The following is a 129170-nucleotide window of genomic DNA, read 5'->3' on the forward strand; positions in this document are numbered from 1 at the left end:
TGGGTGCAACCCTTTCAAGTGTAATTACCAGTAACGCGTTTCTCGGGTTTTTAGAATATAATATCTTTGTTATCAGATATGTTTCCAGTAATTAATATCAGAAATGAAGTAATCTACTGTAAATCCTTTAATTCAAATGCATGGATTAAAATTAAAATGTATTAGTATATAAAGACCTCAAAATATTACAAAGTGCTTGTCTCAGTACCATGTACTAGATGCATATAGAGGCCTATATCTATATCACAAGAGCATCGGACAGATCCTTTGGCCGTTTTCCCAACTTTGCCTTCACAATACATGTATCTGAAAGCTAAGCTGGCAAGAATAAAAACAAAATCTCACATCTATAGATTGCAGCATTTCTATGTATAGGCCGGTAACTGGTAGAACGTTCTTGTGTGTGAGCATATGACTTGTATTACGGCCGACTTTATGCACTTATACTTGGAGGATTCCACGCGTGGATTATTTGCTGCGATCTACTGCTTAATGGCATTGTGATGACCTAAGTATACGCCATTATATCGTATGGATTCGGATTATGTCTAATATCAACGACACAATCGATACTTATATATGCCACGATAAACAGACGCGGGATTTAATATGAAATCCCTGAAATCAAAGACCCTATAGAGGAGAACTTCAGAATAGAATTTTATAGTTTACTGAGTTCCTGCAGATCAAAAGAAAAATGTTTTGAAATCCGCGGGAGTCTACTCACTCAAGTTTGTGCATCAGCCTCTATTACACCTAAAATGATGACTTATGGGGGCCTAATACGGTCACTTTATGAATGTTTTTGCATATGTATGAATGTTGTATAGCCACTGTTCTTTCTTCCAGTTCAAAAGGGTGAAAAATATATTCTTACCTTTGCGTCGAACGTTTTAACACTACCCAGGCATTTTGTCATACACTTATGGCTATTAGTTGTGACGACTTTGTGCTTCAAGTATGCCCGGGTATAACTCTTTTCAAATGCAATTTTCAATCTTGCCCTCTGGCCTTTTCCTCTGATAATCTTGTATTATATTGCTACGGCTTGGTGTTTAGCGTAAGGGAGTATATAAAAGACCACGTTCTCATCTGTTCAGAGCCTCGAGTCGGCATGGCTTTCTATTGATGCAGCACTACTTGTGGATTCAAAGTAGTGGAAACTTGAGACATCGTCAAAAAGAAAACAGACTGCTGTTGGCTATTTCAGCAATTACAGTTCATCTACAAATTAGCCTAATGTGTCAATCTCACGTATGTTTTTGTGGTGCTTTAATGAGAAAATAGTTCCTGTGCAGATTACATGAACTATACTGGATGAGTAAACGATTTATCTCTACATGATCTTGGAATATTTTAATTTCTTTGTACGTTTTTAATTAGTGACGGCTAAAGATAACTTCATTGTCGTTTACTCAATAACTCAGTGAAGACCTATGAAAAGTGATTCACCCAATATTAACAATGTTGCAAAACACACCAGTCAAATAGAGAAAATAAGTGGGTTTACTCGGATCATAAGAATACTGTACGCATACTTATTTACTTTTTGAGTTGATTGTTTTTTTTTAAACCGTACTCAAGAATATTTCACTTTTCACTATGGACGGCGGTGTCAGTGCAAGTATACGACAGAGGTCATTTTTAAGAGCGTAAGAACCAGAAAAGCCCTGGTGGAATCAATGTTCTTCACCAAGTACCTAATGAATTAGAGATAAAGAAACTTGAAAAGAATTTACGTTTTCATTGGTCAATGAAGAGTCTGTGATTGATTGATTGATTCTCCGTGTTCAGTAATTTTTAATTTATGCGATGGTAGTTTGGCATACACTTTATAGAACAGCATTCTGTCATATTCAACATGATATTCTGTTAGTCTACTAGAGACTTTATGTTGAATTAATACCATGTGTGAGTTATATTCAAAATATAACATTCTAGCATCACCCAGACAACAGACTTTCTGTTTAAATTAATAGATTAAATATTTGTGTGCAGGTTTATGGGGATAAACCACCGGTCTTCATCAATCACAAGGCAAACCTGACATAGAGACACGGCGGAAGCAGCCTGGCTAAGGCCTACCAACCGTAGAGAAACAGCGTGTCATGTCCGGCTCATTTAGACCGGCTTAATTTGGATATACTTAATGTGAATTAACTGCACCTTTTATTGGTTTAATCCTCACAAAAATACTTAGTCCCGTCCCAGAAAAAGGTTCGTCAGGGAGTCGTCGAGTCAGTGAAGCACGCATTTCACATACCATTCTGTCAAACCCGAGTTCGACACGAGCAGATCTACCTCGTCAGTTTCTATCTATATTCATCCGCGGATATTACTTTCAGCACCAAAGAATGTTCCCCTTTTGGCAACGAAAAGGGTTTTCCAATGCTTGCATTGGACACCATCGATTCTCAATCGTCCCGAAAGTGTGACAGGATACTTGCCGGAGAAACTTCGGCCTGTATGGTCAAGCAGTGTTACAAGGCAACTTGTCGGACGGTCCTTCGTTAAAATTCCAACATCTGTATGATCAAGCCGAATTGTAGGATTAGCATCGAAATCGCAATTTTTAATCAGTGGGGAGCATGTGCCTTATATAGTAACTAAGCTTCGAAATTTTGATGTGACTATTGCCATATTCAACGCATATTTATTTTTAAAGAATGATCTATGCTGGTCTGCAGCGTACAAATTTATATAGGTTATAAATGGATGAAGGCCAATCGATTACTTTTCATATCTGAACCTAAAGGTTTAGAAAAAGTTGCACGTGACGTCAATGAGCCCGATACAAACGAATGGCGACATACTTTATGGGTGAGTGAGTGCTTGGGGTTTAACGTCGAACTCACTATCCCCTTCACGCTGAACACCAAGCGAGGAAGTTATAACTTCCTCTTTTAAGGTCTTAGGTGTGACTCGACACAGGATTGACCCTGGATCTACCGCCTCCCGAGGCGAACATACTTTATGGATATGGTGCATACAAAGCCCACATTGTTCACAATATATTTGGTTGCATATTATGTAATTATGACTTCTAAGAAAATAAATAAAGCCATTTTCAGCTACAGTTTTGATTTGTCTGTACTTCATTTACTTCATTTTTATGTTTGTCTTTAATAATACAAATTATCCTTTACTAAGTTTATTCCTTGCAAAAAGTATGGAAATTCCACTTATAAAGGCTATATGACTTCATATCACATATCCGACCTTAAAATGCCATCGACTCGAAGTTTTTCCTGTTTTTTAAATTGCGGTATATTTTAATGCCCAAAATAATTCATAAAACAATTTTAAATACTCTTTGTGCGATAGTTGCTGTCGAGTATCATTTCGCGTGATTGGATTTTCTATGCTCTTTTTTTAAACCTAAACCGATCTTCTTGTAGAATGTGTTTTATTTCACAGTAACTGTGGAAAGTTATGAAAGTAATTCAAGTTCGTTTGAATAAATGACATTTTCCCCAAAACTTTCTTGGTGCCTGTAGCCTTTGTGAACTGATATCATGTCAACAGTTTCCCTCATTTTATTGCAATGTTTGCGATAGTTGTATATATATAGCTAAGTAACACATATAAGTTGAGACATTCATGCATATTCGATGGCTCATTATTTAATTCCCATATGCATTAACACATTCACACGAGACATATAGATACGTAATTACATCAAGAATTTCCAAATATATGTATTTCATATTACCTGTACTTCAATTCTTCAATTTTCGCAAATCTTAATAATAACTGTGTACTTCTTGCGTTAAACTCTTACTACAATTTCGCCATTTATTAACGCTAAAATTCCTCTGCTTGCATACATTGCGATTAGTCTTAAACATTAAAAGTTTCCTTGCAGGCTTAAATTGTTAAGGCGCTGGAATGCTGCGACCAATGAGGTCATTTGTCTATATCCCAGTTGGGTTTTACCTGTCTGTGGTTTACTCCGGGACTCTGGTTTCTTCCACCCATAAACCTGAAGGCCCTAATAAATATTAAGTAGAGATTTTTTTAAATATAAAATGTTAAACATCAATCAAATCAAATAAATATTTAAAATCTCCAGAAGTGAGCCGCGATGTTTTACAGGCAATGCTCTGGGCCCGGTTTCACTAAGCACTCTTTAACTTTACGTTCACTGAATTACCACGGCAACCGGTACTGTAGGCATAAGGTCGTCATGATAGTTACGAGCTTGTAGTCAAAAGCCACTTTAACTATATTTTTGCAGCTTACTACATTGGTGATACAGTGCCAGTGGCCTTAATTTCGTATAGAAAAAAGCATCCGCCTTAAAGAAAAAAACATTGCAATATACAAGAACTAAAAAGTGGCAAATGATTCAAATTCATCCTGGAATAAACACCAATCAATATAATTGCGCTGCATACGCTGTCAACTCTTGACAATAATTCACTGCACACTTTTGACGGAGTCTTAAACATTAAACTAAATGCATGTTGTATATTGCCTACTTTTCAAGCTCTCAGGGGAGCATATCCAACCGTATGTCTGGGCTGAGGGTGTTATGGCGCGAAACACACTTCCGGTGAAACAAAACTGATGGCGAGAAGAAAGGCTTCCAGTTGCCCAAAATATGGCGCGTCACTGAGGCGCTTCCTGCTGAGCTAACTTTCTCCACATCGTTGTTGGTATCGTCAACCCACATGGACCGCAGCATCATGAACGGATATGCATTTGTGTCTCGAGCGTACGTAGCTTCTTCTATTTGCAAAATTGTTTTGGAAATCTTGTTAATTAATTTAAGCCTGACGTTGCCGCCATCCTTGTACGTCAACGTCATCTGTAATTTCTGTGGATTTAGATCAACGTGTTGAATAGCCGCGTATGGTCTAAAACTAGATGCATCCGTCTGACCAACAATTACGGAAGAACCGAAAGGAATCCAGTCCAAGTGGTTCGGAGGTAACGGAAGTAGTCGCACATTTCCATCCTGATACATGACAAATATCTGTTCAAATGACGCAGAATACGGAATACGAACGTATACACGAAAGAAGTCCACCCTGGACCACGTTTCTTCTGTGTCAGTCCGCCGGAGTTTCATCGTATTGGGAGACAGCCACCAAAAGTCTACCTCCAAACCTTCAACGATCACATCCTTGCTGGAATATATTGTGAATACCTTCTCTCCACGTTCACGCCTCATGTTTAGTCGGATAAAGTCAAATTTAATCGCACCTTCTTTGCCATTTGGGAATTGTTTGTAATGTGGATTCTTCAAAACCAAGCGGATGGAGTTTTCGGACGACTCCAACCATGTAAAATCTGGAATATCCCAAGTGTGGAGAGTGTTTTCAGAGGAAAAACTCTTGTAATCAGTGGTAGAGTATTCAGCTGTTCTTCCTCGAAACCTAAGCCCTACCTGAAAATCCTCTCCTGGCAAAATGTCGGTAAGGTTTATCGTGAGAACAGAGCCGACTTCTGATCCCTGGGAGCCCCGGGAGGGGCCATCCACTCGAAAAGTTAAGTCCAGAGTGATTTTCTCAACTGAACCAAAGTTTATCACTCCCGGGAAATCTCCACTGGCGCCAGATACCTCGAAGGTACGACTCCCATCCGGGGAGCTGTAGTTTCGAAACTCATCCGAGAGGCCGTCGTCATTTCCTATTTGCCAGAGTTCTGAAGAAAAAATGTCACAACTGCTAAAATCGGCTTCACGTTTGTTCAGATTGGTCAAGGGCTGGTATGTGGGCAGTGAAGCAGTCAGTCGGTATCGCCTGGCAGTGTCATGGTAAACTGGGATCTTAACATTGTCCTCTTCAGCGCACGACGTCGAACGACTTCTCTGTTCAACCTTAGCAGGAAGAACGTCATCCCGTCCCGGAGAAAGGTTCGTCTGCGAGTCGTCGAGACAGGGAAGCAGGCATTTCACATCCCATTCTGTCAAACCCGAGTCCGACACGAATAGATCTACTTTGTCAATTTCTATTCCATACTCATCCGCGGATTCTACTTTCAGCACCAGAGAATGTTCCCCGCTTGGCACCGAAAAGGGCTTTCCAATGCTTCCGCTGGACACCATCACTCCCCAGTAGTCCCCAAAGTGCGAATGTTGTTTGCTGGAGAAACTTCCAACATCTGTATGGTCAAGCCGTATTACCACCTTGTCGGACCGTCCGTCGTTGGAATACACCCCATTTGAAATGGACACATAACTTGTACGACGTAAACAAAACGTCAGCGTGACTTCCTCCCCTGGGGTCAAGTGAACAGTTTGCCCTCCTGATGCATCAGCCCTGTTGCGTAAAAAGGTGGAGTTGGGCATGAACCTTTCAGCTTCTAGAGGAAAGACAACTGCCGAAGCGACATGTGGTCCAATGGCAAAGACAAGGAAAAACACTGAACTGAAGCTTTGTCTCAGAGTTGCCATGACAACTTATATATATGGGCTATGTGTATAGTAAAACTGTAACTCAACTCAGATTTGAAAGGCCTTTTTTCTCCCTCTTCCTGTAAGTTTGTCAGAATCGTGGCAACACTTTTGTCATATGACAGTCCCGTGGAAGTAGTCTCAAGAGAGGACATGAGCGAGCGTTGTGAGCAGAGAGGAGCTTAACTCCAGCCGCGCGCTGTCCTTATAGTGTGAACAGGACTTAAATAGATTATGCCATTGGGTAGATATACGCTAGAGAATGCCATGAGTCACAACATTCCTTTTGCTGCAAGGAGACTCACCATGGAAATAAAAAAAAAACACGTTCTTTGAAGGCTTCGTCAAAGTCGGCCAAGGTTTATTTCTTGTACATGCCTATTATATGAGCCTGTAAGTCTATACGGTATATCTAGCTTGTAGGTAAAAATCAGTACCCAAATGCGGCGTATATATATGATACTCTGTTTTTGTTTTCATTTATTACAGTTATCAATTTACGTGAAATGCCCGGTAACTCTATAGCTGCTTTGTTTTAGGTTATAGTTAATCGCCTACATTTCCGGAAGCTATATAGTATAGAGTTTGATGAATATGGGCCAACTCCCAAGAGAAATAATTTGTTAGTTCTTCACGGTTGTCGGTTAAGATATAAAACATAGACAAGTATATGTTGTACACATGCAAAGGGTCAACTTGCCCCACGGTTAGGTGTTTTTGGTATCTATGGTTTGAATCCCATGCATAACCAAGTAATAATAACGGGCTCGTTAATAAGGAGAGTTTTACACTTAAGCAGACTGGGGTTGTCAAGTTTGACTGAAGTCAAAATGTAAAATGCTATTCTAATGCATAATCGTCACAATATTCTTTTTTTTTTTGTTCGTGGGTTTCCCGCTGGCTCTGCTCGGCCGCCGTCGTATGTTGAGCTAAATATTCTTCAGTATGGCGTATAACACCAGTCATTAAAGAACTACTACAGTGTGAAGACCTGAATGTCTTACAAGGAGGGTTAAACGATAATGATTGAGATAGTCTGAATTGCTTGCCCAATTTGTTAAAAAAATAGGAATGAATTCAAACCTCCGTCACCAGTTTCGAAGCATAGTACGGAATAAAAGTTTTCTGTTGTTTCCAATTTGCCTGGTCTGATGTCATGCAAGAACACCTGGCGTCACTCATCCCTGACGTATAGCAACAAATGACGACGCCTTTCAAACGCGCACGGCGTCATTCCACCATAACTGCCTTACTGGACGTCACATCTAGTTGACTCCTTGTCACATAAGGAACATTATCACGTCACATCAGGAAAGTTTTACCCAAACTGCGGAAGATATTGTTCTTGAGGACTCTTCACTTATACGAGTAAAATAGTGTTATCCTTCGTAAATCTTTTTGAATCCTGGTGTTAGGTCTGTTCCCTAGAGCATCCTTTATATCATTTTAATATTTCCGCGTAGCTTCTCCTAGACTACAGTAGCACTTTAACTTCCCACAAACAACCAATACATTTTTTATGCTGTAGGAGTTTGAGTACGGGTGACTGATGTGGTGTTCCGGTTGTTCTAACATTTCGCATCCCATTGCCTCCGTGTGGCCATTTGCCATCACACTAGCTGTCGTCGCTGATCTGGGTTTTCTCTCTGCTGTACGTCCTGATTATATCACAGAACTGCAGAACACAGGTTAATCTAATGAGTAATCAAGCACATCAGAAACACTGGCCGTGGGCGGCTTTTCAACTGTTTTCGATCCTCTTCCGAAATCACTACCCTATTTTGTTGTCCACCTTGCCACCTTTTCAAAACTTATCATATCAAAGATCTAACTATGAAAGTAAATGTGAAGGCCTTAAATGAAAACTTGTTTTTTGACCCTTCGACTAACATTATTAGTTCAGCTTCATGAACATTTCCGATAAATGTGTTATATTCTCAAAGTTTAGAGAAAGTGCTTGCATAGTTAAAAGGCACTTTAACTATATTTTTGCCGCTTACTACATAGGTCATGCAGTATTGTTTTTTTTTTTAAAGACCAGTGACCTTAATTTCGTATAGAAAAAAGCATCCGCCTTAAAGAAAAAAACATAGCAATATACAAGAACTAAAAAGTGGCAAATGATTTAAATTCATCCTGGAATAAACACCATTCAATATAATTGCGCTGCATACGCTGTCAACTCTTGACAATAATTTACTGCACACTTTTGACGGAGTCTTAAACATTAAACTAAATGCATGTTGTATATTGCCTACTTTTCAAGCTCTCAGGGCAGCATATCCAACCGTATGTCTGGGCTGAGGGTGTTATGGCGCGAAACACACTTCCGGTGAAACAAAACTGATGGCGAGAAGAAAGGCTTCCAGTTGCCCAAAATATGGCGCGTCACTGAGGCGCTTCCTGCTGAGCTAACTTTCTCCACATCGTTGTTGGTATCGTCAACCCACATGGACCGCAGCATCATGAACGGATATGCATTTGTGTCTCGAGCGTACGTAGCTTCTTCTATTTGCAAAATTGTTTTGGAAATCTTGTTAATTAATTTAAGCCTGACGTTGCCGCCATCCTTGTACGTCAACGTCATCTGTAATTTCTGTGGATTTAGATCAACGTGTTGAATAGCCGCGTATGGTCTAAAACTAGAGGCATCCGTCTGACCAACAATTACGGAAGAACCGAAAGGAATCCAGTCCAAGTGGTTCGGAGGTAACGGAAGTAGTCGCACATTTCCGTCCTGATACATGACAAATATCTGTGCCATTGACGCAGAATACGGAATACGAACATATACACGAAAGAAGTCCACCCTGGACCACGTTTCTCCTGTGTCAGTCCGCCGGAGTTTCATCGTATTGGGAGACAGCCACCAAAAGTCTACCTCCAAACCTTCAACGATCACATCCTTGCTGGAATATATCGTGAATACCTTCTCTCCACGTTCACGCCTCATGTTTAGTCGGATAAAGTCAAATTTAATCGCACCTTCTTTGCCATTTGGGAATTGTTTGTAATGTGGATTCTTCAAAACCAAGCGGATGGAGTTTTCGGACGACTCCAACCATGTAAAATCTGGAATATCCCAAGTGTGGAGAGTGTTTTCAGAGGAAAAACTCTTGTAATCAGTGGTAGAGTATTCAACTGTTCTTCCTCGAAACCTAAGCCCTACCTGAAAATCCTCTCCTGGCAAAATGTCGGTAAGGTTTATCGTGAGAACAGAGCCGACTTCTGATCCCTGGGAGCCCCGGGAGGGGCCATCCACCCGGAAAGTTAAGTCCAGAGTGATTTTCTCAACTGAACCAAAGTTTATCACTCCCGGGAAATCTCCACTGGCGCCAGATACTTCGAATGTACGGCGCCCATCCGGGGAGCTGTAGTTTCGAAACTCATCCGATAGACCGTCGTCATTTCCTATTTGCCAGAGTTCTGAAGAAAAAATGTCGCAGCCGCTAAAATCGGCTTGACGTCTGTTCAGATTGGTCAAGGGCTGGTATGTGGGCAGTGAAGCAGTCAGTCGGTATCGCCTGGCAGTGTCATGGTAAACTGGGATCTTAACATTGTCCTCTTCAGCGCACGACGTCGAACGACTTCTCTGTTCAACCTTAGCAGGAAGAACGTCGTCCCGTCCCGGAGAAAGGCTCGTCAGTGAGTCGTCGAGACAGGGAAGCAGGCATTTCACATCCCATTCTGTCAAATCCGAGTCCGACACGAATAGATCTACTTTGTCAATTTCTATTCCATACTCATCCGCGGATTCTACTTTCAGCACCAGAGAATGTTCCCCGCTTGGCACCGAAAAGGGCTTTCCAATGCTTCCGCTGGACACCATCAATTCCCAGTAGTCCCCAAAGTGCGAATGTTGTTTGCTGGAGAAACTTCCAACATCTGTATGGTCAAGCCGTATTACCACCTTGTCGGACCGTCCGTCGTTGGAATACACCCCATTTGAAATGGACACATAACTTGTACGACGTAAACAAAACGTCAGCGTGACTTCCTCCCCTGAGGTCAAGTGAACAGTTTGCCCTCCTGATGCATCAGCCCTGTTGCGTAAAAAGGTGGAGTTGGACATGAACCTTTCAGCTTCTAGAGGAAAGACAACTGCCGAAGCGACATGTGGTCCAATGGCAAAGACAAGGAAAAACACTGAACTGAAGCTTTGTCTCAGAGTTGCCATGACAACTTATATATATGGGCTATATGTATGGTAAAACTGTAACTCCACTCAGATGAGAAAGGCCTTTTTTTTCTCCCTCTTCCTGTAAGCTTGTCAAAAACGTTGATGCTGTGGTTTGTACACTTTTGTCATACGACAGTCCCGTGGATGTAGTCTCAGGCAAGGACATGAGCGAGCGTTGTGAGCAGAGAGGAGCTTAACTCCAGCCGCGTGCTGTCTTTATAGTGTGAACAGGACTTAAATGGATTACGTGATTGGGTAGATATTTGGAACAGAATGTCATGAGTCACATTCCTGTTCCCGTCAGATGTGGTTCCCTGGGCAAACAATTAAGTAGCTATACACCTCATACAGGCATTTTCATCGTCAGTATCGAAGACAATGGTTTTACGTGTACTGTGAAACGTTTTACCCAGACGACTGCGCCAAATTCTGACACGTACGTGTTAGGCTAGTAGATTGTTGTTGGATGAAGTACAAAAAAAATTGTCCATTTCACCGTTATTCATTAACCGGTGTTAATGAGGATGTCCCACAATTGCCTTGTTGGACTTCACACTAAAGGTTTTGTTGTGTACTCTCGGATGATTGTCTCAGCTATACTTAGACTCGAGATCAAATGAACTGTTCCACTGTGTAAACTAAGATGACACAATGCTAACGTAGCATTTGTTTTAGTTGTGTAATTTCTGGATTTAATTGGATAGTCACGTAATGAGATAGGGTGTATTTAGGCTTGTTAGAACATTTTTTCGTCTTGTTTCGCTTGAAATAAAATACTGGAGGTAATAGGTATATATGTAACGTGAGATTTACAAAACGTTACCCGATTGTACAAATGAAGTGTCACTTGGCGTGTTCTGAGTATTTGTAAATGACATGGTGTAAACTTTTTATCTCAGATGACACCAGCGGGCTTGTGCGCTGGTCTTGTTGGTATTATGGCGCCAATCGAGAACGGGTTGCAACATCTACAGAACCAAAGTACAGATCGCTTGAATAATTTACACACATAGCGAGCGTCATGTACCGATCGTTTATTTATTTGATTTGGTGTTTTACGCCGTACTCAAGAATATTTCACTTATACGACGGCGGCCAGCATTATGGTGGGTGGAAACCGGCCAGATTCCGGGGGAAACCCACGACCATCCGCAGGTTGCTGGCAGACCTTCCCGCGTACGGCCGCAGAGGAAGCCAGCATGAGATGGACTTGAACTCACAGCGACCGCATTGTTGAGAGACTCCTGGGTCATTACGCTGCGCTACACCGATCGTCGTGCAGCTGTAACAATCACAATACCTTTACAGATAGAACATACAAGATTGAAGTGACACGTAATCCATATATTTTACATATCCCCCAACTTTAGAAGAGTCTCTCTGATCTTATAACTCAATAAAAAAAAAATAAAAAAGAAAAGAATTTAGCGGGGCCGTGAACGATTTGCCTGGAATGCGAAGGTAGCCTGGCGACCCAGACATAAGCAACGCAGACACAACCCTAGAGGTGGGCGTGCACCAGCCGACAATCCACTGTCCAAAAGAAACATACATTGCCAAGCATTACGCTAGTTTCACTGTCTCTGTCTGTGAAGGCGGGCGTGTATTTATTTAATTCGGAGAATTGTACGTTCTCTTGGGAGATTCCGATAGCCCTCGCTTTTGCTCATCAGTATAGTTTCAGCTCGGCCAGACTTGGGATACCCCTGTTGGTGATTCCCCGGCTGTTAAATGAGAGTAAAATAGTCCAGCGGTTACAGCAGGTTTCATGGTATGCCCTGGCCAACGTGACTTAAGTCCCCCTTCAGCCGATCACAGACGGGCCAGAGGGCTTTGCTACACAGCCGGCCAATGATATATTGGACTGCGTGTCTCTTGCCACGTCATGGTCGTCGTAGTTGTTGTTCTGGCATATTGTTTTTATACTTATTGCTATGCCCGTTGTAGGCCGTGTTGTACTACCTATGTGTGCTCCAACGGCTCTGTTATTGATGACACTGTTGTTGGGTATACGCCAGTGTCCGCAGATTCCCCTACACCTGCTAATATTTTTTTTTTTTGCAGCGCGTGACCCGCGTTTCATGCGTAACCCTTTTCCCAAAAGCGAGGGCTATCGGAATCTCCCAAGAGAACGTACAATTCTCCGAATTAAATAAATACACGCCCGCCTTCACAGACAGAGAGACGGTGAAACTAGCGTAATGCTTGGCAATAACTTCCCCAGAAGTCTGCAAGATGAATTCCCCAGTCATGAGTTCCGCGAGCTGTGAGGGCGTATCGTTAGTCTGAGACAATTTAACCATACATGCCGGACTGGACGAGTTACGTAGAACATTTGTGACACACGGGATATGATCGGGACTAACGTGACATTCCCGTAGCACACCCGTGAAGAATATCCAGAGCAGCGGCTGGGGACGACATACCATCCAGATCGAGTAACCAACCCTATGGATTGCACCGCGAATGCAACAGTTACAAAATGGCCAGGGAATGGTATGGGTGTAGGCCACAACCACAACTCATAGTCCACATAGGCGTCATTGTCAACCAGCGGCAGGGTGGCCACGTACGTTAGCAGCTGCGCGAGGGCTTGCAAATCGCGAACCTTGACCGCATCTGCCATAGCCTCCTAAATAACGTCTGATTTCACTGACAAGCTCGCTACTTTAATGGGGCTTAAAAATGGGCTGAGCTTGGTGGTGTTAAATTATATGTGTACATGTACAGACAACCAGCCATCGTCTGAATACAGCGCTATCACGTATTCGAATCCATCTCTCTCTGCACGAAGTCAGGAAGCTTTCCAGGTACATGCATTATATGCGTCAACCAGCAACCTTTGGTTACCTACTGACAAATTTTCCCAAGTGTGATGTACAGATCGGGCGGAAAAATTCGTCAGTACTTGGCAAAGGTAGCTTGTTTACGCGTATATACGTGAACTGGATAGTTCAACCTTAGATAGCAGTTTAAACAATTCAAAGCACGATTTTGTCCAACATGTCTCGTGAAAAACGCACACCTTGTGAACCGGCTGAAGACAAATGTTTCTGCTATAACTCATGTGTATAAGATCACCATGCAACCCAATTACACAGTCATGTCATTATAAGATAATGTGACCGCTTTGGTGGCCTAGAGGTTTGAGTGTCCGTCTCGACGTCGGGAGACCTGGGCCGGTTAACTAGCTTAGCTGGTTAGCAAATTTTGTCTAAGCTGCTTCACAAAGAAAAACGCAGTTTTGTCTCCGGTTTTCGGGCGTAGTCCAAAACGCTTAGCCCTCTATAGGCTACGGACGATTATTAACATGGCCGGTGGGTTGATGAACGCTCAGTTCAGGCGAATTATGAGACGCGAAGGGGCGTTTGTCGACCGGCAAAACCCCTTCGAGTCATGGAACGACGATGGTTTCGATTTCACTGTACCTAATTCTTAATATGATCAGAGAAGAAACTGAGCAGCCAACGGGAAAGAGCCACGTCCTGCCTACTTTACTGCACCTTTGCCTGGCTCTGGGTTTTATAGTCACTGGATCATGCCTGATAGTAATTGGCGGTACCCTCCCAAGGGTCAGCAGAGCAACGGTGTATGGATGTATCTGGCGGGTTTGCTGTGCCTTAATGAAATTCCTACTCGGATTTGTTCATATGCCGCAGCATGCTCGCCTGGAAAAGGTCAAAAAAGGCTTCTTCAATCTTACTTGTTCGTTCGCATGCTGTTATCTTTGTTGTTAACTGTACAACGAGACATTTAGAGCTGGTAGTTAAGAAGAAGCCAACACTGTTACCGCTGTACTAATCTCCCTTTTGGAAGTAGTCTCCCTTTTTGTAATTTTAGGAAATACTTCGTCTTGAGCAGTGGTGCGTCAACTGACAGATACCTTCACCGATAATAAACTGGTAACTAAAGGCACAAAGGAGGTCTGATTCTCCTGCTTGTCATTTTACCACTACATCAATGCAAAATTAAGTAAGAAATATTTGCATTAATTAAAACAATTGTTTATCACAGGTTAGAGACTAGTTATGATCACCGGTGATTGATTTATACAATTATAGACTTATTATTTTCGATATGCAAATAATTTGTCCACTGAAGGGTTTTCCCCGTTAATATTTTCTTGCTCGGTCAATTTCTCCTTGGGCTACCATATGGATCGTATTAGTAGTTCATTTACAAGGAAACTTTTTCCGCAATGGCCCAGGAGCTTTTCACCAATGCGGGCTCTGTGAGTTCAAGTTCAGCCCATGCTGGCTTCCTCTCCGGCCGTACGTGGGAATGTCAGCAGCAACCTGCGGATGATCGTGAGTATCCTCCCACCATAATGCTTGCCACCGTCATATAAGTGAAATATTCTTGAGTGCGGCGTAAAACGTCAATCAACTAAATAAATAAATAACAAGGAAAATATTTCAGTAAGGCATTATAGACCAAAGGGATTTGGAACCTCATCAAGCAGATGAAATGGGCTGTAATATGGGCCATACCTGCACACCAAAAAAGTTGAAAATATTAAACGCATTGGTTTAGAATGCGACTCTGGATAGTCTTTTTTCAATTTTAACAGTATGCAGAAAAGTAGTATCATAATAAAAAAAAAGTTAATGAATAAAAATGTTATTGAGTATTTTCAATCTTGATTAAAAATAATTTTCATTTCAGAAATATTTATAGTCTGGTTGCCACATCGATCCTAGGCATTGGGAAGTGGTTCTCAAGACGATTACTAAAGGAATACAAAATACAGTAATATACATTACTGGTTTTAAAATTGTTACCATGAGTCCAATTTTTCATTTCATTTAGAACTCTGACCAGTTGAGTATGGTTCATTTCAATGGCTGACAACCATGGAAAACAACTTTTGGCTTGAATGGAAAATTGTTCTGGAAATGAAATAAAACTGACCAAGCCATAGGCATGCACTTTAACTATCCTGTACGAGAGATTCAAGCTGAATATCTCAGCCATGAAGGCCTGGACGTTGACAATGAATTTCAGGACTGCCTTCCTTGCTATTTATGAAGTACTCCTCTACATCCGTGATTTTCACCAATGGCCCACCCTTTGTTCATTCTGGTTATTACTATATATTAAGTCAGCTTTTTTAAAACTTGAATCAACACAACCATGCATTAAAAAAATGTCTCATTTATATTTTGATATTTGGATCATGATTTTATGTATTTGAGTGTTTTTATTTTGAATGTTTTAGTTGCAGGTTATCAGAGACATGTACAAATACCTTCTGTGACACTGTACATGCCGTTTTGTACGTTGTAGGGTCTTGATGCCTGAAATACATGTATAAATGTTAAAGTTAACTAAATTTGTATTAAAATCTTATCCTACTGAGCTCAGATTGGAGCTTCATAAAACAAATGTTTGATTTTTTGACATCTTAATTAGCATCTAGGTGTTAACTATCAAAATGCAACAACAAAAGTGATATCTAACTTAATTAAACATACCTTTTATAAGTGATGGAAATCTTGACATTTCACCTTTATATAAATAATACATAATTAATATTAGAACTTAAAAGCTAATGTATATATAAAAAAAAACACGTATCAAGAAAATCTGTTTTATTGTTATCATTCACTGACATTTAACATGACAAACTGTGTTTCATTTAAGCTAAAACAAAAGATTTTTTCTTCAATCTCACCTTTTTGGTTCACGTTCTTCTATTTCTTCTTCACGTCTTCCACTTTCGAATGACATCTGTGTTGTGACTGAAAAGAAAAGCACTGACAAAAGGTGAAGTTATAGATATAAGATGACACAGTTAAAAAATGTAATAACTCTTAAAAGAAAAGTTTTTGGGAACAAAGTTTAGATCCTCTGAAAAGTGAATCTGCACCACTTGAATAATGAACAATGAGACACACATTGTATATACTACAAAGAAAATTATTTGAACGATTCCAAAGATTACTATTTTGTAGCATGCTGATCTACCTATTCAATGCATCAGTAATGTTTTGCCAAGCGTTTCCATTTGTTGGTGACACCAGGCCCGAAGTTTGCCTCCAAATTCTGGGAAACTTTTGAATATTCTACAAACAAAAGTAGCTCCTCTGATTTGGTGATGTTGGGCTTCGTTTTTCTGTCCATCACTGGTAGTGCAGGTAGGGGAATTTCACACATGGACCTGAAACACAAATTCCTTATCATTTAAAGTAACTACTTGAGTAATTCCTAAACAATTAATTTCCTTATAAATTCAAAATCAGCTGCCTTTTTTTTCTCTAGTCATTTTGACATTATAATATATAATACGGCTTTGAATTTCTAAGGTAACAAACCAAACTGTAACGTTATCTTGTTCCACAGAAGCAGTTCAAAATTCTGATTTCTATTTTTTTCTGTTTGTTTATGTTGCATTTTTAAATTGTAACACAAACTAATCGTAAGGAGGTAATACTTTACCTGAAAAAAGCAGTTATCTCAAAAAATTCCCACAAAAAAAAAAAAAAAATCTAGCGAAACCAAATTTCCAAGCTAAAAATTAATTCAACAATGCTGAATTAAGCTAAAAATTGGATTTATATACTATTCTGTAACATTACATGCTGTCTAACTGTAATAAATATTGTATAAAAAATGTTAGTAAAAATTATCATAAAATTTATAGCATTTAGCAAAACCAAATTTCCAAATTTGTGATTTCAAAAATCTAAAATTTTTGATTTCTATTCTATAACAGTTGATTCCATCTAAGTACAATAAAATTATTATAAAAACTGATAGTAATTAAAAAATGAGCAGACGATACCTTTCTTCAGTAACGTCATGGAAATTTACGTCACCGGGCATGAATTCCCAGTACATGTGCACTGACTCGACAATGCATGGCTGTGCCTGTCACTTCTACTGTTCTAGTTCTGGTAATGCATTTGATGTGCGTTCGAAGTGATGACAGGAAGGTTAGACATAATCAACGATTTCAAAGCACATAATGAGTTTAACCGACACAATAATGCATAAAAGATCAAAGATCACAAATCCTTCCGCCTCGACAATCTTTAGTAAATCCTTAAGTCTGAAAATTAAAACACGATTCATAAAGTGGAAGGCGCATAAATAGGTCAACTGCTTGTCAGATACAACAACACAAATAACTTCATAGTACGTGCAAACGACATAAAATACAATTCGTTCAAGGCCTAATAAATTCACAAAAATAAACGTTTCTGACATAATCTCAAAACATAAACTCTGCTGTGTCACCGCGTAACTTTTCAACACTGTTCTTTAACTCAGTACACTAAAGATTTCCATTTCCGGTTTGAGCGTAACCGCTACACTAAGCCGGCTATGGGTTTTTGTGAAATGGCTTAGTCACTTTTTCAGTTGGCCGCCTTAAGATAGCCGATGACCACAAAGTTACTCGGCTATGGGAAGTCTGTAGACGTTTTGTGAAACCAGTCCTCAGCACGAATCCCTCTTAAAGTTAAAGAGCACGTAACTACCATGGCGACGCGACGTAATGCCTACAGTGCTGGCCATGGTAGTTACGTGCTCGTAACGTTAAGAGGGCGTCTTGCGAGTGGACCCTGGTCATGGCAAAGAATTTAACAAAGTACTTGTTCCTGCCTCGCTTGGTGATCAATGCAGAGAGGTCACAGAAATTGAACAGGACTGGTTGATCGCAACGTGGGATACCATGTTTGGTGTCTTTGGCATGAACTTTTGAACACATGTTCGCAAGCACATCATTATACATCACCATAACACCCCGAGATGTTTTAGAATACTCCAATGAAAACTGTAAGAAGACGTTGTGTTGATGTTGTGCGGACAGACGGGTCGTGATACAGACAGATAAGCGCAAAATAGGTTTCAGATTTGACACTAAAGAGGTGGTTAGTGTGCCAGCGCAGCACAATGACCCAGGAGCCTTTCACCAATGCAATCGCTGGGAGTTCAAGTCCAGCTCATGCTGGAATCTTCTGCTGTACGTGGGAAGTTCTTCCAGCAACCTGTGGATGGTGGTGGGTTTCCTCTGCGTTAAGCCTGGTTTCCTCCCACCATAATGCTGGCCACCGTCGTATACATGAAATATTTTTGAGTAGGCCACGAGACACCAGTCAAGTAAAAAAATAAATATTCGAACACATACATGGGAGGCATGCAAAATACACCTTTGTTCCTTTTGAGACCGTAGGATATTAATATTGATATAAAAAAGGTTTATTTTGCAATCAGTCACTATTACATTTCCATATATATATATATATGCATGGTAGGCATGTAAAACACACCTTTGTTCCTTTTGAGACTGTAAGAGATTAATATTGATATAAAAAAAGGTTTTAAAAAGGTATATATATATACACATACATACAGAACACAGCATATCCTTCACATTAAAATGACAAAAAACAGCAAGAAATATTTCACCTATATCAATGAAAGTGGCTCTTTCTGAGTGAAATAATAATGAGAATACATGTATGTATGAATATGGAGGGTTGAAAAGTTTACAAGTGAACCGATCTGTGACCACTACTGGTATTAATGTGTCAAAATATATGAAAATCAAAAACCATTCAAAGAAAATGAATTTCAATTTAAGAAAAATTCTGAGCATGATATATTATTATACCGGTATAAGAATTATCCAGACTTATAAAGGACTACTTATATACACACACATCATTCCAATCTCTTTCACTTGCCTATAAAAGCAACAAGAACCAATGAAAAAATACTATATTCTACATTCTTCCATATTCTCCACACTTCTAAATTCTCTTTCACATTTTGCATTAATAAGAATGACAAGAAAATAAGAAACTTCAAAGAATGAGCACTTACCGGAAAGATGGCATATTATAAGATCCTAACATGTCTCATAAGAGTATAAATTTTGGGTAGATCTATACATAATTCGACCATTTCTATGTGTCCGCCCCAAACTGTACAAAGTTTGCTCAGTGCCTGTATCTAAAGCTGTGTTTGTTTACAACTTGTCAATATCCTTATGGATTGTTTTTTTCTTTCTTTCTTTGAAAGTCTGAAATTAGTATCTCCGGCATCATAAAACTGAGTGTGCATTAAGAGTTACACTACTTAGGTACCATGTGAAAAACATACAATACTTTACCCTTGAATTCTTCAACTGATTGAATCTTATCTCAATAAACAACAAATTTCACAATAAACTAAGAGCTGTAGTGTTATGGACCAACTGATAAGAATGACCATCACACATTAGAATAAATGTTCATAAAGATTTTAACAAAATATCTGTAAATACATTAAAAAGAAAAATCAAATAATGTTAACCACAATTGTAACGTATCATATCCACTGTGCACAAATAAGCTCTCTCCATATGCAACGTGTCTGAAAACATGTCGGGTTTGGTAACAGAAAACTGATCATATAAGGTATCTCAAAACCAGTAAATGTCAACTTCACGTACGCATTCACTGTCAAACTCAGTTCAAATAAAAAAAAAACATAACACTTTATTATCACAATGTGGAGTTAAAACGAATTACAAACCTGTTTAATATAGGGAAATATACAACATATTCATATAAAACTGATTACACAGGTCAAGTCAATGTGAACATTTGACAAGGGAGGCAGCTTAACCTGTAACCGACTAAATGTCATCTATTCTGCTTATACAAACATGTATAACAATTTACATCAATACAAACTGTAAATCTGATAAATATAACTTTACCCTATTTCACATGGAGATGAAATAGTCATTTCACTGTAACCACACACAAACTTCAAAACTATTTGTACATGCATACTGTAATTCTTTAACTATTTTGCATGTTTCCAAGCTGTTTATTCAAGTAGTATCTCTGAGCATTACTGTGTGTAGTCTGATAAAATTATACTTTTTGTAAAGCCCTGAAACTGGCCAACCCAAGCAAAGTAGTTTTGTTTCCAAATTCAAATTAAAAATTTACATAAACTGAACTTAGGTTGAAAAGGTTGAGGAATTAGGGTATATATACATAATTGACAAACTTTTACATACTGCATGTATTTAACTACAGTGAAGAACATAATTCAGCACGAAATAAGTAAAATTTTCTTTCAAAAAAACAAAATAAACAAAACTGATGAAAAATATTACACAAAAACTTCCATTTTGAAGTTAATTAAAAGATGACCTTGTCAACAATTTACATTTACTTACATATGTATTAAATCTTCTATGGTTTGTAAGTACTTAACTTGGATTTCTCGTGAACATGTGCATCGAACAGGTCTCCTGCATATGTTTGTTTAAATAAACTGCAAATGACACAATGCATGTATCTAATCGACACTTTTATTGAGTTTATTTTAATATTGTTTTGAAACTTACATTGAACCTATCAGGATAGTGTCTTTCTGGAGCTAGCCAGTCTCATTGCCCACTATGACCAAGATACCAAGCATGATGCCCCACCAAGCACTCTAGACATATCTTCTCTTGCTAAGAAGTCACCACAGAAGTATACAAATGTCTTGCTTGGAAGTGTTACATAAACTCTAGACTCCCATTTGTAGGGCAGATGCTTCAATTTATCAGCCAACATACCGCAGTAATACCTTTAGAAGAGTAAATATTAAAATAGAACATGTATATATCCATAGCAAATCAGCCAGATATATACATATATATATACATACCCACATACACATATATAGGTAATAACACAGCAAGGATAAATGTCATAAAAACAGAGGCATCTATGCAGATCTTAGATACAGTTAATCCCCAAATCTATGGGATGCATTAATATATAACCTTCCATTTTTTTTTTTACTGGGATCATTTGCTCAGTTGTTCCAAAAATCTATGAATGACCCAACAGCAGAATACATATATCTGTCTTCTGACAGTAGGAGGCACACGCTGTTATAAATCCACTTTGCTAGAACAATTAATTACTGTAACTTAAAAACTTTTTGCATACAGAAGAATATACCTAATAAAACTTACGAAAATAAATCTGATTTTACTGGAAAATTTATCATTTACATGTCACAGCCTAACTTTTGAAAAGGTTGAGAAATTTAGGATTGTTTGCTCGACAAACAAAAAAAGGCGTTACTTACTACAAAGTAAGAAAAGTAATAAGACTGCCGGCTGAGGACAGTAGGACGGTGAGTAGGGAGGTTAGGTACAGCAGTACCATGGATGGAACACCAATGGAGCTGGCTTTTCCCAAAGAACTCCCGACTATTGCACTTATAGCCATATCCCGACTTAATTCATTCTCTACACTTCTAGATGATTGAGTGATCACCATACTGGTCACCGGAGTGACAAAATTATAACGCAGCGATAAGGCAATAGCTTCCTGTTCCAAAGCAGCTTCAACGGTTTTGTTGGGTGCAATGGACATTTCGCGAATCAGGTCTTTAATTTTCAGGTAAGCCCGAAGCTTTTCAGCAAAACCAGCACTCCAAGGTGCGACATTGGTGTCGTATGTATTTTGGCCAGTTACAGGAATGTTATAATTTACAACATCAGTCTTTCCACTGGCGCTCACTTGGGCTGACCAGGACTGTGGTGCAGATGGAGTTATCTCTCCAGCCACAATAATTTCTGAACCCTTAAAATACTGAGGGAAAGTGGTGCTGGTCAGTGTGGCAACTTCCACTGCATCTGTGTCATAAGTCACATGAATGTCCAACAAAATTACAGATTCAATTTCAGTGAAGAAGTTTGACAGTTGGCTGACACCATCAGTGTCCTCATAGATCTGTCGAGCAAATCCCAAATTCTCCCAGGATAACTGCTGTAGGAAGTCAATGGAGACACCCATTCCAAAACCAAGTGAGAAAATGGGAAGTTTGCTTTCTATATTCCAAGTCCGCACATTTTTACGAATCTTTACTGTGTTAGTTTCCCCTACAGATGGCATCCCATCTGTCAAAAATACAATCATCCTGCCTCTACGCTCACTTAAACCGGTCATCAACTGAGACAAAGAGTTACCCGCCTCTCTTAAGGCAGCATCAATGTTTGTACCACCGTCGGCTTTGACATGGTCATCCACGAACCTCTTAGCTCGAGCGATGTTTTCAGCAGATCCTCGTATCGGGCGGGGCTCCCATGATCTCACGTTGCTTGAAAATAAAAGAATATTGAAGTAATCATCAGGTCTCAGTTGAGACAGAATTGTCTTCATGGCCTGACGAGTTTGGATGATCTTTTCCCCTGACATTGACCCACTGACATCAATAACAAATGCCACATTTTTATTCAGGGTGACCAGGTTTGGGTCAGATGGGGCGATGTAGTGAACAAAGTAACCACTGTCAACCAGCAACACTCCTCCCCTTGACTCTTCATTTTCTCGCCTCACGTCATACTCAATTATGAATTCACCATCCGATCCCTTCTCTGCATCTAATTTTCTCTGTGCAGCGATAGACATGGTGTAGGCTACAGACTTGAATGTATCAGAGGCTGTCAGTTGAACATCAGGAGTGCGTGAGCTTTCTAACAGTGTGCTTTCCCCTGGGGGTGAAAACTTGAATGAAGCGAATCCCTGGGGCTCATACAGCTGAGCACTTAAAGTGAGGTTCTCCACCGTTTGTCCAGGCCTTATGCTTATCCTTTGCCTGTACACCCCAAGCCTTCTTTCCAACAGCTCAGAATACAGCAGTTTGAATTCCACTTCACTCTCGGCAGCTACGTTGATCGAGATTTTGAAATTTTCCATCCCTCTTGGGCTCGGCGTGTAAGTGTCAGTGCCGACGTGGCCTGCAGATTCCCCCTTGGACTGAGCATCCTTGTACACCTGTTCGGCCGCACTTTTATTCATCACGTCCGCAATAAACCAGGTGTCATTTATCAACATGGAGAAGTTGGAAATGAAGGCCGTCTCTGGGATCTGCACAATGAATTTTGCTTCTCTAGACTCCATTTGATCATTCATCACCACACTTTCCACCAAAACTTGCGTGTACCTTGAGCTGGTTCTAGAGTCGATGTTCATTTTCACGATATTCGCGGGTGGAGCGATAACGTCGTTGTTGACAAATCTGCGATGTCGCATAGGCACAACAACAACATCATTCTTGAACGTGAACTCGGACTCGCGCCTTGCTACCAAATTGTAACCGCGGACTTTCATCGTTGTGAACAAAATCAGTACGACGGCAAGGTTTGTTAACCCGCACCTTAGTGCCTGACCCGCCATGTTTCCGATTTTAAAAATGGCCGCTTCTCACTTGAAATGCTCCTGGATCAGGGACTGGAAGAATATTTACGTACAAACAGGGCAGGATGTAACGGGTAAAGGGGCGTGGCGGCTATTTATAGCATTCATTACCGTGTGGGTAGCGATGTCTCTGGGCTGTAAAAAAGTGTGGTGCAATCTGACCTATTTTGTTTTCAGATGTAGAACAGATCGTTCACAGTACGGAACCGCGGAAGAGACATATTTTTCTCTTTGGTCATTTAAAAAAAGGGGAATAACACAATTATTCTGCTATCGCTGGAGGGGTGGTAGGGAGGAGGGCATCTCTTCCCCCCCCCCCACAATCAACCAATCAAATACTCATTTTTTACATTGGAAACTGAATCGGGGAAAATTTATTCCCCCCGTTTTATCGCGGATTTAGTTTCTTTGTTCTTTTTGAAAATAAAAAAAATGAACAGAATCATTTTACTTGCTTTATGTTTTTGAGTTTTATGTCGTGCTTAACAATTTTTTCATTCATATGATGATGAAATTTATTTACTGAAAAAGAAACTGTTTGTGCGTAAAGAGCTTCCATAATTAACAGTTTATCTTTTCAATATATATTGTAATAAGTTTTAATATTAATCTCCCCATAATATGCTTTAGCTTACTGACCAATGAAAAGTTCATTCACATAAATTTAATAATCAAATTAATAAACGCAAACTTGTGGCAATTCCAGACAATTAAGGTGAATTAATAGTTACCATTTTAGCCAGGGTATGTACTGCTAAAAGTAAATACACGCCACAGACCAAAAATGTAACCATATTTCCCTATATATGGGTTTATATGTAGTTATATCCTAATAGCCATGTAGGCTTTAAAAATAAACACCGAGCTCCAATATGCCATGCGCCTTTACAATGTAGGCCTACATACGGGCTATTTAGCTATACAGGACAACGTGTATAACTTTGTATGCTGGTGAAACTTGGACAATGATGAACAACATTTTATTTACTAACTTTGCTTTATCCCTTAAATACTCTTAATCTAAGCAGCTTGTATACATACTCTCTACAAAGTACTGTGTATACTATAGCGATACACAGTGTTGTGGCAAAATGCACATCCACAAAACTGTGTACCAGCAATACACAAATTGTGTATAATTCATGCAATACATCCACATAGTTCATGGGCCAAGGCCCAAAATTTCACATATTGGTACCACCCAAGGTAGCTAAATCTCCTTGCTGTTTTTAAGTTGGTATATGCCTTTAGTTCATGTTTTGATATGATAGCCCGCGCAAATGGGTAGCTTTGAATGGGTTATACCCCCTTTAATAAACATACGTTTTGTTCAATGTGCTAACTCGTGTATTGCTAACAGTCAATCAATAACGGCGCTATTTGAGCCCCCGTTCAACTCAGAAACAGAGTGTTTACCTTAAGGGATATTTCCTTAACTAATCCAAGCTAATCTTTTCCAGCATAATGGCAGATTTGTTGACGAAAGATGACATTTTAGCCAACTAAAGGAGGTGAACTACAGGGGCGAGAAGGACAGCATCAGCAGCTTTGTTTGCAGCAAGAAAACGACAGAAGGCATAAGTTTATGTTTGTAACATGTTAGGGCACTCTGTTGTGGTTGTGGTAACAATTAACTGTTGACTTCAGGTCCAAATATCCAAATGGTAAATTCCAAATGACACACAGTAGGGGTCTTTCCATAACCTCGAACACCAAAGGAAACTGCAAGACCTTTGATTCTTTCAGAGAGACATTCACACTGTCACTTATCTGTCAGCGGGTATCATGGATGTTTAATCAACATCTTGCTCCTTAATTTGATGTGTTAATTGCATGGTGGCTTTAATTACAGAACCCTGGGTGTTAGCAGTCAATGGTTCGTTAACACCGCTGGAAGAGACTACTGTTCATGTAAAATCTGGAGCATCTTATGCACGACTGCAGGATCGAGGTCCGTCTTGTGTAGGGCAAAGATTCTTTGGTCAAGTTTTTGCTGTTCAAAGTATGCTACCATCTGCTCCAAGCTAAGCAAACTGGCCAGGAGGCTCGTCTGTTTTCGTCCATTAGAGAACAACTGCATCTCTATGACAATCCTTGAAACACCTTTGTCTGCTTTATTGGTAGGAGAGAGTACACTCACAGTTTCATCTCTAATGAGCAAATATCTTAAGTCTATCAAAAAACGTTTTGAGTGGAACGCTCTGTAAGTAGTTGGTCTATCCCTAGAAAGTCTACAAGTGATAAGTACAGGTTAATAACAAGGACTTTTGGATAGTACATTCAAGTCCTTGTCATGGTGAAAATACTACTGAACTAGCAGTCATGTTACATTTTTGAAATTTGTCTGTATTCGAGTCTTCTTGTTGGTTGTCCACCGCTCGTTGTAGAATGTTCCATCACTGACGTGAAAGATAATAATGTATGTATACATCGAGTTAGAAAGGAGTAATTGTATTTTTTTAAAATATACACATATATACTGTATCAAGCATGAATTTTATTATTACTTTTTTTTTATTTGATTGGTGCTTTACGCCGCACCCAAGAATATTTCACTCGTACGACGGCGACCAGCATTATGGCGGTAGGAATTCCGACAGAGCCTGCGTGCATGTGGAAATCAGGCATGAATTATTGTTAACAATGGTTTCATTTATTTCTAAATCAAATTAAATATATTCGGTGCTTGCACATATGTTTAGTTCTGCAATTGCTTAATTTGCTCTGTTATATAACATCATCCAGAAGCAATGGAAATTACGAAAAACTGATTGACGAAGTTTCGTGAATGTGGCCAATTAGCAGCTTACATTAATCTGAATGCTGGTCGGTTTGGTTACACCAAGTAGTTATTGATTCCAGCTAGCCCATAACTACATAGATTTACAGTCATATGCAATATTACGGAGATCTTTGTAGCCTGAATATTCAAGCTGGTGGCCTTTATTTACTCCAAGTTACTTTTTTCACACTTTTGTCCCTTGGACTAGTCAGATCACGTGTTCGAATCAGCACCCGCTTCTTTCTGCTGCGGCTTTTCGTGAAGATGTTTGTCAGGTACTTCACAAATGTCGGTGGTAAACTAGGGGTTTCCTCTGTTCTTAAACCTGACCTTAAATCTTGAGCACGGCGGGCATTAAACACCATGAATCAATCAATCATTTTGTTGGGGTAGGGGAGGTAACAAGAGTAAGTTGCTCTCATGTTCCCCACACAGTTGACTGGCCACTTAAGATGTCACTGCGTGGAGATTTCGCGTGAAAAAGCAAAGATGGCGGCCACGGGCGACAGCATGGCGAGTACATCAACAAATGTCGATGGTACAGACAACAAAATAGAAAAGATTACATTTAGCCAATTGGTATGATGCTTATCTTAACTTGAACTACCTTTCCCTGTGTTGAAATGTTTGGGTCTCTGTCCAGAATTTGAATGAACTAGCCTCATGCACCTTTTGATGCGAAACCACGACAACTGCACCTCGTTCAATCCCATTGTAATCATGAATAAGACTGCGAATCCTTCATTGGGCTAGTTGAATCCGAGCAAGGTTGACTGGTCAGACCTGAATAAATCATTATTTTGTGAAGATGTTTGTCAGGTACTTCACAAATGTCGGTGGTAAACTCGTGTTTCCTCTGCTCTTAAACCTGACCTTAAATCTTGAGCACGGCGGGCATTAAACACCATGAATCAATCAATCAATCATTTTGTTGGGGTAACAAGAGTAAGTTGCTCTCATGTTCCCCACACAGTTGACTGGCCACTTACGATGTCACTGCGTGGAGATTTCGCGTGAAAAAGCATTATTCGACCTGAATAAATCATTATTTTGTTCTTTACTTATTTAATTAGAATTCAATTAATTAACAAAATGAACGCCAAAACTTGTCCATGGACATCCATACTCTTGAGTCTTTACGTTTTTTTCAGAATCTGAGGTGCAGAATCGAAAAATAAGTGAAGACATATAACTTCCAGCTAGCTCTAAATGATAGACTCGGTGATAATTACATAGGCCTACAGTGAGCTAATGTTTATTTGCTTTGAAAATTTGCTACAAATAGAGTTCTTATTTAAATGAAAGTAAATATTTTTTTGATTGATGTTATGAAGTAGACCTATTCAAGAATTACATTTTATAACTCAGGATGACTATGCTACTCTCTTTCATATTTGTACTGACACTTGCCTACTCATGGATCAGTCCCCTTCAGCCTGGTAGGATGAATTGTAAAATTTGGCAAAACAGTAGATTACTAACCTTCCTCACACATCCAGCCACTCATTTACAATGCACAGGGTCCTTGGGAGTCTGATTGTTAAAGTCCCAAGATGTCAATCATCTCAAAGGTAAATGCCCATTCTTGTTTATTAAAGTTCCCATCTCTGTTGACTTCTCATTTAGGAAATGGCCGTCATCTACATGGTGCGCATGCACGGCTGGATACAAAACTATCGTATTATGTCCTTTTATTTTTATACAACCACATGCTGGCTAGTTTTAGTCCCGTTGACTTTAGATGATACAAATAGTGCGTCAGAGAACCAGACTAGAGCATGTGCCGTGGTTTTGACATGTGACCTCCACAAATGAGTCGGCCATTTTGTATCCAGCTGCCTGGCCGTGCAGATGGCAGCCATTTCATAAATGAGAATTCAGTGGAGAGGGTGACTTTAATAAATATGGATGGATATTTACCTCTGGGATGATCAGCGTCTTGGGACTTTAACAGTCAGGTGCCCTAGGACCCTAAGCATTGCAAAGGGGTAGCTAGATGGGCATTGTAGCTTAGTAATCGTCTGTTTTCCGAAATTATACAATTCATCCTACTAGGCTGAAGGGCAGCAATCCATGACTATGCTAGTCCCTGCAAGTGTAGTCATCCAGGGCTAACATTTCACAACAGCCAGGTTAAAGAGTTGAGGATTGCAAGAAGAACCTTGGGGGGAAACCTGTGCACCTCATTATATATGTATATATACATAGTTTTAAAATCATGTCACAGCTGCTCTGATCCAATCATCAGCACACTCTTTAGTCACATATCTAAGAGTACTGGGGTGAAAACAAACCAAATTTAACCCGGGTGAGATAGGTCTTGAATAAGATTTTAGCATGACTAATGAAAAATATAGTTTTAGGTAAGAATTTTTTCTGGAAAATTAATCAGAATGTGCCTAACCTTCAAATGTAAAGCTGAGATTCCATATACGCGGTATGCGGTTTGCGGTATACGGCACGCGGTACGCGGATACGGCATGCGGTATGCGCTTTCTCTGATTCCATTTATGTGGTAACCTATGCGTTTTCTTTCATTCATGGTGCATTTTTATCAGAGCAAACATGTCGCATTCCTCCATTTCACGACGTGTGGCTTTAGAGCAAGATTCAGACCTTGCCATAATAGCAATGTCATATAAGTTGTTGCAACTAAAGAAGCGTAAAAAGAGAAAACACCGATGGTGGGTCCACAGTATTTTGCGGCAAAGAGCTCAGCAGGGAGCTTTACATAACTTGGTCTCGGAATTGCAGCTGGATGGAGAAAAATTCCAACAGTACTTTCGTCTAACCAGAGAACAATTTAAACAAGTTCCGACCACGTGTCGGGGAAACACCCCACCAGTGACGTCATTTCTTGGGATACCCTGTCCGGTTTTGAAAACGCATACCGCACCGATCGCTACATGGTGCGATTGATTTTGTCGTATACGTTTCCGCATGAAAAAACGGATCTGCGACCGTACCTATGGAATCATTGCAACTTATTATCCGCATACCGCGTACTGTATACCGCTACCTCATGTAAGGAATCTCAGCTTAATAGTTTCATTGTTGTGTAGTACTTTAAACTTCAGAAATCTGCAGAAATCAGCATTTCACCCCTTTATCTCAAGGTTCTCCAGCTTCCATTGCTGTGGGGCCTTGGTTGCACTGAGTTGTTCTTCAGCAATATGATTGATTCATGTCACGTGGCAATGTTTGTCGGTTTCTCGCTGATGGTTACTCTTGGCAGTCCGGTCTGCGTATGCCAATGGTGTTCAACAGCAGTGAACCATCACTGCATTTAAACAGGTATGTTTGAGATTGCATGTACTAGTACACTGACTTAGTGATGTTTTCAAGCTTAGTGATGTCTTCATGTGTTATTTTTATCTTCAGGGTGTCATAGATGTTTTGTGTGAGGCATGTCAGCAGCTGAAATGGAAGACACCATCAAAGATACAACAGGAAGCTATTCCAGTGGCTTTGGCAGGTACATAATGGGTTTGTGGTACATGTAGCTACAGTACCCTATTTCGTCTAATTTTTGGAACATCTGGCCGGCTCATTTTTGTAATTGTAAGAGGAATATTGAGTTTTTTTTCTCACGTGGTTAGACCATCAAATGATGAGCATCCTCATATCTTTAGTTTTTCTATGCTTTTCCAGTGTTATATTCTTTCTACTTTCAACACTGTTGTCTATCACAAAAATAAGCAGAAGTAGGGCATATGCATGTTACCCAAACTACATGTAAACAGCATATATATACATGTTACAAAACCAAAGAAATAAAGAAGGGTGACCATTATTATGTTTTTCACATTTGGTTTTGCTGCTAGTATATCGTGTATATACTTTGCATATAATACACAACATTTTAAAATAAAATACAAGTATCCTGCATGGCATAATTTCTGTGAGTGGTGAAAGATTTAATAGTTCATGTAACAAATGGCAGGTTATTTATCAAAGAACTGTTTGACATAAAATTTTGTTCATGCTTAAGTTACTCATTTTGCCTGATTCTGAAAGTTCTGTTTATCATAGGAATGTGTTTTTTTTTTAAGGTAAGGTGATCTACAAAAACTGATATTTCATTTTGCTTATCTTTATTTGCCAGTAAAAAGCACTTTTGGGGGCTAAATTTTAGGTCATTTAAATTACTGTATTTGCAAGGTAATTTCTTAAAGCTTCAAAACTTCATTTATATAGGGAATGATGTGATAGGTCTTGCCGAGACGGGCTCTGGGAAGACGGGAGCGTTTGCCCTGCCCATTCTGCAAGCTCTGTTAGCCAGCCCTCAGCGACTATTTGCCCTAATACTCACACCCACAAGGGAGCTGGCCTTCCAGATATCAGAACAGTTTGAGGCCTTGGGCACAACGATTGGTGTAAAATGTGGTAAGGAAGCTACATTAGGGTGTAACTCATTATAGTGTAATGAATGAAGCATTAGTCAAGACTAAATACAAAGCTCTAACAAAACCCTTGTCAGCTATATTCCAAGTTTAAAATTATCCTTTATATGTTGCAGACTTTTGACTCATAATTCAGTGAGTCACACGCCATCAAAGCATAAGTGAGCTAGACTAACTTTGGGTACAGCTATATGTTGCTTCTGGTCAATAGGATTGAATACTATAATTAGAGCATACTGGCTAACAATATTTACAAGGCCGCACAGTCTCGTTGTTTGAAATGTTCATAACCTCTGAACTTGTTTTTCAAACAGCATAAAGTTTCGAAACTAATGCTTTTGAAATGAGCATACTGTGGCCTTCTTTGGGGTTTATTATTGGCTCTTTATATTTTTTCATTTAAAAAAATTGTCATCAAATATTTCAACTGGCAACATGATTTATGCTGTTTCAACAGCTTAAAGTGCAGAGATAGTTATTAGATAAGGCTTGCAATATGAAATATGACTAAATTGTGCACCAGTTAGCATACCTAATTTGTTAGCGGTAATCCAGTGGAAATTTGGACATTCAATTATGAAGAGCCTTGGGCTCTGCCTGGTTTCCTACCATCTCATAATGCCGGCCCCCATTGTATAAGTGAAATATTCTTGAGTATGTCATAAACCACCAAGTAAATAAATAAATTGTGAAGCAACATTCCATGTTTAATTACAGATAAATGGTAATATCTAAATTATAGATAAAAGGTAAATAAATACTGTTAACTGAACTGCCATATGGTGTTATCTGCAGGCTTTCAGTATTTTCATGTTTTTCAGCTGTAGTTGTGGGTGGAATAGACATGATGACACAGTCATTGATGCTGGCAAAGAAACCTCATGTTATAATTGGTAAGATGGATATTTGTCAACTTTCCCCATTTGGGGAAAAGATTCTGTCTCTTGCTTCTCAGCTTGTTTCTCGCCATCTTCATCATTCACATGGTACATTGCTTGTCTCCCTTGATTACTGAAATGTTATGTAATTTTCTGACAAAAGCCTGTGTCAGTGTAAGTGCAGTTTCAGAATTTTGCCATAAGCTCTAGAAAATGTTAACTTACGGGAGGTTTTACAATGTCTTTGATGTAGCCAGTTCATTTTATAGCAGATTTACTTGTCTCCTTTCACTAGCCACACCAGGAAGACTAGTCGACCATTTGGAGAACACAAAAGGTTTTAGTCTGAGATCTCTGAAATACTTGGTAAGTGGACAAGCTATGACATTTGAGGGAATTCAGGTTATTTATTTGATTTTTTCAGTTAGATTGTGTTGAATGTTATGCATATTGTGGAGATATTTACATCTATTTATGAAAAGTTAAATTTAGCCTTTTCACATCAGTTAACTTTCATGTGCAGTTTTTTCAGTTTTAAACAGAAGGTAATTATCAGTTACCCCATCACATTTTTGGTACTTGTTTTCAGTATCTTTTGATACTTTGGGCTTATGATGCAGTAAGCCTTTACTGATAATGATATAGTCAAAAGAATGGTGGAGAGTCAGAGTTGTTCTGGTTGCTGTGGTGATGTTTTACTTCATCTTACATTTTAATGATTAAAAGAGGCCTCTGACCTGCAGCCTGTGGATGGTTGTAGGTTGAAAAAGTAAAAATTCAGGCCATTGGGGAAGAAAATTATTCCAAGTGTCTTTCTAGATCAGCTCCAACATGGAATTTTTCGTTACCATCTATGACGTATAACTGTTCAGCATGGTTTTTTTTTTTCAGGTTATGGATGAGGCAGACAGAATATTGAACATGGACTTTGAACAAGAGGTATGGATAGCCATTAATAGTACACAGATTTTGTATGAAGACTTATCGACAACAGTGAGCAGACAATATTTCTGATATAAACAACGCTGATGTTTATGGCAGATTATGGAAGCGCTTCTGTTATTAAATAATACAAAATGTGTGATCGGGATAAGTTGACAGGAATCCATGTTATTGGAAAGTTCACAGGAAGTTTCTATTTTTGAGACAGTTCAATATCCAGCCCAGGATTCTAACCATTATATTTTATCATTTATAAATGTATATATTTCTTTGTTTCTTGAGTCTATGATTGTATATTATGATGATGTGTTGTACCATGTGTTTACACTTTCAGGTGGATAAAATTTTAAAAGTTATACCAAGGGAGAGGAAGACTTATCTGTATTCTGCAACAATGACCAAAAAAGTAAGATCTTTGGTTCAGTCCAAGGATATATTCATGACTGATTTTGGCATTCACAGTATGTTAGTGAAATAATTTTTATATGGAAAGAATAGTTTATTTTTCAAGTGTTCAACTTTTGTAAATTACAGAAAAGATAACAAATACTGAATATTATACACCGTTAGTATGCCATAAAGGATACCATGACAAGATTTGTTTTTATTATAGGGAAAATGTACAAGCTGAGGTTATCGCTGAAATTGGACATGATACTTTAACAAACCCAGTTTAGATTTTATGTCTCACAATATCTGATACACATAGTTTATGTATCGCATAGGTTATAATCTGATTTACTATATTTCACCTAACATTTCATTAATGAATCTTTTAATTGTAAGTTGAGCACCAAGTAGTGTTTTATGATGTTTAAGTAAGTCTAAAAATTGTTAGGCGAAATTGCCGTATCTATATGTATCATCTTATGTTATTTACTGCTTTATCTTTATATCTGTCATCTTCTCTTATTTATTGCTTTGTCTTTATATGTGTCGGGGGAGTGGGGGGGGGGGCTCCGTGGCTCTGTTGGTTAGAGCGCTAGCGCAGTATAATGACCCAAAGGCCTGTCACCAATGTGGTCTCTGTGAGTTCAAGTCCAGTTCATGCTGACTTCCTCTGCGGTCATAAGTGGGCAGGTCGGCCAGCAACCTGTGGAAAGCCATGGGTTTCCCCTGGGATCTGCCTGGTTTCCTTCCACCATAATGCTGGCCGCCGTTGTATAAGTGAAATATTCTTGAGTACGGCGTAAAACACAAATAAAATAAATAAATAAATTATATGTGTCATCTTCTGTTATTTACTACCTAAATTTTATATGTGTCATCTTCTGTTATTTACTGCCTTATCTTTGTATGTGTCATCTTTTGTTATTTACTGCCTTATATTTCTATGTGTCGTCTTTCAGTTATTTACTACCTTTTCTTTTATGTGACATCTTGTTATTTACTACCTTATCTTGTGACATCTTCTGTTATTTGCTACCTTATCTTTATAAGTGTCATCTGTCGTTATTTCATGCCTTATCTGTATATGTGTCATCCTCTGTTGTTTGATGCTTAATTTTAATATATGTCATCTTCTGTTACCTACTGTCTTTATTAACATGATTCACGGAAATTGTTTTGTGATTTTATAGGTTGCAAAATTACAAAGGGCCTCTTTGCAAAATCCTGTCAAAGTTGAAGTTTCAACAAAATACCAAACGGTAGAAAAACTCCAGCAGCATTATATCTTTATCCCCGTTAAATTTAAGGTAAGAATGATTGTGTGATTGTGTGGAGAAGTAACTGTTGCACAGTGTAAGTAAGAAATCAGTGATTAAGTAGATAAATGTTGCCAGTATGAAGAGAAAATGAGTTCAGCATTTTGATAATTCATCTGTTCGTCCTTTTGAAGAGATCTGCTACTGGTTGGTTTGAGAATTCACATTCTAATACATTTTGCTAAGAGATAAGTCTTTTTGCAAGTCTTTTAACTTTGTAATTTCATACCACTGTCAAATTAAAGTAGACAGGAAGGCATAGCAAACATCCACAGAATAAAGCTGTAATTCATTAAGTTCATTCTAGGCTGTGAATTTAGAGTTTAAATTCTTTTTTGATTCTGAAAGACTTTTTTTTTTGTTGCTCTATTTATGTAGCAGTGTCATAGTTTTTCAAAATTCTGTAGTGTAGGGTTATTTATGGGGTTTTTTTTTATTGTTTTTCAAGATATATACCTGATGTATATGTTGAATTGTTTGGCTGCCGTAGTTTGGGATTATTTATTTTCTCATTTTATTTTTTTTACCCCTCAGCCAATTTTGGTCATGGGGTATTGTCGTAGTGGACGGTGTGTGTGTCTGTCCATTTGTCAGTATCTTTCTAAATGCTCTTAAACGGTTTAGCCCAAATTTGCCAAAATTACACCACAATTACACCTTGGTACAAGGTAGAACCCTATTGATTTTCACTGACCTTGACCTTTGTCTTCAAGGTCATTGGGGTCATTTAAGTGAAAGTTTACAAAAGGCTTGTAAACATGATACCTCTAGAACGGTTTAGCCCAAGTTCACCAAACTTACACCACGGCAGTCTGAAATAAACCAAAAAGTTGTTATCCTAAAAAGGTATTCTCCTTCTTCATGTTTCACGACTTCCTAAATGCCACTCCAAGAAAATCTACACATTATGACATACCACCGTTAAGTTGGATCTATTCATCACATTGTACATGTGCTCAAGGCTGAGGTGTTATAAGTGCATTGCATGGCATATTGCACGGTCAGGATATGTAGGCCTACCTGGCATATATATTGAATGGTTTGGTTCATGTAGTTTTGGGTTATTTATTTGCGTGTTTCATTGTTCTGCAGGATGTGTACCTGGTGTACATATTGAATGGTTTGGTTCATGTGGTTTGGGGTTATTTATTGGCGTGTTTTATTGCTCTGCAGGATGTGTACCTGGTGTACATATTGAATGGTTTGGTTCATGTGGTTTGGGGTTATTTATTTGCGTGTTTTATTGCTCTGCAGGATGTGTACCTGGTGTACATATTGAATGGTTTGGTTCATGTAGTTTTGGGTTATTTATTTGCATGTTTTATTGTTCTGCAGGATGTGTACCTGGTGTACATATTGAATGGTTTGGTTCATGTGGTTTGGGGATTATTTATTTGGGTGTTTCGTTGCTCTGCAGGATGTGTACCTGGTTTACATATTGAATGAACTGGCTGGAAACTCATTCATGATCTTCTGTAGCACATGTGTGAACACCATGAGGGTAGCACTTATGCTTCGTAACCTTGGCCTGACTGCAGTTCCCCTCCATGGCCAAATGAGTCAGGTAATGTGGGTTTGAATATAGCTGAAGACAAAACCTAATCGAATTACTTCAACATGACTTTCTCGCTATTGTATGTGTGAAATATTGCCGTTAAGTCGTAATCATTCATTCATTCATTCATTCAGCATGACTTCATGATAAAATTTACCGGCTTGTTTGAGTATACATAATGGTTTGCACACGTAAAGTCTATTTTATTTTTTTCAGCTGTTGAATTTAGATCCTTGGACTGAAAATGGTAGTCAGATTTTTAGTATGTGTTTTTCCATTTCCAGGCCAAAAGACTGGGTGCCTTGAACAAGTTTAAGAGTAAGAATCGTTCTATCCTTATCGCAACAGATGTTGCCAGCAGGTTAGTTCATTCTGCATATTAATTTTAATCGTTTAAAATTACTGAATTTGTAAGTGGTTTATGCGTAATTTGCATACATTGGTTTTGATTATGTGGAATGTGGTGTACCTTATCCCACACAGAACGATCTTCATAGTTAATATAGAGAGAATGAAGACAGACAAACATGTTCCCCTATAAGTGACAGTGTTTAGAAGTCCCAAAATGTTAACAAATTGAAACTGTGTGAAGATAATAAATTTACAGTAATAATATGTATGTGCTGATACCTCTGATTATAACCAGAAAAAATTGCGTATGGTTCTTTAAAGAGTGGCTGTGGTTTTCTTTTATATCTAAACAAATTGTTCCTTGAATATTTTATTCCATCACTTTCAGAGGCCTTGATATTCCTCATGTTGATGTGGTTATAAATTTTGACATCCCAAGCCACTCCAAAGACTACATTCATCGTGTGGGGAGAACTGCCAGAGCAGGCCGAGCAGGGAAAGCCATAACTTTTGTTACACAGTTAGTACAATCTGTTTTTTTAGTAACACAATTGTGACAGTTCAGAAGTTCAGTTATTTAAATTGTGGGTACGTGTTACTTTCTTAAGATCTATGCTAGGTGCTGATCTTTGTAGTCCTGCTCCAGATGCATGTATGTGCCTTGTGTAATGGTGAAAAACCTTACCAAACTGCAAGTCACATGAGCATTACCATGTTAATGCTATACAGCTTTTTGGGCATCGTGTCTTGTGCATGGCTTTTTAGTGAAGCATCACTGTACATGTAAATGTGCAGGAATTAAAACTGTCCCACTACAAGGAGACTACTAGAGTTTTCATGAAATGATCTGTAGAATGAAGAAAGCAGTTATAAAACCAAATGCACGTGAAGTACCAAGAACCACCTTCAAAAAACAGCAGTATTTTTTAGAGTGCACCTAACCATTAAGTGGCACAGTAATCTTATTCTCACTATCTCTAATCTGTGGAGATCACTCTGGTGATTATACACTGTCCGCTTTGCACTGTCATGGCTTCCCTTTATGATTGACACATATCCCAGGTCTCAAACTATCTCACTGTTCATAGGGCCCTTGGTGACAGTAAGCAATTGACGACATTTGTGGATCGGTTTACAGTGTCTTATTTTCTTTGGAGACCAATTGTCTTGCAACAGTATGGCATTCAAGTCTGTTCATCAGTTGTGGGGAAGTTTGCAAGTTACTTGCCAAAGATTACGCTCACTGAGTGCCAAATTGGGTTGCTAACAGCAGTGATGATTCTGAACATTTCACAGCTCACTGATTCTCTTGAGGAAATTTGACAAAGGTGGACAGTTCTGTGTGGCAACTATTTAGTGACAGGCAGTGCCTGCGAATGGTTGTGGGTTTCCCTGGTGCTCTGCCTGGTTTCCTCCTCCCGTACTGCTGGCGGTTGTCATATATGTGAAATATTCTTGAGTACAGAGTAAAACACCAATCCTGTAAATGTTTCTTTGGTGTAACAACTGAGGTGAGTGTACCACTGTTTCTAGGTATGATGTGGAACTTTACCAGAGGATAGAGCACCTAATAGGTAAGCAGTTGCCCCTGTACAACACTGAGGAACAGGAGGTTATGCTGCTCATGGAAAGGGTGACGGAGGCTCAGAGATACGCTAAAATGGTGAGTTAATAACAAGGAGGTTTCCTTAAGTGAGGAGACCAAAGATAGAGTGTAAAACCAAGAGGCCAGTTTGGTATTTGGTATTTTGTTTCAGATGATATGAGCTATTAAATCATAGGCTAGGGATATGCATGGGCAATGTCTTGATGATCAGTAGCTCAGAATATTCTTTTTTGTAGTCAGCTTTTTTAGATGATACAGAGGCATCAGAAAGTAGAATATTACATTTATTTAACAACCTTTTGGAAAAGTAAAGATATGAGTATGTTCTTCTTTAGATGGTCTAACGATGTTAGAGAAAAAAAAAGCTCAGTATTCCTGCTACAATTATATATATATTGGCTAAAATGAGCAGCCCAGTGTCCCAGGAAGATATAGGGTACATATAATTAAGAAAACAGTTTAAATGTAAATGACATCTGGTGACATTTTCTTGATGAGACTGGTATACTTTATTTCAGGAAATGTCAGAACTGAGCAACAGGAAAAAGAGACAAAAAGATGAAGATGAAGACACGGAAGAATCATCAGGTGTGCGGAAAAAATTTAAGAAGAAAAGAAAATATTGATCATGTATAAAAAAAAGCTTAAATATTATTTATATCTGTTTTGTTTTCTTTCTCTGTTGAAAGCTGTTAGTGAATCACATGCATATGTGTTAATAAGATATAATAAGCAAATAAGTTGCCATTGAGTTTGAAGCCAGTCCTGAACCATACATGTTTGGATTACCATGTTCTTTAAATGACCATGAGTGAATGAGCGACCAAGGCAGAATTGTGTTAAGGCCAATTTCCACTGCACGCCGAGCTGTAAAATCCAGCACATTGCAAGTCACGTTGCATAGTAATTTCCACTGCACATTGGAAATTGTTATACATAACAAGTAGAGATCTATTTTATGACGTTGCATTGCGCAGCGTGCAGTGGAAATTGGCCTTTACAGTTCTGATCTTTACATGTTTGAATGAAAAATTATAAAGTAACTGAGAAAAAAACTGTCATTGGCTTTGAAAGTGTATGCTTGCTAATCCTGCTGATATCACACACTGTGTAGTATGACATTGTGCCTAACAATAAAGCTAAATTGCAACATAAACATGTTCCCGTTTTTCGTGTTCCCGTTTTTCCTCTCAAATATCAGTGCACAGGACACATTGGGTAAGCTTCCTCGAGTTTCGTATACTACATACATTAAAACCTCAGGGCATTTTCACAAAACCTTGTTAATCAAGTATCTCCTGACTGACTGTTCTTTGTAAGATTTATGAGGAAAGTTTTGTGAGTGTGTCACAGGACCCATGAAGCAGGGAATTGCAGAGAAGGTTTACGGCATAAAATGCCAATCTTTGAATTGGGGCTAGCCCCAATAGGCCTTATACAAATGATATACCAACTACATGTAACCATTCTGTTAATATCTCTTGTTGGCTGTTACCAGATGGATTAATAAATGAAAATCAGATTGCATCCATTTTCGAATTTAGGCAGCGGTAGAGAATGTATGTATGTTTGGGGTTTACGTTGTACTTTACGATTTTTCTGTCATGATGAAGAGCAGTCCAAAGGTGTGTGTACATATACTGTGTCTTCTTATGGTAGGGAGAGTCCATGCACCAAACTGCTGCCACAACAAAAGGCACCAGACATGACACCAAACCCAGTCACATACTGACACTGGGCCAACCAGTCTTAACTGGAAATGCAGGGTGCCTAGCAAGGCAGCATCAAATACTACTTTTAGTCCTCGGTGGATGAGAGAGACGATTTTAACCTTCTGGATTCTGTGTAGGGTGTACATGGACATGTTGCTGCAAAATTCAGGCTTAAGTGTTAGGGTTCCAATACTTCCATCTTTCAAGATGCTAGATCATCCAGTGAAGTTGTGTCTCACACGCTGTGAAAAGATTTCCCCGAAAACTTGTGAAAAAGATGAAATTATTATATTTTTTCTCATATTTCATCCATAACTTACACATCTTCCCCTCTTGCGAAAATTTTATTGATCGTTGGACGGTTTTTCCAGGGTTTTAAGTTTAACGCCAAATGATTCAGCTACTCATAGTGTGTTGGTTTACCGATACATCCAGCAGCAGTTGTGCATTTGGGAATTGGGTTATATGTAGAGCTAAGTTTTATGGAAGCTGCAGCTGGAAACTGCCATTCTGATTAGGAGGTATAAACAAATACACTTATGAAAACAAATCTATACATATACCGTTATTGCTCTGGCAAAGGGGTGTAACTGATGGGTGAAACTGTATCGGCATGTCGAGTAAGCTCATGGCAGTTACGTCCCCTGTTCGCTAGGGCACCAGAATCCGTCCTATAGATCATATCCGCACGAAACGTGCAGTGTTGATGTCTCAAAACATTTACTTGAAAGATCCAATAAGTAATAAACATTCCTTAAAATATGTGCAACAATCTTCTTTGGATATAGCACCGTGTAGCTGTGGGTACTATTTGTGGATGTTGGGTCACTACTTCCGGTTGAATGTACTATGCTCCAGATACGTTATGGCCGCTGACTTTGATGTTTGTGGTTGATGGATGAAAAAATGTTTATGGATATGGGGTGGTTCGATAGCGACTCTTGACGATCTACTGTTTTAAGGAAGACAAAAATTGAAAATGGTACAAAAGTATCAATCCCCCGTGCGGGTTTACAAATACCCGTTCGAGTTAGTGATGGCCGTAAGTATTTTATCAATGACAGTTTCATTCCAGGAGTGGAGGTCCTTTTATTCTTCCCACGAGCCATGAAAAGGAAATAGCAACTACTCTGACGCATATTCACTGTATACTACATAACGAATACCTTCTCGCCTGGCAGATTTTCATCAAGATAACATAAAGTTAACGAGTTCTTACATAGTTGTATTAGAAACTGGCTACAGATTTTCTGAAAGTACTGTCTTGACGATCTACTGCTTTAAGGAAGAATGGTACAAAAGTATCAATCCCCCGTGCGGGTTTACAAATACCCGTTCGAGTTAGTGATGGCCGTAAGTATTTTATCGATGACAGTTTCATTCGGGAGTAGAGATATGGCTGAAAGATTGCTGATGTGGCGTTAAACCATAATCATTCATTCATTCATTCATTCATTCGGGAGTAAGGATGGTTTTATTCATTCCATGAGGCATGATAAGGAAATGGCAACTACTCTGACGCATATAGACAAACACTTTACTACATAACGAATACCTTGTTGCTAGGCGGATTTTCATTAAGGTTACATAAAGTTACATGGTTGTATCAAACACTCACTGTACTGATTTTCTGACTGTACTGTCAGTGTTATTTGACAAATGACAAACAGTGTGCTAGTGATCAAGACCTGTGATAAAGTGCCAAGGCAGTAGCTTTGATGTTAGGTTGGGTGAAAATCTAGTTTGACCTTAAAAACCTGATGCATGCAGCTTGTCAGGGTGTCTCAGACCAAAAAATTATGTCTCAAATACATCTCCTCGTTGTTTTGTTTTGTTTCAGACTCTTATGTTCTTAACCTTGTCATTTGTGGATATATCACAAGCGTTTGGGCAATTTTTGGATGAACAAAACTTTTGCGAAACCTAACATCAGCACAGTCTGGAACTACCAAGATAACTGAGTTAGATTTTTTAAATGGAGCACGCTCTAATATTTTGGGTTCGTCCTTTACCCAACAAAATTTTACCTATGAGCAATCTCGCTCTATGTGTCCTAAAGACAGGGGTAAGAAAAGGTACACAGTTATTGGCAACATTGGTAGAAAACCTCCACTCAAAGGACAGGTTCTTGCCCTGCTATCTAGAGATTATTTTCCTTTATGTGAAAAACAGTGTCAACACAGTAGCTCTCTGGGACTGTGCTTATGTATTTCTGAACATAGCCCTGTTTTCAAACACTAACTTATGCAACATTCCTGGGTTCTCCATGTGTTGTCCTCAACATACTGATGTAGCCGGCTCTATGACATGGTTACTCATTGACAGAAATAAAATAGCGACCAGTGAATTATTTATACCTGGCTTGTTGTCTTAAGTCAGACCTATTTGTAGCTGGCGTCACTTTAGAAATACCCAAGTACTGACAATAAATACACACATATTAACATATACACAAAATTTAACTCTTGTATTAGTTTCTTGCATTGATGTACATGGGAAGGTCTGGCAGCAACCTGCCGATGTTCATGGGTTTCCCCTGACTAATGCCCGGTTTTCTCCCACCATAATGCTGGCTGTTGTCTTCTAATTGTAATATTCTTAAGTACGGCGTAAAATACCAATCAAATAAATAAAATAAATTCTGTCAATATGTGTGGGAGTCGAGAGAAATACTGGCTTGAGTAGTTGTTTAAAAACTTTTATAAGGCATTGCTAACGATTGTGTGTTAAGTTATGTTTAAGAGATACAGAGTGAAAGCTAGCAAAGATTGGTGGAACAGATGCTTGACTAATATTGACAGAGAAAAAGTACTGGCCTACTGTTTGATAAAAATGCCTGTTTTCAGTAAAGCCATGTCTTGCTTCCTCTTTCAAGGTATAGGTTTCCACCACTACTTTCAGACATGTCTGCTGCACAGATTTATGTACTACACAAAGTTACATGTTCAATGTACATGTTGCATGAGCCAGTCAGAGGTCATCTGCCTCATTTGGTTAGTGCACTTGCGCAGTGTAATGACCCAGGAGCCTCTCACCAATATGGTCGCTGTGAGTTCAAGTGCAGCTCATGCTGGCTTCCTCTCCGGCCATGTGTGGGAAGGTCTGGCAACAACCTGTGGATGGTCGTGGGTTTCCCCTGGGCTGGACCGGTTTCCTCCCACCATAATGCTGGAAAGTGAAATATTCTTGAATACGGCGTAAAAAACCAATCAAATAAGTATATTGAGTCAGTCAGTCCTTTACTGCCAGACAGGAACACAGTGATATGAAGGTGATGGTCTCACTGTGGATTCCCCAATTTTCAATGGAAATTCAGGTCAAAGAATTGCATTGATTGCTTGGTGGTGATGTAACGATGGCTTGGGCGCCATCGTATATGTCAAATATTTTTGAGTACAGCGTAAAACACTAACCAAATAAATAAATCGAATATATATGGAAATGGGTCATGGCCTAGTGGTCAAGACGCTTGTCTTTTCAGTTGCTAGGACATACAAGGTGCAGATTTGTATGTCACATGAGCAAATTTCATCTATTAGCTTGACAAAGAATTACCCAGGGCACTGGTTTCCTCTGCCAACATGGATTTCACCCGGGCTCTGTCCGGTTTCCTCCCACCATAATACTGGCTGCCATCATATAAGTGAAATATTCTTGAGTATGGTGTTAAACACCAATCAAATAAATAAAATAAATCCGCTGCCTGCAAAACTGACTCCCATTGTATAAATGTTGGAGTGTGGCTTTTTGATATTGTAATTAATAGAGTAACCAGAAGTTTTCATTAACAGTTAGTGGGAGTGAGTTGTGAGTCACTGGTAAGGTGTGTGACTTGCTGGCACACATAGTACTCATTCAATGACAGCTTTGGGCATTTCTAGACACCAAGCACTTCATAGTGCCTCATAGGGCTGTTTGTGCTGTCTTATAAAGACAGCTTGTCTTCTGTCAAAGTCTGTATTTTATGCGTGGGGAAATTCATCAGTAAAATGCTATGGTCAGTCAGTATTTACTCCATCATGCTTAAAACTGAATGGCATCATACAAGTAAAAAATCCTTGAAAACATGGCATTAAACAACAATCAAAAATCGAATGTTGCGTTCTCTTAATCATTGCAGGCATATGAGAAGCGGTTTCCCACCTGTAAGATGATCCCTGTGTTCCTGGGCAGTGATATAGTCAGTGAATACAAGAGTGAGGATGCAGCTGTACATGTGGTTGAGAGGAAGTGTCGACTTAATGTGGATGCCCCTTATCTTCTAAAAAAGGTGAGATCATTATTAGGTCATTATGAAGGAGAGCATAATCCTTTTCAGGCTTCGGTTAGCACACATTACATTAACCATGTTTCAGATAAACAAATATCATTTTACCCGTGCCTGGATGTTACAGCTAAAGCTTACAGTTGTGTATAGCTCATTTTGGGCAATCACTAAACCCCTAGGTATGCTTTTTTAGAAGGGTCCAGCACCTTGCGCTTCCCCTAAAATGTGCACCTTACCCCTCTTTTTTTTTGTCCAACACAATATTAATTGTTAGGCCTTGGAAACTTCCCCACCCGCACCCCCACCCCCTTTCCCTTTTTTTTTTAAAGAAATGTACCTTTGCATCGTCCCTCTTTTGATTTCTAGCTAGTGTTGGGAATCTTGGTATCTTGGTGGAACAACAGCGCAAAAAAAAAAGTACTCATTTTCAACAACATTTTGATATGCACAGCTTCAGATGAACACTAATTATTTTTGCATTATCTTTCCTCTTCTCATTTTCTAAGTAGTTGTTAATTTCTAAAGGTGCCTGAATATGTGCAGAATGAGTAAGTGCACATTTGTTTCTCTTTTCCAAATTTTGTGTTGCTTATATTTCCAGTATCCTTCAGTATTAGATACTTCAATCAAATTTCACAAATTTATTTAACATAGGGAAATTATTGTCCTATGTTAGCTGGTCTGCTGAAAAGTATGAAGTTTGAATTTGGGTAGGAAGTAACGTGTAATAGTTCTGCTATTTTCCAACTCATGGTATGCATGTATGCAGAACAATATGTAGGCAGAACTATGTATCCATCTCAATCATAAGGATCATGTTCTGTGTTCTGTAGGACTATATTTCCCAGATATATAGATATGTACTCCTTTGAGGTATATGTATGCCATGCACATGTAAAATACATTTAACATTAACAGATAATTGTACATTTTTTAGACTAATAAGTAATTAACAGTATAAAATCTGAATTAATAAAGGTACCCTAATTCCTCAACCTTTTCAGATATGAAAAGGCAGCTTTCAGTGGGATTTGTGCACATTTTAAGTTGATTTTGGAGACAACTTGTCATTGGTTGGATCATCCATTTTCAGGGCTTCACAAAAAGTGTAATTTTATCATCCTACTCAGAGTAATGCTTGAGTAAACAACTTGCAAAGATACAAAAAAATTGAAAAATTACAGTAATTCAATCTTTAGGTTTGTAATCCAGAATAATTATGTTCACATATGAATAGTGACTTTAATCAGTGTGACAGGTCTCTTTGTTTCTGTCTTACTGCAGGGTTCCACTGGTCCCTACAGTGGAACTTTTAGAACTTTGAAAGTTTGGGGGGTGAGGGGGGTGGGGGGGTGGAGAAGATGCCTGAAAATGTTTGATTTTATAATGTTAATTATGTTGGATTTGGGATGAGTGGCTCTGAAAAATCCTTGAAAGCATATGATAATAGGTCCTTGAAAGTCCTTGAAACAGTGTTATCGTTCTTAGGTGGGAACCATGTATTGTATATTATTAATTTACTTGTACATCTTGCATGATGCTTTTCATTATTTATATAAAGGTGAAATGTTAGGATTTTCTTTGATAAAAATGATATAAGGTGGAAATGATAACCAACGTTCTTCTCGTCTCGTTGGTTATCATTTCCAGCTCTCCCTTTTATTTTTGACCACTGTGCAATATAATATCCTCTACACAATACTTGGATTAACTTAATTATTTGTGGCTGGCCCCAATAGCACAGTTGCTAGAACGTCTGCTTCAGGAGCAGTAGATCCAGGGTCAATACTGGCTCGAGTCACACCCAAGACCTTAAAAGAGGAAGTTGTAACTTCCTCGCTCAGCATGAAGGGGATAGTGCGACTGGTTGAAGCGTATCAGTATAATGGCTGAGGCGGGGCAGCTTACTTGCCATCGGTAAAACGTCTCAGTGAAGCAGTACTAGATAAATGAGCGGTGGAAATCCGTCCTGCAACAAGGAGGCACATTACAAGCACTCTAAGGATTCCTTCGTCATCATATGACTGAAAAATTGTTAAGTATGACGTTGAACCCCAAGCACTCACTCACACACTATTTATTTGCGAAACACATTTTGCAATCTGAGCAAGTCGTGGTCTGAAGCTGTGTACTGAATTGATAACAATCTTTTTTGTGAAAGATGCATTTTTCTTTTTGTATCATGAAGGAAATTAGTAACATTCATTGAAGTAATTGTAAATTGAAGGCACATTGATTGACCCTTGAACAACGAGCACATCGTAGTGCTGTCATCTTTTGTTGACATGTTCGAGCAGCTGCCCTTAACACTGGCTGTATCAGCAAAATGCTACTCATTTCTCATTTGGTTAGCTTAAAACTATCACTCAGCAGAGCTATTCAGGATTCTTTTTTGTTAGACACATTAAGTTTTAAAGGTATTCACCTGTTGCCATAATTCAAACTGTATTATTTATGTAAATTTATAACAGTAAACCTAGTCCATTGAGATGGTCTCCATGTGTGCCATCTTTTTTGGGAGGCAGGGATAGACTATAGTATAGTAAACACAGACATTAACTCAAAAACTTTCGAGTATGATTGAGGTGTTGTATGTGTGGTAGCTTTGAATTTTTTTTTTCTTTGTCTTTGAGTGCTTGTATTATTTTTTTGTTTTCAGATTGCTGGAGTTGAATATGTGACATTTTACCAGAAAAACAGTTTGGACAGACGGAAACGGACATTACACATTGATGCTCGAAATGAGAGTTTTTCATCTCGTGTGTCAGTCCATGAACATTGCTTCTATTCTGTAAGTTTGTTTTTGCTTTCATTTGTCAGTGGTGGGTTCATATTACTGGTATTTAATGTACCTATATGAACCATAAAACTGCTTGTATAAAAATCACATAAACAGCATATGTTGTACTGAGCATATAAAACATCCTGTATGTACTAGCTTTATATGTAATGGAAATTGTATGTATAGTGATAGATGCAAATGTCTTTCCTGTTTACTAAGTAATGTGGTAGACTCTGTTATTATTGATTATTGAATGTGTAATTGGTTTGGTGACTGCTACTCCACCCTACCAGTCAGCTGGGGAACAATGGCTGTACAGTTCTACTTTTGTGCTCCTCTGTCACAGGTGGCTTTGGACTAGTCACTGGCTACTTGTACCATCAGCCTTTCCACCCATGAAACTACATTCAGCATAACACGCACACTTGGTGTTAAAGACTAGGACAACTTTGTTTCTTGGTGGTGTCAAGGTTGAATATTTAGCCCCATTTTGGACCACTACCGTAAATCACCAATAAATTCTATCACTAAAGTGTACCTGTACATGTAGCTTTAGATGCATGTTAAAAATAGAGTTCATGGGATTGTGAGTTGTCATTTGAACTTTTCAGAAGTTATGGAATAACCTTTGCAGATCATATACCATCCCTCTAATCTGCCAAAACATGCACTATGTCTGTGGTTCAATTTGTTGAGGATTTAGGGTAGTTTTAATTGCATGTACAGGGATGTATAAATGTACATCGTATGTGTGACAAGAGGTGTGCACTCTAATAGTGGTTCATAGACAATTGTTGAAGTAATTATGCAACACATAGCAAGTTGAATCAGGTCGTTTGAGTATGGAATACGTGTACTGCTTAGCATTGGCCAAATTCATGGTTGAAAAATGTTGCTGTGTATTAGGTAACCTTATCCCAAAGGGAAGGTATAAAAAAGTAAAATTCTTGAATGATATTCAGCATGGCCAACCTCAGTAATGTGAGCATCACACGGAGAAGATTGATGCTGCCCATGGCATTTTTTGCTTATTTGATAAAGTTGATAAAATATTCATCTGATGTGGGAAGTGAGTGTGGTAGTGGTAAGGTTAAGGCTTTAACTCAACGTCTCTGCACCTCACTGTTGATGAGTATGTGGTTATATCATCTTAGAAACAGATTTTTTCATACTTTTCAATTATCTGGTACATATATTATCAGACCTGGTGATGCAAGTGATCACTCACTCACTCAGTGTATACTGATTTTCAGGAGAGTAAATTAAATTCTTACCCACCCTAAAATCTGTCAGTTATATTTTAGTAGGTTAGCAAATGTTTATTTGCTTACCTATACTGCTCCCTATATTTTATTGAGGCAAGTAAACAACAGCATATTGTCAATATTTTCTTGTATACAGCCCAAGTATTAAAACATGTGTACATGTTTGTTTTCAGAATGGTGTAGGTAGTGCTGTGCAGCAAAACATTGTCTGACAATGGAAAAGGCAACGTTATAGTCAAAACTACATTGTACTACCTACCAATATGCCTGTGTGATGTTTTGGTGATTTTTACAGTTTATCATTGCTGTAAACAAATTATGATTAGCTGACTTCGTAATTTTTCACAAGAACATCATCAATTATGTATGCAGTGAGCATTAAGGGAGTTGATGTCACGGTGATGGACTACAGACCCTCAGACCCCTATTAATTTTTTGTAACGACAATGTTAACTTTCAGTGTAGTGATTCAGTCCCAAACATTTCGTGGCCAATAACCATTGGTGACTACAATGCCTAGTCTAAGAGAAAGCTGCCATAAAAGGGGATTTTACTTACAGCCTCATTACCACCTGTCTCCTTGTGCCCTCATACCTAAACTTTCATCGTTAAAACTCATACCTGCCCAAAGTTTAGACAGTGTCATGCACCTGTACAACATAAAGGGCAGGCTGGTAGCGAAAAAAGACTTTACACCCTAAAATACACAAATTCACATTTGTACCTCTTAAAAACCAAAAGTGCTCGTAGGGTAAGTACTGATTCCAGTTACAAGTGCGGTTATGAAGATGCCATCATGCCATTGTTATCACACCACTTTTCCTGAAAATTCAAAGAAATAAACTCCTGCTCTGACAGCTTTTACCCATTCATGTCTTAATGAGAATATCATAAAGTTAGTTTGTGTGTCACTTTTCTGAAAAGCTAATTAAATCCATTAGTGAAATGTGCATATTGTATCATTGGCCTCTGTGAATGATATTCTCTCATCTCAGCACTAAAACATATACCAGCATTACACAGTCCAGTTCACTTCCCATAGTTTTTAGCTTGTATGCACAAAGTATAAGAATAGCTTATGTCATACCCTGTTTGAGTGTCGATGTTAAAGAACAATTTGTGGTAAAGTAAAGGTGAAGGGTGGTATCTTTAAAAAAGTGCTGCATTTGTTAGAATTTGTGTTATGATAAATGTTTAGGTACTGCATGTACGTGTATATTGAGCTGAAGGGTGGAGGGTGGTATCTTTAAAAAATGCTGCATTTATTAGAATTTGTGTTATGATAACTGTTTAGGTACTGCATGTACGTCTATGTTGAGCTGAAGATTGAAGGGTGGTATCTTTAAAAAGTGCCGCATTTATTAGAATTTGTGTTCTGATAAATGTTTTGATACTGCATTTACGTGTATATTATGCTGAAGGGTGAAGGGTGGTATCTTTAAAAAATGCTGCATTTATTAGAATTTGTGTTATGATAAATGTTTAGGTACTGCATGTACGTGTATGTTGAGCTGAAGGGTGGAGGTTGGTATCTTTAAAAAGTGCCGCATTTATTAGAATTTGTGTTCTGATAAATGTTTAGGTACTGCATGTACGTGTATATTGAGCTGAAGGGTGGAGGTTGGTATCTTTAAAAAGTGCCGCATTTATTAGAATTTGTGTTATGATAAATGTTGAGGTACTGCATGTACGTGTATATTGAGCTGAAGATTGAAGGGTGGTATCTTTAAAAAGTGCCGCATTTATTGGAATTTGTGTTTTGATAAATGTTTAGGTACTGCATGTACGTGTATATTGAGCTGAAGATTGAAGGGTGGTATCTTAAAAAGTGCCGCATTTATTAGAATTTGTGTTCTGATAAATGTTGGGGTACTGCATGTACGTGTATATTGAGCTGAAGGGTGGAGGGTGGTATCTTAAAAAGTGCCGCATTTATTAGAATTTGTGTTATGATAAATGTTGAGGTACTGCATGTACGTGTATATTGAGCTGAAGGGTGAAGGGTGGTATCTTAAAAAGTGCCGCATTTATTAGAATTTGTGTTTTGATAAATGTTTAGGTACTGCATGTACGTGTATATTGAGCTGAAGATTTGCAGTTTTTCGTACTCTTTCGTAGCCTTGCTACCAATTCTTTGTTCAATGCAGCAGTTCTAAAATGTATAAAATTCCTTTTGAATATTGGGAGACTGGTGAAACTTACTGTACTTATTTTTATGTTTATTTTGTATTTATGTGGGGGTGATGATTATGGGGCAGGACCGTGAAAGGTTTGGTCTGTATACATACTTGTCAGAAAAACTCTTGACTCTTTAGAGTTAATAGTTTGAATCAGAAACATGTTCAACTTTTTTTTTTATCTCGATCTATTTCATGTAGTCATGGACTTGAAAGTTCAGCTGGTATCCGTCATTCATTTCTCTACCAGTCAATGACCTTTTCTGTAGGAAGAGGTAACGATAGTTATGGTTCTGAGAGATATATAATATGTCACTGGCCTGATGTTTCCTAGTCTATAGGATACATTATTCAGTAGACCAGGTCTCACCAAGCTATATATAACATCTGGTTAGCTGAAATGCATGCTGTAAACCTGTATCAAATATACTCTCATAAGCTGGACACCTTAAAAGGTTCCAACACTGAAAATGCATGGTTTTATGTGTGTCTCCATGGCTTTGCTTCATTTGAAAACTTTTAGACTTCAATAAACTCCTTAGATCACATCATATATTGTGGGCATCAGTGCTTTATGTGCTGGGATGTCGTATTGCACTTAATACATTACTCATTTATTACATACAGGATACTTTAAACTGAGTCCCGTTTTAGTGAGAGCTGGTCATGGCCCAGTGAATGAGATGCTTGTCTTTCAGTTGCTAGGATACATGAGGTGTTGGCTACTTCCTAGCCACAGACAGAGAATGATCGATATTTCCTCACTTCTCCAGTTTTCAAGCCCTCCATGTCAATAAGTAGTCGACATCGCTCGTTTTGGTGTTTTTTTTTCACAAGATTTTACATGTATGTCATGAAATCTTTTACCAATGTGTGTGACATAGATAGACATACCATAATTCCTCGAGCTGTCTACATATGAAAGAGCAATTTTCAGTGCAGTTTCTGAATATTTTTTATTTGATTATGGATTTTCAAATATCTTACAACTTATCAGATATATATCTCATTTGTATTGTTTGATTGTATACTACTATAGGTTCACCCCGAGAACAGTCAATGGACGTGCTTTGAACAAGATGCCAGCCTTGATATCAAGTCATTCTTTGGTTTTGAAAGTACTGTGGAAAAAATAGCCATGAAACAATACACCCAAAATATAAAAAAGGTAGGAGCTTTATTTTGTAGTCTCAGTGGAAACACTTGTGATTTGAAGGTTTAATCCCTAGAAATGGCATGTAAATATAAATAAAATACATGTGTCCCCAATAATATATCATGTGAAATTTGACAGAATTCAATTCCATAGAATAAATAGAGGTGGTGTTTTCACAGATCATGGTCTCCACCCGTTAAAAATAAATTGACATGATTTCTTAGATCAGCACAATGTACCATTAAAACCAATATGTTCTTGTCATTTGGTACCTACATTGGCATTTGGCATACATACTGTAATCCTACAAAGATTGCGTACATATTTACTTCATACACATTTTGTGCCATTTGAATGGACTATTGTATGTAGACATGTTTGTGAAGTTGATCACCTTTCAGCCTGGTGGTATATTATAAGCTTTCAGGCTAAGAAGGGTATATGGGAAGTGAAACCCTGGGTGTTAAATCCAGATATACCCTTCTCAACACATGGATAACAATTTTGTCCATACAGTATTTATCAAACTGAAATCCAGTCATGGGTATATGTACTGCTGAGCTGAGAAAAATCATTTTAAACTATGCCGACTGCAGACAGTGCTAGTGTGGAGATATGATGTCACAATGAGGTAACATGGCTTGCAGCGTCATAAAGAAAAATGATGTCAGCCTAGACAGTAATTTATCTGCACATTGTGTAAATGTAACATCACATGTTGAAAGTGAATTTGTTTAAAATAAATTTCATTAAAGTGCTGTCTTTTTAATCTGATGTTACATTATGTTTAACCTGGGTCGACCAGAAAAGCTGCCAAACTATCATCCATTAATCTCCAAATTAAGGTTTTGTACTGACTTTTTGGATTTTTGTACTGAATGGTCTTTTATAGTGCTGGAAATCATAGCATTATAGGTACTTAAAAACATGCAGCTGTTCCTCTAAAAAATCTCGTAATATCAAATTTGGGTGACAATATTAGTGAGAATAAACAAGCATGTCTGCTGTTGTGATTTTTTGTCAACACTGGGTTTGAAGAATTGCTTTACATTACTTCAAAATGAATGATTCTGTTTATTTTGATGGTAAACATCAAGTCTGATGGAATATCTGTCATTTACTCTGCCATGTTGGGTATATCTTGAGGAAGTTAGCTGTCAGTAATATTGAAAGAGTGACAGAAACCTTGTTAAAATTTTCACCCCAATACCGTTTTTATTCTTGTAGGGTAAGGAGGTTATCGAGTATTACATCAATGAGCTAATCAGTCAGGGTATCACATACATTCCACCGTGGTCAGAAACGCACAAATTGCCCGAGCCTTCAGTGGAGGATGCACCATCCCAGGACAGTGGCCTACGAAGTCGCTCAGACAGCGTTGTTAGTCTAGCAGGCAGCCTGGCCAGCATGGGGCTTGGAGCTACAGCAGCTTCCATCAGTCCCTCACCAGATGGCAAACTTGAGGGTAGGTGCACTGTTACACGCTGCTTAGACACATGAATATACATATTTATATCTAAATGTATACATATATATGCCCTAAAGTGAGATAAAAATAGCCAGTGGAGTTAAGTTACACACAACCAGTGATTGTTGTCTACTTCTGTGCTTTATCCTGTTTTCCTCTCCCCCCACCTTCCACCTCCACTGTACAGTACTCAATTATCCTACAAGCAGTGTGTATAATGTGCCTTCATATATGCACTAAACTTCAGTGGTCAAATTAGCAAGGGAAAAACAATTGCGTATAAAATGTACATGTGAATAGAAAGGCTGATTACTAGGATGCAAGCCAAGCTCAAGACATGTGAACAAGAGACTTTGTACGTTCTTACGTGGCTTATCTGACTTCAGCTGACCTTTACCTCCATACAGCCCTCTGCTGCCTCACACCTTATTTTGATTATTAATGCCCTCCATGTTTCATAATGCTAATAACTCTTGTTGTGTTAGTTCAGTTGAGGAAATTCAGAGGTTGTGCATAAGTTAGAATATCCTGAGTGCCCAGTCTCCTGGTATGTGGGACCTGCCATCAGCTTACATTATGTTCATTAAAACACTGAATGGTGGAGAATTTATTGGTTCAAGACACACACTGAATGAAGGAGGATTTGAATCAAAGCATTTGTTACTGTCTACTGTGGTTCTCTTTAATGAACTGCATGGCAAAGTTTATTTAGTTGTCATTGTAATGTGATATTTGATTTGATGCTTTCAAAATTAAGAAATAAAACGTAGTTTTGGCACGTGCAAATCACCTTGATAATGCACAGAAGACAGGAGCTGTCCACTGAGAATGAGGGGCCGCAGGCTTCCTGAGTGATTTGAACAAACTGAGTTTTATTTCTATTCTAATATACCATTATGAAATAATGGGGCCATGGTGGGGGGGGGGGGGGAAGAATATGTAACAGTCTTGATTGTGATGTTATGATTTTGGGCATGTCCATGCCATTGGAATGGGTGGGAAATAAATCATCCAATCAGAGCGAGGCACATGACAGTTATTGACCAATAAATGCACATTTCCCACCAGCACCTTTCCATTTCAGTTTAAGCTCTAAATTTGAACATCACAGTTTTGCGACGACAGAGGAACGATGCTTTCAAGCAGTTGAAGTCAAACTAATAAAAAAAACTGTCAGAAGTGAATGATTTATTTTGTGGAGAAACTGGAAGGTACTTCCTGAAACAGTAGCATTGCCGAGAATTTGATGACCATGTGGAGCCAATTTCGGCAGACTCTGGTCTACAACTTCTTCAAATCAGTTCACACTCTGTGTCTAGGTGACTGTAGCTATAGAGCCAGACACGCTGACACAAGCCTCAAAGACATTCGACGAGGCAGAGTGTATAACACTGCTCAAAGATCGGCATTGTTCTTCAGACTGTCCTGCATCACGGGAGGTGTCTGTCATCATTGAGCATAAACTGTTCACTCCCATCGCGAGCTATCCTGTTTTATTAGTGAAATGGAACCTCCCCGGCATCCATGACAAGGATGGCAACTGTGTATAGATCATCAATTTAAGCACATTTCGCTCACCATAGCTTATACTTTTTGCAGGTATATTAGAATGTATTTTCTTACACTTTACTAAAGCTTGACCCTCTTAATGTTTAGAAGCACCAGTGAAATCCCAGAAAACAGAATCTGGTGGAAGCTGGAAGCAGACTACATTGAGAGATACCTTGGAGAACTGACCCCTGTTCAGGAGAGTGGACTAGTCCAGCTGAGGCAGTGGCTACAGGAAACCCACAAGGGAAAGGTAATACCTTGTACAGTAATGGGTACTGAGTCATTAGTCATTTTGAATTTTGAATCAGATTCATTTGATTTCCTTGTTACCTTTTGGTAAAGATGTATTGTTTGCCCAGACAGCTTCAGGGAGTGTCAGTTGATCTGGTTGATAAGGTGTTGGAGTGGCTGGCAGGCACAATATTTGATACTTTTAGCTTTTAATATTTTGTCAGACAAGAAATGAAATGTATTTCTAATAACCTCCTGACCTTTTTCTCATGCTGAAATTTGTACTTCAGTTAACCTTTTCTATGGAAACCATGGTAACGGTTACCATAAAATGATAAACCTGACAGCTTTCATGTACGTTATAAACTCTTGAGTATAGCACTAAACACTTATCAAATTAAACAAATAAACATTAAAATAGTGCAGTTTTTGATAGAATTGTTCAGTGCTGAAGCTAGTATACATTCATGACATTGTCACTTTTATCTTCTTCCTGTATTCATTACGGTCGCATGCTTGTTTGACCTTTGACCAGATTCCCAAAGATTCGCACATACTGCGTTTTTTACGTGCACGTGATTTCAACGTGGAGAAAGGCCGTGATATGCTTGTGCACTCGCTGGCCTGGCGGAAGCTTCATAACATTGACCATTTACTAGAGAGTTATCAAGTTCCTGCAGTCATCAATGATTACTACCCAGGGGGCTGGCACTACTGGGATAAGGGTGAGCCACAAGCACTCTCTTGCGCTTCATTAGGATATTTCTGTCCCACATTCTCCTAATGTTCTAATCTGGCCAGTGCTGGTTTTGTTGCAGATGGTGAGGCACTTCGAGAAATGCAGTTCTTAGGGTTCTGCTTCTGCCTTTAATATCAGTGAATGATCTAAACCTTTACCTCAACATGTGCATTTTTAATGGGAGATAAATGTCATCAAATATTAATGTTAGTACTGATACTTTTTCTTATGTTTTTCCAGTAGGATATCATTCTAAATGTACCTCCCAAACACCTACCTAACAAATATGTTTTAACATTTTCTTACCCGATGACCTCCTACTTTAAATTGCAAATAGTGGAACCCCACTCAGATGTGCTTGTACATGTAGCTTTTCATGTGTGTGTGGAAATACAAATTGTAAGATTGTGCTGTTAAATTTACAGTTTTCTTTGTTCCTAAACGATAAAGGTAATGAATGAAATAATGGTAATATTTCAGATGGCCGACCACTGTATATACTGAGATTGGGTCAGATGGATGTGAAAGGACTGATGAGAGCCGTGGGAGAGGAAACCATTTTGAAACATGTAAAGTTATGCTAATTTGTTCCTATGTATAAATATTCCTCCCTAAATACTGTAATTTTGTAGCTAACTGTATGTTATGGTGTTATGGAAATGTACCATTCACTCCATTGGGGAATTTGAAAAGTAACATTTTAGGTTGAATTAATGGGATCTTCTAAACTGTTCTACCTTGATCACAGAGTAATACGTTGCATTCTGTTTTTTTGTCTGGTTATGCTAGTTATGAGGTTATATTTGACCACATTTGTGTTTTGTTGTTGTACAGGTATTGCGAGTTAATGAAGAGGGGTTAAGAAAGGCAGAGGAAGCGACAAAGAAGCTAGGTCATCCTGTTAGGTTAGTCCTTGGAGCGTACATGTTAGTGCGGCACAAAGAGCTATAATAGAGTTGATAAATGTCAGTGCGATTTACTAAAACAGTATATACCAGTCCTTGAAGGGGTCATAGGCTTACACCTAGTCTGTAAGTCTATCTGTTGGTCTTTTTTTTCTCAAAACCATTAATCATGATGAATTTTAAATTGTAATAGATTCACATTGATAACTTTAAGATCAGGTGCTAGTTTCAGACCGTTTCTTACCTTTTCGAGAAAGTGGCAGTGTTTTTGGACTCTTTCCAGACTCTTTTTTTCAAAATGGTTCATTCACATACATTGTAATGAATTTAGACTTGGTACATGGCATCAGCATAAGAAGTTAGACATCAATGGTCCATTTTGGGCCATTTTTGACAAAATTTTGGTATTTTTTTTTTCTGTTTTAGTACTGTGGCCGTTCTCCAAACTACCTTTTTTTTCAAAATAGGTTGTCATATTGAATTGAAATTTGGTGCAACATAGTATCACAAGGAGTTGTCTCAGATCAGATCTTGATTTTTGCCCATTTTTGAGAAAATCATTTCCCTTTTTGGTCCTTTTCCTCGGGACATAATATACTTATTAATATTCATACCCCTAGTTGCATTGCATTGGCCTGTTGGTGGATCTGTATTTTTTCCACAAATGTGATTGTCCTTAACACACATTTTGTCTGTTTGCAGTGCATGTACCTGTATTGTGGATTTGGAGGGCTTAAGCATGAGACATCTGTGGAGGCCTGGGATCAGTGCCTTACTAAGGATCATCGAGATCGTGGAAGCTAACTATCCAGAGACCATGGGGAGGCTTCTCATTGTGAGAGCACCACGAGTCTTCCCTGTTCTCTGGACGCTCGTCAGCCCATTTATCGATGAAAATACTCGCCGCAAGTTCATGATCTATGGAGGCAATAATTACCAGGCTCAAGGTGGCTTGGTAGAATTTATAGACAAACAGTACATACCTGACTTCCTGGGAGGACAGTGTCCCGTAAGTGCTCCACCACCTGAAAGGCTTTCTTGACAAGCATAAGTCAGGTTTTAAAGAAAATCTGTTTTAAACATGTGCCTCTGCACACCCCATTGTCACAGGCCAGGCATATTTTTATCCCTCAGGAATGTTATATCTGGTCCTGTGTTTGTGTGAACCACATGATCACAATATAAGTCATACCACTTCAGAGAAGGATTTCATATTTGGTATACAGATTCATATAGAGGAGAACTATGTTCCTATTTGAATTTCTGTTGTTGCAATCTTTATAGCAAATTTTGGGATTTGATGGCTAGAAAGGTAAAACGTTGAAAAAGACTTGAAATCTAATTACCGATCTCATTGAAATGTATGGCTAATTAGACTGAACTAAAGGTAATGCTTGGCTTAGTATTAAAGTCCTAATACTGTGAATGCTTGGCCTTTTTTCTATAAATCAGGGCTCTTTCTTTTTTCAGTAGTGAAAATAGCAAGCTAAATGACATGATCACTATAGAAGATTATGTGCTTCAGACAAATATCATATTTAGTATGCAGGTCTATTGTTAAAAGGCCCATGTTTTGAAAAAATTTGTGGTTTGAGTGGCAACCATCTAGATGGTTTAAAGTACTTATTTTAAACTAGGTTTGAGTTGATTAGGTTTCTGAAGCAGCAAACTACCATTGTTTAGTTTCACACGTACAAAGCTGTTAAATGCGACAATCGAATTGTGTGTGTCACACTCACGTCTTGTCCACTGCTTGAAGTCCCCTAGCCCCTGACCAATGAAGTACAAGGTTCAAGTGAACCTTCCAGAGGCGTGGCTGCAGCTTTAAGTCTGGTCACTTGGTTTCCACTGGGGGCTCAGTTGGCTAGCATGATAGCGCAGTGTAATGACTCTGGAGCCTCTCACCAATGTGGTCACTGTGAGTTCAAGTCAAGCTCATGCCAGCTTCCTCTCAGGCTGTACGTTGGAAGCTCTGCCTGCAACCTACGGATGGTCATAGATTTCTTCCAGGCTCTGCCCAGTTTCCTCCCACCATAATGCTGGCCGCTGTCGTATAAGAGAAATACTCTTGAGTATAGGGTAGAACACCAATTAAATGAATAAATAAATTGGTTCCCACTGTGTTGTTGTGGTTTATGCCCGGATCTGCCCAGTTTCCTTTATAATCCACATGAGTCATAAATAAAAACACTCTTGAATAATTCATAAAACAGCAACCATATAAATAAGCATCACAGTAACAAATGCTGAAGACAAATTTCTTGTTCCATCTTAATAGAAATCACTTCGTTAAGAATTAACATATCCCACTGAAAGATTGCTCTTAGTTGTTTTACAAGTATTAGTACATAAACTTCATACTTGAATATTAAAGTTCAAATTGTTATGTATTTAATTTTCATGTCTTTTAGTTCTGTGCTTGACCAATTAGCCCTGATAAACTATTTTATTTGTTGGCAGTGTAATGTCCCTGGAGGTGGCCATGTTCCCAAGTCACAGTACATGAAGGATGAAGAGGGTGACAAGTCCCCAGATGAGCCTCCATTGTTGGCTGACAGTATCTACAAAACTGCCTGCTGTGTCAAGGACTACCCACATGAGGTCAGAACACTTGTCTGCTCCACCAAATAACTGATGTTTGTAATAACAGTCTGTGGACATGTATGGACAAATGGCCCTGAATGCTCAGTTGTTTAGGTCTAAAACTTGACAGATGTGACAGGGATATAAATAACATGACCTTAGCAGAAATTCACAATAGGCTGTGCTATGTCGATTAAAGACAGGATGTTGAAAATTTGTCTGACCAACGAACACATCGATGTTACAGCTGAAAACCAGTATATGACAATTGTTCAAGAGTTAGTGATCTTGCAAAATTGTGTTTTGGCTGTTACATGTAGCTACCATGGTAGTATGCATGCTTTGTAGTACATTGTAGTACTGATAGCTGCATGTGGATGAGGCCACTGTATCACTGTGAAGTACTTAATTTTCACATGGAACTAATTTTCGCAGTCAATAATTCACTGAGAAAAATGATTCCAGCGAAAAAAATATCCAATTTTGAATCATATACTACAGGTAGTAGTAATAATGAAGTGAAATCTTTGTCAGGGTGACGGGAGTTGCCCTAAGAAAGCCTGACAGGCCAGCTAAATTTTTAAACAACAGGGAAGGGAAGTTATGGTTTAAATATGTACAAACTCTGGTGCTAAGTGGGAGCTTAGTATTAAAGTCCTAATAAAGTTTCATCTTTAGTTTGATCAGTGTTCGTTATGCCCGTAAAGTGAAAGAAAAGTAGATATCAGCACGTGCTGGCTTCTAATGAATGTCGCTCTGATACACGCTATCCGGTTGTCTGTGTCTCTCCTGTGGTCCAATGAGTCTAACAAACTGTGAAGTGTGTAAAACAACACAATGGCTATTTGACAGCTACAGCCATGTTTGTGGTTTCTGACATGCTACAGAGGACAGTTAAAAGTAATCTTCTTACGTGGTCATAATCCATGCCCCATTGTTTTAATCTCTGATCCAGATCACGAGGATCAGCGACACCGCAGGAAACATTGAAGGATTAAAGCCACCCTTGATGATACCTGTTTGACGTGCTTGAATAATTTCGGCCATATTATATCTTGGAAAATTTTAAGATTTGTTTTTCAGTATTCTCTTACATATGCGAAAATTAATTCCCTGAAAAATATTTTTGGAAAAAATAAATTCCAGAAAAGAATAAGTACTTTACAGTATGTGACAATATTCCCCATTAATCCATCAGCTAACCAACATTTGATTTAGTTATTGTTTCATTTGCTTGCAGGTACTTGTGCAAGTTCCCCAAAAGAATTCTGTGATAACATGGGACTTTGACATTCTGAAAGGCGATGTGACGTTCACAGTTTTTCGATGTCGCCACCCGCTATCGTCTGAATCTCAGCACACCCACCACTTGAGTGGAGCTGTGGGAGGGGCAGTGTCAATCCAGTATATAGACCGTTCCCTGCAGGTGGGAGTGGACTTGAGCATTGTAGAACCACCCCATATTTGCAGAGATGGGGACAGTGTTCAGGTAGGCAAAGTAGATGAATAATACACAAAAGCGCAAAGTGCTGTGCTGCTAGAAATGGCACTTTTAAGTGTTCAAAATGCTTATTTAATGGTTACATAAAAAACTTCTATTCCTTGTTACTTTATTTTTTTAATCCCAGACATTGTAATTATTCAAACTAAAGTATACCAGACTGAGTATTGAATAGCTCAGAGTTACCTCCCATCTGTCATACCTGTCTAATGCTTGTTTATTTCTATTCTAACTAGGGTTCTCATGTGACAGCACAGGCTGGCTCATACGTGCTGCAGTGGAAGTACTTTGACTCAGCCAAGGCATCATTTGACTTTTCTCTGAGTGCTCACAAATCCCGTGTGATGTACTACACAGAGCTGCTCAAATCTGAGGATTTCAAGTGAGTTTGTTATCACTGTTAATTACTGGTTTAATTAGGGAGTATCTCACCATGTAGTGGCACTAAACACATTAACCATCTGAAAATGCCAAGTGTGAGCAGGGTTTACCTGATTGGGACAGGCTAAGACTGTCAGAACTGATTGATTTCATCGCCGTTGTATTGATCACGTCATGTGATTATCCTCACTCTGGTCAGCCTATTGATTTTTGCTGTGCTCAGTGTGTTCATTAGTAAATGACCTGTAATCTAAGTGCTTACGACCGTCAGAAAAGCATGATAAGTAAGCTGGTCGACAGCTCCAGTCTGTGGTAATAAAACCTGTAAAAATTTAGCACATGCACCCCCGTAAGTAATATTTGGGTCAGCCTCTGGAAACAAACTTTTGAAGAAATGTTCTCCACCGTGGAATAGTTTCCGAGTTTGTAGAGCAAAATGACATTCATTGCATTTTCTCAGCAATTTTAGGATCATGTTGTAAGGCTGTCTTAGTTTTTCTGAGAAATCAGCTATCACCCAGGATAAAAGAAAGCACCAAGAAGCCAGAGTGAATGTTTTGAAGAATCTTCTTCACTTAAGAGTTTGTTCAAAGTAACTTTTTAATGATTTTATGCTTTCAAAATTTCTCAGGGTTTTAAAATATTTTAATGTCTCAAAGTACAAAAACTCGGTGCATAATAGTAATGCCTTCTGTATTGAAACTGTTTTATTGTCACTAAGCCTTTTTGGATATCTAATGGATGTAGGTTTTGTGTGCGTTTTGTGCATGTTGAAGGCAGTACCCAGATGAAAAGATTTATAACTTCATCATTGTGTAATCTGCATAGGCAATTTTTGGATACTAAGTATTGCACTTCTGTTGCTCCTCATAAGCACTGCTGTCCTGTGATGAGTAAGTGTATGGTTGTGTGTAATATCCTGTATACAGCTATATTAGTTTCTTGTTGTGATTTGAATATGAAGTTGTCATTTTATGTTACAAGGAGATTTTATGTTATTGGGAGAATATCCTTGTAGGGGCCTCCGTGACTCAGTCGGTTAGCGCGCTAGCGCAGCGTAATGACCCAGGAGCCTCTCACCAATGCGGTCGCTGTGAGTTCAAGTCCAGCTCATGCTGGCTTCCTCTCCGGCCGTACATGGGAAGGTCTCCCAGCAACCTGCGGATGGTCGTGGGTTCCCCCCAGGCTCTGCCCGGTTTCCTCCCACCATAATGCTGGCTGCCGTCGTATAAGTGAAATATTCTTGAGTACGGCGTAAAACACCAATCAAATAAATAAATAAATAGAATATCCTTGTACCTTTGGTTAATTTCATTTGTTACATCATCTATTACCTGGTATGTTGCAGAGGCTCCATGACCAGCCTACAGTCTTGTCAGAGTGGATTCTCGGCAATGAGCATCAGTACAACACAAAGTGCCCAATCAGCTGTCAGCTCCTGCCCGTCAAGGTGATTCTCCTTACTGATAGGCCGATGCTCTGCTGCACCCAAACTCACCTCTTCACTCTGTTAGCTGTTCTTTCTCTGTGGACTGTTTACTCTCTGTGGTGTACATTTGTTGTAGATGTAGACATTCATTTCTTACAGACATGGCTGTTCAATTCTGCTTTGCTCTGTCTTTAATATAGACTGTATTAAGATCTCCATGTTTACGTTTACCTCTTTATATGCCGAATTACTCTCTGTAGTTGTACCTTTGTGTCTTATATATTGTAACTCACTCTCTTGCATGTAGAAAATTTCTGTTTGGAACTGAGCATATTCACTGCATGCATGTATAAATGTTCTGTTGTTCTGCAGAGGTAATTCTCAAATTGTTTACCTATCATAACCCAGCTTCACAGTGAATTATTTATACACTTGGGTTGGTCAGATTTCCTCAATTTGAGATATTATATTTGGTAAACGTTCTGGTTTTTAAACAAAGAAGAGTGATAAATGATATTTTGATGTGAACAAATTTACAAATGTTCATGCATGAATGCTCTTCTAGAGTACTTTTATCTCGCTTTGAATGTCTAGGCATGTGGCTAAGTGTGGTATTTCTGTGTTGTATTTTACTAAGTGTTAAAGGGCAGCTGATTTACCGACTGTTGTCTGCTTCCCACTGGTCCAGGCCCCTCAGTGTTGCCTCCCTTTATTCAATGGGTGATGATGTTGTAAGCTAAATCTCATTGTTATTTTGTTTATCTGCTTTTCACTTTATGTGTACTGTATATACACTGTACATACAAGCAATCCGGTCTTCCCAACCTACACTGCCACTGCAACCTAATTAACTTATATCTGTATTAGAAATGATTGATTTCACCATCACTTCTTGTAGAAGAAGAAATCTCAGAACAGTGTCACTACCCATCATGAATGTTCCGCTCAGGTTGTGTGGTTAACTTTGATACAGGATAATTCTGGTGATCCATAATTTGCATACAAGACAAAGGTAGAATCAAAACGCTAACTCTGAGAATTCCACAAAAGCCTTGTCCATGTTCTATATTCTACAGTTCTTGGGCTGTTTTGGTTATCTGTAGAAAGATGGGTGGGGCCAGCTTTATCCAGCCAATCAGTGATGAAATATGAGCAATAATTGGACTGATTGGTCAAGCAGCACGTAGCCTGGCTACACTGGTGTTCCCACATAATTGTAAAAGACCCTTCTGTTATTTTATTTTTCTTTCCAGTCATGGTAGATGGATCATTATTTATTGTGTTGTCAGGTTTTTTTTTTTTCACTTAAGAACTATCACTGGTGTGTGTTGATCTTTTGTATAATTTATGTCACACTTGGTGAATGACAGAAACTTCAGTTAGACATGTCATACATACTGGGTGGTAGGCCTACCGTTTTAATCGTTTGAAGTGATACCATAAATGCTAAATTCTGTCTTGAGTATAGAGATTTGTGGTTTTGATGAGATTATGAGCATGAGTTTTATTTGACATATACATAAAGAGTGGGCAATTCTTGCTAATTTGCTATTCACATCATGTAGATAGATAGTTTTCCAATAAACAGAAATCAAGGTATATAATCAAAGTACATAAAAATACACGAATTGTATCATCATTTTAAGGTTATTGTGTTTTTAGTCTGACTAAATGGTCGGTCAAAAAATACTTGACTTGTATAGTTTAAGCTTCCATCTGGCCTTGGACACTATATTTACGCTGTTTTCTACAAGGCTTTCCTTGGTTTTGCAAAGCCATTAGATAATGATCACAGTCCTTCAATCATTTGGTTTGTGAATGCTAGTCTTAAATAGAGCCTCATTGAGATTATCTTGCCTGTATTCTTCTCAGAGCCTGAGTTGCAGTAAGAAATGGACAGTGCTTTCATGGCCGTGTTGGTTATATTACATGGATTTCGTTCGAGATTTCTTGCCCACAAGTCATATACATTTATAAGTTGAAGGCCATGTGGGCAAGTTTGTCAGTTACATGCCAAAGACTACTGGCTTCCTCAAGGCACTCCAGCTGCCTTCACCCTTAAATCAAACGGCTGTCATATAATGGGAATATTCATGAGTACAGCATGAAATCGAATCAAATAAATTGCATTTTTGCTCGTGTCGAATGTTTTTCTGGTTCATGTTCTGGCTCATTTCTGTTCAGTCTATGTTTTTGTTTATTCGTGTTTAGTTTTGAAGTGTGTTATATGTTTATAATCTGGGTAAATGTTGAACTTGATGTGTTGGAATTTGAAACATTTGTTATACACTCTATCTGAGGAGAGAGGACATGAACATGTCATGTTTTGAACTCTTCAGACTTCTTATGTTTAAATAGATAGCTTATTACTATCAAATGAACAAACGTACAGAATAGCAGTGAAGTGCTATTCTTAATTTCTCTTTTCTATAAAGGTAGATAAAACACTTGGAAGGGATGGGGTATTGGCTAAGGTTGGAGTAGAAGAGGTGGGGTCTTTGTCACAAAGCCTGACTTTTTCATAGTTGCTTTTGAATGAGAAGTCAATTCACATAAGTTTAGATGCGCTCTTGTTTAAAGCATACTAGTATCTCTTTGTCCAATGTGAGATAATTTAGGAGAAAATAACATAATATATGCAAATTATTTCATAAATCATAGTACATGTACACATTGACAAGAGCCATTTTTGTGGAGTTCATCTTAAGATGAGGCTAAGTACATGTGTATTTAACAGTGTTCTGGAAAGTATAGTTTCAGCATAAACAGATTAATGTCTTTTATTTCGCATACCAAAGATGACCTTGATAAGGACATTATGGGTTCAGCCTCATTTAAATGGTATTTAAGTCAACATTTGCGGAAGAGAAGTTGATTTTTGATGCATTGTAGTATTGAAAGGACTAGCTTTGTTAGTACTGTGGTTTGACCTCTCCAATCAAAAGGGGTCATCGGATGGGTGCAAAGTAGGTGTTACACAGTATCTCAGACGTTAGAAGTTCCTACTCTGACTTCTCAGATTGATGACCTGTATGTCCTCGAATACTAGCCACTAGTCCCAAGGTTCCACCTGAACCCTGTAAGTTCCGCTCCTTAAAAAGGCGTAAATCTTGAAATTCGAAAGGTTGCTGTATGCGTGGCGTCAAGATGCCTTCTTTTGACCACAAATCTCCATCAAATATGGACAAATGTTCGGCAAAGGAAACTCTAACGGAAGCTTGTTTTCACAGTTTGTACAGGTATTTGAAGTTTCTCATCAGAGACAACCCGCGAAGCTCACCCATGTGAGCCCACCTGGATTGTTTTTACGCTGAACTTTCGATCAACAAGGCTTGGATGAAAGAGCACTGTGTATATTAGAGGTATAGTGATGAAATCCTACAGGAAATACACCAGCACCTGTATGGTGATCCGATTATGTTTATTGATCTTAAACTGAATCATAGAATGCAGAATTCGTATGTTGTTGGTCGAAGAGGTAGTGTTATTATTCTAGACTAAACTGAAACAGGTTAAGCCTTTTTGTATGCACACCCCTTTCAAAGCCACCTTAAGTTTGTGGTGGATATTTTATAACGGCAATACTGGCAGTTTTTCTGCCTTGTTTGCTGTCATGTTAGCCGAACTATGAATTCCTGATAATACCAACAAATTTATGCGATAAATGATGTAAGCTAACGTTTTCTGTGAAAGTTTTTCTCTAGAATTTCATAAAAGTTATCGGAACCTGAAATAAACGATAGCTCAGTTGATATAAATATTTTTCGACTAGCGTGATGTTTTTTTTTTTCTTTCATTGATGGATAATGTCTCAAAATGAAATTAATTGTCAAAATCATTGTTCTTTCTACATTCTCAATTAGTCCCAGTTTTCGGCGTCATTTGACTAACATCATTTTTTTATGGGTCACAGACTGGCCTACCTGTCAAACAAATAACCGCACCTGTGCAGGTACGTGGACGAACTATATTAGGTTGCCGTAAATAATATCTGAGCAGTATTTTATTTGGCATCCTGTGATTACGTGTGTTATCATATTGTAATTTATGATTTCGGGCGTAATGAAATGCAGCTGTGACTGAGCCTTTCTTTGCGAGAAAACGAGTTTCCGTACCTGGTTTTCACTTGGCTTAAGTTTTGGGTTACGCACAGCCTGTGGTGTTAGGCGGATGGAATGAGCTTACTGAGGAAAAACGGCGACAATCTGAAAGCTCTGTGTGGGCACGATGTTGTAAACAAGGTTGGTACTTGTATTCGAACATCAGGTGTAGCCTCTCTCCATGCAACTTTCCCAATCATCTTATCGTACAGTTCTTTGCAAGGGTATATTTCCTGTATAGTATAGGCTGACACTTCCGGTGAACTACTTTTCCTAAATAGTGCACCTCTTGGCTAAGCCGCATTTCATACTTTCTGATATTATACACGTAGTCTCAAAAAAAGCGATGCCTAGCTGTTGTTGTTCACCAACTGTTTAAAGTCGTGGCATTTGCAGTAGCTTCCTTTCTTGAATCGTAAACTTTTGAAAACTGGGGAAAGAATACAAATGTGGTTACGTCCTTCTTAACTAGTGAGGACGTACATACATGTGATCACATTTTTATAGAATTCTCGCGCGTAAAGATTCTTGCCTTCTTCGAAGTGTGAACTTGAATGCTAAAAGCATTGAACCTGATTTTTTTGTAATGTGTACAGTTTCACGAATTATCATTATGGTATATATAAACGGCCGTATCAATGCAATGTTGTCTATGTGGTTATGTGTTGCCTATGTGCTGGTCTGGAGATCGTTGTACTTCACCTCCAGTATTTTCAAACTTCCATTACACGTACATTGTACGCATAATGAATTTAATACTACGCCGAAACATTGCATTCTTATTTTAGCATTTCTTTCAGAAAAATAGGCGAAAAATTCAAATTGGGTTTTAATGCTGCTTGATTTGTTGCCAGTTTGTCTTCTGGACTCTGACTTGTCGGGTAATTCCAAGTTCGGAAGAGGTTGGTTGCGATGCAAGTGTCAGCCATATTTGTGTACTCAGACGCATTGTGTAACAGTGTCAATGTCCTCACATAATTATACGCGTCTCGGACGCGTTTGTGAATTGTCTTCACCAGATATGACGTATCTGACCCAATCACTTGTTAGGTTTTATAACGGCAAGAATGCTTTTATTGATTTTCTACAGAACTAATGAACCCAATTTAGTGAAATTTACTCAGTGCACATCTTGGCAAATTCTCCAAACGGGATAACATGTTGGTTAGATCGATTGATTTTTGGCTTTCTCTTTCAGGTTAGAATAAATGTTTGACCGTGTGTGTCTTTCCGATATAAAAATACGGAAGTTATACTTTGTACTTGTATGGACTGAAAGATGTACAAGACCACTCGAAAGAGTACCATCTTCCGCTTATTAGCATGCAGCAAGGCTTCCAAAACAATAGAAGTATAGGGTAATCTTGAAAATGCCTTGCCCAGTCCAGAATTGCATGAACCCACGTCTGACAAAGTCTGTGTTTAATTCAATAACAGAGAATCGTTTAGACTACTTTAGACTGAAGTGCTGGTTTCCGTGCTGGTCTCTGTGCAGTTAGAGTTTTAGCGACGTGAGGTAAAAGTATTCAAAGCAGTCTGCGGTTTGCGTTCATCGGCCAAGGGATATGTGTTGGTTAGCGAATTATGCCGAAAGACAGAAAGGCCAGGGGTCATGCATTGCGCTTGTAGTATTTCCATTCACTTGTTTGTCTTGTTTTATATGAAGCTTTATACACACAACTGTTTTTACAGAAAGAAAAAGGTTAACAGGATCGCGTATAAATTCTACTTCTACAACCACAGGAATATACATATTTAACGGTTTGTCTAGTTAGGCACATGTGCATGGGAATTTTATTTATGAGTAAACGGCATAAAATATCAGTCGAATAGAAAAAGAATTGAACATTATGGTGTTATGTCTCTTTTTTTCCCTCTGTGTGGTTTTCATTTTGTCTTCCCTTCTTCCTTTTTTGAGTGATTTGATCTTCAGTCTGTCTGTCGGTGGCCAGTGTCTGCCCTCTGTCCAGAAACCTAGGCGACGTAAGTAAGAGTGTGATGTAGCTAGATTCACCCAATGACTAACTTGCCTCATCCATGACTAATGTGTTTAACACACGCATAGACTGATTGATTCGTCCAGGGACTAACCTGACTCACCCATCACTAACATAGCTAACCTGCGCATAGACCATGTGTAAACTGATCGATTTATCCAGTGACCATAGCTTGCCTCACCCAAGGCTAACTCGCGCATACACTGATTGATCCATCCAATGACTGATTGCCTCACCCATGGCAAATACGTGCATACATTGATTGATTCATCCAGTGGCAAATTGCCTCATCCATGGCTAATACGCGCATACACTGATTGATTCATCCAGTGGCAAGCTGTCTTATCCATGGTTAATACGTGCATACACTGATTGATTCATCCAGTGGCTAACAGTCTTATCCATGGTTAATACGCGCATACACTGATTGATTCATCCAGTGGCTAACAGTCTTATCCATGGTTAATACGTGCATACACTGATTGATTCATCCAGTGGCTAGCTGTCTTATCCATGGCTAACACGCGCATACACTGATTGATTCATCCAGTGGCTAGCTGTCTCATCCATGGGTAAAACGCGCATACACTGATTGATTCATCCAGTGACTAATTGCCTCATGCATAGCTAATACTCGCATACACTGATTGATTCATCCAGTGGCTAGCTGTCTTATCCATGGCTAACACGCGCATACACAGATTGATTCATCACGTGACTAATTGCCTCATGCATGTCTAACGCGTGCATACACTGATTGATACATCCAGTGGCTATCTGTCTCATGCATGGCTAGCTCGCGCATGCGCTGATTGATTCATCCAGTGGCTAGTTGTCTCGTCCATGGCTAATACGCCGAAACATTGCATTCATGATTACTATACAGGCGGACTCTTTGTTAGCCTTGCTATCAAATCTAAGTTGCTTTTTCTTTTCGCCTCTCTCCATCTGTTTTCTCCGCGTCAGTGCACTTTCGCCGAACAGCATTCGGTTTTACTTTAATGCAAAGTGACGAAAGCTAATTTTCGTACAAAACCAACGACCCTCCTTTAAATGTAAAGTTAGAAACTTCTCTTATTGACCTATAGTTCATTGCTACATTAAGTTCTGTTTGTCTCGTGATGAATAATGATCAAATGCCCACTAATCTACATTGCAAGACATCAACGCTCTACAGAACCATATAGCGATGTATTTCACGTCCAAAAGACAGTACAGTTTCCAATCAATCAAAGGTAATGAAAGGTCAAGGTGAAGATATATCGTCCTGCACTTTAAATAGCAGTGTATTAAATGTTGACAAATGGAGGACACTGACAGTTAATGAAGATTCCAGTTGAATATAATGTACTATAAGGTCCTTGAAAGGACGACAGCGACGTGTCCAAAGATACCCTTGACTCGATCATTCCCTGAGCTTAGCTTGTTTAAAGTCTACGCCGATTTCAAGTCGGCTACATTAAGATATTGGAAATCAGGGAGTGTGGATGTGTTCTCCGGCAAATGTTTCAAGTACTTCCAAGAAATGTTATATATGGTGGTGTCGATTAACACTGCACATTTTGAGGTAACACGGTGGCTTTGGCCTTTTTAGGACAGTACTGCTTTTTAATAACATTTTGTGTTAGGCTTGAAGGTGGTGGGATGTTTATGTTAAAATTGCTTGATTTGACCGACCACTGTTCCTCTGTTTTATTGAATATATTTAAAGATGGCATTTATATAGTTTTTGTGGCAATGAAACTTGTATTGGATGTTGCATGCAGTCATCACGTGCAGTCATTTTGATACGATTTCCGGTATATTGTTAAGTTCTTTGCTATCTTTGCATGATTTTATAATTGGTCATTTGTGACAATAGATAGTAACTGTATAAAAATAACAGTACATAAACTTTTTAGGTCACTATTTAAAATACTTGCTGTCGGCCTGTTGTTGATATAATATTCTTTTGAACAGACTTCATCGTCCTTGAAAATCATTCAAATAACCTTTGGCCTTGCTTGTAATTAAATCTTTTATTTCACTCCATGGCTATGCTGTTAATCCAGCTGAGTCTTCTTCAGTATAACTTATGGAATCGTATTAAAAAGCTTTCTCAACGAATCGTTATTATTTGTACTAATAGCTTTATTTCTTATCCCTGTCACCACCATCCAGACCAACCCGATAACAGTGAGAAAAGGAAGGAAGTCCTGAAAAGCCAAGCCGCCCTACAGCCTTCGCCAGAGAAGGAGAGTTAGAGTAGACTCTTCTATACGCCAGACTACTGACGACTTGAACCGTGTTGGCAGTCCACTCTTCTCGTTCTTCGCCAGTGTTCACTGAGTTAGAGCAGTGGGAGCGTGATGCATTTCAGCCTTGAAGGATGTGGTCATGGTATATATATCGTCAGTTACGTACTCTAGGCCCTTGAGGATATATGTCATATACGTTGCCCAAGCAGTCAGGTTTTGTTTTGCGATCAAATTATACTTGGATAACCCTGGATATGTCACAGTTGTAGGCTGTCAGTGGACATTCGTTTTCCTGGGGTTTCAATGGATATTCCATGCACATCTTCATGCCCTGAATGGGTACTATAAATCCCCCGGCTCCCAGTCTGTCTACCTATATGTACTCTTCATGACACTAATCATTACGATGAGTGTAATGGATCTGGCCACATATGCCCGACTCGTGTTCACTAAAGACCTTTTCCATGACGACCGTTATCAGAGCACATACCACATATCTGCCGACTCAGAATAGATGCATAGACTACAGTTTTCTGGCCGTTTGTGATTTATTTATTTATTTGATTGGTGTTTTACGCCGCAGTCTCGAATATTTCACTTATACGACGGGGGCCAGCATTATGGTGGGAGGAAACCGGGCAGAGCCCGGGGAAACCCACGATCGCCGTATGTGGACAGGTCTTCAAGCAACCTGTGGATGGTCGTGGGTTAGCCCCGGGCTCTGTCCGGTTTCCTCCCGCCACAATGCTGGCCCAGGTCGTATAAGTGAAATATTCTTGAGTACGGCGTAAAACACCAATCAAATATAGTTTTCTGGCTTGGAAGCCTATTACCTGCTTAATCTCTGACAGACGATATCACATGTCTGCAGACTCAGAATAGATAAAGGGACTACAGTGTTCCGGGTTGAAGGCTATCTGTCTGTTCAGTCTCCATTACGGACTATATCCCATATCAGCAGACTTATACTACATAGGCTACACGGACTACAATTCTCCGGCTTCCCCACTACAAACTCTCCTTATCAAATATCTGTAGACTCATAACACATAGACTAGTTTTCGGGCTTATAGGCCTAATGCCAGTTTAGTTTATCATGGCGGTCGATATCATATATCTGCAGATCCATGATACGGACTACAGTTTTCCCGCTTGTAGGGCTAAGGCCTGCTTTGACTCCATGGCGGTCGAAATAGCATATCTGCAGACTCAGAATAGATACATGGACCAAGTTTTCTGGCTTTTAGTCCAAATACCTGCACCGTATTTGCCGGTTCTCTTACGAATCCTGTGTATAAACACATACCTCGGTGTTACCATTGGTTACGTAGCATTGTTTACCCTATGGTACTGATGTGTTGGTATCTTACGGTACTAATTTGTGTCTTTAAAATACGGCACCAGTCATTATGTTTCATCTTTTGAAGGAAACTAATTCATGTGATTTAAGTCAGTGGGTGTTGTGAATTTGCAATAGAACATGCACGTCGAAGATGTCAGGAATGGCCCATATCTTGCCGTATCTAGCCAGTGATCTGTGAAATATGAACGTCTCACTTTGTTCCAGATAGCAATAAACATAGCACTATATTCATATTTTGACAGTATATCCTAGTCAGCGTGCAGTCAAGAGAAATTATTTACTGTTGATATTATTCAAGGTAATTTCCCTTCGCTGTGTTTTGATCAAGTAACAAATCGCAATACATTTGGTCATGACAATTCGGTACGTGCGTTTTTATGAAAATAAATCCTGGGAAAGTAGACAGTAGATCGATTTGGAGGTTAAAGGAAATAAATGTAATAGAATAGGCTAGCAGCTATGCCCGTGTCTAGAATTTCCTGATTAAAATGAGGACGAGGTTTACAATTCTAAGCAAACACATGTAACAAGCGAGGTATAATTGCGATCGAGTTTCAGATCTTGGGGGAAACTTACAGGAGGCCTTTCTTATGTAAGTGTATTCTCGTTGATGAACCGGAACTCTCTGAGACTCTAATAGGGTTCGTCTAATATCCTCAAAACAGAAAAAGTTGACTTGATATAATATCTGGAAGCCTGCAAATTTGGGCTATATAATTGGGAAGACAAATGACAACTGAGACGTGACAGTTTATCCATGGCCCTCATAGGCACACAGGTTTGTTCGTTTAAGAAAATGATTGCGACTTCGTTATGTGTCGTATGAAGATCTAGTTTTTGACAACACCGAAAACTGTCATATGTAAATAATACATTGGGGAAAGATGTGTTTTCCTTCACGGTCAATTCAAAAGGCGGAGTAAAACTTTTGGTAGTTGGACTCAATTCTTGTTGTCATTTGAAAGGTTTTCAGTCTGCGTTGTCGGCGCAAATTAGAAGCTTATGATTTAGATATTACGTTGGAAATTTTAATTGCACCGGGCTATCTTAAGCACAGTTTCGCAATTAGTTCAAATGAATGTATTTGTAATTATAGTAGAAAAAATCTCTTCGGGATAACTGTTTAATAATTGAGTGTATCGATACTGTATTGTGTTAAATAATTTATCTACTGTTTTAGGTTGCCTTGAAATTACTCATATTAGATTGTGCGTAAAATTCAAAGGCTGAATTTTATGGATTAGCCTTATTTGCCAGTGTTCTCTCATATCCTCAATATTGGCTGAGGCTCCTTAGACTTCAACAAGCCGCTAGTAAATTTGTCAAATCCAGCTTTTGATCATCCCAAATGAAAGCAGCCAAGCATGAGTGAGGTAAACAGGGACGGCTTTGCAGATTTCAAGTATTGGCGACAGAGATACGTATATTGCTTATTCCTGTAACCATTGCAAGAGGGTGGTTTCTTATCATCGGTCTTAACACCAACATGAGAGTTAACGTCGTCCTGCCCTACGTCTATCACCTTAATCACATACTTGTTGCAGCCAAAAACGTGGAATGCATGGATCCCTAATAATATAGTTGACCTGAATACCAAGTAAATACTCAAGGTCAAATTACCGTAAAAACAAAAAACACCTAATCTACAACACTGTAAACATTTAGGTCTACATTAGCCTTTCTAGGAAATGTGCTAGAAAGGCTTGTGATCTCGGGTGTACATATCTGTCAGCGCTAAGTTAGTGCGATTTTATATTAGTATTATGGTCAGCCTGATCCAGAAGTTCTTTTAATGGTTTAAAAAATGTGATAAGTACAGTAATTTTATAGTGGTGCCTGAATTAAGCGGAAAATTGAAAAGAGAGAATCGTTAGAACACTTGCTCGAGCACAGCATCAGTTAGCCAGTGACACGTGCAAAGCCAATATCACACTCAACGCAAAGCTAATGTGCTTTTGAAGGATTCAAGGGGAGGAAATCAGCTGGATTGTTTGATAGGCTTTGCCGGCGCCGAGTATTATGTAATGGTAGTGCCAAACTTCCCAGTTGATATTGATTCATATACAGCCATGTGTTTCCTGGAAGAGGTTTTAAACTCTGCTTAATTGCAACTTCAGCCCCACAGGGCATTAATTATTCACCTGTCGCGAAATCTGCCTTGCTACAATATATTAAAATGCGAAATGCAAATTGTCTCCATGTCATCGTGCCCTAACCTGATTCATACTGTGTAAGTAGGTCATTCATGTTTTGACCTTCTTACGTTATAAATTTATTTGCATTATGTAATATATAGACTACATGATGTACAAAGGAAATGTGTGAAACTTTTGCTCCTTGACATGAAGACGTTCGGTTGCAGGGCGAAGTCATGGTTTTGTAAGTTTGAGTAGTGTACCGATGTTGCCTGAGTGATCCAGATGAAATAATTAGAGTAGCGTACCAAGGTTGTCCATGTGCGCCAGGCTGTAAGTTGGAGTAGCGAACCAAAGGTAGTCCGAAATGAGCCAGACTGTAAGTTGGAGTAGCGTACCAAGATATCGGAGTTAGCCATCCTGCAAGTTGAAGTAGCGTTTCAGGGTTGTCGGCGTGAGCCAGACGGTGAGTTAGAGCATGACAGCGTACCAAGGTTGTCCGATTGACCCAGACTTTAAGGTGGAGTAGAGTACCAAGGACGCCGGAGTAAGCGAGACTGTAGGTTGGAGTATTGTAGCAGGGTTGGCCCATTAAGCCAGACTGTAAGTTGCAGTACCACATTGAGTGAGCCAGTGTAAAAGTTAGGTGGCGAAGTGTGTCACACTAAGCTACTGGGGTAATGTACCTGGGTTGTTGGAGTTGGTCAAACCTTAGGTTGGATTAGAGTACTAAGATTGCCGGAGTGAATGAAACTGTAAGTTCAGAGTGTATGTTGGAGAAGTGTATTAAGGTTGTAATAGCGAGCCAGACTCTTGGCAGCTTGAGTGTTTGAATAAGGATGTCAGCTAGAATATGTGTAACGATACGTGATTTAGAACTAGTAGCGATTGTAGTACTAGGCCTAATATTTAAAAAGCGATAACGTTATTAATTGCAAAACGCAAAACTACAAATGTTACAATGCAGATGCCAACGCCAAAACCGCTTAAAAAATCTCCCCAGAAAATAAGGTACCGGTAACCTCAAAGTTTGCTTCAGTTGACGTTATTGATTCTGCATGTGGGAATCGACATAGTGGTATTCTGAACTGAAATAATTCCACATCCAACAGATATATGCAGTTAAAGGTTTACATGTATGCACCAGATAATGGGACTTGCATAAACCACTGTGCAGCCATATTCCGGACATTGATACAGTAACCACAAATGTAGCTATGAAAGGCGTAATGCCTGCCAATATTCAGGTTTATAATTATTATTTTCTTTCGTAATTTATCATGAAATCTGTGAGTCACGTTCAAATGAAGTATTAACCCCTCGGATACAAGGTTTCGGTTTGTTTCCCATGAATGCGTAATACATTACCTGACTTCAGTCTGGGTTTCTGATACGATTACCACATCTTATGCTCCCATTTCAGTCATTTAAGAACAATTAGCATTGCTCATAACTTTCACAAACATCATAGATATATTTTAATGCGCAGTCCATCTTCCACAATTGGAGCTGACTGTAAAATGTGGAAATCACAAAAGAAAAACATTTGTAAAACGGCTAATGTGGCTAGTCTTCTTATCCCTTTAGATAAAATTGTGCCACATTACTCATAAAGTTGAAATGGACCAATTTTATAATGATTGTTGCGCGAATCCAGTGTTTTTCGTCGCTGAAACATCGCGGCTGACAGTAGTATTGAAACGAAGAACCACTCTTCGATCACCTTGTAGCTGAGATTTTCATGAAGTTTTGAGCTGGCTCTCATGAAGAGTGGCTTAGTATTGTATTACAGCATTTAGTTATGTTTTGAAGTAGAAATGTGTTTACTGTGTATTCATATATTGTATTTGATATATTTCTGCGAAAGTTATTTTCAGAGTCTTTTGTATCAGTTCGCTAAATGTGAGCAAAAGAACAAGATGCATTGTCAAAAGTGTCAAAAGACAGTCGGTGTGTGTGTTAGTCCAAATGGTGGTCATGTTACCTCAGCTATATATCGGCAATCTGAATGTTTGTCCCATAATATAATAAGATGGTTGCTATTATGTGTGTAAGTAGAATGTTGGTATTTATATATGTGTGTGGCTTTATCTATTTATTGATATCATGCCGTATAGATATCGATGCGCGTACTGGAGTGTACACATGCTCTTGGCTTTTGGTGATATGAGACTGTGATGGTAGATACAACGAACAAACTAGTCTTCAGAGCAGGTTTTATCATGTACACTGCAGTTTTGAAACAAGGCTGTATGTATATACGTCTGTAAATAAAGAAACCCTTAACCCAGCCCAGCCGTATGTTTTATTTCTTAAGCTTTTGTTCCTGTTTTTGTATGTCGCATATCTAAGTTCAGCGTATGTACAAGATCTATACACACATCAATATATGTACTTCACTTTGCAAACAATCGATTCTGGATAAGGTTATGAATATCTGTTTCCACCAAATGCAGTTTTATTTGAACCAAACGTTTAACGTTTATCTTTATGTAAGCACAATTTCAACGCTCTACCCAACTCCCCACGTCACTTTGGGTTTCGTGGATGTTGCTGATACTCAGCATGTTTTTTGGCCATGACTTTTCCATGTATAGATATCGTTTGTTTCACTAAACCGAAATAAGTTAGAAGTTTTAAAAAAAGACAACAAATAATGTAACCTGAATTATTGAGGCAGAGTGGTGTAAACAGACGTAAACAGTTACAGGCATTTTTTCTGACGCACTCCGTAACTCTGTAAATCAACTTTTAATCTGGAATTCTTGCGAGGCCACGGGATAATGTGCCGTGTTAAAACAATCGGAAACACGATGTCGTGTCAGTCATATACACAACTTAGATATGTATAAAAGGCAAAATAAACCGCGCCTGATTCGTTAAAACTGGTAAGATGACGGCGTTTTCCATTGTCTCATTGTGCGCAATTTTGCCTACTTTAAACGGCGATGTATCGCTTGTGCAACATCACAAAACCAGAAGGTTATGCTTTGTGAACTTTCTGTGAGATATTTTATCGATACATATGAACATTTGGTCTAGTGTTGTCTTTTCGTTTAAATTATCATAGGTGGTATGACTTCTATGGATCTTAGAACATTTACTACCCACCGTCATGAGAATCAACGTCCAAGGGTTATCAGTCTGTTTAAAACTCTGTTAGCAGCCTGTTAGCACTGTTCATTGCTTCAGAGATTGATTGTAATATATTTAGGTTTATTTGGGTATAAAAGAAAAAAACCGCCTTACAAACTGTATGAATCCGAGTATAAATGCAAAAAAAACCCTGACCAATCGGATTGCGCCTTACAAACACAAATATAGGAAAATTGGAGAATCTGGGGGAAAGCAATGTAAAAGACGAGATTCAGTTTATATCATCTGCTTAAATAGTAGCAACTTACAGCACCCCTAGCACTATGACTTAATTGTTTATTTATTTATTTGATTGGTGTTTTACGTCGTACTCAAGAATATTTTACTTAAACGTAGGGCCGGAGAGTAAGCCACTTACCTTAACTTGGACTTGAACTAAAATCGACCGCAGAGGCTACTGGATCATTGCGTTGCTCACTTTGGCGTAACGAGAATTAGGTAAAAAATGCAGTGATATTAATCAGTGCAATATGTTTGACGTTTCCGTCTAGATTGAGTCTCTGCCCGGTTTCCTCCAACCATAAAGCTGGCCGCCGTCATATAAGGGAAATATATCGGGTGGGAATAAAAAAAATGGACCGTACTTTGACACTCAATATCTCCGAAACCCTCTTACGTCATCTTCTAAAAGTTTACACACTCAGAAGCTATAATGTCTTAAGTATACAGACCAAATTTCAATTTCATCCTTTAAGATTTCTGTTCATAGAACCAAAATCAAAATAAGAGTCAAAAACGCATATTCCGGACATTTCAAAATGATGTTCTACCTTGTTTTATTTGAAATGTGATCAACTGGTCCTCCATCACGGTAGACGGCGCGCAAACGTTTCTTCCATGAACTGATTGAGTCCCGAATCGCCTTAAGAGTAATGTTTTTCCAGCAGTCTTTGATGCTTGCTTTTAGTTCATCCGTGCAACCCTCATAAACCTTCTCGCTCATAGAATTCCACAGAGAATAGTCGATGGGATTGCAGTCGGGGCTCTGCGGTGGCCACTCGTCATTAGTTATGAATGAAGGAGTCACTTCCTCAAGATGCTACTGTGTTGCACGGCTGGCATGGGATAGCGCGCTCTCTTGTTGGGAAGACAGAGTGATTTTCTGGGTACAACCGGCGAAAATCAGGGAGAAGGCCACAATCGAGGTTTCATGTAATTTTCGGAATTCAGTTTTAGTCCTTTCGGTATCAATAAAATGTGTGCGGGTTTTCTTAAAACACGATCGTTCTGTCTATTGCGTCCAATCTGAACTGGAAAGTCTTTTTCATCCGTGAAGCCAATTTCTTCACCTTCTCGGCCGAAACTTATCATCAAATTATTCGCAGCACTTTTTTCTTTTCTGTCGAACCGTTTCATCCATTCTTGAAGTCCGTATTCGCTTGTACGATTTTAATCCAGTTCTTTTGTCATATTTCTCAAAGAAGTCCGAGATACTCCAAGGTTACTTGCAGTCTTGTGAGTGCCGGGATTGTCTTCCTGAGAACACAGTGCCTCTTCCACATTCTCACTAGTTTCTTCCGACCAAACAGTTTTCAGTCGTCCACTGCCTGACTTCCTTTCTAGAGAACCTGTCCTTTCTAACTTTCTGATCACATTGTTAACGGAACTTTTATTCCAGTTTTTCACCGGGAATTCTTTCACAATTTTTGCCCCTCTCCAACCCTTTTCGGTGAAACATGTTGCGTTCAATTCCTTGTCAGCCGCAGAGAAAACCATCTTGATTCAGCAAAACGTATGCCTATCTGGCAGAAGGGTTTCTCTGTCACTAGAGCCAGACATTTTTTCCAGACGACACCTGGAAGTGATGCAATGTGGGTCACCGCAACCTGCGTTTTGAGGCTATGTTTTCATTTTAACCCTGTGCACAGACTACTCAAGCTATGACCTTGAAAATTGGTCAGTATATTAAAGGAGAAGAAAACTTAAAAACATGACACTGTAGGCTGAAAAGGGCACATATTTTTCTATCTGGTGGTGCCTGCTGCATAATTTTGCGATTTTTCCTCGCCCTACAGGTAAAGTCTGAAAACGGCAAAGCTGGCATAAATCGCTGAGTCCATCGCGTCCTCCATCTTTAACACCCTGTAATTTATGCTGGGGGTGTGTTGCCTCTCAGCCAATGAGAGTCGTAAGGACTGCCGGCTTGTTCGTGTAAACTGTACGTCCAACATTCCGGTTTCCGATCGTCAAGGGGAAAACGAACTGTACTGTTCGTTACCTTCTAGGGGGTTTCCGACGGCAATTCTCCTCCTAACACAGAAGACTTCAGGAGTAGTTCTCAGGCAAAATGGAGTCGCCCGCAGCTGATTTTGTCGCTGACTTTATTTTTTGATTATCAACTTGAGGTAGATATTAGAATTTTTTATAGCATGCACCTGCGAGGAAAAGCATACTCTTTTCAATGGTATTTGATTGATATTTAAATTTTCTTCTCCTTTAACAAAATCATGCCATTTGAATGTCTAAAGTTTTAAAAAGTTTGAACAAAGGATAATGGAGCAATGCAGCATCCAAGTACCGACCATTTTTTTATGCCCACCCGATATAAGGAGTACAGCGTAAAACACCAATCAAATATATCGGTCAAATAAATAAATATATGGCCAATCACGGCTCACCATAGAGAATCATATGGAGACACATGGTTAGAACCATTGAGTTGTCCCATATAAGGAAGCACTGGATATCGAAACTGAGCATGATGGGGACCTGTCACCGGTCAACAACGACGACAGGCTAAATGAACAGTGTTTTAGATCCAGGTCTGGGGTTACACACTAATACCCTGTTGTAATACAGCAGTCGTTGTTATCCTAGTAAGCGAATCAACACCAATTTAAATATTTCCAGGACATCGGTCATTGTATGTTAAGATCCAAGAACTTTTTATTCGGAAAGAATGTCAGAGTCCTTTTCAAATCTTCTTGGTTTCCTGAAGATGTTTGAACAAACGCTCAGTTATATTAACATATTTTCAAATGAACGCTGGAGACCTGTGTAATGAATGGACTGTTTATTTTAATCTTTCCTTTCCAGTTTTGTTCAGATTTTTTTTCTTTTTCGAAACCGGCGTTCAAGGCTATTAAATCCAATTTGATTCATGGCGTTGGAATAAATGTGAGTCTCAAAGAAACATATAAAGATACATGTATATTATACAATATATACGATATATACGTCAGATGAACCTGGGCCTACTCTCAAAAATGGCTGATTAATTTATGGATCGATTGACCTCGGTTTTACTTGCCCTTCAGCATTGTATTAAAACGCAGGTAACGTTGTACATGTTGAATTCACCTTATAAGCTAAGTTTAGACAAGTTTCCTCGAACTCAGAATAAAGAAGAAGAAAAACACTTTTACAGATTTGTTAGTTTTGATAGGGTTAATAGCTTTAATGCTTTCACGAAAGACATTCTCGAGTTTCCCGCTGAAGAAACTTCAGTTATGGATTATAGATATATAGACGTCCATAATATAGCCGGCTATTCTTCATTCTCCTCTAACGTAAATCATGAATTCAATTATTCATTAACCGACTGCACTGAACTGTGTATTAGACATATATAACTGTCGGTGGATATCTTTGATATGTCGTGATGTGTCCTGCTGCTGGTAAGTTTACTGCACACATGTTTGCAATAATAGTGTAATGGCTCAGGACTTCTTATATGCCAGAACAAATTATAGTCACTGCATGCGTTTGCTTTAATTGCTGCGTAAGGCTAGGCAGACTGTCTTCACGAACCGTTTTATTGTTCAAACCCATCTTTTTATGTGCACAGAATATCAGTTGTATCGTTTTCGAAACTAATGGGTGGTTAAAAAAATCATTATAGTTACAGAAATGCGAAACATTTCCAGCCTTAGTGCAGAATTTATTACAGATAGGATGATACTTGTTTTTGTTATATTTTGTGTAAAAATGAATAGTAAAATAAGCTAAGTTATTGTAACACACACGATTCGTCCATCAGGGAGAAATGATGTTTTAACTCCTAAGCCTCAATGATTGGTCGTTTTCTGTGCAGTGAATGGGGAATAATGACCGAAACATTTTACTCTTAAAATGCCGTCTCTTGATAATCACCTTATTTTGTGCAGTGGCTTCCTCTCCGACCGTATGTGGAAAGTCTGTCCGCAAACCTGCGGATGGTCGTGTGTTTCCCCCGGGCTCTGCCCGGTTTCCTCCCACCATAGTGGCTGGCCGCCGTCGTATAAGTGAAATATTCTTGAGTACAACGTAAAACACCAATCAAATAGATAAAATAAATATATATTCTGTGCACAATGCAGCAGTAATTACATTATTTGCAGTCATTACTCTGTTAATGCCATGAATCTACAAATCCATGAATCTACAAATAGCAATCACCTTAAATTGAATAGAATGCGCCAAACTATAGCCGTATCTAACTATAATGGCAGTAGTTCCACAACAGAAAATTCATGCATTTACATATGCTGTTAAAAAAGGAGTACAAAATACCATGAGTACACCTGCAAACAAAAAGCCTAGGCTGTATCATATACAAACTACTAATAACCAGTGGATAAGACAAGAAAGCATTCAAGATGTATGCCTTATAGGTCTTTCTGAAACCCCAGCCGAAGAAGGGATTTGAAATTGAGCTATGTATATAATATGCGTTTTTCATGGTACAAACGCATAATGCGTATAAACTTGATGACCTTATCTTCAATTGCTTACATGATGTGGAAAACACAACTGATTATAAAATAAAATACCTGGCCCCAGGGTTAAAAAGCTATCTCAGTTTCAGACAGCTTTTACTGCGCTAAAATGGGGTCTTATACCCTGGAGTTTTTGATGATCACATCAGTTTACTGATAGGACCAAGTCAATATTAACTCGAAAATTGAATATTTAAACTGCAATGGCATGCTGTTCTGTATTAAGGTGTATCTATATTGATGATCAAAAATATTCCAATCGCTTTCAGAAATAAAACATAATATGATATATGCTATAAAAACTCCAGTCATACTTATGATTTTCATAGCACAATAGGTGTGTTATTTATATCATCGGATCTTTTTGGTTTCAATAAATTCAGCAGTATCTATTCTGCAAATGTTTATATCCATTTTCCACCCTGTCCGCTGCTTGACCTGAATAAAAGGTGTCCCGAACGCCAGCAAAGTACGGCGTCATACGGTCCTCTTATGGTAGAGATGCGTTTATCGAAGATCCCAGATGATAATAAGTAGACCAAACATCACTTTCAAAATTATACAACCGTTTCAAAATTTAACACTTCAATATTTTATGTAATTTATGATCCGAGTTAAAAATCTGTTAGATTTGTCGTAGTACATTACGCCCCACGTTTTCCCAGTTCTTTTAATTAGTGTTTTTTTTTTAATTTTGACTAGTCAAAACGAGCTTTGAGAAATCGGCCTCATGATCCTAGCCCTCATCTTAAATATGATAATGAGCTATAGATATGACCTGTGGTATACTGGAGCTGAGATGATTTTGACACTGACATGTAGTTGTGAAACACGTCACATACAAAAAAATACTGGTGTTGAAATCTAAGACAACAGCGTGTATTCTGTCATTCAATATAGAAAACAAAAAGGTGTGTTAAATAAACGTGAAGTGAACATATTTTGAGTTACAAAATAATAAAACAAAAGCAAGACTTTGTGTTAATTCAACACAATATAGAGTTATTCAAATATGGCACAAGATTTTTGTTGGAAAGAACGCAAACAACACAAGTGTTTTTTTGTGTGTACCGAAATCGACATCGTCACCGTCATTTCGACGCGACATTTTTTTGCTGGAAACCAGACAGAAATAGGAACACTCATCGCCTCTCGCCACTGATAGGAATACCAACGTCTGCCGACATTTTGCTGCGAGATTATACTGGAGGAAAACAGACAGAACCCGGTGAAACCATCGAATATCGTCATGTGTATATGAATTCCAACGTTGACAAATCAACATTGACATGATCTACTTATAACAAAACAAAGCAGGGCTGGACAAAATTAAGCTGAGTGATGGTAGACTGTTATTGTACTATTGTGAACAGGTTCACCTCGTGTAATAATCGCACTTTACACAAACCCAAGCAAATGCAGACCTCAACCGGAATACATCTGATGCAGTGTGTTAGTCAGACACGGAGAGGCCATTTTCTTCACAACACGGAAATACTTCACCACATGATCTTAACACCGCCGGGGCTATCAAGCTACGTGGTAATGTTTCGCTTGTTTAGTTTCCTTAATTTAGGGCTCTCTCACAGACGGAAAGTAGGCTACATTAAGCCCAGTAAGACACGTTTTAAAGGATGTGATTCATTGCTAACAGACCTTAAAGACAGACCAAACTCAATTGAATCTGACCAGAGAGGCAATGTGCTTGTTCGGAGTTCGGAGAATTGTTTCCGAATCAGGGAGAGGATAACAATGCCGTGATTAAAAGCTTCAGACAGTATAATGACGTCTGCGTGCCACAGTACAGTTGTGAACATTGTCCATAGGCACGTGGCAATGGATGAATCCCTCTGTATGAGAGCTGAGTTAGACCTATATTCAAAGTGATTCAGTGTAATCGGCCCTTTATTTCAGTGCCAACTAAAAGATTTCGTGCGCGGGAGACGGTGCGGATTTTTAGACGAACTGTATGGTCAAAGGGAAAAGCACAACATCAACGACGTATACGTGCCTCCAGACAAACCATCAAACGTATCAACCTGATTCTTGCCCAGTTTATTTTTCACAGTATTTTTCAAATGCACTTAAGTTAGGTGTTAGCGTTTTGACAAAGGTTTTCAAGTTATCCTAACTATACAAGGCTCTTTAAAAATGTAATCTTTAATATTCCTGAATATCGTTTAGGAAGATTTATATATTTTTGTTATGTGCGTATGTACGTATGTACGTATGTATGTATGTTATGTTCACTTTGGTTGACAGAGTTAGGGAATAACGTTTTTACAAAAATATCCGTCGAAACAGGCATTCGTATACTAGCCGTCCACCAATAAGGACGTTCCAGGTCAATAATCACATGGCCAATTCTCCAAAACCACGTACAACACAAGCGACCAAAAAACTAAGAAAGTACGCAAAGTACGAAAACAGGACGGAATCATGCAAAGAGAAGCGGTCAAGAGTTTTCATGTTAGAAAGACGCAAGGTATGTTCTAGGCGACTGAGTGAAAAAAATCAGTATTCAAATCGTGTACCATGCTAGAATATCAGTTGTCGATAACAAAATATGTATCTCAGTTGCACTTTGTTTGTAACTGTTCAAATATCCAACGTGGTAATCTAATTTAACGCGATAAAAATACTGCCACTAGCCCCCAATTACGCGGAATTAAACACAATCATGAAGCATATTTACTTACAAGAGAATTATACTCACTGCAAAACTTAAGGTGAAGGCGTTTGATGAACAGCCTTGACACACTAGCTTTTGCAGTAGTAACTTATGGCGCTGATTTAGATCGTCACACAACGCACAGGGTCTAACAAAGTGAGATATGTACACGCCGTATGCGGGACCCCCCGGAATATTGCTGTCCAATTGAGGGAAATTTCCATGGTCAAAATTGAAATCATCCTTCTTGTCGTAAAGTCGTAAAGAGGAGGCCGTTTTGGTCTTTGTACAAATATAGGTCCCGATAAGGTGTACCATCTGGAGAGTCTGTGGTTTCCTTTAAATCCAGCGAATGTGGGTAAATATCTTTCACAGCCTTTGCTATATATGGATTCAGTAAACCGTTTTTGAATGACAAAGATCGGCCCTTGTGAGGATTACTCCTTTTATAGTTTCTGCAAATAGTTGTATTCATATGAGTACAGGGATAGGTCGGAGAAACGGGGGGGGGGGGGCACAATTTGTACCCATCGGAATACCTATACACTGTTGATACATGGTTTCCCCGAATTTCACACAGATGTTATTAATGAGAAATTCAAAGAAATTACAAATTAATTTATATAATTTATTTAAAAGACGTACAGCCTAGAGAGTAAGACCAGAGCATCGACGATAGTGCGATAGCTGGCAAATGGTCACAGGCAATCGGTGAAATCCGGTCTCTTTGTCAGCTTACCTCAGTCAGGGTTTTATTCTAACTGTTCATTTAAATGCATAAATTGTAGCAATTTACATGCCTCCTAGAAGATTGGCTTAAGCAGAATTAGGTTTAAAAAGGTATGAAGTGATGTTAATTGTAAATTATTAGTCGTTGCTTGCCTAGAATTACTCAAAATGCTGTGTTGTCATCACATTTAACATACAATCACATTAAAAAAAAAGGGGCCAGGGAATGCTTATAGTCCACGAGCAGAATTCTGGTTTATGCAGGAATACCAGACGTACAGCATAGAGAGTACGACCAGAGCAACGACGACAGTGTGACAACTGGCAAATGGTCGCATGCAACCGGTGAAATACGGTCTCATGTCAATTTACCTCAGTCAGGGTTTTATTCTAAATGTTCATGTATATGTATCAACGCTTACAAGTTATTCAAACTTGACAAAGTTCTTAAAAAATGAAATCTTTATCATTTCTGAATATCGTATGTATACATGCATCTTTGGGTTATATGACCATGAGGAGTCATTCAATGAGTACAAAAATATACTGTGTCTTCGAGTCCATGCAACCAACGTGCTGCCGCCAGTGGGGTGTCATGTCTAGTGTCTTCGGCGTGATACTCCACTGTCACATTACTGACACCAAGTCAATCAGTCCTGCTTTCTTGCTCTAAACTCTAAGCTCTGAGCGCTAAGCGAGGCAGCAACAAGTACCATTTTTAAAGTCTTTGGTATGACCCGACCCGGGTTTGTTCCCAGATCTCTTGATTTGGAAGCGGACACTCTAACCGCTCTGACGATCGTTCATGCTTTCAATAAATGATCTAAGCATTAAAGCATGATGTACAGTTAAGACGTTTTCCTACATTTCATCCTTAATTGAACATGTTTGTAAAGGTATGCTCATAAACTCTTTTCAGATGTCAGACTAACATTTTTTATCAGTTCTGACGTTTCTTGCCCTTTTGACAGTCAGCAATGCAGTATACGGCTGGTATTATACTATAAATCACCCATCTTGTTCGGCAAGGTTCCCGCACAATAATTTGTTGTTTTGAACCATAATGTAATGATTACTAAGTGCATTACTAATGTCAAGTATATGTACGTGCAATCAGTCGAACGCAGTCAATGCAAAGTCTCTGCCGCGTAACAAATGAGGCTTCTTTGCTCCAAGGTGGACTGACCAATGTTCTCGTGCAAGGTTTTGAGTAGTAATTAAGTTATACCAGTTTGCTCACAACTGGAGAGTAATGAACAAAGCTTCCCCATTGAGATCGTATACATCAGAATTCTTTCTGCTGTCCATTCCTCTTATTTAGTGTCAATGTAGATATACCTATATATTTGTGTCAGCCCTATACAGGGTGTACCAGAAGTCGTGCACCATCCTGATTTTCATTTTTTTCTGTGTTTTAGATTTAATACTGATTTTAATTTTTTTTCTCTTTCAGAGTTAATTATGGCTAATAAACTGACAGTTCAAGAAAGAGTTGAATTGGTTTTTATGTTTGGAAGAGATGGAGCAACACACCGCTCTGTAGCTCAAGCATTGAAACTCAACCTGGATGGTGTGCGACTTCTTGGACACAATGTATATTACTATCATATTTTCATTTGTTTAGAGTTGTGTATAATCTATTCACCTTAAGCCACGTTTGCAAGTCGACAAGTGGAATGAAAATTCAACACGAATAGGGATAATGCCGATACAGGATTCAGACGACACTATTTGTCGAATGCTACGTTTTGATGAAATGAACTGCCTAGAATCAATGGACTTCCTCACCAAAGTATGCAAGTATCCTTTTTTCATCCGGTTATATTTTCTTTTTGTCTCATCCATGTGATTTACGTCTTAAAATGATTATCTATTGAGATCGCCACGTCAGCCTATAAACTTTTGAAACCATTTCCCCACAAAAAACAAAAAAACAAAATTTAACATCAGGTTTTGTCTGGTAAAGCGATAATATGGCATTGTTTCAATCCGGAAAGGTGTAGGAGGAGAATATAGTTTTAAGTATAATAAGTTGTTAACTGGTCATTTCTGCAATAAACAGGAGAGCGCATAGATTATTCAGTGTGCTAATGCCTTTTTATCTCTAATTGTCACCTTTTGTAACAAGGCCTGCGTTGAAGAAACATGTGCTAGAGATGACGCGTGCGGAAATTTGAGTAGTCAAGATGAAATTATATAACCTTCCTCAAAATTTCCTCACAGCTGTTTATGCCGGATTCATTATCGTAGTAGAAAACAACTTCCACACGATAGGCTGATGAACACCTGCCGGTTAAATGGGTTGTATGCGTGGTTAAACTTCGAAGGTGTTTGAATTAGCGGTAAATAGCATCCAAAGTAAAAAAAATTGCTTGTTGTACGTAGAACGGAAAACTTCGCTAGTTTTCAACGTCCGGGATAGATGAATAGTTGATCTGAAATCGTGCAGGCAACCAGCACAAAATAAAATACCATTCTCCATGCCCAAAATTATGACTGGTGTCAAGCAAAAAATACATTCATTATTTTATAACAACGCATTAATATAGGGAAAGATTTATATATTAGAGAAGATTATAAGTCATACCGTGTGGGTATAGGGCCTACTGCCCGATAATTCATCGAGACGATCGATATTTTCACAAGATCGAAGGACAACGTACAACGAATTTAATACATTCAAGAGCATATCGGGCAATATTTCTTGAATTAATACCTGTATTTCTGCCAATGCACGCTGCATTTTCACGAACGCTTTGTCAAAGTGCATGCGACCGGTAGAACGCCGAGACCGACGTCACGACATACACTGTGAGAAGAAGAACATGAGTCCCGACTGGGTACCTTGGTTGAGCTGAGAGAAAAATACTTGCCTTATGTGAACTGCTCGTTAGCCAGAAAGGCACGCGCTCCGCGGATAGCAACGCCGGTTGACAAGGTAGGCTGACAGTTAATAACTTTTCTTGTCTTCATTTTCAAAGGAGTTCTAATGAACAACACCACCAACAACATGTGGAAAAAGTGGAATCGATAATGACTAACTAGCAGTTCACCTAAAGGATTTATCTCTCAGCTCAACCAAGATCCCCAGTCGGGCCTTCTGCTGTTCTTCCCATCGTGTGTGCTTAGTCTGGTCCCCGTTTCACATAGCGCACGCAGCGCTACGCTGACGTAAATGCCATGGCGACATAATACCTGCAATACTGATTACCACGAAAGAAACGTGAACGTAACGTTAGTTTGTGAAATGGGATGTGGTGTGATGAATTTATAGTGTGCCTGCTCCTTCGGCTGAAGCGATTAGCGCCATATGACGTCAGGGACAGGGAATCAGCCAACGTGTGTGCCGTGATGCCACCGGCAATTATGCGCTGTAAAAGAAAATGTAAAAATTAATGATGCATATAACGCGACACCAAATTCAAAACCTTTATGCAGGTGATATAAACTGAAGCTTTTCCATATGGACGAGAAATTTGGACAAAAAGATTTCACACCCGATAAAAAGAACGATTAAGGATTTACATATTTGACAATTTCAAAAAGTGTGCAAATTTGTACATGACTCTATCCCTATTTTACACTGCACAACAGCTAGTCCATCAAGACATCTCTAAGAACAGACTGGAAATGCAGAGCATATCAAGATTACATTAACTGAATATTTTCTTATTCTGTCTTACCACTTTACTTCACAGTGGCAAGGAGAACGTTTTTGAATTTTCCACTTAACGAATAAGCTGACTAATATGCTTAATATAAACGAAGATGTGACCGAATACCAATTTGTAGATATCTAACAATGATCAGAAAAGCATTAGATAGATTACTTTACGTCGTGTGCTAAAGGGTAATATGAAAATTTCAATAACCTTTGAGGCAACAGAAGTCCCCTACAAAAGCAGAAGGAAATACGTATCGCTAAGCACTATATCCTGTTCTCGCCGTTATGATCTGAACTTACCCACCCTCGTGCTGTGAGGAAACTGGACAGAACCCGGGGGAAACCAATGACCATCCCCATTTTTGTGGCAGACCTTCCCAAGTGCGGCCAAAGAGGAAGTCAGCACGAATCGGGCGTGAACTCACAATGACCGCGTTGCACCTATATATTGGTTTGTATCGGTTTGAACGTTTCTTCCATAAAAAACGTGTGGAAAATCTTACCAGGATAGCCCCAGGAGCCCGCAAAATGCGCCTGGCGCGATTTCCATGACAACATACATTGAAGAGATGTCTGTAAGAATATTGCAATTAATGTCAAGGGATTTTCGTCTTCAAAGGCGTCAACAGTTTTGCAAGGACATACAGAGATAATATTTCGACGTGGATAATAGTATCCTGAGCTGTTCGCAGGTTTCAAAAGCCCTTATATCGCTGGTAAATCTCAAGGGTTAATTCTTTATGATTTTATTTTGGTTCTGAAAATCGATTGGTCTGTTGCAGATCTTATTTTTGTTTTTGATGTATCAACCAGGGGAATTCTGATTAAAGTATACCCTGGAACACATAAGTGTTTACTACTGGGTGTATCTCCATAGTTCATATAAATAGAACGCTGTATATAAAACGTTAGGTCATGATTCGAACGGAGAATATAAAATGTATCACGCCTCGGATTCATATCAGAGTGAAGCCACCTGTATACAGTACTGGGTGTTTATTTTGTACACGTTTATACTACTACAGACCATGGAGTGCGATTGGGTTGATCACATTTTTTATTTACATCCATGATGATGTATTCCATGTATACACATATATAACAGTCCAGGATGATTGAGTTATGCACATTATTTACTACAGTCCATGGTGATTAAGTTGTACACATTTTTACTTACATCCATGATGATATATTCCATGTATACACATGTATTACAGTCCAGGGTGATTATGTCCATTATTTACTACAGTCCAGAGTGATTGAGTTGTACATATTCTTTTTTCACCACATTTGGAGAGGAATTGGCTGTACACCCATGGTGATGTATTCCATATATACACATGTATTACAGCCCTGGGTGATGGAGTTATACACATTAATTCGTGCAGACCATGCAGGGCGATTGGGTGGTACACATTTATTACTACAGTCCAAGGTAATTGAGTTGTACACGTTTATTACTACAGTTCGGGGTGATTGGGTAGTACACTTTTTTTACGGTATACTCATGTAGTACACTGAGGTGATCCTGTTGTTTACATTAATCACTACATTCTAGGATAATTGAGTAACACACATTAATTAGTACAGACCATGCACGGCGATTGTGCTGTACACGTGTGTTACTTCAGTACCAGGTGATTGGCCTGTACACATTTATTACTACGGCCAGGGGTGATTTGGTTGTACACATTTATTACTACAGCCCGAGATGATTGGGCTGTACACATTTATTACTACAGCCCAGGGTGATTGGGCTGTACACATTTATTACTTAAGTCCGCGGTGATTGTGTTGTACACATTTATTACCACAGCCTTGGGTGATTGGGTTGTACACATTTATTACCACAGCCCAGGGTGATGTATTCCATATATTCCTGTGCAAAGATGAGCTAGTATAGTGTATTCGTTTTAGAGAGTCGATTATACAGTATTCAGCTGTCCTTCATACTAGCTACCGAACTTGCCTTTAATCAGTGACACGTAACACCACAAGCTCTACACATTGATATGTTTGACGTTCATAGTTTTGCTAGGAAAATGAAGTTAGAACGCTTTTGCTAATTCATAATGTTAAAATCCAGAAATTTGCTTTCAACGACAAGAACCAATTGCTTCGGGTGACGTCATAATTATTTTAAAACATGGTGGCATGCTGGTTACCGTGCGGAGTTCAACATGTTTTGAAGGAGGGTGACACCAGTTACCTGAACTGCTGTTGACTTTACTGTAAACCCTGTTTCTGATACTGCCATATTTGAAATCCTTCGCATGTTTTAATATAATATAACCTTAATAAATGAATTTTACTTCATCTCTTGTAGCATATGATCTCACGGCAGTATAGTTTCAGATATGGCTATTAGAAAATTAAAGCCATCTAGTTATCCGCAGAGACAGTAATGTAGGCTGTGTTATTGCATAGACCTTGTTGGTGCAGCTATTGTAGGACAAATTACTCTCCACGCCCATTGTCTAGCATGTAACTTTTGAATAACTATGACGTCACCCGATGCAATGAGTTCTTGGTCTTTAAGCCAAGCTTTAACATTGTGAATTAAAAAAAAGTATTCTAACGGAAATTCCTTGTAACAACATGGACGTCCAACGTATCAATGTGTAGAGCTTGGATCGTTATGTGACTAAAAATATCTATCGCTCTGTTTGTCTTGAGAATGATGTACTCGCTTCACCAGGTCACGCGGCAGTCCGAGTCTTCAAGAGATTAAGCTATAGAACAGATAAAAGACGAAAACGCTGAACATTTGCCGTGCAAGGGCCAAAATACGCTTAAAGTTAACAGCCAAATTTTCAAAAAGGTCTGTCTTTATCCCAGATTAACACCAGCTGTATTATGCAAAATATCTCTATTACAGTATAGTCCTACATTGTACACCTCATGTTGGCCTTGCTAAATGTCAACCAAAGTCATTTACTTACTTGAGACTGATATTGAATTCCTGAAGCCTGTCACTGAAGGAAATTAGTTGCCTCTGTACTTCAGAGATCTATAGTGAATACCCAATCCTCTTACTTCATACAAATCCATTCAGCGGGTCAATGTGCCATCTCTTCCAAATCTAATCATAGCAGGGCTTTGATGCGTTCGGATAAAATTGTGACTTTCTCTATTTCCGACATTACATAAATACCGGCATAGTGTTTATTTTAACAGACATGCTCATCTTTTAAAGCGTTCATTACTTTATCTAACTTAGCATTTCGATGTTTTAGTTGTGACGAAAGGCAATTGCTGCTTTACAACGCATTTCCCTTTGGGGAAATACAGCCTATGTATAATCCATTACAGCGGTACAACACAGAAATTAAATTTTACATGTATGCATAAAGTGTACTGTAAATCTGCTTAAAATGTATTTAACGCCTAAATGTTTTATTTCCATGTCCATTAAAGTTATCATTCCTCGGGAAGTGTACCAATTCACGTCGTGATGAAAATGTCAAATAAACCGCATGCAGCTCACAAAAAACACTTGTGTCTTATGAACTCAAAGTTGTGTTTTTTCCAGCAAAAGTCTTGTGTCCTACTTGAACAACTATATCTTGTGTTGAATTAATACTTCACATTTATTTAACACATGTTTGTCTTGGGGTAACACATTTCTGTGTTGAATGAAGCAACAAAAGTTGTTGTGTTAGATCTCAACACAAGTTGTTGTGTTAGATTTCCACACAAGTTGTTGTGTTAGATTTCAACACAAGTTGTTGTGTTAGATTTCAACACAAGTTGTTGTGTTAGATTTCAACACAAGCGTTCTTTGTGTGAGTCTAAACATTTTACCAAAGTATGAGTTCAGAGAACCCTACGTACCACTTTGGTGAAATGCCGCGAACATTGCACAAAGCTCTTCTGGAAGAATAAATACCTTCATATTATTCTAGGCTGTATACTTTTTTGAATGCGAATCGAAGCGATAATCATATGGATTAAGCATCCAGTGAGAAGGCTCGTTTAACCTCGGGGTAATTATAATCATCGAATGGATACTGGGGACAGCTAGGAAACACAGTTAGCGAAGGGAGTCCAAATCTCCTACGCCGTGCTCGCGTTTTTAAGAGAAACTCCTATGGTCGCCAAAAAGCTTGTGCACAACGAAAGCCAGGAAGTAAACAACCAGATTGGGATCCATTTCTGCTGGATCTTCCATTATGATGTTTCCTGTGTCATGTTCAAATCTGGTTGATCTTAGAGGATATCAAGTGCATGTCAGCCTGGGGCAGCACCAGGTTTTTTGCTATGCTGCACATTAACCCTGGAACCTCGGGGGTCGTGTTGTGTTTATTCAGATAACATATGCCCTCAAGTTTTAGAGAAAGTTGCGAATGAAAATGTTTTTTGCACAGCCTGCCAATATAAGTCGTACTTAACATTTTTTCAGTCGTATGATGAGGAGGTGTGTGCACATATATTGTTTTTTTTTTGCGGCAGGGTGAGTCTGGTGATAACAAGCTGTGAACGACTCTTTGTACACCTGTCAATTCTCACCTTTGTGCCGTGAGTCTCAAGTTTTTGTTTATTCGGCTTGTGTTTCAATTTGCATATTTCATTTATTCTATACAGATAATACATATCACACTCGACCGTGAGGGAAAGTGGATTTGAACTGATGATGTGCGTTAGTATATCTATAGGATAAAGTCAGAGCGTTTGATCTCCTATGCTATACTGATATATGTACCTTGCAACTAGTGACTCCTGACTCCTAATATGCAGTTGCTATATACGTGACCGTGAATCAATAATAAATTGTTTGCTGTGGTTTTAATATGATGTATGATTCGAATATTTCAAATATTTTGATTCTAATCTTTCGTTCACTTCACCAAACATTTAAGACTTTTTATATCCGATGGCCTTTGCTGCTTGGCAGCGCTCTAATATAACTTTATAGGTGTTCCAGATGTGGACGAAACCTTAATTACAAAGTTCTATTTTTACTTTTCATAAATGAGAACTAAATGCTATCAGTTTCTCACACTGAAAATAAAGCTACAATGTACCCAGGTATTAGAAAACGAGAGTGCAAAAACCTGCACAAATTTTTCTTGTATTCAGTTATTTCACAGCAAAGAAAGCCAAATACCACGACACGACAACACAGCCTGCTGGTCTCCATTAGTCGGGATGGAAGACGAGCGAGGTACAAATGTACTGGCGGATATCCTTAAAGATGACATCAGGCTGTGCTGAATAAATGAACAGACAACTCTATATACTGTATTGTGCTGTGTGTGGATGACCCCAGAAAACACATATTGTTGGCTGAGGCTATAACCCTCACAACTTACACCACAGCATGTCTGTCACTTTCACGTAGGCTACACGTGCGCTATGGACAAAAACAATAAGTTACTTACAGAAGTCAGTTGAAAAGCATAACGCTTTTAAATGTGTTCCTGAGAGATTTCATTTTGCACGTCAAAGGCCAGAGGAGCTTATATTTTTGCCAACTTTTATTTACCTGTCTGTCCGTCTTTGATCTAATTGTTTGTGAATTCATTTCGTTTGTTTTACAGTAACTTCGCCGAAAAAGTTGTCACGAGTCACAATTTGTCACAAGTTGTTGTTTACCATCCAAATCGTTGTTGTTGTTTTTTCAGCAAGAATAAAATCCTGTTTTATAAACAGAGTTCCAAGCTGAGTAAAAATGTATTTTTACAGTGTAGTATAAGGTCCTAATGTAGCTATCCACATTGTCTGTGCTATTGCCTGCAACTCCGGATGATATAACCTAGTTTCATTGATGCTAATAGATCAACAAATTTAACTCCTCTGTCAGCATGAAAACGTCATTGGTTAATGTATAGTATGCCGATGTATTATGCTGAACCATGTGGGCATTTGGTAGTTTAGCTTTTGTATTACTAAGTTAAAAGCCATGACCTAATGCGTCCAATAATACTGTTTATTTCGTCTTGCCATCCATTTAACAGCAATTAAATTAGGGTAATGGACTATAAATGTGCCTTGTGTTGGTCTTTTGATTCGGACATTTTTCGGTATGAACAAATATTTAAAGTAATACCTATATATATTTACTCTGTCTTACATGAGGTAAACACCGTCGTTTCATGCTTTTTGTGCTCTTAATTTCAACAATTAACAGCCCTGCAGTATGCTGAAACCAACCGCCTTTGGCAGAAAGTGTTTTTGTCGTGAAGAATTGTTCGTGTTGTCACCAGCCTTTGCAATTAAGCAATAATTCAACAATAGCAGAGATAAAGATCGACTATATATGTGCTTGTTAACAGCTAATTTACCATTAATGCGGTATCAAGGACATCTCCAGTGTCAATGACCAATACGTTAGTCTTGAGTGGTGCACTTAAGTGTTAGTTTTCTAGCCTTTCTAGCCGATTGAATTCCAGTAATGAACGCTTAAGGCAGAACAGCCTTGATACTGGGGTTCCGCATACATTCGCCATCCAGGCAAAATATAGGCCTTTAACAATGCTGCTTTACTGTGTCTCTAAGCCATTCAGTCTGCGTGTAACATGTTGACTGTTTTCTGAGACGTATAAAGATAATCTGAAAACCCATACTACTAGGCAAATACAGCATCAAAATTCCTGTTTTTTTTTACATATTTATCTTCTATTTAAATTGGTTAATTCTTCCTACGTTGCAAACGTTCATTGCTTTGGTGAATTCTTGAATGAACTGTATAATGTTAAACATAATTTATGTAATGCTTTCACTATCTCCAAGATTTCGACTAAAGCTGAATAAATTGGTCAATAGAACCTTTCCGTATATAAGCCTTTTGGTACAATAACACGTTTGCTATATGCATTGGCTTCAGGAAGCTTGAGGGTAAAGAAGCGCACGTAGTGCATAATGTACACGTCCATATCACGGGGACTTCATGGCGGTGGTGATTCTACACTCATAGGGACTCGGGGCTATGCATCGCTAATCAGATACCTGACCAAACAGATCAGCGGTCTGATGATTAATATTAGTAAAGCAACACAAGGCTTCGAAGCTGAAGACTGAGGTGTAGAGCATTTGTTTCTAACGTGCCAGATCAGCTACGTGGTCAAGAAGGCCTCTGAACGTCAAGTAGCGTGTAGGAACTGAGATGGAAGGAAGGTGGCCAACTTCTGGTGTGACGCACCAAAGGAGAGGCGCGGAGACACGACACGTGTTGATGAGTAACTCGAGCACCTGGATGCAACGGCGAGCCAGCTGTGTGTAGGGATCACGGAAGCTGTCACATTGGTCAGATGGATCAGCAGTACATTCGAACATCTGCGGATCAGGATTGATAAGGGATCAGGAATGACGTGCTGTGACTCTGACAAGTTACCCACTGCATATTATCATGGTTGGACATGACGAGCTTAAATCGTCAGAAGGTGTGGACATCGACAGACAAACACATACTTTGTGCGGCGACACCTGACTCTGGAAATGAACAAGACTGTATACCCAGAGGATCGGCGGTTCCTCTCCCTCGGACCAGATTCCAAGGGAGCAGTGACGTGGGGTCCGGCGGGATACATCACCACAGGAGCTATAATGACAATCATTGGTATAACAGCCACCATCGGTAATGGGAGTATCTTGTCTATGTTTTTGCTCAATCGGAAGTTGATTACCCCTACCAATGCCCTAATAATGGCCCTGTGCCTGAGCGACCTTCTAATCTGTGTATGTGGACTTCCTTTGGGTGCGGCCTCCAACTACGCCAGCCGCTGGCTCTTCGGCGAGGGAGGATGCGTGTGGTAAGAAGCTTAAAGTTTGAAGTTTTTAAGTTTTAACAACTGTGCACCAGAGAGTCGAAGATACACATGTTGCGTCCTTGCCACACAGGATGTTTTGCCAAATTGTTGCAGGGCTCAAGTTATACTCATAAAAACATTTAAATGCATTTTGGCAATTGCGTTCCAGAGAAAATAAAAAACACGATTTGTGTCCTTTTGTTAAAAGTATTTTTTAAAATTTTGTGAATCTGTTGGTGGGCTCTGGTTATAACCTTGAAAACCATGCTAGATACTGTTCCTTCCAGAAAAAAGTTCTTAATTTTGGGCCAGTTTCTTTCTTTCTTCCTCTCTGAAGTAAGTGTTACTCACAATGCATCTGAAATTAACTTAAATGAATTTTTTACATTGTATTGCATGCGTATCATTTATGTTCCTCCTAGATACGCCTGATCTTCAAAACCCCCAAAACGGCAATTCGCGATGAAGACTGTACAATCGCGTATTGCTCACAGCCTATTATATGTTGGAGTTCGGTCCAATGACGGACAAAATATACACGTTTTCTTTGTTTTTTTTGTTTTGTTTTTTTATTTTTTTTTGGCAACCGTTGGATGCTAGAGGCAACATCTGAATTTCTCTTAACTTCAATTAAGTTCACAACAGAAGTGGGAAAAATTCACCAACCATCAGTTTCTGGCCACTGTTGGATAACAATCAGTTTGTAAATCAAATCTTTTTAATCGATACATGTCCACTGTACTCCTTGAAATGAAGATTTCATGATTTCATTTCCAACTCAACCGTTAATACACAATCCAGTTATTATGTAACAGAAATATTGTCGTGGGCACTTATCTTACAAGAATAAGCTTGTTATAAGAAAGGAAACACATTAAGTAAATGTTCTAGGCGTTCGTGAACAGAATCCAGATTTAGTAAGGAATGTTCTTCAGTTTATTCTGAACTCTCATCGTTCTGATTTATTCTTTCGTTATAATTAGTTGTATTCAGGCTATGTTTGACATGCCATACAAACTGAGGCTAATATGTTTATAACACTATAAGGCTGGGTATAATGGTCAACAAAAGTTTTAAGTGTACACTAAAAATATATATTCCTGTAACCCGATCGTATGTATTTCTTTTGTTTCCATCTATGTTTTGTGACCCAGGAGCCTCTCACCAATGCGGTCGCTGTGAGTTCAAGTCCAGCTTATGCTGGCTTCCTCTCCGGCCGTAAGTGGGAAGGTCCGCCAGCAACCTGCGGATGGTCGTGGGTTTCCCCCGGGCTCTGCCCGGTTTCCTCTCACCATAATGCTGGCCGCCGTCGTATAAGTGAAATATTCTTGAGTACGGCGTAAAACACCAATCAAATAAATAAATAAATAAATAAATAAATAAATAAATCTATGTTTTGTTTATCTATTGTTTCATCTGCATGCCATCCTATATCTCCAGTAGACATCAAATATATTTCCTTTTATTCTTCTGATGATTTTCTGTTCTGACGGATTTTGTAATAAAAAACGAACATGTGTGGAGCACAGCACAGCATTTAAACGTCAACTATTTTTTGTTCTTTCATATTTTATTGAGAGTCACAGCTGTATGCGTATCCATATATCTTTTCTGGATCACATCAGGAAATTTACATTAGATTACATATTTGCCGACTGCTATTCCAGCAGAGCAAATTAAATTGTGATTATGTACTGTCAAGCGCGCGACTCCAGACGGTCGACACTCAAGTTCCGGGTTCAATTCCGGTCTTGGGCAAAAGGCAGAGAATTTTTATATCTTCAATGCACTCCTTGTGTTTTTTGGTGAGATAGTGGAGCAGGTGGAGTCGTTGAAGACGACTTGCATTCTACCAGTATTGCAAACAAGTCTGTTTAACTTGCTCAAGGTCCGTGGTTTACCCATGCACACGTGGTTTCCAGGATGAAAAAAATTTACCTCCGTTGATATGCGTAAAACCCATTTAACATCAAGAAAACACCATTTCTAAAGCAAAATGATGTATACATGTAACATAAGGTTTCATTTGATTTGATTTTTTGGTATTTATTTGGGTAGCCTTTCATGCTGTACTCAAGAATATTTCACTTATACGACTGCGGCCAGCATGATGGGCAATAAAGAATAAATACTCACGATCTTTAGTTTATTGGTAGAGTTCATAAACTTTGGCAAGGGCATATATCACGCCAATGCGAGCTTGATGATAGAAATGGGCTTTGCTGTAGAGTCACTGAAATGTGTTTTAAATTGGACGTTTTATTTCGGCGTTTGATTGCAATCACAAATGCTAATGCTTTGTTTTGATCCATTAGTGGCCCTCGTAGGCTCAGACGGATTAAGCGCCTGGCGAATGGGGTGGTTTACTTCATCCATACACCTCACTGCCATCATTTAAGTTAAAGGTGGAGAAAACATAAAAATGACATAAAGTTCAGATGAAAGAGTGCGAAAAGTTATTAGTAAATGTGGTCTTCAATATTTTTTCCGATGTTTCCTTAAGGAGAAAAAGGAACACTTGAAAATAATTTTGTATGGTGGGTATTTGGATCACCTTTTGGTATTTATAGTCTTATTTATAGTAAGTAACACAGGTTTTATAAATATTTTTACACTAGAATCTGTTCTTTTCAGCTAACAAATGTATTAAACCTCAATTTGGATCATATTTTATACTTTTAATATGTTCATAAATATTATCATAATTTAGGTTAAATGCGTATGTTTTGATATAAACAACAAATTTACATTCAAATAAATTTATTAGTCAGGCATCACATCCTTATTTTGGAGCATTATTATGCAACAACGATAAATACCACAAGTTGGTCCCAAATACCCGCCATACAAAAATATTTCAAATACCCTTTTCTCTTGGGAAAAAAAATCTCAAAAAATTCTAAAGATCATATTTGCAAATAAGTTTCAACGATCTTTCATCTGATTTTGGCATCATTTTTATGTTTCTTCTCCTTTATACACCAATGGAGCAATCAATCGTTTAACTGTACTTTTTGTACGAAATCCATGTCTATATTATATTATCTAACATTGGGATTTTCAATGAAGCGGCAGTCTTGGCCAGTCTTCACCCTCGTGCAAAGCTTACTCACGTTGGAATTTTCTTGCTTTGACTTTCATCTTTTTGTATTGTATACTGTCATACGTCAGGAAGCAGCTGGTGAGCTATGACTATAAAATGAGAAATATCTAGGAGCGAAATACATGTAGCACGTTGCACCCACTGAAGCCTTTTACTTAATACTTTCTTCTATCGTGTTAAGCAGCATGACCAACGAGTAGAGGCAATAGCATGACTGACGTGACGCATGAAAGCATCGCCTACGAGTGGAGTGCTCTAACCAGCGAATAGAGTGCTTCAACAAGACGCATGACAGCATAACCAACGAATAAAGTGTTCTAACGAGACGCATGGCAGCATAACCAACGAGTAGAGTGTTCTAGCGTGATGCAGGACAGCATGACCAACCAGCAAAGTGTTTTAATGTGATGCATGAAAGCATGGCGATGAGTGGAATCTTCTAACGTGACGCATGGTATCATGACCAACAAGAAGAGTGTGCTAATGTGGACTCATTGCAGCACGATCAACGAGTACAACGTTCTAACGTGACGCATAACATCGTATCAAATGATTTTATCTATTTATTTGTTAGCTGTTTTAACTCCGCACTCACCGTGACCAAGGAGCACAGTGCTCTAATGTGACACTTAACATGCTGACAGATAGACTACGTTGTATATTCTTCCTATATCTCGTCTGGAAAAAATTCCGTTTGCAAGTTTTCCGTTTACTGCCCAACCCAAAAGCTTAATCAAGTTTTGTATTTTTGAGAAATAACTATCGCTATAATACAAACTATAGTGTGTGATATTGACCTTGAAAAGGCTGTAAACTGGTCGTTGCATGCCACTTGGTAACCACGAAACATGACTGTACAGTACTTTGTTTAAACTCCACTCAGACAAGTAGAAGTATCTTAAAAGAATAAGGATTCTCTGTGCTTGTGCCCCGACCTTATTCATGCAGTAAAAAGAATGACTGAGAACAGAACTAACCAACGTATGTCACTGACTTGAAGCATTCAAATTCCCCTTAATTCATCTATTCCAGTTACATCGCCCAAACTCGGATGTAATGTATCAGTTAGGTAAAATTTACAAAATAGTTACGATGGAACTGAACTAATTTTCTGAAAACTAAACGTTTGGTGTCTGTTAAAATGTAAGCTGAATGTCAAGCATGCAAGTCATGTAATATCGTTTCCAGCAATTACTTTCCATTCTTAGGCAAGGATTACATTCACCACAATGGATCTTGCGAGAATACAATAATTCTATTTTGGCTTTTATTTTTTCCTATCAAATAAGACTGTTCTCCACATAATTAGCCTTTTGTGAAAAGGTCAAGCTGTACCCCTGGGAACCTTCTCGTAGTTCGCCTGGTATGGGCTTAGACGAAAACATAATTGACCAAGAGTAAACCAGTCTTTTTTTCCCTCGGGACATTGTCTCCTTCGCCTCTGCTACCCGTTTGCAATTAGCATCGGGTGTTAACGGATGTCCACTCTAGGCAGTTTGATTAGTGCGCTGGAAGTGTCAAACAGAAGACAACGTGTAACAGCCAACTGAAAGGTTTACTACTTGCCACTGTCCAACATACATGTATGCCCAGTCTTTCCTAAGACGATATGTTTAAAATACATGCACGTGTACTTTTATTTTAGATGAATTAGCATGAATGGGAATTTATTTTTGGAACCATACGGACAGTCCTAAATGTAATCCGATGTGCCAGTTAATTTCTTCCACTCTTAACAGTACAAATAGTTGTACACATCGAAGAAATGTAGTATTTCGAAAGAATTCTAGGAACCAAAAATATCAATGCTCTGATTGGACATATGGGATTTGGAGAAACCACTTAAAATACTTTCTTCAAAGCTATGTGAAAATGTTTTGCCAAGACGTAATATATGCTATTTCTATCTTACACTCATTTCCGTTTTCAGCACTCCTCCCCACCCTCACCCCACCCCCACCCCCATCCCCATACACGAATGCCCTGTTTTGAATCATTTATTTATTTTATTTGAAAGTATTTGTGCGTCGTACTCAAGAATACAGTGTGATACTTGGCAACAGTCACGCATAATACGGCTTCTTATCAATTTACCGCAGTTAAGTTTTATTCTAAATGTTCATGCAAATGATTAAACAGTGGCCCGCTAACACCATGACTTAAGCAGAATTAGGTAAAAAAAATGCAGTGATTTTAATTGCACTTATTAGACGTCACTGCTCTAAAATTACTCAAAAACGCTGTCTTGTCATCACAAATAATATACAAGACATTCGAATGATAAAGAGCATTTTGGACGCAGACTGTACAATTTTGTTGTAAGGCAAAATTAAACGATTCTTTATAACATTCCGATCGCTGGATGGTATCTACGTGAGAAGCAATGCTTACTAATGCAGATGTCGTCGCAACTTTAAAAATGCTCTTTGTGTTCCTAATGCATCATCTTTCATTTACCCGTCTGTTAGAGTCTCTTCGCTTTTTATGTGGTCAATTTATCACAGATATGGTAAGATAAAAAACCCTTAAGATCCACCAAATCAAAAACGAAAAGGGATTAGGGAATGTGTCCTGAATTTTTGGAACTTCTCAGTCATTCCGTATGTATTTTACGTCCAAAAACCCTAAGGGAGTACTAGTAATTGATTTTTGCTATTGATTTTACAGAATTGACATTTTCCTTTTGACACCATTCTCCTGTCTTTCCATAATGTCTTCACTGGCATAAGTGAAAATAAAAGGATTAAAAGTTAAAAGAGGTGGGCAAACAGAACTTGTGGATTCAAAGTTTTACACCCACTAATATTATTTGAACTTGTGGATTCAAAGTTTTACACCCACTAATAACTGTTTTTTTAACCCTTACCTAAAAGCACAGGCACTGACCAAGAAAGAGAAAGTGACACTCGTTAAGGATCATGCCGCTGGCTATCTAAATTGTGGGCGTTAAAGGGCTTCTAGGATTTACAGCGAAGTCTGCAAAGCATGAGATCTCTCTATACCTGTCGACCCTGTGGATGCTGCAGTGAATTCTTGCTCAGCGTGAAGAGAGACCTGCCCCTGTCAGATTTGATGAACTCTCAGGCCGTTTCACAATGAGGGACGATTTTGCATCTATTATCGCTATTAGGTCACGCGACTGGTCAACATGGAGCCCCAACGCAGCCGGCTATAGGCCAATCTCGGATTGCCTGGAATGGAATCTAAATAATTACGTCTAAAAAATCGCAAAAATTACATGCTGGCCAGCTTGGTGTCCCTGTTAGACCAATTTCCTCTCTCTACCCTTTAATGTCAAGACTAGAATAGAGAAATACGAAAATTGACGGAAAACCTTCATTCTGTTTAACGCGTGCGTACTAATATGTAGTCTTCGCTCTGCTTGCGCATTTGTATTAGTCGTCATCAGTTCGCCACCGTAGAGGCTTTTTCTGTGTAAAATCCAGGTATTCACAAAGCAGCTGTGAAGTATAACTATGTGCTTTAGGTATAGTTCTGCGGTATCCTGTTAAGTGGTGTATGGTTGCAGAAACATATACATGGAATTTCTTGGTAGCGTGGATACTGGTATTATAAACTAGCTATCGCTATATTAATATTATGGGTTTTGTTTTTTACATTACTAAGGCGTTCTTTGAAAATTATAAGGTTTTTGTGAAAATATTACTCAGGTAGGCCTTAAAATAGAGACACATGATTAAAGAACGAGAAAATTAAGGCAATGACGGAGAGCTCCATGAATGTTAAAAGATACAATTCACGTTGATCAAATGCAGGTTTCTGCGTGACTTGTTAATCAGGGCAGCAACCCATTGAGTCCTCTGAACTCATCATGGCAAACGCTTCTTTGAAGCTGTTCGCAAAAGTATTTTAGTTTGTTTCTTTGTCCGCAGTCCAAGTGCAAGCCAATCCATTCCACTAAAAGTATCAAATATAAAGAGGCCAATCGTTCACCCATCTTTATATCATGCTTGTGGTCTCTGCCACGCACTTATGTTGCCATAGCCAACATTTTTTGACTAGCATCCTATTCCTCTACGTGGAGATGTAGTTGTTTGTGATTTGATGTTGTGTAATGAGGGCTTCCGTAGCCAAGGTGGTCAGCGCAGCGCAATGGCACAGGACCTGATCTTCTCACCAGTGCGGTCGATTCAAAGTTCAGCTCATGCTGGCTTCCTCTCCGATGTGAAAGATTCCCGAGTACGCCGTAAAACACAAATAAATATAACTAAGTATATAAAATGTAGAGTAAATGTTCTATTTGTGTCACGAAAAAAGCACTTGTATGAGACTCCATGAAACCCCATGAATCAAAAACCAGAGATTTGACATGTTACATACCTATTTTAAACTGGACGTCTTGAATATAGAATAAGACACCGTTAAACGAAACAGTAAATGAAATGTTCATAGTATAGCGATCTGAAATGCTGTGTGGTAAGCTGCACATGGTTATGATGTTGAACTAACATAAATCTGACTTATGGATCACGGTTTCATTTTATTGTACTCGTGAATTTTCGGTGTGATTGTTTGCACCTTTTATGTAGCAAACAGCACGTGAAGTAGCAGTGGGGAGTGGGCGGTTGGGGTTAGCTGGCTGGCTCAGATTTTTAAAGTGCTGGTTTACTGTGACTATCATGCCAATGCAGAGCAGCTCTTTGTCAATGAGGTCGCGTGTTCGAATCCAACTCTTGCTGTTTTAACTGCGGCTTAGTCGATACATTTGTCAATTATATCTGGCGAAGATTGGTTCTTGAATCAGGTTTCACCTAGACAGTGGTCAAATAAATGAGAAATTTTTCGCCACTTCGCGCTTTCAGGCCTGTTCTTGTCTGGAACAATTGCTTCTTGGTAGCATTTTCCAATAAAAGCCACATATCCTTAAAGTTTCTATGAGGCAAGACGATATGAATAACGAAACCCATTGTGAGTACTTAAGGTTTCATATGACTACTAAGGAGAGTGCATGTACGTGTAATGCGTCTACTTTTTGCAGGACGGATTTCCACCGCTATTTTATCCAGTGGTGCTTCCCTAAGACGACTTACCGAAGGCAAGTAAGCTGCCCCGCCCGAGCCATTATACTGATACGGGTCAACCAGTCGTTGCACTATCCCCTTAATGCTGAACGCCAAACGAGGAAGCTACAACTTACTCTTTTAAGGTCTTAGGTGTGACCCAACCCAGTACTGACCCTGGATCTACCGCCAACACCCCGCCCCCTCTACCGCCCACGCGAAGAGGACGCTTTACCAACTGAACCATGGGTGCCAGTCGAACATGATTTACAGATTCTCCGTTACGTCGTATATATGTTATGAGGGATATGAGTAAATTATTTTAGAAAACTTTTTAGAAAATTTCTAAATTTTAGAAAACCTGCCTGAATACAGTCGACTCTCTTCATGGTTAGTGTCGCTAAAATTCCTTTAAATTGCTGCAAGCAGAAGTATTTTTCTTTCTTATTTTTTGAAAGATTGAAAGTATTTTTTAAGACTTTTAGATATGTAGCTCATGTGTACATTGCGTGGGATAAAGGAATGGCTGAATTAACAAAAAGAGGTCTGAGTGCTGCATAAGACACATTTTGCACAAATGAGATTTCTTTTTACGGCGAGTGTCCGTAAATTGCTTGAGGCGTAGAGATCTCCTGAACTATTCTACTGACTCCCTTCTAACCACTATCAGTCGCGTGGCACGTCATTTTTTTTGTGCAACCAATTCTTTGGCATCTTTCACGAACAACTGTTATTGCAGATTCTTTCAATTATTTTTTTCGTTGGTTAATAATAATTTTTTAAAGTTAAGACATGAGAAAAAAAAAAATTGAACACGTGACATGTTTTGGGTTTTTTTCGGTAACCGCCCGTGACATTTGTCATTGAGCTGCATGTGCACCCAGACAGTCGGATTTTCATTTTGTTTTTTGAAATTCCCACTCATGTAAACGCAAGCATTAGAAGAAATTAATTTGAAATGGTGTCAGAATCTGAGAAGTTTTGCCTAATTTCTCAAAACAGTTCACAGGTATTATCGATAATAATGTCGTTATTTATTAGTAATCTATTTTCTGAATCACCCATCCTGATGACTACGCATTTGCACTAGTCTCAATCCACGCGTCATAGCCAATTACAGAAGACCTAAAATCCTGGTACTTACCGATACTTATGATACCGATACTTATGACTTCTCAAGACATTTTATCAGTAAATAGTAAATGCCTTGATATGACACTCTGCAGCGTTATTTTAGGGATTATCAAGGGATTATCTGAGGTCGAATGTTATCCTCTTATCCTCTACAAGTAAGCCATTGAATGACGTAATTAGTTCTTGAAATGACTTTGAGTCGGATACAGATTTAATATCCAAACATTTTCTTATCATGGCTGTGTATATTATTTTGTTCCCGTAAATGGATGTACACAGAAAAAAACAGGTTGTGTTATATGACTCGCCGTTCTGTGGAGTTCCGCCAACCTACAAACATTTCATTCTTCATTGCTCCGAATTAATTAACCCGTGGCATATTTTAAAATAACATGTGAAATTAGCAACTATGGAGAGGTGTGTATACAGGTGACGGAGTATGAATATGTCTACTAATTATTTATTGCACCACATCTTTTGTTCTGAGACAACTCAAACAAACCCAGCCCTAATCTGGTACGCTCACGACTCCCTTTAATTTAGAGCAGTTTACTCGACTCCCAAGGTCAGACGATTTCGTGAAACGGGATACTACAGGAGTCTGGTAATTGTTATAAGCACGAAGCTGCGGTGAAAAAAAATGTTTTCGCGAACAAGACGTTATATTCGGGAATAATACTCCACACAAACAGTGGCATTAGTTTATTAATCACCTCTTCTTTCATCTTTCACTATATATTCCTTTGTGTCTTTTTGTCGGCAACAAAATCACTCCGGTTACCTGTGACCATTTCCTAATTATCACAATTTCGTCGCTGTTCTGGTTCTATACTCTATGTTGTAAGTCTTCTATTATATTATATAGTTTTCAAAGATGTATATATCTAATCTTAATATCTGACTCACTGAGTTTGAGTCAGTAGTCAGCCACGTTACTATAAGTTATACGTCAATTTTTTTGTAAACTCACACTAAAAAGATTTAATCGAAACTATGACGACATCAATTTCACTCCTGTGGTCCAACACAAGTGATATAGTATTACATTGTGGTTATTCTTGTAAAACGAGATAAAATGACCAATGTCACAAGCTAGGATACATGCGCATTTCAAAAATGCACTCCACCATCACGAACAAGAAAATCGTCCTCCAGTAATGCTGCTCGATGAAGCTTTAAAAATATGAACAAGTGAAAATGGTTGAGTTACAAAGGTGTACATCCTGATGCACGATTGAACTCCCTTCGCTGGAATATTTAGACGATGTATTGTAAGAAAATGTTTGCTCTATCCAGGCAGACATGGTATTATAGTGCTTTTAAAACCGTACTTATATTCCATAATGGTAACCTAACAAAAAATGCAAACATAATGCATGCATGAATATAGCCCTCTTCAAATGTCACCGCAAATTGCTTCGATGGCTACGAGTAGCTCAAGGTAAAAGAAAATATTTATGCACAAAATAATGATAAGGTGTGTAATTATAAAGAAGGGGATATCATATAAACTAGACAAATGAGATGGAACTCCAAGTGTTGGAAAGTGACAAGAGACACCATTGGTATAAACCGGAACTCCCTAATGGACCAGCATAATCAAATTGGTTCGTCCCACATAATTATACATAAGATACGAAATGTTTGACTTCAGATGTGACTCGGAAGATTGCAAATTGACGCAATGTAATTGTTCAAAATAACAATTACATGAGCCTGAACGTTTACTGCACTCATGAACATTATGTCTTCGCCATGAACAGGAAGTGGGTGGCTCTTCACATAACAAATTGGTTGTGAGTAAAACACTCAGAAGTAATGATGTCGAACGGAAGTATATACCTTTTTGGCTCTCGAGACTCCTGAAGAGGTTGACAGAGCTGATACAATATACGTTAAACATCACACATAAAAACAGCCGGTGTACGTAACAAGGATAGAAACATTAAAGAGATGATACAGAAATTAGTACGAAAAACTAAATACTGAATATTTAGAGTTAGCCAAAGGTGCACCAGTTTTACCAATACATACATATCGTCTCGAACATAAATTGTGACAATGTCTTTCGTCCATGACCCCTTTTTGAATATCATTCTTGAAATGTATGTACGTCGGCGAAACCATATAGTTATCTTCTTCCAGTATCTCAGGCGATTTTAGTCTGGAACTTTACTGTGTATTTCATGTCTGGGCACAAAGAACTCACACAAATGATATGAATTAGTTTTATGACAGAAGTTCATTTTAAGCACATGTGCGTTTGCATGTATGTGTATATGAGTGAATGTGTGTGTGTGTGTGTGTGTGTGTGTGTGTGTGTGTGTGTGTGTGTGTGTGTATGAATGTGTTCGTATATATGTATGTTTTGGTTTTTACTTCGTACTTAACGTCGTGCTTAACAACTTCAGTTTTTTTTTCAGTTTATGCATTACACTATTAATAAAGTTAACTGTGTAACGTTATGGTTATTGTGCTTTCTTAAAGCCTACTACTGACATTACAAAGCGAAAGATGATAAAATTTTCTAAACCCGTTTGTTAACTTAGAATATTTGAAAATCGTACATTTAATCACGCTTTTGTTGTCGATATGCAAAACTTGACATGGACATGGATTACAAAGGGAAAGATGAAAAAATTTTCTAAACGCTTTTTTTACATTCGAATATTTGAAAATCACACATTTAATCACGCTTTTGTTGTCGATATGCAAAACTTGGAATGATCTGGGGCCTCTGTGGCTCATTTGGTTAGCGCAGTGGCGCAGCGTAATGACGCAAGAGCCTCTCACCAATGCGGTCGCTGTGAGTTCAAGTCCAGCTCATGTTGGCTTCCTCTCCGGCCATACGTGGGAAGATCTGGCAGCGACATGCGAATGGCCGTGGGTTTCCTCCAGGCTCTGCCCGGTTTCCTCCCATCATAATGCGGGCCGCCGTCGTATAAGTAAAATATTCTGGAATACGGCGTAAATCACCAATAGAAATAGAAAGAAGGATGGAATGATTTAATCAAGGATTGAAGACGTAGAAGTGGTCTACTTTATGGACCGGGTGGATTTAGAAAATAACTAATATTGATCCCACTGTATTGGTCAGATGATTTTGGAATGTAACTAAAACTGACCCCACTGCAACGACTGGTTAAATTTAGAACGAAACCTGTGCTGACCCCACTGTATAGGCCGGTTAAGCTTAGAATGTTACTAAAATTGGTCCCACTGTATATAGGCGGGTTAAAGTTTTGCATGTACCAATAATGGCCCCACAACAGAGGTCGGTTAAACTTTTAATAGCAGATAACTAATACTGACCCAAATGCTGAAGCCGGTCAAAACTTAGTAAGTAACCAATATATAGACCAACTAAGCTTAACTGATAACTAATATTGAACGCACTGCAAGCACCGCTTTAAAAAGTAGGTAATACCGTATGCAACAGTCCGCAACAGTTAATAAACCTCAAATTTCAGACATTCTCACTTGTGTAAATAAACGTAAGTTTTCATCAGTTAAGAGAGATTACTTATTCTGATGCGTTTGGTTGAAAATGTAAACAGAGATAATAACACTTTACCTCGGGGCCATTGATATTGTTGTTTACACGTTTCAATATGCATGTCATACCAGACATTGAAGTTCTTTGATATTTGATGATCACCATTTTCAACACACTTATCGCCATTTCGTGATATAAAAGCGAAAAGAATATGAAATAGAAAGAAACTGTGTCATTTTAACTAATAACCTGTAAGTAGACATACTCCTTACAGCGCATGATTCGCTCTCCACCATTCGCTTTAAGATCACTGCCACCGCCAGTAAATCTTGAACCTCGCCGAGGTCACTCAGATCACGGTTATGAGGCAGGCGGTGATGTCAGAAAACACAAGAAATCCACCTCAACCTTTGTCTTACAATACTGTATAAACATGCATTCTCTTTATCTAGAGTTCTTATCAAAACCTAAAACAATTTTATTGATAAATGCTGACTATATTGTTCCTCGGGAGGACACACGTGATGAGTTCAAATGTCCTTTATTTTGATAAAAGGCAAGTTAATGGATGCCTATCGTAGAAAGATGATGTGATGAAAGTAAGTGGAAAAGTAAGTTTTTGTTATATATGCAGCACACGTCTCCTGGTGCTCCGAGCTGAGGGACTATATAAAAAGGGGGAAATTTGTACCACAGACTAGTGTTTGCAGACATGAGGTCTTTAACGTCCAAACTATTGAGGAAATTTATAACATGTTGACAGTACTCTTGAGACTTTGACTACAGACGACAGCCAATTACTGGAAGCGCTTACAAGCGTCTCAATGACACATACGGGGTCAACTTCGAATTCACATCAACGTCCAGATAGAGCTTTAGCTTGAAATAGCATTAATCTTATCCCATGCATCTATATGTTATTGTGTGCAAATATTTTCACGTCAGTTCAATACTTTTTTTTTCGTTTTTAACAAAAAAGGTATTCTTTATTGACTTCGGGTCCTACTCTAAACGTTGATTTGTTTATCTTTTCTTTTATATGCCTATTTATTGCCACACTATGTATATATTGAAACTATGTTAATCAATTTACATTGTAAAATTTTGTGATCGGTCCCTGGTCAATGCAGTCGCAGGTTCGAATCTTGACCGCCGTTGTCAAAGTGAGCAATACTCTCCCAAAAGTAATCTTCTAAATTTCTTGTAAACAGAAAGTCTGTTGTCTAATTTTGCTAGAAAGTAATCTATTATTCCAACAGATTATTCTGCTCATATAGCACAAATATTTTATTAATTCAACAGTAAGATTCTATTGGAACAACAGGATGTTATGTTGAATATTACACACTATTATCTTGTAATAATAGAATAATTCTAGCATCACTTGGACAATTAAGTGACTTCAAATTATTTTGAGGTGTAACTACTATTGTTAAGTTCATGTCTTAACTCTCTCTCACAGGTCACTCGTTAAGTTATTACAGATTTAAGATTTCTGGATAAATGATAAAATTACAATTTGAAAGTGCAACACTTTTTGTCTTCATTTGTAGAAAAGATCATCAGTTGTCGTTGATCATTGCAACCGTGAAGCATTAGGCATTCCGTATTTATGTAATGCTTTTTATAATTTGATGTTATCTTGGAAAGAATTAACAGATTGTCGGATGAACGTCAAAACGGACGTTATTTTTTGTCCACAGTGTGTTTTTATTTAGGTCTTATACGACGAGCTCGTGTTCAAGTGGGCTTCTTCTTAACTGGTGAAATTGACAAGTAATTTGGTTAAGTCCGAGATCGAAATAGATACGAGGTGAAGATCGAATTCGGATGCAGTGTATGACAAAGAGGTTAATATCATTTGCGACCTAGTCAAGGTCGTATACCATCGAGTATAGGCCTATCGGTGTGATGATTAAAGCTTTCAACCAGCTGTACATTTTGAACAGAAACGGATAGCTTTATCAGCCGTATGGTATCAGTTAAGATTATATGCCATAAGGTTTCGTAGGTATACGATGGGGGCCTATACAATCTCACGCATGTACACAAATTGAATTTATAAAATATATATTATCAATTGTGCCGTGGATCGAAGAAGGACTATACTGGAATAGCAAATTGTGTATAATTGCTGGCATTTTGGCCTAAAGTGCATTTTTCTGTAGATAAACAACAGCCTTAATCAATTCTAACTGTTAAATCGACAAGAACCGTGCAGTAAAGGTACAACATCGCCTCATGTGTGTGTTTCATAGATAGGTTGTGTCCTCTTGTGGCAGGGAATATTTCATTTATACGACGGCGGCCAGAATTATGGTGGGAGGAAACCAGGCAGAGCCCGGGGGGAAACACACGACCATCCGCGAGTTGCTGGAAGATCTTGCCACGTACGGCCGCAGAGGGAGCCGGCATGAGCTGGATTTGAACAGTAAAAGTAATAAGAAAGAGTTCTAAGTCATGGAGTTATTGGTGGCATGTGTGATAAGTAGTATCATGAAGAACGTACATGTATTGTGTTTTTTCTTTGTAGGTATGGTTTCACTAACTTGTTTTTCGGACTGGCCTCACTGAACACACTGTGCGGGATTGCCATCGCTAGGTATTTCACGGTGGTGCCACAGAAAACGGGTAACTATTTCTTCCACTATAGCAGTATAATAGATTTTATTGGTGAGTTCATATTTGTACTTCACCTGTGATTTTTCACAGACTACAAATGTGAAATTTAACCTTTTTATGTCATGTCTATAACATGTCGACGGTCTTTCTTACATCACTGAAAAGTGCTTATCCCTTTCAAGTTGCTATCTTTATTCCGTATTTACATACTATTTCTTATTTATGGTGTTTAATTTTATTTTGGAGACCGGTGTTGCGATTATCGATTTGGAATACTCTTTCATGATTTACGAGTGGTAATGTCTGACTTCACGCTTAAGCCTAGTGCACACGGAAAACATTAGTTCTCGAAAACGGAATTTCGTGATCCGTGTGTAGCGGGTGCAGCCCTCCAGTGCTTATACTAGCAGTACCTAGGGGGAATTTCCCTTTAGCTGAGTTGATAGAGCGCTGGATTTCGGCTGGTGTGACCCACTTAGTGAAAAACTTCAACCATTACAAATCCAACTCAAATCTTCAAAATTTTCTTCGACCGTGTTTCGAAAACGATGTCTTCAAAAACTAGGAACAAACATTGTCTTTGGGCGGGTGAATGATAATCTTTATCTTTGATACCGGGACCTTAAAATCGTATTTTCGGCAACAAATGTTGTTAGTCTGCGCTGGGCTTTGGATTATCAGACTTATGTGTGGACAAAGCCACCGTACATGTCCAGATATGCCTGATTTAGATCCATATCATTCATCAAGTGCCCGAGATGAGGCACTTCATCAGGGAGGGACCTACCGTTCTTGGTGAACTTAACTCTAAACATATCAGCACGCAATGTATTTAAGGAAGAAACTATCGATCTTCTTCTAACAAGCGCTGCTATCTTGCTGTGCAGTTTTTACGAGAGAGAAAAAAACACGTTGTTATAGAGCTCTTGGGGTATGAACCAGCTATAGCGGATCACAGCTGTTATATGTTTTACTCGCAAATGTCATGCAGTAATAAACATTCAAATCAATGTCAGAGGAGCATTTACCTGTCAGACTGAGATTAACAATTAGAATAGATAAACTCTAGGGACGAAATAATCCACTGTGATAAAAGAATTTGATGTATTACAGTACTGCTTTATAACAAGTTCTTTATGGAGAGAAAAATCGATATTTGAATAATGCTCTTTGACTGATAAGCTGCATTTTTGGTTTAAATTATTTGATAATGAGGCATATTTAGACCCCCACATCATCACCACCCCATCCCCACCCCCTCCAAAGGAAATTTAAAAAATATTCTTTAGCCACAAGAAAGCTCTTTTTGTAATGGGAGGACTGAACACAAATCTGAAGCTAGATGCGACCAACACGTAAGACAGAACTAAGACATTTTTTCATATTATGAATGTATATCGTATACCAAAATAGCTGTGAAACACAATGGAATGGGGAGAATAAATGGGGTACAGTGGAGATATCATGACAAGATCCAGTAGTTTGCCAATAATGTTTTTTTTTTTGAAGAAACAGAAATAAATCAAACCATTTTGCACTCAGTTTTTCTAGCATTTCATTATGCCATAATCAGTAGTATTAAATGGATAGCAATAACGTATGCTTATTTAACACTGAACCCTGGAATTAACACTCGAAATAACACGACTTCTGTTATAACACGACACGAAGTGTAGAAAGCATTGTGTATGATGTACGCATGTTTGCACCGTCTGTACAGCACGAGCTAACCTGTGACGAGCATGCGCATTAGCAAAAAGGGTCATACAATGTATATATATATTTGATAATGGGAGACAACTGTGAAAACAGGGAAGATAACCTTTAAACCATATAAAAGTCAATGAGAAAATCTACATGCGTTAATTTAATAGTACACTGTCCCGGCAAAAAAAAAATCTATTACCGCTGTGCTATAATTGGTATTTATGCAAGGAACAGTGGTCAGAGACCTACAGGTGGCTAGTAACAGATAGACCACAAAATGGGCAGAATTGTGTTGTAAGGCCATTTAGTCAAAATGACAAATTTATTGAGATTAAGATATTAAACCCAAACTAAATTATCTTACGAATTCATTATTTGTAATGAATATATGTTAAAACAATCATAACCCGCAAAGGTGGGGGCAAAAAAAAGACCAGAGATAACAGTAGAACTGTTATCACCCTACCGAGAGTCTCTGATCAATTTACAGCATAAATAACCAACCCATGAAGAACACATATTCGTTAAAACGCATGGAAAAAATACAGAATAAATCCATAACCTTTTAACCATTTAAGTGCAATATCACAATGCAGGATAATAAACGCATTACAAATATTTGGAAAATATCGGGAGCAGTCATGTACTGGCCATGTACTGGTCATGTACTGAAAATTCCTAACAGTAAGGGAGTACAGACTAATATACACTAGAATCTAGATTACCAATATTTTTCCAAATCGGTGAGCAGCAACATCAAAAAAATACGATATTTACAGGTGTCAAAATAATGGAATCCATGAATGAAATTTAGCCACTTTCCAAAACAATTCTGGCATCACACGTTATAAGGAGCACTCAAATGCTGGCCTCCTCACACAGCTTGAGTGCAGACGGATGGACATTTTTACACATTATACAAAATTGATCAACAAAAGTAAGTTAACTTTTTCAAAACCATTTCTGACAGCACGAATTATAGGCAGCAGTCATATGCCCTGCCCACACACATTTTACACATTATACAAAATTAACGGATCAATAAAAGTAAGTTAGCCTTTTTCAAAAATCAATCTTGACAACACACATTATACAGAGCAGTCAACTGTCAGCCTCCCGGCGTACCCTGAGCGCAGATGAGTGGACATTATTACAGGTTAAAAAAATAATTGAAGTGTTCATGTTGACTAACTAAGTAAAAACAAAGACCAGAACTAGTCAAATACACAGATCAAGTGTAATAAATTGCAGCTGTGAAATACTGCTCATGTATACAAGCTTAATTTAACTTTGTAATAGTTCCATAGAAATTCAATCCTTGCCTCAAATAATTGAACAGCGATCCCAGACAATTAGTTGAATTTCCACAAGTATTTTAAGTTAACGAGAATATAATGATGCGAATGTATCATTTCAATGCGTCGGATTTCCATCGCCCAAGTTTTAGATGACCGATTCTGGAATACCTAGGGATGCAGCTGTGGTTGTGGCACCAATACGGAAACTATGCCCCTTGTAGTGTTTGGGATCCAGGTCATTGAACTGAAGGGCTGCTTTCAATATGTCACAAAAATGTTTATATGTTACAGGAGTCCCTGAGCTTAGTTGTAATAGACGTCCTTCGGAAGGACGTGGCGTTACCAAGTAGTTTCTCAAGGCCCGTGTCGGGCACAAACTAGTATTGTTGAGAGTGTTATACTGATTTTTTCAGGGTTTCACTGTTTTTGAAGTGACGGAGGGTTAAGGTCATGGGACTAAGTCCCCTACCATGGGAATGGAAGGTTATGTCTTCAAGATGGAAAAACTGTCTTTTTTGGTGTTATCACTGGTCACAGTGATCTCACCAGTACGGAAAAAATGCATGAAACGCTAACAGAAACATTGCCTTGAAATGTGACAGTTAAACATTTCGAACATGTTTTGTTTATGATGTCTACAATGGAAGCATTGTCTGTCTTAAAGAGAACTTTAAGAAGATTTTTTAGTTTGACACCCGCCATCTCAAGAGCGATGACAATTGATAATAGTTCCTGAGCAGCTATGCAAGCTGACAACATATCGGGTTGCCGTGATGGCAAACCAGTGACTGCCTAGAATTAGAAGCAAAACCTCAAGAATCTACTTGTATTACGTACACTTTGATGATTTTTTTTAGAAACTATGGTTTTCTAATCTTTGATAGGAATTCCTAAACGGTTGAACAATTCATTAAAGTTGGAAATGGTGCTCAAGAATATGTCACTTATACGACGGCGGCCAATATTATGGTGGGAGGAAACCGGGCAATACCCACGACCATCCGCAGGTTGCTGTCTGATCTTTCCACGTACGGCGCGAGAGGAAGCCAGCATGAGCTGGACTTGAACTCACAGCGACCACATTGATGAGGGGCTCCTAAGTAATTACGCTGCGCTAGCGCGCTAACAACTGAGACACGGAGGCCCCCTCAACTTTTTAGACATCAGGTATGGACTGTTGGCCATGGAGTTGAACCAGGGAAATAACTTTTTCAACTGATTTGAACTGTTTGGTATAATGAATAAACTGATTGACCCTCAGGAAAGATAAATCGTGGATAAGGCGAAATTCTGCGGCTTCTTTTTTTTATCGGAATGACGCCTAATGGAGAACAGATTAAGTTTGAAAATGGTTGTGCAGGATATGGACCGGAAATTCGTCCGCGACATAACTCATCTTTAATTTATTTTCTACAAAACCAGATTGCTTAATGGTGGATTTGTGATTCTTAGAAAGTGTGTGTGAAGGACTGCCCTGCATGCCCAAACGGAAAGCATTCGAAAGGCCGTTAATCAGATAGAGTTTTTGTGCCGTGGTAGAGCTCTAGGAAAGAAGCTAGAAGTGCTGCATTAATTGGTGTTGTTGAGAATCTGGCTGAGTAAGAGTTGAATTGATCTTGGCTTTTGCACACAGAAAGACTGTGTTTCCCTTGTCATGTGAAACAGATGTGCTTGTGTGGAAGGTTTGGTAGATCACACTTGCGAGATCGGTAGTAACGCCAGGAGAATAATGCTGGGAACGGATATTTCTTTTTACTTCGAAAGGAGGTTTGCATTGGGATTGAACGTGAGGCAGAGTGAGGTGGTGAAGATTTCATAATTTTTAAAGTTCATCTTGTATTTTGTCCCACGGCAATGGTTGAAAGACGCGCAGTTTCTTGAAATTTTCATCGTAATGCCTGGCAGCTAAAAAGCCATAATGCTGGTTCAGGAGTCTTATTGTGTTCCCGTGTTTAATCAGGTCTCGTATCTGGTCTAGATATTTTACCGAGTAAATGGTAGCTGTCACACATCGAGAGATACGACCTTGTCCTGAGTGGATGCAGAGGGGTGAACTGGGGTTAGAGGCTCAGGATTGGACACTAATGGTGTAGATTGGCGGCCTCAAGTAGTTGCACAATCTTCTGGGCAACTGCCTCGAAAGATGAGCAGGCACAATGGTTAGAGGGTGGGCGGCGGCTTTTGAACGTTTCGTCCTCATCGAGTCCAGGATAACAATGATGGGATGGATTTCCGACGTTTAGCAGGCATTCTGGCTGCATTAACACAAGCAATGATAAAAACAGCAATCGTGTTTAAGGTTAGCAAACTTACAGTACGTAATGGAAAAACCTTATGGTTGAATAATATTTAAGAATCTCATATAGTCATGGTCTATACTTGTGATAAAATCAAGCCTCGTTAATATGCATTATGAAAATAACTGGCAAAAACGCAAAAAAAACAGGCTGGATCTCCCAGCAGATAAATGGCAATAAAAGAGGAATAATGTCCTCAAAAGCTCAAGACTTCACAATATATAAAGTCAATGGTACACCAAAATCGGGAGCACATCTCTCAAGAGGTGTAGCGACCTCAAAAAGCTCACCGGCTTCAAGTGAACAGCATGGCAAAGTAAAATGTCAGCTACTGGGATACGAGTTGTTACAGAGGTTGATTCACCTCAGTTGTTGTACTTGGATCGATGCGTAATGCAAATATATGTGACATTACAATTTACAGACTGAACGGTCCAATACGTTGCGAACGCGAACGGGTTAGACATAGGCCCACTCTTTGTCAGATCATTGCCGCCCTGTTGTAGGAAAACAGCATGATTATAAGGGGTTATTGGGATGTGAGATATCGTGGTCCGTAAGGACCCACGGCCTGTCCAAGAAGCGCCGCCTGAGACGCCAAATAAATCAACCTGAATGGAGGTCCCATCTAGAGCAAGGTTGTACCACACAATGTGTCGAAACGAAGGAGTAACCAACAACCATGTGAAACCATAATTCAAACCACGATCAAATAACATATAAATGGCCTACTAGATGAGCAAAATTATCAGTAATATATATATATATATATATATATAATATATATATATATATATATATATATATATATATATATATATATATATATATATATATATATATATATATATATATATATATATATATATCTTTAAAACAGGCGTGAAGTGAGAGGATGGGAATGATCTCAGATATAAAATAACATAAGATAAACAGATAGATAAGAAAGAACGCTTTTGCTATAGAAACATATTTTGGAAATTAACCGTATCATGCAGCGTGCACATACGTCCTTTTTGGTTCACGTCCAAACCCTAAAAGACTATGACACCGCCACGAGGCTATCGTATATGTAAATATTAAGATGGCAACACGAACTAACCTGCGACGAGCATGCGCTTCAACAAATAGGGTCAAACAGTGTATATGGTACTCTGCCAAGTGTGAAAATCCCTTTATGTTAATTTTCGTCACTGAGTAAAAACATGTAATTAGGAAGACTGTGTAATCGGGTGAGTGAGTGCTTAGAGCTTAACGTCGTACCTAACAATTTTTCAGTAATATGACGACGGAGGAGTGCATGCAATCTGCCTCCTTTTTGCAGTAGGGATTTACGGGTCAGCCAGTCGTTGCACTAATGATGAACCACAAGCAAGGAACCTACAACGTTCTCTTTTAAGGCCTTAGATGTGACCCGACCCAGGATTGACCCTGGATCTACAGGCCCCGAAGTGGACGCTCTACCAGCTGAGCCATCGGACTGATAATGTGTAAACGGATGTTAATTATAGTGACCTATATGGCTGCTAGCAGCCTGTGGACAATCCTTGGTTTCCACCAGGTTATATGAGGGTTTACCCCCATCATAATACTGGTCACCGTCGTATCAGTGAAGCATTCTTCAGTAAAACAGCAATCAAATAAATAAATAAATTTCAGTACACATGCACTTGATCTCGTTGGTGAGAAATGTCAGTCAAAAAGGTTTGAAAAAAGTTTCTCTGATAGTGTGATCGCCCACCGCCCATTTCATTTAAACTTATCGTGAGTCTAGGAAACAAACCACTCCTGTAATTCTTTAAAAGTTCGTGATTAACTGCTAGTTGTTTCATCGCCTGGAACATTCTCGCGGTGCAGTTTTTCTCTTGGTACTTTCTCGTTTGATATTCCATACTTTATACTTCCTCTCTTGATACTTCCTCGTTTGATAATCCTGGTTTCTTACTTCCTCGCTTGTTACTTATCGATTGATACGTTCCCTTTTGTGCTTTTTCGCTTGCTACTTTGTCGCTTGGTACTTCCTCGCTTCATATACCTGATTCTCTACTTTTCGCTTCATATCTCTTCTTTTAGTCTTTTATTACTTTGTATTACTTGTTACACCCTCGATTAGTAGTTTCCCGTTTGGTCCTCCCTCCTTTGGTCGTTCCTCACTTGGTACTTTATCACTTGTCCTGAGTTGTTAATTCTTCCACCAAGAGCCTTTGCTTTGCCATAGACATCATCACCAGAAAGAGAAATGCTTTGCCACATATTTCAAGGCCATAAAGCGAAAATACCGATACTTACTTTGTACATTCTACTTAATCATAAATTTGTTGATGAGGCAAAACTGGCTTAGTCTGATAGGAATAGCGATCGATCTCGTCAGGATAACTAGCCATCTCGTCAGAATAACTAGTCATCTGGTCAGGGTAACTAGTCGTCTCGCCAGGATAACTAGTCATCTCGTCAGGTTCACCTCAGGATAACTAGTCATCTCGTCCTGGTAAATAGCCATTTGGTTAGTATAACCAGCCATCTCGTCAGGATAGCTAGTCATCTAGTCAGGATAACTAGTCATCTCGTCACGATAATTAGTCATCTCGTCAGGATAACCAGCCATCTCGTCAGGATAACTAGCCATCTCGTCAGGATAGCTAGTCATCTAGTCAGGATAATTAGTCATCTCGTCGGGATAACTAACCATCTCATCAGGATAACTAGTCATCTCGTCACGATAACTAACCATCTCATCAGGATAACTAGTCATCTCGTCAGGGTAACTAGCCGTCTCGTCAGGATAACTAGCCGTCTCGTCAGGATAACTAGCCATCTCGTCGGGATAACTAGCCGTCTCGTCGGGATAACTAGCCATCTGGTCAGGATAATTAGTCATCTCGTCAGAATAACTAGCCCTCTCATCAGGATAACTAGTCATCTCGTCAGAATAACTAGTCATCTCGTCAGAATAACTAGTCATCTCGTCAGAATAACTAGTCATCTCGTCACGATAACTAGTCATCTCGTCACGATAACTAGTCATCTTGTCACGATAACTAGCCATTTCTTAGGGATGACTAACCGTCTCGTCAGGATAACTAGCTGTCTCGTCGGGATAACCAGCCATCTCGTCAGGATAACCAGCCATCTCGTCAGGATAACTAGCCATCTCGTCAGGATAACCAGCCATCTCGTCAGGATAACCAGCCATCTCGTCAGGATAACTAGTCATCTCGTCAGGATAGCTAGTCATCTAGTCAGGATAATTAGTCATCTCGTCAGAATAACTAGGCCTCTCATCAGGATAACTAGTCATCTCGTCACGATAACTAACCATCTCGTCACGATAACTAGTCATCTCGTCACGATAACTAGCCATCTCATCAGGATAACTAGTCATCTCGTCACGATAACTAGCCATCTCGTCAGGATAACTAGCCGTCTCGTCAGGATAACTAGCCATTTCGTCGGGATAACTAACCGTCTCGTCAGGATAACTAGCCGTCTTGTCAGGATAACTAGTCATCTGGTCAGGATAACCAGTCATCTCGTCAGGATAACCAGTCATCCCTTCAGGCACGTAGGTTCACAGGGGACATTTTAAATGAATGCCATAGAGGAAGCCAGGATGAGCTGAACTTGAACTCACCGCATGCGATCGCATTTGTTGGAGACTCCTGGGTTATTCCACAGTGCTGGCGTGCTAACCCCCTCGCCCACGGAGGCCCTTCTTGTGAATATAATATATAAACTGTTGTAGAATTGTGTTTAATTCCGCTTAACAAGCACGCTGTATATGGATATTTGAACAGTTGTGATTAAAACGCAGCTGCATGTAACAGACACTTTTGATTAAACGACATGTAAACCAACATGGTCGACGATTTAGATACAAATTAAATTGATGCCTCTAGAATATTTTCGGAATCTGTTAATTGTTTCTGTTTACATGACTCGTCATCCATTAAACTAAACATTGTCTTGGTTCTTTAGTGGCTGTGTTTTTTGGACATTTTTCTGGTTATTAATGACTTGGAACGTCCATTATGATGAACGATTGGTATGCGGTGCCTAGATTTAATGGGAATTTCCTGTCGTGAATCTAAGGTTTGTGTAAACAACCATAAAGGTTTGACGGCAGATCACACCCTTCTCCAGGCAAGTCGATAGTTATATTTACGCTCAGAAAAGCAGACGCTGTTGTGAGCGTGGTCGTACAAGCCTTTTCTACAGTGGGTCTATTTTCAGCCTCGTAATGTGTGGGCAATTCAAGTAGCCCACGCATCAGGAAATAATAGTACAAGGATCGTGTTACTGTAGAACAATTTGTGTAGTAGTGAATGCATGTGACATTCCTCCATGTCTTGGGAGAGTATGACAGACGATTAAATAATGTTCTGTATTTATTTATTTATTTGATTGGTGTTTTACGGCGTAATATTTCACTTATACGACGACGGTCTGCATTATGGTGGGAGGAAACCGGGCAGAGCCCGGGGGAACCCATGACCATCCGCATGTTGCAGCCAGACCCTCCCACTTACGGCCGGAGAGGAAGCCAGCATGAGCTGGACTTGAACTCACAGCGACCGTATTGGTGAGAGACCCCCTGGGTCATTACGCTGCGCTAGCGCGCTAAACAACTGAGCCACGGAGGCCCCAAATAATGTTCTGAAGGGAAGGGAGTCCGGAATTGTATATACAAGAAATATGACGCTTCAACTATTTTACTAATTCAGCTCTTCATGCATGATGATTCGTAAACAGCGGAATTCGTTTATTTACCCCAAGATATTTTTCTGATTGCTGAGAATGCTTGAATATTACACAACGCATACCTCAATTGTAGCATGATTTTCAGTGATTCATAGACACGTAATTGATGTTAAAGAGAAGTCTCCGAGTCAAAATGCAGGCGATTAGCCGGTAAGACCTTGTCCTAAGTCAAATGCCCATAGACTAGTTTCAATAAGAATTGTTCTGGCAACTTCTTAACATCACATATATAATTCCCACAAAAGGCGGAAGTAATCAACAGCTTTCCATGATGCCAGAGAGATACACGTGTTTAGCAATCGAAGTGTCAAATCCAATGCGCAGGTCACAACATTTATAATTGTGTATTATACACGATGGCTTGCTTTGGAGAAAGAAAAGTTTTACAAGTATGCATTTATCACAACTGTATATGTAAACACAGAGATTCTATTAAAACTTCACTATGTTTATATAGCGCGAGTTACGCGGAAATAGGTTCATATAGATATCACTGCATGACTCTGACTGTGATTAGTAATTAGTAGTGGTTATGCTGGACAAAACATAAGTTAGAACAACTATGTTTTATCACGCAGATTGACAGCGTCGATGATAGGACACGCTCTAACATATTTAAAGAGGCGAGATATGTATGCATTCTATACAGGGACTTCTAGGATAATTCATGTTATCCTTAAATGAATAGATAACAAATCGCATATGCAACTAGGCGAGCTACGTATACACAATATGCAGTGTCTTCTCCGATATCGCATGCCATCCATAAATGAATACATAACACAACAACAAATTCATCTCACTTAATTGTCATACAATCCACGTATGAGGAATTCCTGGTCGTTTTATAAGTATACAAACTCAGATCAGATGAGTCATCTGGAGAATCTTTGTGTCCATTGGTTCAGTTGGATTCAGAAAATGCTTTTTCTTAAATATACATGAAAGACATTTTATTTCTTAACACGGAGGTATATGGCGTATACAACACAGGAGCACTAAAAACCTTTTCGGCTTTTTTCTAGGGATGTAGAAGTGGCTGTAAACTACAATGTTCCTAAGGCCCAAACCGTCAATGCGGAATTTAAGTAGTCTGCTATGTTGACGTCAACGGTGATAGCTGTCAAAACAAATTTGTTGGGGAGAGAACCCGATTTTGGGGCGCTATAAGCTGATCCCGTATTCCCAATATGTCCATCGATGGCGTCATTTTTAAATATTTCTGATCATTGACGGCAAAATATGCATAAAATAGAATTTTTATTAAGAAATAAAAAATATACATCATAGATGAACTTTTCATTTCGAATTTTTAGGTATATTTTTCTACATCTTTGTTCAAATCATACTCTTAACTTCATAGTGCCATTTTAAGTATTTTTCAGCTTCCATAAATGAGTAAAACTGGAATGTGCTCCTTCAAAACGATACACAAAATCGAATATTAAAATAATTGCAGTATGGAATTCAACAAAATTCTCTAAAATTCTGAAGATAAAGTTCCACTTGAATGCAGCTGTAGCATTTTATACCAGTTTAGTTGCCGGAGTGTAAATCCTCGTGTATACTGGCAATACAGTAAGAAGCTGACAACATCGATTTGAAGAACATTCATCTAGAGAAAACAGCGAAATATATAACCATATTCATAACTCCACACCTTTTAACTATCAGAATCAATAGCTTGCCCAATCCAGAAACATATTCGCCAGATCTTGTAAAAAAAAATCATGGACAAAGCAAGTCGCTGGCGCAGGCTTTTGTTCAAAGACGCTGTTGACTCTCATCCTCCCTCCCGACTTGCTTGTATGTATGTTTGATTTTCTTCTGTTTCTAGTTTTCATATCTCACGTTTTGCCTTCACAGATATCTTTTCGAAGGTATACTAAATACAATGTGAAAGTACGATTAATGGTATTCATGCATGTGTGACAAATCAGTATTTATCTTTGTGTCTATTTGACACAGCCCAACAACCCTTTAAAATAGAATCCTCAGAACACATGGAACATACAAAGCATATTAAGACATTTCACTGATGAAGTCCCAATGCTGTCTATGTCCTCCATGTATTAGAGTGCCAGCGTGACACAATGATGCGATCGCTGTGAGCTCAAATCCGGCTCATTCTCTGGACAAATCAGTCAGAAACCTGCGGATGGTCGTGGGATTCCCCCGGGCTCTGCCCGGTTTCCACCCACCATAATGCTGGCCGAAGCCATATAAGTGAAATGTTCTTAAGCACGGCCTAAAACACCAATCAAACAAATAAATTCTGTCTTATCTTGTAGGACAATGGCAGGAGCTTCTCACCCATGCGGTCTCTCTAAGTTTAAGCTCAGCTTTTGGTTTCCCCCAGGCTCTGATGGGCTTTCTCGTATCATAATGCTGGCCACCGTTCTATAAGTGAAGTATTCTTGAGTGGGGGTAAAACACCATTTAGACAAATAAATAAACAATTAAATAAATAAATACGAGGAGGCGTTGTTACATATGGCATATGTAGCAAATATGACATTCAAAGATGGCTTCTTTGTGATTGTGACCTATTTTAGGCCAACAGGTTACCAGGATTATCACAAATTAAACAATAGTTACTCTTCTGTCTTTTCAGATTTTACATTCAATATCAGGAAGTCTATCTGGTTGATTATCACAGGTTGGTTCTGGGCACTCTTGTGGTCTATTCTCCCAATCACAGGGTGGACAAAATACACGCTAGAGGGCGCTAAAACTTCATGCAGTATACAATGGCGCTCCGATGACAATAAGATTTTGTCCTACGTGATCTGCCTGTTCCTCTTCGGGTTTGTCCTTCCCACTGGCCTGATGGTCTATTGTTATGTGGGTATTTACCGTGCCATGAGAAGCAGGCCGGGAGGCTCAGTACTAAACTCTGCAGCTCAACGAAAAATTTATCTCAGGTAAGATATCAGTCTCTAAGTCTGTGTGGGCGGTGACACAGAACAAAAAAAGTTAATTAAAAAAAAGTTATATTGTATCTATGGGTATATTGTACATTTGAATATATTGCATGTCCCAGTAAAGTATCATGCCGAAAACACCAGACGTTACACCCCACCACTCACATTATACTGGCACCGGGCCAGTCAAAGATGGTTTTTTTTTTGGTCAGTAATAAGTAACATTTTATAAGTTCGGTATCACCCGCTACCGATTTCGAGGAGGGCGCTCTAGCCATTAGGCCACCGAAGCTGTCCGAGTACATTGTGTCGATGCGTATATTGTGTATATGAGTATATTGTGCCAATGGATATATTATGCCTATGGATATATTGTGAATATGGACATATTGTACCCATGAATATATTGTGTCTATGGACATATTGTGTCTGTGGACATATTGTGAATATGGATATATTGATGGGTATAATGTGAATATGGGCATATTGTACATATGAGCATATTGTACCTATGGGTATATTGTGCCTACGGGTATACTGTGCCTATGGGTATACAATACATATGGGTATAGTTTCTTGGTTTGTCATGAAGAAAGTTATCTCCACGATCGTCCAAATCTTCGCATCGAGAAACAGTAACTGAATACTCGAGTGTAATTTTCTGTATTCTGAATTTTCCTTTTTTATGGATTTGTTACTGTTTGTTTCACGGTGAAGCTATCTTAAGATTACCGAGATTAGTAAATAAGTGAAATATTGCTGTGGTTTTTGAGGTGTGTTCTAACTGTTTGTCACAATGTCTTCACAGCAGTATTGTCATAACTCTGCAGAAATTAGGAAGGGAATTGTTGTCAACTAAGTCAGCAAAATTTAAACCACTGCATTGATTATTCACCGATGAACTTCAATTATATCTCCACGCATTCTTCCTTTACTACCGATTGAAATCAAAAGCAGTGATTTTGGGTGCAACTCAAATGTCCGAACCCATAACATAGTGTGTATAGATCGGCATCTGTCAAAGTTTTAAAGTGAAAGACAGCATCTGATCTACTGTCTATGTCCACTGAAAGACTACAATTCAAAATATCTTAGTGCGACGTTAAACCAAAAGCATTCACTCACTCCCTCAAAATATCTTAAACCGGCATTAAATAGTTTTTTAGATTGTTTTCAACCCGGTAAATTTTAGTGAAACTTCGTCTCGACACAGCTTCAGCACGTCTCCCTTATCGAGAGCAAGGTGACGTCACGTTTACTATAGCTTTCTAGAATCGAAGTTATTTTCCGAATGCTAGTCTAAGCAGTAGGCCTAGCGTATGGCAGATAAGTTATGACTTAGGAGATGAGGGTCCAAGTGATAGATATAGTTTTCTGGGAAATTTGACATACATGGAGAATATTTCTTCCACTGCTTGAGCTGTTGATACAGAAGGGCTACTATATCATTTACATGAAACTCCAGCGACCCTGTTTAAATAGCTTAGCTACAGATGAACGACCATGGTATTCCTGGTTCAGGCCCTAGCCTCCGGGGAAGTCGGGGAGGGCGTGCTGATGATTTTGACCCGTATTACAGGTTTACAAAATTACAATAGGATTGCTATACACCTCATGTCATGCTGAACAATTCTGACACAAATGGAAATAAATCTAAGCACCACTGAGGCTGATCAACGCATTTGACTGTCGCTGGATTTTATGCTTCAATTTTGCAACGGTAGCTCCTAAGATGAAAGCAGTGCTGACCTTGTTATCTCGGACATCAGAGAATGCATCTCGACTTGAATACAGCATTTCAATAATTTTATTGCATTTTATAAAAGAAACCAGAAAAACATCTCTTGTATGCGAGAAAGACGAAGGAGCAAAATTTAACAACATGTTCGATTGGATAAAATTCACAAGATGGTTGCCTCGACTCACATCAGCAATTTGTGCAGGATTGTCATTTTGTTTTACAAATTATTCGGTAAATTCTCATTAAAACAATAAAGTATGATGCTTTCTAGAAAGTTTAGTTTGTTTAAAGTCAATGTATAACAGCAGTAGACTTATAGTTCATATTTAATATACTGTTACGCAATATTATTTTTGGGCTGAGTACAAAATTGAAGACTTGGCTTCAAGTGAAATGTGGTATTAAGTATTAAAGCAGTTTTGAACAACTGGCCCTAGAACAACATAGCACAGGGTCACATGAGGCAAAGAAAAGGTTACCTTCATGTGATTATGTGAGTTTTATTCTGCATGAGGGTAAAACCTCAGCAGCTTTAAAAGGTTCTCTCCATTCTGCTGGTAAATAAATATGTGTTCATATTCACGATTTACCAGAAAAGGCTGACATTTGGTATTTCCCCTGTAAATTTAGAACACACGTGTAGTTTGTTTATCCTTTACAGATAAACAAAACAACATACTTAATTTGTCTACCAAAGACAGGTACTTAACTGTTTATCTGACAAAGCGTCCGCCACTGATGAGCTGTTAGTTGTGTTCCTGTTGTGAATGGGAACCATCCAACTATAACGTGGCCGTTTGGCAACTAATGGCTGTCTCACTAGTTGGAGTAACCTCCTCATGAACGTTCCCATTCAATGCACTTTAGACGAAAATGCGTTGGATGAATGCAATGGTATAAAATCCTACTTTATATTCTGAAATTCCGTATAAGTGGATTTTTTTAACCTGGCTCTGTGCCGTACAGATAAAGTACATGAATTTTTCAACGCGGGATGGAACGGTTGACCGATGTCGCTGCCTAACGAGTTTAAACGAATACGGCCCTCACCAGTGAAGACCTTTCGTCCGATGTCGCGGCACGCAAACTCTTAAACTTAATCTAAGTAAGAAAAAAAATGGCAGTATTTTCCAGGACAGTTCAATGTAATCTCATTGTTGCATCGAATTTTTTTTTACATCTGACTTCCATTAAATACACGAGGTTTTCTTAAAATGGCAGTAGCTACCTTCCTAGCCTTACAGGAAGACTCCTTTCCGTTTTGGATTTGGTATGCTAATGCCATTCTCTGCGCGATCGCGCAGGAAGATTTTGTGCAAAAAGCTGTAAAAAATCACTTCTGCATGTACATAAATTGTAAGGGTGACTGTCAACTTTTGCAGTTGTCACAAAACGATATAGTTCACTAATTTATTCCATGCTGAATTTCCATCACTTTGACTTCTTCGCCTATTCTTAAATAAATCATTTTCGCTCTTTGCATTGGCGTCCTTTGCTTTGATTGCTTTAAACACGGACAATGGAACGATTCTCTATGGTAATAAGAGCAACGCCCTTTACGAATTTAAGTTTAACCAAAGTGGCCGTGGTTTAGCACCATGTGATTTACTAGTGGAAAATGCAGACTACGCCGCGGGGTAGAAAACTGTATTTTGCAGTTTTTATACATTTGGTATTGTGATAGTAGGCCTAATCACTAGGGTAGAGGAAGCCAAAGTGCCAAGACAAGTTTTTTTTTTTCTATTCTAGACAAACAAAAGTTCTGCGACTGATAGTGGGACTGACGCTGACGTATTTCATCACTTGGTTGCCATACACCATCGTAGCCATTATCTGCACGATAGGCAATTACAGCTACCTGTCCACCGAGAGCGTCGTGGTGCCCTCCATGTTCGCCAAGTCCAGTACTGTGTGGAATCCAATCGTCTACGTTTTACTCAACTCAAGATTCAGGAAATCTTACCGTGAGGTATGTGTGTCTTTCTTCTTAAGCCGTGGTGCTATGGAAGCGGTTAGTTCACAGCATTAAAGGCTATGACATCTAAAGTAAAACCTGAGAAGCGACCAGTGTGATAGCTGGCAAATGATGGTTTTTTTGAAGCACTGAAAGTTGACATTTTGACACATTAGATTTATGACAGTACGTAGGAGGTGGTTAAATTTCAATTTCTAGGGCGTCTAAACTTGAAGGTCAAATTTTTACGTATGTGAGAAAAAATGGCTTTGTAAATTCGGCCTCATATTCATATGAGGCCGAAAACTAGGCCTCATATCATATGCTTCTCTTTGCATGAATCCGCCCTAATTTTAACTTTATATACTTTCTTACTTCTTTGGTGGCTTGTGTTGAAAGCTGTTTTGTAAAATGGCGATTCTGCGATTATAGACCCGGAACGCCCATTTTGGTTAAAGGCTGG

The 129170-nt window shown here is 38.8% G+C and overlaps 5 protein-coding genes and 1 long non-coding RNA gene across 10 annotated transcripts; 2 read left to right on the top strand and 4 right to left on the bottom strand.

Moving 5' to 3' along the window:
• Window positions 1-4482: 4482 nt before the first annotated feature.
• Window positions 4483-6400, bottom strand: LOC135482256 (uncharacterized). Its single transcript, XM_064762148.1, has one exon. It carries the CDS (start codon window positions 6398-6400, stop codon window positions 4493-4495), a length of 1908 nt encoding a protein of 635 aa, XP_064618218.1. The 3' UTR covers window positions 4483-4492.
• A 2217-nt stretch (window positions 6401-8617) lies between these two features.
• On the bottom strand, window positions 8618-10577 carry LOC135482265 (uncharacterized). The gene has a single exon (XM_064762160.1). The coding sequence runs from the start codon at window positions 10575-10577 to the stop codon at window positions 8670-8672; it is 1908 nt and encodes a 635-aa protein (XP_064618230.1). The 3' UTR covers window positions 8618-8669.
• A 3579-nt stretch (window positions 10578-14156) lies between these two features.
• Window positions 14157-17825, bottom strand: LOC135461961 (uncharacterized). Of its 2 annotated transcripts, XR_010443415.1 has the most exons (5): window positions 17365-17825; window positions 16548-16740; window positions 16255-16321; window positions 15829-15877; window positions 14157-14248 (listed from the first exon to the last, which is right to left on the bottom strand). It is a non-coding gene; the product is annotated as an uncharacterized LOC135461961 (long non-coding RNA). The 2 variants fall into 2 exon arrangements; XR_010443414.1 differs by lacking the exon at window positions 14157-14248 and having other exon boundaries at window positions 15619-15877.
• An 879-nt stretch (window positions 17826-18704) lies between these two features.
• LOC135469338 (inter-alpha-trypsin inhibitor heavy chain H4-like) lies at window positions 18705-23792 on the bottom strand. The gene has a single exon (XM_064747968.1). It carries the CDS (start codon window positions 23762-23764, stop codon window positions 21668-21670), a length of 2097 nt encoding a protein of 698 aa, XP_064604038.1. The 5' UTR covers window positions 23765-23792; the 3' UTR covers window positions 18705-21667.
• Window positions 23793-25734: 1942 nt separating this feature from the next.
• LOC135477672 (probable ATP-dependent RNA helicase DDX47) lies at window positions 25735-39150 on the top strand. 4 transcript variants are annotated; one of them, XM_064757875.1, is made up of 13 exons: window positions 25735-25905; window positions 29949-30042; window positions 30765-30953; window positions 31792-31863; window positions 32144-32214; window positions 32740-32841; window positions 33125-33196; window positions 34371-34487; window positions 35914-36060; window positions 36336-36412; window positions 36791-36922; window positions 37936-38065; window positions 38527-39150. In XM_064757875.1, the coding sequence occupies exons 1-13, from the start codon at window positions 25870-25872 to the stop codon at window positions 38632-38634; spliced, it is 1347 nt and encodes a 448-aa protein (XP_064613945.1). In that variant the 5' UTR covers window positions 25735-25869; the 3' UTR covers window positions 38635-39150. The 4 variants fall into 4 exon arrangements, with proteins under 4 accessions (XP_064613945.1, XP_064613929.1, XP_064613937.1 ...); XM_064757859.1 differs by lacking the exon at window positions 25735-25905 and adding an exon at window positions 27036-27146; XM_064757867.1 differs by lacking the exon at window positions 25735-25905 and adding an exon at window positions 27037-27146 and having other exon boundaries at window positions 32740-32787.
• Window positions 39151-41010: 1860 nt separating this feature from the next.
• On the top strand, window positions 41011-71094 carry LOC135473548 (SEC14-like protein 1). The gene is made up of 16 exons (XM_064753406.1): window positions 41011-41073; window positions 43841-43990; window positions 46647-46778; window positions 51251-51379; window positions 52595-52836; window positions 54501-54636; window positions 55153-55342; window positions 55837-55925; window positions 56191-56261; window positions 56964-57270; window positions 58722-58862; window positions 60085-60333; window positions 60582-60727; window positions 62075-62176; window positions 68174-68238; window positions 70413-71094. The coding sequence occupies exons 1-16, from the start codon at window positions 41011-41013 to the stop codon at window positions 70493-70495; spliced, it is 2295 nt and encodes a 764-aa protein (XP_064609476.1). The 3' UTR covers window positions 70496-71094.
• Window positions 71095-129170: the final 58076 nt, after the last annotated feature.

The sequence above is a fragment of the Liolophura sinensis genome, chromosome 1 (genome assembly GCF_032854445.1).
Source record: "Liolophura sinensis isolate JHLJ2023 chromosome 1, CUHK_Ljap_v2, whole genome shotgun sequence".
Lineage (NCBI taxonomy): Eukaryota > Metazoa > Mollusca > Polyplacophora > Chitonida > Chitonidae > Liolophura > Liolophura sinensis.

What these genes read in the sequence shown, in the direction of transcription:
- LOC135469338 (XM_064747968.1), bottom strand. Translation starts at nt 23,764, where the DNA reads ATGGCGGGTCAGGCACTAAGGTGCGGGTTAACAAACCTTGCCGTCGTA.
- LOC135482265 (XM_064762160.1), bottom strand. Translation starts at nt 10,577, where the DNA reads ATGGCAACTCTGAGACAAAGCTTCAGTTCAGTGTTTTTCCTTGTCTTT.
- LOC135482256 (XM_064762148.1), bottom strand. Translation starts at nt 6,400, where the DNA reads ATGGCAACTCTGAGACAAAGCTTCAGTTCAGTGTTTTTCCTTGTCTTT.
- LOC135473548 (XM_064753406.1), top strand. Translation starts at nt 41,011, where the DNA reads ATGGTACAAAAGTATCAATCCCCCGTGCGGGTTTACAAATACCCGTTC. An exon ending in CTGGCACTACTGGGATAAGG is followed by an intron (nt 55,343 to 55,836) that starts GTGAGCCACAAG and finishes GTAATATTTCAG; the next exon opens with ATGGCCGACCACTGTATATA. An exon ending in AGGAAACCATTTTGAAACAT is followed by an intron (nt 55,926 to 56,190) that starts GTAAAGTTATGC and finishes GTTGTTGTACAG; the next exon opens with GTATTGCGAGTTAATGAAGA.
- LOC135477672 (XM_064757859.1), top strand. Translation starts at nt 27,057, where the DNA reads ATGGCGGCCACGGGCGACAGCATGGCGAGTACATCAACAAATGTCGAT. An exon ending in AGATTACATTTAGCCAATTG is followed by an intron (nt 27,147 to 29,948) that starts GTATGATGCTTA and finishes TTTTATCTTCAG; the next exon opens with GGTGTCATAGATGTTTTGTG. An exon ending in ATGAAGACTTATCGACAACA is followed by an intron (nt 32,842 to 33,124) that starts GTGAGCAGACAA and finishes TTACACTTTCAG; the next exon opens with GTGGATAAAATTTTAAAAGT.